Source organism: Perognathus longimembris, chromosome 16 (genome assembly GCF_023159225.1).
Source record: "Perognathus longimembris pacificus isolate PPM17 chromosome 16, ASM2315922v1, whole genome shotgun sequence".
Classification (NCBI taxonomy): Eukaryota; Metazoa; Chordata; class Mammalia; order Rodentia; family Heteromyidae; genus Perognathus; species Perognathus longimembris.
The window spans coordinates 5,224,769-5,368,947 of record NC_063176.1 but is presented as its reverse complement, the minus strand read 5'-3'; the positions used below and the strand labels follow the sequence as shown (position 1 = coordinate 5,368,947).

Below are 144,179 nucleotides of genomic sequence, written 5' to 3'. Positions count from 1 at the left end.
TACCCAGGCCATCGTGTCAGTCCAGATATTCTAAATGTTAATTCCCGGGCTGCTCAGTGCTCGGCAGATTGGAAACTGAGACAAGATGCTAATGAACACCTCCGTGTCACAAGCTTGAACAATAACACTTGGAACGCAAATCTTTAGGACTATTAAAATAATGGTAATTAATAAAATGACTTCAATAAGCTGCAAGAGTAAAGCATGTAGAAATGATAAGCTGCTCAAAATGACTGAAAGAAGGAAAAATATAATAAAGGAACTGGGATCACATACTGTAAGAACAATGTACAATAGGTAACATCAAGCCCCTTGGCCATCTATTCAGGAAATAAACTCTTATTCAAAATAACACATATCAAATTGTACAAATATTTGTTGCTATCTCTCCACCTTCGCCCTCTCTTAACCCTGCTCCCAGTTGGGCTGCAGTGTATCTATATTTCTATCCTGGAAATTGTGTAATCCAGAAGTAGTCCCACATAGAATGTGATTTGTCTTCAGACAGCCTTAATTACAGCTCAATACATCCTTGACACTGCAAAGAAGTGTTATGCTGTGGTTATAGCTGAAATTAAATCACAACCCAGGAGAGCTTTGCCTCAAGAATTTTGTTATTCAACAAAAAGCTGATGGCACACTTTTCGTTAAGGTCAGGTATAGCTCTGCTCCAAGCCTCACAGAGAAAAGAACAGATGGTATAGAGAAAAAGTTTTCAAATATATGTCAAATCACATGTGTAAATATGTAAGCACAACCATTTAGCCCACAAATAGTTTGAAAATAATTAAAAAGTGACAGAGGGTGCAGAAGTTTTGCTTTCAAAAAAATTAGAGTTTAACTAAGAGTATTAGCAAATCAAACCAGAGAACATGGAAGAATACAGGAGTTTTTTGATTACAGAGACACCCAGCACTTGAAAGATCATTGAGTAGTTATGTGTCATTGTGTTGAAAGAAAGCCATTTTATAGCTTTCGAGGGTAAAAAAACGTGTGTGTGTGTGTGGGTGTGTGTGTGTGTGTGTGTGTGTGTGTGTGTGTGTGTGTATACCAGTCCTGGAGCTTGAACTCAAAGTCTGAGCCCTGTCCCTGAGCTTGTTTGTTCAAGGTTATCTCCCTACACTTGAGCTACAGCTCCAATTCTGGCTTTTTCATGATTAATTGAAGATAAGAGTCTTGAAGACTTTCTTGCCCCGTCGGGCTTCAAATTGCAATCCACAGAGCCCAGCCTCCAGAGCAGCTAGGATTACAAGAATGAGCCACCAGCGTCCAGTCTGTTTTTACTATGTGAAATTCAAAGTGAGCGCTGTAAACAGTCAAGATAAACTTGATTCATTGACTTCTCTTTAGGCTTTGGAGGTAAAGAATGTAGTATATTCTCTTACATCCAATGAGCCCCTGACATCATGTTGGGTATTGTTGGTTGGAGGAGGGGGATTATTACTATTATTATATCTTGGTTATCGTTAGTCCCCAAGAGTAAGTGGTTTTATACGTAACCTCGGCTAGGAGAACTTAAGTCTTCACTGAGACACTGAAGTGTCTTATGACTCTAATGTTTTGGCCCTCCAATATTGATCTGATGAAATCCTAACCACGCCCCCCCCCCCCCGCCAAGGGATGATATTAGGAGGTGGGGGCTTATTTCTCATGAGTCCAGAGCCCTGGGGAGACGCATTGCCCCATCTGTCAACTGAGGGCACAGCCAGACAGTGCTGCAGATAAACCAGACAGCGTCTCCTTAACACAGACCAAAGCGGCCTTGGCGAGCGCTTACAAGCCACCAGAACTGTGAGGAATGAATTGGTGTTGTTTATAGGCCACTCCGTGTGGTATTTTGTTCTAGACCAAGAGAAAGTTCCAGCAAAACAACACCATTAAAAGTAGGGATAAAAGGAGAGAAGGATAAAAGGAGCTTCACAGAACCTGATACGTGACATGTCCACACAGGAGCCAATAGCATTACCACAGGAAAAGTAGAAAATTGTGTTGAACATCCCTACACTTGTTGTATTCCTGTCCTATCATTTTATTGTTAGCAACCGTATAGCAAGTGCTAACGTATTTATTTTTAGCTACATAAAAAGGAAGGGAAATAAGAGCACTAAAGCCTGGCATTGAGCAAAACTCCTGACAAATAAACATGCCTTGCCCTGGATAATGATAAAGTGCCCACTATATGCACTCGCGCTTTCAACTCACTGGAATTAAAGAAGAATCACGATGACACCTATGCTCTGACTTTAAAGTGCCTATCTTGACCCACGAAAGATAGAAGCTGGGGCAGGATAGTAAGTGATATTCATAGTAGGGACAGACACGTCACACTGGATCTTCTATCTGTGCACCTATTGAAAAATGCTTCAGAAATCCTAAAACTTCAGGTGCCCCATGCCTGACTATGCTCCTTAAACGGAATCATTTGATAAATGGAGCAAAGAAGAAGAAGAAAGATCAAGACATCATCTTGAATTCAATTCCTTTTCATTTCCCATTCAATGCACTGTTAGAGACACTACTCAGTATAGTATCTAGTATGTGCTTCAATGAGACCACATGATAGTACTAGGATAAAATATGCCCTATGATAAAACACTAACAATAGGCATTCCCAAAGCTTTCCTATCAAACTACTCCAGGATTCCCAATGAGAATCTCAGCCTCAAGAGCAAGTCCACTGACAAGGAAAAGTCAAAGAAATTAAAGCCAATATCCACTTCTTCCCTTGTTATTTAAAGTTCTTAATTAAAATACAAAAAAAAAAAGCCTGTCCTCTCTGACTTATTAATGTGTCCATCCAATTTCTTGCTGTCACCTGGAATAAGGTGTTTCGTTGTTTGGAGTTTGGTTTTGCTATGGTTTTTTTGTTTATTTGTTTGTTTGTTTACAAATACTAACTGTATTTTCTCTAAGTCAGCCTCCTTATTTCAGGGAATGAGTTTGCTAAGGTAGTAAGTAAACACAAAAGCAAGTGCTTTGCCTTAATACCATCAAAGCTTGCTTCATAGAATCCCTGTGGGGGCTGGGGATATGGCCTAGTGGCAAGAGTGCCTGCCTCGTATACATGAGGCCCTGGGTTCGATTCCCCAGCACCACATATACAGAAAACGGCCAGAAGTGGCGCTGTGGCTCAAGTGGCAGAGTGCTAGCCTTGAGCAAAAGGAAGCCAGGGACAGTGCTCAGGCCCTGAGTCCAAGACCCAGGACTGGCCAAAAACAAACAAACAAACAAACATAGAATCCCTGTGGGCTTCTGGTTTGGAGGAAGAGGAAGAAGACTGAATGCTACTCCACACCCTGGTTCAGCTGCTCAAGCTGATGAACACCTTAGGATTCTTAACGCGTGGCTTACGAGATCTCCCTGAACACCCAGATCGTGTGGACAAAGATGGTAAGAAGATGTCTTAACCCTCAAGGTGTGCAAGAAGAGTCCAGCATCTTCGAGGACAGACAGCAGCCTCTGCCACCGCTTCTCAAAGTGAGCTCTGTAACAAGATACTGACACACTTCACTCTTCAGAGATGGCAGTTGTTAGAACATACAGATTATCACCTAGCACTAGAATTTTTTTTAATGCCCAAAGCTATAGCAATGGCTTATGTTTTGTAGTAAAAAGTGAGCAGAACAAATACTGTCCTACCCAACTCTGATTCCCCCAAAGCTTTTAGTAGTTTTTTTCCCCCATGGGCCTTAGCAAGTCCTGCTTGAACCTAAGAATATCCTTCTAAAACCTGGTCCTGTTTTTGCCCCTATAAACTCATCTAAAGCCAATCTATTCACTCTTCTTCAAATGAAATTGTTCTCTTTACACACATGCTATGGCCATGTTTGATGTGGGGTGATGCTAAGTCCATTAGCAATCTTTGGCTCATTTTCTTCAGAACAAGTTCTAATTTATGTTTGGGGTTGTTTTTTTTGCCAAATATACAACCAAGAGGTCTGACAGTAGGCAAGGGACAGTTAAAAGAAGACAAAATGTGCTCTTTCTTAAAATTCCAAATTGCTTGCATTGGCGTCCGTGAGTCTTTTATACATAGGGATTACCAGTGGCTACATTTCAATATTCTTTTAGAAATTTTTTTTTATGCCACCTTGAAGTAGTTGTACAAAGGAGGCGCCACTGAACAAAGCAGTTTATGAATACAGTGCATCTTGGTCACTGTCATCTCTTTCGACACGCTCACCCATCACTTCTAGCCCACCCTTGCCGTCACTTTTCTTAATTTTGTAGGACATGCATTGGGTCCCTGACTGCATTCTCCTCCTGCCCTCTTCTTCATTTGTCTGCCCCTCTCTCCCTGAGCCCAACCCACCCCTCTCGAGTACACACTTCCCAGGAGTTATTTTGCTGAACTTTGGCTTTGCTTTCCTAATGAATTATACTACTGGGGTTCTCCCTTCAATCTACCATATTTCATTTAATACATTTAGTATACACTTGAGTTCCAACCAACGTATTTACTTATATGTTCATAAACTGATTCCCACTTCAACATATGAGGAAAAACTTGCAACCTTTGTCGCTCTGGGCCTGATTTACTTCACTTGATTTGGTTTTATCCAAGTCCTTGCACCTCTTTGCAAATGATATCATCCTTTCTAATGGGTGAGCAAAATTCTGTGTGTGTGTATATAAAGATATATAGACATACATAGATAGATAGATAGATAGATAGATAGATAGATAGATAGATAGATAGATAGATATCTTTCAGCTGTTTTGAGTGACTGGGGATTTTCTCCATCTGGGTTCTGAAAACTACTCATTAGTTTTATAAACCTGATTACTAAAACAAGGTTCTGAATCCATAGCATTATAAAGTAGAATCATAGTTTCTCCTTTGCAGTCTGTTTTTGTTGTATTAAGGTTTATGTAATAGCATACCATGGGCTGGATAACTTAAACAATAGCAATTTATATTCTCAGAGCTCTGGAGGTAAGAAAATCAATATTAAGATGTCAACAAGGTTATGTTTTGTTTTCTTTTTTTTCTGAGACTTCTAGTCTTGGCTTGTAGATTTATCTTCTCCCTGAAACTTTACATTGGCTTCTGACTATGTTAATTTCTCTTCTTCTCATAACGACACCAATCATATTGGATTGGGATCACCGTAAAGACCTCACTAGCCTTCATTTCATTACTACCTTGGTAGAGATTCTGTCTCCAAGTGCTGTAGAACTCCGGATATTTGAGTTTAGGATTCCAATATATGAATTTGAAAGGAACATCATGAAGAATAACTTTCATGAAAAGAAATATGACTGTTAAAGCATAACCAAAATATATAGAATATACAGGAGTGTATATGTATCCTCAGAATTAACAGTGCTCTTTATATATAGTAGGCACTTAAGTAGTATCTGCAAAACAAAAAAAAAAATGGAACTAAACTGTTTCATGAGGAGGATCATTTTTTTTTTCTCTTTTCTCTCTTAAGTTTCATTTTCCTGACTCATCTCCAGGCATCTCCTAGGTCAATGTGCAGTGGGCTGTTCTGGCGGAAAAGCTTAGGGCGACCGAGGAACAGGCCTGGTTCCTTTCCCATCCTTCCCACAAGCTCAGCCAAGCAACCTATACACAGATCGGCTCCTGAACAAGTGCTGCACAACTTGCCCGGGTCACATGAAGAACCTCTTGCCCCCACCATCAGGAAACTCCACTCCAAGCTACTTCTTCCTGTGAGAGGGTAGGGATTCACTTCTACTCATTCTTCCATCCCCACAAATCTCTCTGTCCACTTACACCAATCTTCATCAAACAATTGTCCTTGATCTTGAAATACATTTAACTGAACGAACTGAAGAGTCCCCTTGCCAAGAGAAACAAGGAGCTTTGCAAAGACCTTCAGTCACACCTACTTTTAAATTTTTTATAACTGCGGAGTTGATTTACTTTTAAAGTTTTTTTTAATATGAACTTACTCTCTTTAAGTGGTCGTACAAAGGAGTTGCCATTCAGAAAAGTAGTTTGTTCTTTTTATTCTATTACTTTTTTTTTCACTATTTCCTCTTTCCCAGATCTACTGTTATTTCTCCTCATCATGTCCTACAACAGCAAGCTCTTCATCCCATCTTTTAACCTCCTTGAGCTTCTGTCCTTCCCCCACTTGCTTGTTAGAATGTTGAGTTGTGTCTGTGTTGCTGACCAGTGGCTAATTTCCTTTTTATCAGGAATAAAGAAACTCTTAATTGGCACCTGCGATACCACTGGCATAATCCTGACACTATCACATCACAATGAACAGGAGGCCCATTAATAAACATGCAGTGCTGCGGAGAATTTCACTGATCCTTCTCCAGGTCATTAAATCTATACATGTTTGATGGGCAATAAAAGAGATATGTGCAACGATAATGGCAGCTGTAGGAGTCTACGGCTCCTCCACTCTGCTTTAACCACAAGAAATGATCCATGTCTTTGTTTTAAATATGTATATATTCTATTCATCATTACTAATTTCAAATGTCTATGCATATTTCACAGTCAACTGGTTCATAAATAAAATTCAGGCTGAGATTTCAGCATTAAATTCAAGTGCAACTCAGGACATGATATTCAGTTTGATTCAACGGGAGACAAGTGGGTATTACTCTTAACTAGGAAAGCTTTTGTGTGAGAATCATGTGGAGGGCAGGTGACAATCAAAACACATCTGTCACCTTTTGTCATATATTTAGAGGATATGTATGTCAGACTCCAATGACAAAACCATACCATTCAAACCAAATGGTCTTACAAGGTTAGTCATTAAAGCTAAAACCAAAGAGGTCATCCATATCATAAAACAGTCCAAAATTATTTTGGATGTTTTATTCCTACTTTTCACCTTACAGCTGAAACTATATATAAAATAAATATAAATATATTAATAGAAACTATATATCAAAGAATAGAATTCTTACACTACCAAGTGTTTAAAAATCAGCAAAGTAAGCCGGGCACCAGTGGCTCACACCTGTAAACCTAGCTACTCAGAAAGCTGAGATCTGAGGATCAGGGTTCAAAGCCACCCCAGGCAGAAAAATCCCCATGAGACTCTTATCTCCAATTAACCACTAAAAAAAACTGGAAGTGACATTGTGGCTTAAGTGACAGAGCACTAGCCTTAAGAGCAAAGAGGCTCAGGCCCTGAGTTCAAGCTCCATAACTGACAAGAAAAGAAAAAGAAAAAGAAAACCATCCAATTGTATCATAAGCCTGCTGTGGAGGCCAACAATGAATCAGTAGAAACAAAATGACTGCAGTAAACTCTTGACAATGTTTATGATTTTGTTGAGAAGGAGGGACTTCTTTACTCATCCTTAATTGCCATTACAGCCAATTACCATAAGGGATTAACAAGACAAAAAGTACATACTTATTTTCTATGTTTTAGATAATATAGAGCATTCACAAGAAAATGGAGACTCAAAGGAAAAGGGAAACCTATGTGCTTCTATGCTCAAGTTTGATGGCAAGGTAGACAATTGTAGGAAGCATAAATGTACAACGAGAGTAAAATCTCATGGCAACCAGCAGCAGAAGGAATTGAGTAAGGTTCAGATTCTTCGCTGCATCGAATTCTGTTATCTGATTGCCTGGATTTGTTCCTAGTTCCACAATTTCCCTATTGAGAAGGCTACCATGGTGAATTGGGCAAATAGCATAGTCATCTTTATTTTTTATTTAACTTTATTGTCATAGTGATGTACAGAGGGTTTACAGTTACATAAGTAAGGTAACGAGTACATGTCTTGTTGAACAGTGCCACCCTCTCCTTCATTTTCTCCAAGATTTTCCCCTCCTAACGTCTCCCCCCCCAAGTTGTAGAGTTCATTTCCAACATACTGTCTAATGGGTTTCACTGCTGAATTGGTTCACCCTTTGTCCCACAGTTTCTGTGCATCCCCAAAGCAGACAAACTTACATACAAGACAATGGGTAGAGAAATCAAAAACAGTGACAAAAGGGAATAAACCAAAAGGAAAAAAATAAAAGAACTGAAAAACATCTAACCTTGGTTCACTGAGCCTCCAATTTCAAGGAGATTAAGGCAGACTCTACTTACTGCTTGCTATGGTTTAGAAAAGTACTCCTCAAAGCCCATCCATTAAAGGCTCAGCCTTTTGTCCATGATGCTATTGAAGATGGAACCTTTAACAGGTGGGGCAAAGCGAAAGGTCTTCAGGTCGTTGGAAGTGTGCCCTTTCAAGAGATAATGGCACTGGGCACCCGTGGCTCACGCCTGTAATCCTAGCTACTCAGGAGGCTGAGATCAAAGGGTCATGGCTCAAAGCCAGCCCAGGCAGGAAAGTCTGTGAGGCTCTTGTCTCCAATCAACTAACCCCCCAAAAACCAGAAGTGGAGCTGTGGCCCAAATGGCCTTGATCACAAAAGTTCAGGGACAGCGATCATACCCTGAGTTGAAGCCCCAGGACCACCACCAAAAGAAAGGGGGGGAGGGGGTGGTTATGAAGTGGGTAGTGGTATCCTAGCCCTTTCCTCTTTCTCCTCTTTGCCTGTGATGGTCTATGAGATGAATGGTTTTGTTCCATGGTGAATTCCCACCATGACAGCCTTGCCACAGGCTTGAAAGTAGCAGAAACAATGATCACAGACAGAAGCTTCTAAAACTCTAAGACAAAATAACCTTTCCTTTTATAACTCGACTGTTTCAGGTATTTGTTGTAGTGACAGAATGCTAACACAGTGGCCCATTCACATGGCCTGGTGAGCACCTGAGACATGGGAGAATTCCCATGTGCCGAAGACTAAGTCTTCCTAAATCAAGCATGTGTGTCTCTATATCAGACTTCCTCTTAATAAAGATCAATGCTCAGAAAACAAACTCTCAAGTTGTGAAGGGCAAACTGTCATGGATAAATATACTGGATCATTTACTCCTCCGTAGAGCAATTATGTGGTCTGCTCTGAACAATTTCTTAGACATTTTCCTGAAAGACAGAAACTGGTTGTTCTAACTGGTTATCTGTTCCTTAATGTATCACTGGATTTCTCCCTTTATTCTTATTTCTGTACTCCTTCAACTAGGTTTTCTAAGCTCGCTCTCAAAAAAAAAAATAAAAAATAAAAACCACTTAAACTCAGATCCTTATCCTGAGATAGGCTATTATAGGAAAACAAACTAGAAATCTGGTACATAAGTCATGGTTTGGAAAAATCTCATACTCCTTTTTTCTCCACAGTACAAACCCAGACTCCAACATTGAGTACCACAAAGCAAAGACCATTTTAACTACTCAGGAAGTCTATTATACCAACACAAAATGGACTACAGCAATTTTAAAATCAAGTGTGTGTTGTAGTATAGGCTATTTGTGCCGTTAAAATACGGGGGAATCCAAGAAAGTCTTGTGACACATCACTGATGGGTACAAAGCGCCTGTGTTCTTCAGGTAAAATTTTCTCTCAATGTTACAACCTCGTATTTAGACACTGACATTTTGACCCTTACACACACACCAAAGAAAAGTCAATTTAAAACACAGACTTTCTGTGGATGTTAGCCTGTGGAATGTTACACATAAACTTTAATAAATGTATTATTTGATAACCCATTTGTAACACAATGTTTAGTTGTCACACACACAGAAGCTTATGCCTTAAGAAATACAATGCCGGGCTGGGGATATAGCCTAGTGGCAAGAGTGCCTGCCTCGGATACACGAGGCCCTAGGTTCGATTCCCCAGCACCACATATACAGAAAACCGCCAGAAGCGGCGCTGTGGCTCAAGTGGCAGAGTGCTAGCCTTGAGCGGGAAGAAGCCAGGGACAGTGCTCAGGCCCTGAGTCCAAGGCCCAGGACTGGCCAAAAAAAAAAAAAAGAAATACAATGCCAAAATTTCTCTGTCAATAAGAAGGAATGGTGTAGAATTCTTTTTCCTTTAGTAGATTTTGAAACACTCTTATAAGTTATTAGTGTTTTATATCTAATTTTCTGATAAAAATTTGTAAATCCAATGCTTTAAAACAAAATATACAGTTAAACAATGAGGTTTTCATAAAATGCTAAGATCCATACTTACTTTGAAAAGTTCTTGGAAAAGGTAACACTTCTTCAAATTGTCACACACACATATTTTAATAAATGAACAACTTCCAAACTACTATTTCATTCCAAATATACCTATTTCCTGTTTTAAGTTGTTTCTACTTTTGCTCTGTGTTTAAGCTGAGCTCCAAGATTTGAAAGAATTATGCTTTGGGAAAATCAGGCAGAATAGGACAGCTAAGTTTCTAATTCTCAGCTTCCATCATCTTAAATATTGCCAGGGAAAAATAATAACCCACAAAGCTTCATATTGGACCAGATCTCTGTTATATAAGGCAGATTAAAAAGAGAGTGAAGCAAATCGAAGTTTATTCGCATGTGTGTTTTTTTATTTATATCCAGGAAATAACCAGAAAATAAGTAATTCGCAATGAAGTAGCTTTGAATTTCAGCTTATGTCTTCAACAAAGAATGGTACATTTTCAAATTTTTGAGAAGTCAAAGGAAACAGATTTTGAGACACTTGAGGAATGGCAGTAAAGTTGAGTTAGCCAAATCTTTTAGTCCAAAGCCCTCTTGCTATCATTTCAAAGCCAGTAAGTAAGAGTCTAAAGCTGTTCTTCAATGGTTTTGATAAAAGTTTTTTGCTCACCCACCCTCATGTCTGTATTAATATATCTTCTTCTTTAGGGCAAATAGAGTAAAAAAAAAAAACTTTCCTGTATCTGCTTCTTGTTTTCAATATGGCAAACCTTCATTTTTTAGAGAGGCATGTTTTTGTGTCTCACAACATAAAAATCTTTGCAATGCATAAATTCTATAAAAACAGGTGAAGGAAAAGTAGAGACGTTCCACACAGAAAGTAAAATCAATGCAAAATGGGAGGTGCTAGCAACGGGTTCCGCATCTTACTGAAACCACAAGGAAAGTTCCACTGCCTTAGTATAAAGACAGCTTCCAAGAAAACTCAGATGGACCAGTAAGGAACGGAACTGGATTCTCTTTTCTGCAGGTATAGCTAAAAAGCTACATCGAGCCCTGTGTGGCAGGGCCAGCATTCGTGCAATGACCTCTGAGCAGGTGATGCGTGAAGCCAGAAACAGAACAGAGATCCCAGGAAGTTAGAAAAGCCAGGAATATGGAACACACGCTGGGCAAAGCTGCAGCCAGCCGGCAGAGCCAGCCTAGGAGAAAGGCTAAGTGAGCTACAATTGCCCTCCATAGGGGCAGGAGATCACATCATAACACCAAGCTCCCTTGAGGTAGCTAGCATAGCCGGGGCTACAAGATTTGACATTGGCTCTGTGGAGTTTTAGTCTTTCTTTGGATGGATTTTTCCGTTCTATCCTTAGTCCTCCCTTTTGGAATGGTCATATTTACTATGAACCATTATATCTTATTTTTAATTATCTAGGGGCTCACAGCAAAGGTTGTCTTGAGTCTCTAGGGAAACTTGGGGCTGGACTTTGAACAACGTTGGAACTGCTAGGACTATGGACACTCTTGGAAATTATTTAAATGAATTTTTCACTATGAGATGGAGATGAACCATTGATTACCAGAGAAAGATTATGGTTTGAACATGAAATGTCCCCCCACTGGCTCATGTGCTAAAACCTTGGCCCCTAGCTGGTGGTAATAATTGGAGAGGCGCTAGAAACATGAAGAGGTAGATGAAGTAATTAATTGGATGAAGTAGGCCACAAGAGCATGGCACTTGGGGCTAGATCTTGCCCTGACATTTCCTGTTAGTCTTTCCTGCTTCTTGACTTCCATGTTCATTTTTAATTGTTCTACAATAATAGTTTGTTGCATTTTGTATTTATATTAACAGTTGAATTTTAAAAAAAAATATTATAGTTCCCCTAATACACACACACACATGACTTAGCAAAAGAAACTAACTCACAGTCATCATAAATACCCATGTAGAAGAGAAAACTATAATTACACGTAGCTTAGTAAGTACAATAACAGAACAAGTCATTAGCTCATTCGCTTATACTTCCATTCCTATGATAAGATACCTGACCTAAACAAGTTAAAGTATACAAGATTTTACATCACCGTTTCATAGGTTTCAGTCCATGGTGACTGGCTCTGCATTTCTGGGCAAAGTTTCAATGATGAGAATGTTGAAGAGCAAAGTTGTTTACCTCCTGGCAGCCAGGAAGTGGGAAGACAATGGAGAGGAACAGGAAGGGATAAGATTCATCTCTCAAAGACAAGCCTCTAATGACCTTCTTACTTCAGTCAGTGTCCCCCTCCTAGTAGGGCCATCACCTCCCAATAGTACCATCCAATTAAGAATCCACCAGTGGACTAATCCATTGAGGAAGACAGAGCCTTCATGAGCAATCACTTCCCAAAAGCCCTCCCACTGAACGTTGCTTAAACTGGAGACAAGCCTTCAATGTCTGAGACAAGGTGTTCGGGAAGACACTTCACATCCAAATCGTAACACTCACCCAATGAATTAATGACATCAAATTAGATTACCTGCTTTGTTTCCAATGAACGTTAGTGATTATTCTATTTGACCTAACATTCACGTTCTCGTGATTGTAGCTTAGGTGAGAATGCCAGCCTTTGTGGACTGGGGATTGAACCCAGGACCTCACTCATATTAAGCAAGCACTCCTCTATTCCTCTACCCTTGGAGATATTTTTTTTCTCTGCTACAGGTACTCCTTTCACCAGACTTCAGTTAATACTCTGAAGCCTGGGAGTCATTTGACTCCGTTGATGTCGTTTGTCTCTGCTGATTTATAATGTATGTCTTGATTTTCTAATTTAACACAAAATAGGAAATTGTATTTTCCAAGGTTTGGCGAAGAATGAGAGAAGTGGGCAGTTTACTATATTGTCTTTTATATTGGCAAATATTCATGCAGCTTGCAGATAATACACATAGATGTAAATTAGCACGTATGCTAATTGTTCTGGACATACATCTAAAAGAATATGTGTGATGTTTGGTATTAAAGCTACCCAATGATTAATATAAAGTTTATATATATGTATAAACTTTATACAAAGTTGCAATTAACTTTGAAAAGGAAAAAAACAACATTATTGCTACCATAAGTGGTTTGTTAAACATTATAAAAAGCCATAAATGTTTTTATAAGTACCAAAATGCACTTAGAACAGTAAATGATGATAAAACCATTGTAACACCAGCCAAAACATCTAAGCCAATTATTTAAGTGCATTGTAGCTACGTAAACAAGTGTAGCTCCATACTTGAAATCTGCCCACATGCAAAAGAACTTGAAATCTACGTTTTTTTCCAGGGCTGTCTTCTACACATACTGTTGATATTCTCTTTCCTCTCATTCTCACCGTTCTCCAAAATAAGTGTCACTGTTTTCTTTGCTTTGGGCAGTAAGGAAACGGAGGTGCCGTGTTGGAGTTCCAAGCGCTTGATTTGTATTCGGTTTGACTCGCGGCTCCGCCCGCTCCTGGACCTGTCAGGTTGAGCAAAATGCTTCTCCACTTCATAGTCTATTTCCCATTAGTAAAACAATATGTGTAAATGATGATAATAATACTTGTAACTAGTCAGATTGCTGTTGTTGATAATAAAGCTTAACAAAATGGTAAAACAGAAGACCTCATAAGTGCCTAGGAGATATCTTATGTGATTAGGAAAAGTAATTAACATTTGTGAAGTTAAGTCATAAAGCCAGCAAGCAGAATCAAAACTAGGATTCAGATGTATCTTATTTAGAAGTCTAAACTCTCAATCCCCTTACACGAAGACAGCGTGTACTGAAGTCTTCATTAGATTAAATGATTTCTCAGACTCCTGAAAGATTATGTTGCTATTCAAAGATCTCAAGGTGCTTTGCTAATTTTGCCTACCATAAAAATAGGCTTATAGTATGCTTGTTGATTTTTTTTTTTTGAGAAATGTGTTTTCAAATCCTCTTCTAGCCACAGCAGCTCAAACTATAATCCGAGTTACTCAAGAGTTAAGTGTAGATGGATGTCTGTTTCGGGCAAACCTGGGCAAGAAGTTAGCAAAACTCCATCTCAACAAAATAAGCCAGACACAATGAGTGCATGCATCCATGACTGCAATCCTCGCTACATGAGCGTCCTCATTAGGAGGATTGTGCTCCAAGGCCAGTCCAGGGCAAAAATGAGAGACTATGCAAACAATCAAGTGTGTGGGGCGGGGGGGGGGGGGGGGGGGGGAAGGGCGGAGAAGGTTGTCAGGCACATTGCTCAAATGGGAAAGCACCTGCCCAGCAAGCATGAGGACCAGAATTCAAACACCAGTGGAATCAAACTAATTATAGTTCTCTGTTTACTTTTTATTTCTATTATCTCTAATAATAGGATTTCAATCCGATGTGTCAGTTTTTTAGTGCAATGCTTCTTAATCAATGCCTCCTCTTTGATCGTTGTCTCCAATCTCTCCTAATCCTACTTACCCTCTCAGTTCCTTTGGCTATTTTTTATTAGGTGGATGCTTATCAATGGGTTGTATGATTTTGTCATACCAGATAAGTGGTTTGCAAGTGTTTTCTCCCTTTCTTTAGGTTGCAGTTCATTTTCTTAAAGGTATGACTGCCAACATCAAAGTTTTTAATTCTGAAGTCGTTCCAGTTTATCAGATTTTTCTTTGGTATGTGTGTTTTAGTGATCTAAGATACATTATCTAACTCAAAGTCAGGAACTAATCATGGAATTTTTATAGTCTTAGCTATTGCATTTAGGACTAAGATTTATTTTGTTTTTGCCTAATTGAGTGAGGCATGGATCAAGTTCATCTTTTCCATGTGAATATCCGGTTGTCTCACCACCATTACTTGCAAAGAGAGGTCTCTCCCCCATTGAGCTGTTCTGGCACCCTGGTGGAAAATCAATCGACCATATGTCAATGTATTTAGTGCTAGACTCTGAGTCCCCTCCACAGAAGCATGTATTTATTCTTATAACAATACCACAGTCAGTGGATAACTTATTTTGTAGGAAGTTATAAAATTATAAAGTATGAATCTGGTGCTTTGCCACATTATTTTGAATATATTCTGTGTTCTTTGTACAACCATATGAGTTCTGAGACCAGTTTGTATTGTAAAAACAAAAAAAAGAGTGGAGAAAGGGAAAAGAAGGGAAGGGGAGGGGAGGGGAGGGGAGAGGAGAGGTGGGGAGGAGAGGGAGGGGAAGAGAGGGGAGGGGAGGGGAGGGGAGGGAATGGGAGGGGAGGGGAAGGGAGGGGAGGGGAAGGGAAAGGGAAAGGGAAAGGGAAAGGGAAAGGGAGAAAGAAAACAAACCACAGCCAGTGTTTTGATATCTTCAGAGGGTTCATGAATAAGACTTTTTAGTATTCTCTAAGCAGAGAAATGGAGAACTGAGCGCATTATGGTACAGGGAGGAGGGCAGAGGCAAAGGCTCAGCTAATTCCACCAGCCCTTAATAGTGACATCCACATCTTTCCTAAAGTGGAACCAACACCATAAACGGTAGTCAGAACTGAGACACCTGGCTATCTCCTGATCAGAGTGGCCTTACAGATGAAGAGGGTCTTAGCAGCAAGTGATCACTGAATATACGATTGGGATAGGAGAGGCTGAAGGTGAACATTAGTTCTTGTTGATTGAAAACGCTTTTGTTGGAAGGATAATATCACAACAGCAATCCCCTGCTACACAGAAAGCTTTGGTAAGAGGATCTTAGTTCAAGGCTTGCCTTGGCAAAAAAGCAAGAGACTCTATCTAAAAAATAACTGAAACAAATGTAACTGGGCACATGGCTCAAGTGATAGAATGCTTGCCTAGCAAATTCAAGGCCCTGAGTTCAAACCCTAATACAAAAGAGAAAATTAGTAACACTCATCCCTTATCCCTTCTCCCCTGTTCTGTAATCCCTCATTCCCCAACCCATAGGCTTCTGAGAATGCAACGGATTGAGTCAGAATAAATGAATGGAAATGAAGGACATGTCTCCTACCTCGGTGGATGTTCTGTCATCAACAGCTAGGCCCCCGTGCAAGAGAAAACCAAAAAATGAGTCAGAAAAGAAAGTGAACTTCTAAACTAGCCGGAACTGGTGGCTAGAAAGTGAAGAAATCTCCCTAGGAAGAATAAACAAGTGTGGATGATTCTCAACTTACAGTGAGTCGCATCCCAGTGAAGCCATTGTAATACCCTAACTTGGAGTATCCTGATTGCTCAGGACTCGCACCCACAACAAGAAAGTCACCAGCACTCCATCAATCGGGCTAGGAGTCTTCATGTAGCTGTGCACAGTGTCTGCTCTCCACCACCCCGTTGGTGGAGAGCAGCAGCGAGAAGCTGTGTATTCTACACATGGTCTCGTAGCACGGACACAGGGGGGTCAGAGCAATTCACAAACGGGTTAACCAAGCCGTTTACAGAAGCAGAACTTATGGGGCTGGGAATATGGACTAGTGGCAAGAGTGCTTGCCTCTTATACATGAAGTCCTAGGTTTGATTCCCCAGTACCACATATATAGAAAATGGCCAGAAGTGGCGCTGTGGCTCAAGTGGCAGAGTGCTAGCCTTGAGCAAAAAGAAGCCAGGGACAGTGCTCAGGCCCTGAGTTCAAGCCCCAGGACTGGCAACAAATCAAAACAAATAAACAGAAGCAGAATTTTGCAGTCAGGCTGACCTAATATCACCTTTATTTTAACAATTGTTACCATGTTTTCCTAATATCAACTAAGCAGGCATGAGCGGGCTAAAACAATCCAGTACTTAATCGTAAGTGGACCAACCTGACAGTCACCATGGCATTTTATAACTACTACTATGGTTATTTCTATAATCTATTACTATGATCATTTTCACAATCCGTTACTATGGTTGCTACCTAGATGCAGAGAGGAACAAAGGCTATCTATATTTAAATGTCAAACTACAAGGAACTAGTCTCATGGGTGGGGGTGCAGCCCTGTAGCATGGAGTCACCAAAATGGAGTTATAGAAGCTAAGAGTAAACTCTAAGACAGTGAAATCTTACAAGCCCTATTGTTTCTAGGAGCTCAGGAGGCTACACTTTTCCTTGGCTCTCACCAACTGTGAACTGCATCTAATCTCCCATGATTTACAACATAGCTCAGCAACCAGCGATCTGTGGAGTGGCGGCTGTTTGTCCTCATGCTGTCGGGGAGCTGGGACTCTGGTGCTGTCCAGCCTCTCAAGGCAGAACTGGATTGCATCTCACTGTCCCAGAAGAAGACTAGCATTCACATGATGATTTCTACTTTATCACAGACTCATACTACCATGAAGTCCAAAAAGCATTAACTGAATCATTTTGAGTCCGGAGCCACCTAAAATAGCAAAAGGCGTGAGTGGAAGGCCGGGAATCCCACCAAATTCAGGCAGTGTATTAATGAATGAGAAAAGTATCTACAGTTGTCTTCTGAAATCATCAAGTTGCTTACTTGCTAATGTTTTTATCTCCCAATACACTATCAGCCATGTGGAATCTAAAGGTCACTTCCCCAAGATCCGCCCTCTGATGCCTGGTGCTCATTAATATTCCCTAAATAAACAAATGAATAGATGCTGACGTTAATACTCTTGAATTTTCATTTAAAACTCTCTGTTGTCTCAGTTGCTCAGAATAACAGTTCAAAATGTGCTTTGCCATGTCCACCTACGGAAAAACCCTTATCAGGAGTCTCCTGAGAAAGTGAGACGCAGAGGGATACAAGGAAATACTTTAAAAAGAGGAAGGAAGGAAGGAAGGAAGGAAGGAAGGAAGGAAGGAAGGAAGGAAGGAAGGAAGGAAGGAAGGAAGGAGAGGAAGGAAGAGGAAGTGAGAGAGGGAGGGAGAGGAGGGATAAGGAAATACAAGACTGGGGGGTGGAGGAACTCTGCCAAGAGAATCGCTTTCCTGTGAAAATGTTATTTTAAGTCCAAATTTAACATTCCTTGGAAGGAGAGGATTATGGAGCCAACAGCATAGGATCTGCCTGATGGAAAAACAGACTCTGCTAAAGTGACTGTCACTGGTTCCGGAGAAAAGCCAGCTGGGAGGGAGGCAGAGGAGTTATTCCTTTCTGTACTTTCTTCTTATTATTATGATGTCCCTCAAGGCAATATTTCATCCCAGAGTGATCGAAGTCCCTGAAATTTCAAGAGCAAGCGGGCCTTCTTTTACAAGCCACAGTAAAAAATTTGGAGCAGCTAAGCATGTTACCAGGGAATTAATAATAAATCTGTACAGATTGATATTCTCCTGAGATGAAAGGAAAGAACAAGTATTAAAAACCTGATGCTTCTGGCAAATGCAAACCTAATGGAGTGTATATCTCTTATGGGAAAGGAGGGACGTGCCACTTGCTTTCATTCTGGAGAGTGAAGCCTGCCACATCGGTAATGAGCAGGACACCCTCTTCCCGGGCAAACTGAGAGAGAAATCCACCCACAAGGACCAAAGAGCATTTTGCCAAGAGGCTTAGATTAGAGGGCCCGTTTTACCACTCATTAGCTATTTGTTCTTGGGCTGTAACTTATTGTCCTGAGCCTGTCTTTGCAACAGAAAATGGAGATAATGCACTTTTTAACGTCAGGAGAATTCAGCAAGAATATGCACACGTTGGTTAGTATCTAGAAAGAAGTCAGTAAACTTTCAATTCGTTTCTCGTAAATAGGGTCATTCTTCTAGGCAATTCAAACTTTGTCCAAAAAAAGAAAAAATACCTCTTTGGTCCATATAACCCTTTTCTTACTCGGATATGGCCCTATTTTAATAATAACACAAGGCCGTACTTCAAGAATTGTTTTTACCCAATAATGTAGACAGTATTTCTTTGGAAGGAACATAAATCGTGTTCCTTTGGATTCTACCTCCTTCCACCAACACCTATATCTCCACATTCATTAGTCAACACGGCTTGTAAAAGACACAAGCTAAGGTCTATACATTTTCACAATTGCACCCAAACATAGACTCTAGATACATCTGTGTTACGTGACTGAGTGGACTAATCTGTATTCATTAAAACGAGCAAGTTTCTATTCCAAACAACTTCAATATCTTAGTGTCTCATATAAAAGAAATGTTTATTTTTCATACATGTAATGAAGTGTCGATTAGCAGACATCATTCAGACACAAAGATCAAAAGTTCATTTTTTTCCTCTTTCAACATGGCTACCAAATACTCTGCCGAATTTTCTGTATCTAACAACAATTAAAAGAAGAAAGAACTCGTGGGGAGAGAGGGAAATGGGGAGGGGGGGAGACGGGGGAAAAATGAAGGAGGCGGTAACAAGTTGAATAAGAAATGTACTCACTGCCTTACATACGAAACTGCAACCCCTCTGTACTTCACTTTGACAATAAGAAAAAAAATTGCAAAAAATAAAAATAAATAAAATGCAAGAAAAAGAGAAGAGAAGAAATCAATGAGGAAGAATTCAAGGGAAGTTTTAGGAAATGAAAGAGATATCTACCGCCTGCCTCAAAGAACTGTCATGTGGGCCCACCAACTTATAAAACTATGTGAGACCAAAAGGAGGAGGAAATTGGTTTGTTGGGACTCTAGCCATATTCTCTTTTTTCTTTTTTTTTCTTCTTTTTTTGCCAGTCCTGGGCCTTGGACTCAGGGCCTGAGCTTCTTTTTGCTCAAGGCTAGCACTCTACTACTCGAGCCACAGCGTCACTTCTGGCCATTTTCTATATATGTGGTGCTGGGGAATCGAACCCGGGGCTTCATGTATACGAGGCAAGCACTCTTGCCACTAGGCCATATTCCCAGCCACTAGCCATATTCTCTTATGTAATAGGTCATTCTATAACTATTGAGAGACTACATGAATAGAGAAATTTTATTCAGCAATAGTAACCACGGTTTGGGAATTGGATTGACTCTAGAATCCAGAGACACATAAGAAGCCAGATGAACAGGACAGTGTGAAACAAGGTCCAAAACAAGTTTCCAGGACAAAAATTCAAGACCAAAAGAAAAAAGAAATGTAGCTCCAAAGGCAGTGGCCAATGCCACAGTTCAACATCATCAAATATCAACAGCAACCCAAAGGCAGTCAAAGTGACCCTCAAAGTTTTGCCTACTTTGGAGTCCAACTTGCTCTTGAAATGGAAGCAGGGTTGGTTGTGGGGGAGGAAGGATGCAGAAGTAGGAACTCAGTGGCAGGAGCTGTCAATAATACAAAAACCCATTAAGCTGTGTGTGTCCAATAGAAAGAGGAGCTGTGGGGCCCACTGGGAACCTGTGTGGAATCTGCGTGCTACTCATGAGATACCATGGAGGAAAACAGGGCTGGACGGAGCAGTCCTCCTCCTGAAGGGCAAGCAGGAGCTCTCTGCACAACATGGAGGTAAACGCCTGCACCTGCTGCCTTTACCTAATGACTCAAGGTGCAGCTAGAGCTCAAGCTATCAGGGCCTGCAGCAAAGCCCTGGACGAGCCAAAGTCAGGAATAAGCGCCTTCGGACCCACAGGAGTCCCTTTCCAGCACGTTTTCCCCTGCCAGGTATCATAATTAATGCCTCTTCTTGGGCTTAATTGTAAATTTGTTTTGATTAATTAGCCTTAGAACTGATTTGGCAGTTATTGAGACATTGAGAGGGGTTCTGGGTTTATTTAGTGTTCACACCTCTGCACCTTCTGGGATTTTGCTCTCTGTCAGCAACAAAACTTCAAGTTCAAAAACTGTCTAGGCTAGAAAATGTTTTATGTGTCTAATTAACTATTTGTCACTTTGAAGTAAGTACTAAGATAAAATCGCACCATCCTGTATAGAGTGATGGATGTGTATCTTTTTATAGTGCCATGGGCCAGGGAACTGGAGAATCAATTTCTAGACTTGGGAACAATGACAAAATCGTCTAATATATTAATTTTGTGCTGTGACACATTACTCAGAATATAACCTTCTAAGTAGTTTCTTAACATCTTCTGTCCCCCTCCTTCCCAAAGCTTTGTCAGGGCTCTATTTCTAGAATTCAACCCCAAAGCTGAATACATTTGTTCATATTTAGTAGTATCTATGCCAGCAAGACAGAGCCAGGAGTTTTAGTAAGATTTGTAAGAGTCCAATCAAGATACATGGATTTGAATCATTTCCCTGCACTAAGTAGTTGCATGGGCCTCTCGGATATTTTAGGTAACACAGGAAATGTATTATCCAATGTCACTGAGAAGTTGAGGGACTGGCTAACTCACGATCAGACCATGCCGAGCCTCTGCGTCTCTCCCTCCTGTTCTTGCTTTCCTTTTACTATTTTGCTCGCTTTATTCATCAGGCAGTGTGTTCAAGGTGACAAAGGCTGTCAGCCAACGGCAGCTCCAGATAGGCAACTGCCAAACATTTCTTTGTCTCATAAAAAGAGACTCTCCTCTCTTCTCTCTCTCCCTCCCCCTTCTCTCTCTCCCTCCTCTCTCTCTCTCTCTCTCTCTCTCTCTTACACACACACACACACACACACACACACACACACAAGCTCTCTTGTGCTCTCTCTCAATATCTACTTCTTTTTGGTCGGGGGGAGCCAGGGGAATCCTGGGACTTGAACTCGGGGCCTGAGCACTGTCCCTGGCTTCTTTTAGCTCAAGGCTGCTCCACTTCCAGTTTTTCCTGTGTATGTTGTACTGAGGTATCAAACCCAGGGCTTCATGCATGCTAGGCAAGCACTCAACCACTAAGCCACATTTCCAGTCCTTAGTATCTACTTCTTAACATCCTACGCCAAATGTGTTTTTCTGCTGCTCTCCTCTTTCTGAAATACCAGTAGTTTACCCGTTTCTGGAACAATTGATTCAACTTGGAGTTCATCCCAGACTTTTCCTGTCCTTGGCTATTTGGGAGACTGCTGTTACCATTCTCATGGAGCACAAGGAGCAAGTAGCCAAGGTGAAAACAAAATGTTCTTAAAAACATGCGAATCACCATAGGATTACCCTTTTAAAAAAAATGGGGAATTGTTATTGGGTAAGTAGATGCTCAATTTTACCCATAACTGATTATACCTAGAAATACTCAAATTACATTTTATAAATGTCTATATCTTTCACTGTGTTGTGAGCCATATTTTCTTAATCTTTGATTTGTCGGTGCCTATGATAATAACCAACATATAACATATACTCCACACTATTTAGTAGTTAAAGGGATTCATATAAGATGTAACTTTTCCAGGAATAATCATTGAGGACATTTGGTAGCATAGCAAGCCTTGATCTGAGTCTGAGCATGGGAGCAACCACAATATTCAATCATCCTACAAGTAGCATTCGGACCCGGGCTTTCCTCCTTGCTGTCAGCAAGTCATCTTGCCTTATCCTTACCATGCTTCCCAGCCCTCCATGGGCAAGATGACAGCAGGGGGAGGAGGAAAGTACAGTTCAGGAACAAATAGCTTCCTATGTTTTAGAAACACTTGCCTCAAAGCATTTAGCAGCCATACTCCTAACAATTTTGTCTTTGTGCTTTTGAAGCATCAACAAGTAATATCACAAAAAGAAGCACAATACTTTCACAGAATGTAACTGAGTAAAATAAAGAGAATGTGATTTCTATCAGTGCAAATATTTACCAATTTGGTTACACTTTGTACAAATCATGACACATGGGTGCTTTGCTACAGCCAAAGAAGCCTTGAGGATTTGTTAAAAGCTAACTACTTGCCTACTGCCAGTGGCTTACATCTATCATCCTAGCTACCCAGAAGACTGAGGACTGTGGTTCAAAGTCCAGCCCTGTTCAACAGTCCAGACTGTTATCTCCAAATAAGCACACACACACATATACACACACACACAGAGAGAGAGAGAGAGAGAGAGAGAGAGAGAGAGAGAGAGAGTTGGTGCCATAGCTCAAGTAGCAGAGCATTAGCCTTAAACACAAAATCTCAGGGACAGTGACCAGGGCCCTTAGTTCAAGCCCCAAGACTGAAAAAGCTAACTTCTAGATACCAATTATTTTCTTCCCTGTATGATTTTAGTGTTTTATTTCAAACATGTTTATTTATTCACTGTGTGGGATTTCATATTTTTGTCAAGTTATTTCTCTTACATTGTAAACCAACATCAGATGTTCATAATGGTAATACTTGTAAAGCCATCCAGGGAAATATAATGAGGATGGCAGCCAATACATAAATAATGTTGACCTGAAAGGAACGGGGAAGCAGAGTTTCTACCTGTAAGGAACTACTGACTGTTAACTGTTCTGCAAAATATCATGAAAAGAGAACTGTGCCCATGGCAACCCAGCCACTGAACTCTGATGGTAGAGTGGTTGTTGTGTTAATCTTGGGAGGAGGGAGGACGTGAATTCACATGCCCATAGTTAATAATAACTTCTAAATCTGGCATTTCCTGATAATACAACAAGCTTATAAAACAGCTTTTATCCAAGGGCCTTAAAAGGCCTAAAATCAAGGAAGTATTATCAGCATTTGAAAGATAAAGAAGCCCCCAAAGATTATGTAATTTGCCCAAGGTCAGAGAGAATAACTTGCTAAAGCAAAAATACAATCCAAGGTAACCAAGTCCCAGTCCGTTGTTCTAATTATTAGACAATCCTCTGCTTCAAGCTTTGCCTTAGGTTTTTAAAACCTTCAACGGATCGCTCAAGTCCAGGAATGTTCCCAAAGGACAGCTGTGGTTAATTGAACGTCTTGCAACTCCTAGGATTCTGTTATTAGCCTCATTAATTAGTCTAAAGTATTTCTCACAGAACAAATTCTCAAAACACATGAAAATTAAGGATTTCCCCTTTGTTGTACAATCTCACAAATGAAGATGTTAGAAATAAATTATAATTGAAATGAATGCATCGCGTTTTCATTTATAACTCAATAGAAAATAAAATCCTAATTGTACTGGGTTAGAGTTGCCAGAAAGAGTTTGGGGATGCTAAGGTCTCCCACCACCCTCTCTCCAGCTGCACAATGAATTCTCAATTAAGTGTCACGAAACAATAGAAGCTAATTGCACAAAATAGGCGAAGCACTCCAAACATTCTAAGCAATAATGTCCAACATGCTTTTTCTTTCATCGTTGTACCTGCTGCACTTGCTATTCTTATGACCAGATTGCTTTTCCTTTTTCACCTCTCCTTCTTCAGGAAGTTAACTCCCCAAAATACCCAACTTAGGTAACTCATCTTTCCTGATTCTTTACTGACCTTCAGTCTTGGTATTCTATCCCATTGTGAGAGGCTAAACTATAGAGCTACTCTGTGCTCATCTCTTATCAACCACCTCTCTTCCTATGTTTCACTGTTGCACAACAAGAAGATAGATGGCACGGTCTGAGAGGTTGATTTGGGAGTCTTTATTAGAAGGCCAGCGATTGCAGGTGGACTCTTGTCATAGCCCCACGAACACACTTAACACAATCAGAAAACTGAGCCATGAGATCTAGAGAGGAAAGAAAGAGCAGAAAGAGCACACGAACAAACCGGATCAGCTGCAATGGAGAGTTGAAGTGGGATGCCACGGTAACTAGAGAAGAGACAGGAGACAGGAGGCAGGAAGGTATGGCGGCCTTGTCCTGAGCTGGCCCAGGTGCCTGAGCCGGTCCGGGCCTAAATAGGGGCAGGTCAGGAGGCAGGGTCACAGGGAGCTGGACAGTTCACGAGGCCCAAGACTAGCAAGTCCAGTAAACAATTATCCAAGTCCCTGGCCCTGCCCCTGCCTCTAGGATTTCAGGCAAGTCCATCACCTGGGAGGTGGGATGAATACAACATGGTGCTAGTTAAACACAGTACCCATCATCCACCACATGGACAAGATGGGCAGCACAGGGTAGATTCGGCATCCCTACTTCATAACCTCATTTGTGCATTAGTCTGAGCTCCAAGAAAAAAAAAATGAAACATAGGTCCACACTCTAAAGGGAATTGTTTCTAATTTCAAGTGATATGATTTGATATATCGAAGTTTAGGAAAATTGTCCCAAAATGGGTTTTTCTGTAATTGACACTAACATTGAAAGTCCTAAAGGATTGTCGTGATCATTTTCAATCCCACTCATCCTTCCTCATAATTTTTTCTTTCATTCTTACTTGTGAGGAGATTTTGGTTGAGCTATGATCATCTTGTTCTCATTATTCTATTTGCATAAGAGAAATGGGAAATGAGGAACATGTCTTGTCTTTGTACAGCTTAGGTTTATATCTGCACTAGTCCATGTGCTAGAAATGGTTACCTGTTCTTATAGACAATACAAGAAAGGAACCAAGTGACGACAGAAAAGACCTGTAGGGATGTTCTGTTCTGTTCTGTTCTGTTCTGTTTTCTGTTCCGTTTGAGAAAGGCCTCACTATGTATCCCATCTGACATGGGGGGTCCTGCTGCCTCAGCCTCCTGAGGACTGAGATTTCAGGTCTATGCCAGCATATCCATAATCTTCAATGCAAGAAAAATGGAACGTAAGACTTCACTGGACTTTTGGTGTTCTATACGCAGGGCTAATTAAGACTCAGTAGCCCCAGAGAAGCTAATGTATGACATTATGTTCTAATATAATTTACCTACATAATTTTCTCTCATAAATGAAGTTGCTATGTCCTTTGTAGTAACCCAGGAGAACACTGCTTGGGACAGAAAGTGAGAATGAAGACCCAAGCATAGATGGTGACAAGACCTTAAACTCCGAGTCGCAGAGATGCTTGGATTCGATAGCTGCTAAATGGAGAACGCAGTACGTTAGGCAGGGATGGTCTTTCCACAGCACCTGAGGACTGTCCAGGTATACAGGCTTGGAGAAGAGCCTCAACATGGAATGACACTTAAGTGACTTGCCATGTTTGGATTTCCTTATGTTAGTTCCTGACATCTGACAAATATTGACTCAAAAGGCAGCCTGATCAATACTGTGAGAAATGAGGAGAGAGTCCTAGGAACAAGAAGTAAAACAAAAAACAATGACGGGCAAACCCTAGAGGTCTGGGATGAGGGAGTAGTAGCAGAAACGAGCAAAACAAAATTGTACCCGGATGACAACACAAAGACAGTGGCACACCATACGCAACCGGCAAACGGGGATGATGAAGAGCTTGTCCCCAGACAGGTGGGAAATGACTGCTGCTGTTAGAGTGTGGGGGATAAGAAGAGAAAGAATTAAGCATGAGATCGTCTGAGGACAAAATAAAAGAAAAACTAGTACAGAAAAACAGTTGGTTCCAACAGTGTCTCTGCCATAGTTGATCTGTGCCAAACAGTTCTTAGCCTCTGTGCCTTCAATTCTTCATCTCTGAAAAAGGTATAATAAACTGGGAGCTGGTGGCTCATGCCTACAATCCTAGCTATTCAAGAGGTAGAGACCTTGAGCACCAACATTCAAAGACAGCCTGGAGAGAAAGGATCAGAGACTCTATCTCCAATTCACCAGCAAAATGCCAGACAAATACACAGAATGCACAAGTAAACAGCAAAAAAGCCATATGAGCTCAAGGGCCTGGGTTCAAGCCCTAGTACTGGCACAAAGAGAGAGGAGAGAGAAAGAGAGAGAGACAGACAGACAGACAGACAGACAGACACAGACACAGAGACAGAGAGCTGGGAATGTGGCAGAGTGCTTGCCTAGCATATATGAAGCCCTGGGTTCAATTTCTCACATAAACAATAATAATAATAACAATAATACTATTTTAAAGAGGGATATGATAGAAAGATTGCACACAAAACTAGGAGAATACATTTGAACAAATGGAACATTATTGTTTACATCACTTGGTGATTACTCACTAACAGCACTTTTTAATGGAAATGTATTCATGCTGTATTTAATAAAAATGACCCAAAGGAAATCTATACTTTCATCTCATCTTGTCAACATATGTAGATAGGCAAACAGGAAGTAGAGAAAAATATACCCGCAATAGGTAATTTAGATTTTTTTTTCCTTTTCCAATCTGTATTTCTGAAATTATCTAGAGTGAAATTTTTTTTTAAAAAATGAAAATGCACTTAAGGGCTGGGGATATGTGCTTGTTTCGCATACATGAAGCCCTGGGTTCAATTCCTCAGCACCACATCTATAGAAAAAGCCAGAAGTGGTGCTGTGGTTCATGTGGTAGAATGCTAGCCTTGAGCAAAAAGAAGCCAGAGACAGTGCTCAGGCCCTGAGTTCAAGACCCAGGACTGGCAAAAAAAAAAGAAAGAAAGAAAAAAGAAAAGGAAATACACTTAAATATACAACAAAGTAGCAGTATAAAAAAATCTGTTAAGATGATTGATAGACAACAAATTCAATATGCTCCAATAAATAAATTTTAAGCTTAAAATTCCCTAATAATTTACAGACGAATAGTATCAATTTGAAGATTTATCCATGTGATGTTTAAAAGTGATAGTGTCTACTGCTACCCAGGTATGCTTTTGAAAGTGAGTCTATCCTTGTCAGCAAACTCTCAGGTAATAGGCCAGAAGTTGGCCTTTATGACCAGTCACTCAACAGCACAAAGAAAGCTACACATTAACCCATTCTGAAGAGAAAATGAGAATGACCAAGAGACACATGAAAAAGTGCTCAACATTGCTGGCCATAAAAGAAATGCAAATCAAAATAACATTGACATTCTACCTCACCCCAGTAAAAATGGCCATTATCAAGAAAACTAATAACAACAGATGCTGGAGGGGATGTAGCCAAAAGGGAACACTACGATACTGTTGGTGGAGTGTAAACTTATTCAACCACTCTGGAAAGCAGTATGGAGGTTCCTCAAAAGGCTAAACATAGAACTCCCCTATGACCAGCAATCCTACTTCTATGCATTTATCCAAAGGATGACAAACAAGGCCATACTAAAGCTACTAGCACAACCATGGTCACAGAAGCATTATTTACCATCACTAAAATACGGAACCAACCCAGATGCCCTTCAGTAGATGAATGGATGGAGAAATTATGGTATATATATATATATACAATAGAATTCTATGCTTCTATCAGAAAGAATGGCATTGCCCCATTCATAAGAAAATGGAAAGAATTAGAAAAAATCATACTAAGTGAAGTGAGCCAGACCCAAAGAAACATGAACTCAATGGTTTCCCTCATTGGTAATAATTAGTGTATGTCTAGTATAGTCCTAGGAGATGATCACAATAGCTTGATAGCTAGCTATGTACATAAGATCGCATAAGATGACACAAAGATAAATGTTCTCCAAAATATGGAAACAAGTGGTTTGTCATTGATGTTGTTATTTTCGATGTACTATATGAAATGATTTCTTTTTTCTTCTGTTCATCTTCTCTATGATTTAGCCTCTGTTGTCACTGTATTTGATTCTGGTACCCTTGGTATTTTATATGTGTCTGTCTGAATTAGGGAAGAAAAGGGCAACATTAAAATGGTGAGACAAAGGGTAAAAGGAAAACCAATGTGATAGCAATACTTACAAGACAATAGGCCGTAAACCAACTCAGGGGTGCTGAAGTTGGAGAGGAGAGAAAGTGGAAGAAAACTGAGGGAGGGGGTAACAAGTTGGACAAGAAATGTATTCACTACCTAAAGTATGTAACTGTAACCTCTCTGTACTTCACCTGGACAATAAAGATAAAAGTAAAAGAACTTTATACACACACACACACACACACACACACACACACACACACAGAAGACCAGGTAACAGTGACCATTTAGTGTCAATTAAGAAACAAAAGTCCTTGTTCCAGTGACAGCCTGCACCAGTGTTGGATATCTTGGGGTAAAACACAAGTAGATGAACTCTCAATGACTTGAGAGCCCCTGGCTCTGGCCCTTGTGGACTTAGCAGAGGCTAGCTTGGATCGAGTCTGAAGGAGGAGTGACGTGGTGAAAAGCTTGTGGTTGGCAGCTGGAGGGATGCACCTGTGTTGGACTGACCTTGATAAACCTGGAACTTGTGGTTGGTGTGAGCTGTCTAGCCAGGCCAGCCAGCGGGTCAGTGTTCCCCACCCCCAGAGAAGTGTTTTCAGGTTCATTAGAAGAAAACAAAATCCCCCCAGAACAGATTGAACTTCAACTCCACGTGAGCTCAGCCCTGCAAGTGGAAGCTGCACATTATCCTGAGAGCCTTGTCCAGCCAGCCCTGCCTTTCCACGGTTGTGGCCTCCGTAGATCAGTTCATTTTTGGAGCCAGCTGGGTGACACCGTCCTGCGCCGCATCAGGCTGGCAAAAGGCTTCTTCCGAGGGCTGGGGATATGGCCTAGTGGCTAGAGTGCTTGCCTCGTATACATGAGGCCCTAGGTTCGATTCCCCAGCACCACATATACAGAAAATGACCAGAAGTGGCGCTGTGGCTCAAGTGGCAGAGTGCTAGCCTTGAGCAAGAAGAAGCCAGGGACAGTGCTCAGGCCCTGAGTCCAAGCCCCAGGACTGGCCAAAAAAAAAAAAGGCTTCTTCCGAGTGGCTTTCTTTCCCTTGCCGCCTGTGGTGCTTGCCCTGGGAAGGGAGAGCTGGGCAGGGGACGGGAAGTGGTGACCGCCTTGGCCGTAACGGCAGCATTGCATGGGAATGGCAGGCCATGGAAGAGGAGATGAAGTTCTGTGGAAATAGCAGGCCCGGCCATGGAAGGACTTGAGGAGACCTGCCGAAGCCTGAGAGCAGAGCATGCTGACAGCCACCGCAGGGGAGCCAAGGGCTCGCAATACCTGGAGCTTGCCAGCCACAACACCCACCATGGCCTGCTGCTGCTGCTGCTGTGGGAAGCGCCCCTGAGAGCCAGGGCCGGAGCAAGAGCTCCTGCCCTTACAGCTGCAAAGGGCCAGCTGCCAGAGGTGGCAGCTGTAACTTCCTAGTTCTCAAGAGCTGCCATTGGAAGCCTCTGGGTCTGTTAGTCCAGCTCGTGAGCCCTTGGCACTGAGGGCTAGGTACTGCCAACTCAGGACGCTACCCTCTGCCTATTTGAGACTTGCGTCAACATCGAGTTGCATCAACAGCAACTTGCATAAAGAAAAAGTACCCCAGGCAGCTGATTGCTAACATGGCCGTCTCGCTGTAATATATCTCCAGGGTAAATTTCCTACCCACCTTGGCCAAGGCAGCTTACAATTCCCATGACATGCCCCCAAGACTGGCCAAACACTGTCCTTAAACAGAATTCTTGGACAGTACAAGAAATGTATCCAATGCCCAACGTATGATACTGTAACCTCTCTGTACGTCAGTTTGATAATAAAAATTTGAGAAAAAAAAAAAAACAGAATTCTTGGAGACATAGTGGTACATTCCTGGAAAAGTCCTAAATATTTTTCTAATTTGGAAATCCATCTGACCCTTCCCATCCTAAGAAAGCATAGAACCTCACTTCTTTAGCATGCATGCCAATCGGGGGCTTGAACTCAGGGCCCAGGCCCCTGTCCCTGAACTATTTATTTATTCATTCATTCAATTTTGCCAGTCCTGGGGCTTGGACTCAGGGCCTGAGCACTGTCCCTGAGCTTCTTTTTGCTCAAGGCTAGCACTCTGCCACTTGAGCCACAGTGCCACGTCTGGCCTTTTCTGTGTACGTGGTGCTGAGGAATCGAACCCAGGGCTTTGTGCATGCTAGGCAAGCATTTCCTAAGCCACTAAGCCACATTCCCAGCCCCAACTCTGAGCTTTTTTGCTCAAGGCTAGTGCTCTACCACTTAAGTCACAGCGCCACTCCCAGCTTTTTGGTGGTTCATTGGAGATAAGCGTCTCAGAGACTTTCTTTCCCATGCTGGCTTTGAACTGTCTATGATCTCAAATCTTCTCCTTCTGGTGCTTATGTGCTTTTAACCAAGAAATTCATTAATAAAGTCCCTCTAAATCCTTGGGGGGAAAAAGAAACAAAAGTGCTACATATACATCAACTCCCTAGTTTTGCACAACTTACAATGAATGGATGACCATTAGCCAAGGTGACCCAATGAGGTTAAATAACATCTCAAGTCCACATACCTAAGAGGAGATCGAACCAATATTCAAACAAAATTCTGGGCATATTGCCAGGACTGAGTAACTTTGACCTATGGAGACTCAAAACCATGCTCCTGTATGCACTTGTGTGTGTGTGTACACTGCTTGTGTGCTGGTTTCACACACACACAACACAACACACAAGTTGAAGTGTCTTATTAATCAGTTTGGGCTTCTATAAGCAAATTCTATAGACCCAAAGCTTAGAAACTCTAGAAATACACTTTCACCGGTTCTGCAAGCTTGGAAGTCAAAATGCACAGGTAAGTGTTGGTGTCTGATCTGTAGAAAGCCCCTTCCCGGGATCACATTGGTAGGGTGCTAATCTCATTCATAAGGATTCCGCCCTCTCGATTTGATCTCCTCCCAAACATGCTACCTCCTCAAACCATCACTCGCTGGCCGAGGGAGGAGCAGAAGACAAACACACTCCAATCATAGGAACCACAGCAGAAAGCAGCCCCGACATACGTGAGGCTTTTGTCAGCACTGCCTGGAGAATTCTGTATCAACCTACGATTTTGAAGCTAAATAGGAAAATAGAGATGCCGTCGCTGAGAATACTGTGTAGAAACACTCACTGCCCTGTGCGCAACACCTGAAAAAGAGTGGGTGATGAATGTGAGAACCAAGCATGATGGCAGACATTTGTTGTCTTGCCTTTATTTGTTCATTTGTTCTCAGAGCATCTGTTCTTTCTAGCACTGCGTGGGAGATGCTATCAAAAGTCCACTTAGAAGGGATTTCTTTTTTTAAGCTTCTTAGAACATTGTTCATTGAGAAAGAAAAATGACCTCCCCTCCCCCACAACACACACACACTCCTACATGGATTATATTCCATGGGTTTCTTTTGCGTTCCCTAAACTAGGCATAGATTTTGAATTTTCTCATTAAAATTGCATACGTGTGTGTGTGTGTGTGTGAATACAGAGGAAAGCAAGTATCTACACAAAGGCAAATTCAACTAGAAGGCATAGACACCAGCAGGTATTTGTGTCAGGGAGGACTCCATAATCCCAGAGATGAAGGAAGGAGACGAAGCTCGTGGACATGATCATGCCCTACCAATGGCGAGCAGGCCGTCTGCTTCCCCCCGGGGGGCCACTTGGTGTTGATGGGGATGGCATCGGTCCCCTTCTCCACAGGCCGGGAGAGCTCTTCCTGAGTGCTGCAGCCTGTATGATGGAAGGCACGCGTGGTAATGGAGGCATTATCCTGCTGAGGCCTAAGAAGAAGTGTTCCTTCTCTCCTGAATTAAAGTGCCTGCTCCTTGACTCGGTTATTAAAATGAGGGCTCAAATAGCTCCTTGTTCTAATTTTCCTTATCAGCCTCCATAGGGCCCATTTCAGGCTGTCTGGAAAGTGTTAGAATGCAATTGTGTGCTTGAATCAAAAGGAGAACGTGAATTAGAGCCTCTTAAGCCCATTATATTGTCTTATTTAGTGACACTGTTTGCCTCACCATTACCAAGCAAGGCGCTAAGTGTTCTTCCTGAGTAGTAATAATAAGGCCCACATTTAACCAGCACTTCACACTTTGCAAGGCACTTTCACATACGTTTCCTCTTTTGAGCCACGGCATCACGCTGAAGCAGATTCAAAGGATGTTATGATCGACGACTGACAATGGTTTAAGTTGTAGACTGAGCACTTCAAAGCCAGATGTACGAGATGATGGGCCGGGTAATGAAGCAGAGCTGTGCGGGTGGACAGGTGGCGGGCATTCAGTTCCTCTGGAATTCACCCAGCATCCTCTCTGCCGCTCTCGGCCTGCACTGCGAGCTCACGAGCTCTTTCAGAAGATAGACAGACAACAGGCCAGAATTCCACCTTATGGAACGTACACGTGAATATGTGTTGTTAAGCAGAAAATTGTGGCGGGGAGCCAATGTAAGTGTTTTTAAGCAGTTGGGGGTTTTTGTTGTTGTTTTGTTTTTCTTTTAGGTCTGAGACCAGACTGGGACTGAAAAGTGGTACCCGATGTCGTTGCTGATTGGCGAGTGTGCTACCAACTGAACCACAACTCCAACCCCTAATCAACTGTTTGAAATAGGTGAGTATTTGCATGATCTATTTAGATCCTGTACCATCAAACAAGAGAAGTTCACAGTTTTATGGAACATGTCAATGCCGTAATGTTGTTTTGTTTGGGAATGACTCTAGTAAGTATTCACGCAGGATTTTCTCTCTCAACAACTAATCATGATCTTGGAAATCTTTGTAAAAATCACTGAATTTGTGTGTGTGTTTACTGGTCCCGGGGCTTGAACTCTGGGCCCAGGCCCTGTACCTGAGCTATTTTGCTCAAGCTTAGTGCTGTACCACTTGAGCCACAGCTCTTCTCCAGTGTTTTTGATAGCTTATTGGAGATTGATGATTATTGGAGCCTCATGAATTTTCCTGCCCAGACTGGCTTCAAATCATGATTCCCAGATTTCAGCCTATTGAGTAGCAAGGATGACAGACATGAGCCACCAGCACTGAATATCTTAACTCAAGGAATTTGGAAAATGTCATGTGCAGGAGACCCACATGACCTTTCGTTGAAGTGACCATATAGCTCTCTAGGGGAGAGGACCTCTCTATCAATAGTGACGGAGCAGCCTTATCTTCAAAGATGAAGACACACAACGGAATCAAAATGAATATATGCTTCTCTTACCTACTTCCCTTTGTCCTGCCAAACGTCATACTTCTCTGTGCTTTTCCACCTTTCACGATGCCTAGTATAAAAATATTCATGCCTAGCCATCTCTTGGGGTCCTCATTTCCTGTGAAGGCTTCTCGATCATATAAAACACATATTAAATGCATTTGTGTGTTCTTACTTCTTAATCGGTATTTCACAAGGTGCTAGCCAATTAAACTAAAATGGTAAAATGAGTAGAAAGAAAAGATACTTTTCCTCTCTTCCATCTACTTCAATAATTTCCTGACCAGTTTGTATTTTGAGTTGTGAATTAGGTTTTCTGATGAAAGGAGTGGCACTGATCGTGATGTATTTATTGTACTCACAAATTGACAAGCTGAATTCTATAACTACTTAAACAGAAAGGAGGAGGAGGAGGAGGAGGAGGAGGAGGAAGTGGGGGAGGAGGAGGAGGAGGAGGAGGAGGAGGAGGAGGAGGAGGAGGAGAGAGGGAGGGAGGGAGGGAAGAAGGGAAGGAGGGAGGGAAAGAAAGAAAGGAAAGATAAAGAAAGAGGAAGGAAGGAATAAAGGAAGTTCAGTTTCAACCACATTACAGCTAAAGGTCCTGATGTTCTATTGCAAGGACTGGAATATTATTCTTCATCCTTTTTTGTTCTCAATGGAATGTAGACATGAAAGGGTTTTACTACATGTTCCCTGCATCTGTGGTTTAGCCCCTCTCTCCCCTTTTCTAATTCTAACCCCTAGGTTACTTGGGAAAGGGAGAAGGAATAGAGAACATTTGCGAATGCGGCTGTGCTTCTCTAAGACACGAATGCCCATTGGGTGGGCGTGTCCAGGGCTGGCTGTCGTGTGGAGGGCGTGTGCACACACTTGAGCACGCAGAGGACGGCACAGGCCTCCACCTTTTGGGAAATCTGCCCCAGCTCAGCTTCCAGCAACAGCCCTTTTGCCTCTACTACTGGTAGGGACTCAGTCTCCTACCGAGCAACCAGTTCTCTCAGGACGGTGGGAGAAAGTATGGGCAAGATGACCTCAGCCAAGCTACCGTCCAAAGCGGCCACGTGTCAAGGAGAAAGTTCTATTGTGGCGGTGGAAAGGTCAGTGATTGCACGCCACAAAATGAAGAAAAGAAAGGAGGAAAGAACAAAGGAGAAGAGAGGAGAGGAGAAGAAAACAAAGAAAATAGAAGAAAAATAGTACCTATACCCGATGAAGAACAGTGAAGTTTTTCTTATTGGTTCAGTAGTAACATGCTGTTTGAAATACGTAAGGTCTTTGCATGAGTTTAATTACAAAAACTAATAAAGCACTCCTTAAATAACTATATATAATCCATAGATATATAGGTATAAAATCCATATGTATAATATATTATATATTATAGGTAAAATAATTATGTAACCATATTATATATAATAACATATAGTGTAATATAATAATGCATTGCATATTATATTTATATTGTATTATATGTTATATGCAATATATTGTACATAGAATGTACATATTATATATTGTACATGTTATATGTTTATAAATAATATATCATATGTTATGTATATATTTTATAATGTGTATTATATACAATATACAATATATAATATGATCCTATTGTATCTATAGATATATATCAATAAAATTGTCAAATGTAACTACTTCCAGGTCCTAGACATCTTCACCCCAAGCTATTAATCTTAGTCTTTTCTATCTCATTTTCTGGCCTTTATCATTTTCATTTCATTCTTTGCTTAGATAATTAGATGACCCAAGCTAATCAAACTCCTGTTGTGATATTGGTAAAAATGTATTACTATTGTGATTTGACAGATACAAGTAGCTCATCCAAATGACACATTTTCAGTTTGCAAAGCATCACCCAAAAGGAAAAGGAAGCGGTGGAGGTTATGAGCATATCACTGCCCGTCAGTGTTGGGGAGATTTTAGAAGGGAAGAAAGAGAATCATTTGATATATCCTGGGGACAGGGGGGCGGGAGATTCAGGGAGAAGATCATAGAAAAACACTCATTTTGAATTAACCTTTGAATTGAAATTATGATTTACATTGAAAATACACATCAATTTTCAGTTTGGAAACCTGATAGCCTGACCCACAACTGGAAATCACTCTCTAGGTGTTTGTTTGTCTTAATTCTTGCCAAAAATATACTATCTTGCTACTTCTCTTTATAACAGTGAGTGTAACTCACAAACATTTTTTTTTTAACCAGTTTTGGGGCTTGAACTCAAGGCCTGGACACTGTCTCTGAGCCTCTGTTCTCAAGACACACTGTATCACTTGAACCACAGCGCCACTTTCGGCTTTTTCTGTGTATGTGTTACTGAGGAATCGAACCCAGGGCTTCAAGCATGCTAGGCGAGCACTCTACCGCTAATCCACATTCCCAGCCCACAATGAAACTTTGTAAAGCCCTTTTTATTAGTACACGATACTTTTCCAAGTAGGGATTCATGGTTACATTAAGACATTCAGTTCTCTAAACCCATCCCTCCTCTAAGCTGCTGCTTCTTTTCCCTCCTAAATGCACTGAAATCTTTATTTGTATTTAAGGGCAGCTAAATAACTTTCTAAGGTTCGAGGGACAAACATTGTAAGAGGACACCTTTTGTAGTGTCGTAAAACAAAGGAGTTGACAGTTGGTGGAAAGTTCATACATCCAGGGCACTTCCAACATGAGCCTGAATGTCTGGGTCTTTCCCTTGAGAGCTTTGGCCTCGACCACTTTCCGTGGTGCTAATGTCATAAGGGAGGTGGGATTGCATAAGACCCTACCCATCAGCCTTCTTTCATAAAGTTAAGCATTAAGAAATTGTTTAAAATAGAGTTTGGAGTACCACCTACTGGTATAATGTATAAGCTTATGCAATTTTCTTTTTTTATTTAATTTTTTCCATTCCTATATCACCATTTTGGCATCCGAAATCCCTCCCTTCCCCTCACTTATCTTAGTTTTCTTGGATAAGCCTTGAATTGGGGGCTGCATTCTCCCTACATTCTTTCCCCCTTCTCCCCTGAACCCCAAGCCCTCCTTTTCAAGAACCCACCCCCTGGTGCTTAGTTTATCGAACTATGATTTAGCCTGTTGAAGGTATTTTACAGTTTGAGTTCTCCCCTGAATCTATCCTACTTCAGTTAACACATTTGGGTACACTTGTAGACAAGCAATTTTCTTTGAATATAACTGATAGTCAAGTAGCTAAATTTCTGTCACCAAAAGTAAAAAGCACAATAACCCTAAATTTTGTTCAAAAGTAATTAAAATACCTACAAATATGTCTTCTTTTCCAAGATAACTCAAAAGTTTCCAAGCAAGTAAGGCATGACGTGTGTGTTAATGTCATAGTGAAACCCATTTATACCATTGATATACAGTGATAATTTTAATTTTAAAAAATCTTCGGGGCTGGGAATATTGCCTTGTATACACAAAGCCCTGGGTTCAATTCCTCAGCACCACATATACAGAAAAAGCCAAAAGAAGAGCTGTGGCTTAAGTGGTAGAGTGCTAGCCTTGAGCAAAAAGAAGCCAGGGACAGTGCTCAGGCCCTGAGTTCAAGCCCCAGAACAAGCAAAAAGAAAAAAAAAAGAAAAAAATCTTCAGTGAAAAAAAACAATCTCTGAACTCAGAAAACTTGGTTTGATGAAGCCAAGACAGCAACAAGAGAATCACATACAAACTTACTGGATGTAAGTTGTATGTGATATGGAAAATGAAACAAAGAAATCTATTTTCTGTGGATGGTCATGCAAAAGGAAGACTAGAGGACAAAGGGGTAGGAGATTATGGCTCTAAGCTCAGAGGCACTTAATCAAGCCAACTGGGTCACCCTCCAGTGCAACATCCTTTTCTTCTGGAAATTGGGCATAGGAAGGTCTTTGACTCACTGGAGGAAAGACACCTGAGTGTTCTTGCCGTGCTTAAGGGACAAGGGAAAAGGGATTCGAAAATGAGAGTGGTGTTCCCAGTTTCTCTGTTGCCTCGGTTTCTAGGATGTCCTGAATCTACCATCCATCCCCAATGCCTTCCCAGTCTCCTCTAGGTGTCGTGACAGGTTATTCCATCAAGAGTGGTCTTATTCAGAGTAGGAAAGACACTAGAACTTATAGGCACAGGAAGGAACTTCCTGAATAGAGTCCCAGGGGCACAACAAATAGGGGAAAGACTCGACAAATGGGACTACTACAAATTAAAAAGTTTCTGCACAGCTAAGGACATAGCCACCAAAATAGAAAGACAGCCAACCATATGGGAAAGGATATTTACCAGCACAGCAACAGACAAAGGCCTGATATCTGTCATCTACAGAGAACTCAAAAAACTAAGCCCCTCCAAGCCCAATAAACCTATTAGGAAATGGGCAAAAGAGCTAAAGAGAGACTTCACAAGAGAAGAGATAAAAATGGCAAAGAAACATATGAGGAAATGTTCAACATCCCTGGAAGTTAAGGAAATGCAAACAAAAACAACCCTGAGATACCACCTCACCCCAGTTAGAATGGCCTATACTCTGAACTCAGGAAACAACAAATGCTGGAGGGGGTGCAGGGAAAGAGGAACCCTTCTCCATTGTTGGTGGGAGTGCAAATTAGTACAACCACTTTGGAGAACAGTATGGAGGTTTCTCAAAAAGCTCAACATAGACCTACCCTATACCCCAGCCATACCACTCCTAGGCATCTATCCTAAACAGCAAAATCCAAGATATCAAAAAGGCATTTGTACTTCCATGTTTATCGCGGCACAATTCACAATAGCTAAAATATGGAAACAACCCAGATGCCCCTCCACAGACGAATGGATCCAAAAAATATGGTACTTATACACAATGGAATACTACATAGTGATTAGGAATGGTGAAATATTGTTATTTGCAGGGAAATGGTCGGAACTCGAACAAATAATGTTGAGTGAGACAAGCCTAGAACACAGAAAACAAAGGGGCATGATCTCCCTGATATATGACTGTTAACAAAGGGAGACGGAGAGACAGTAGAGACCAAGTCTATGAATACTGTATATGTGCTTGATACATTGTATATTGCATATGGGTCTACCTGACCTAGACAAGGGATGGAAAAACAGGTCGTAAGATATCACAAGAAATGTACACACTGACCTACTATGTAACTGCACCCTCTTTGCACAACACCTTGTAAAAAAATTTATGTCCAATTAATAAAAAAAAAAAAAGATTTAAAGCCAAAAAAAAAAAAAAAAAAAGAGTGGTCTTATTGCTGGGTAGCTCACATAACTCACTGGGAAGCTGAGGACAGGGAGGAAAACTTGACCGTGTGTGCCTGCTGTCCTAAACTTATGGAGGCAAGATTAAGCGGGTCATGGTTCCAGGCCAGCCTAGAAAGAAAAGTCCGTAAGACTGGGTGTCAATGGAAAGACACTGGGGGTGCCTTCCACCCAGGCTATAAGGGGGAATCTCATAAGGCTCATCATGATCCCCAGCAGGAAGCAAGACTCTAAAACCTATTGTCACACGGAGGTCTAGAGGTGCAGCCTAGCAGAGAACGCATGAATTTTCAAACCCCAGGACTGCTGGTGGGAGAGGAAACGATTGTTTGTTCTTTTTTTAATTCAAATCTGGTATCTTTGGAACCTAAAGGCTCAGTGATATTAAAACATTTGCTCATACCTCCGTGCCTAGAAGTTGGCAAAGGCAAACCAGGTTTCTTTCTTTTCCTCCCTCCTCTCAATGTCATTCCCTTTCACTTTCTCTAAGAGTTTGCTGTCTGTCTGTCTGTCTCTCGGCTGTGTTGTGAATAGAATCTCAGGCCTCATCTCTGTCCCCTCTCTCTTGCTCTCTTTCCCTCTCTCTTCACTCTGGTGTGTCTGTGTATCTGTCTCTCACCATCTCTTATATGTATAAATCTCTTACATCACTGTTGTATCGCAAGATGCAACTTAAGCTTTAATAACTCCAAAAATGCTATCTGTCCATACAAGTGCACGTTCGAAAACCAATTCAAAAGCCTTGAACTTGCAAAATAGTCCAAGGTGGGTCCTGGAGGTTTCGAAAACAGTCAACAATGACCAACTCCCAAAAATAACGTCAAACTCCTGGGGAAACTTTACTACATCTCATAGCAATAGTTTGGCAATCCTTGTTTCCCTTAAAAATAGAAGTCAACTACATTTTTTAAAAATACTGTAATAAAATTGTAGTCAGTGTTATTTCACATGATAGGACACGCGGTCCTGCAATAGGGAAACTTAGCATATTAAGTATTTTCAGCTGAAGTAATTTCAGGTACAGGAAGAACTCTGACCTTCCCCAGAGGCAGGCCATAAAATTCATATGAAAGTGTTCCACCCCTCACCCCCCTTTATAAAGAAGAAGAGAGAAGGGAATCCCAACCAACCGTCTTTGTTAAATTTCCCCATTCACAACTCTTCTTTCACACTGTTTCTGTCCCGTCATGTTTTTTTTCAAAACTTTCTACTATATATCAAACCTAGCATAAAAGCACCCAGAATTAACCATTTATTTTAGTCATTATTTCTTTGTGAAGACTCCAATGTTACAGAAAACTTATACTCAGTATATTTTATGGCTGTTTTCTTATTATTTCAGATAGGAGAGAAAAAAGATGCTTTCCTCTCCGTGTAGATATATGTTATATATTGTATTATGTCAGTGCATTATTTACTATATATTATATTTATTATATCTAGAATATATTTTCTGATAAAAGGGTAGCAGCGGGTAAGCCAATCTTAGCATGTGTTCATGAGTAGTCAAATAGAATAGCTAAAAGCAAGGATTGTGACAGTTAAAATGTGATTTCTCTGTTAAAATAATGCAGTTTCTTCCACTAGCTAGTGAGATCATTTTTGTTTGATTATCCACTTTGAGATTCAATTTCTGCTGCTACAAAATCAAGATGGCACCAATACTACTCACTTCACGGGAACATTGAAGAGATTTGGAGAGACGACCCATAGAAAGCCGCCACTCACGGAAAATGCTCCTTTTATTGTATATTTGGCTCCAACTTCTTTCTCTCACCGTTCGCCTCTTCCTCTCTTCCCTTTTACAGTAGCCTCGTGTGCCACAGCAATAACTGAAGTGAAACGTTGAACCTCCATTGTTCCTGAATCTATGTGTTGTTGTCTATTCAGATTTTCACTCTAAAGGGAGTGCTTCCTTCGCTTTGATTTCTTCTTCTTGAAGAAGACTTTAGGGCCACTGTTAAACAACGGATTCCGCATGCATTCCAGAGAGAACTTAGCATGTTTGAGCTCCATGTAGCTACTGACTGCCCGAGACTTTAAATGTTAGATTCTAGACCTTAAACCAAAAAGAAATGCAGATTTATCCTTAGCAAGCCAAACTCTCATTCCTTGCATTCCCTAGACACAATGAAATGAGAATTAATAAAGGGTTAAAGTGGTTTTAGGAACCATAATTACTATACCTAGCTTTAATTAACCCTTCCATTGAATGAATGACAGGGTTAATTAGCTTAAAGGGTATACATTCTTTAGGAAAATAAGAAAAAGCAAGGGGGGCTTGGAGATGAGAGTCACTCTTTTGCCATCTTGTGGTTTCATTGCCACACTGCAATGTGTTTTTAAAAAATGGCTGCAAAAGCTGGGTACTGAAATTGTTTATCTGTGTCATTCTCGTATTGCCTGGCAGGTTTATAAGCTACTACTTCAAATGACCAGATGCACTTTGTCCTTTTTTACCAAGTCCCAGGTGCTCAAAGGTAAAGTTCAGTCTTGAGGTTACTCTAAAAAGGAAGGATGTTTCACGTTCATCTGTTCATGAATGAGGCAAGGTGTGAGAAGTATCTGAGTTGACAAAGGGAGGCTGGAACTCTAAACTCCTGTGGGTTTCTCACTGCTAAGCCACACTCGGCCAGCGTGTCATTCATTGGAAGGCTTTTATCTGGACAGCGGATGAGACACCTTTAGAGGACTCCATCAACACAGCGTAGACCTTTCACTTGAAAAGCACCTGCTGTTTTGCTGCGGCTGCTGTTGTTGGTATTGTTTTTTGACTCCTCGCTGTGTCGTGTGTTGGGGGGCCATTTCCTTCTCTTCGCTCACTGCTGTGAAGAATCTGAAAGCTCACCGGCATAGTCCTCTGCAAACACCACAGCGCCTGCTCTGAGGTCAAAACACACTTTGATTTCACTAGTTCTTCACTCGCTTTCATCTCATTTTCTTCACTGGCTTAATATGTAATCACATTTACATAGACTATTAAAAAAAAAACCCAAAATTCTAGCCACGGTCCGGAAGTTCACATCTGTCATCCTAGCTACTCAGGAGATTGAGATCTGAGGATCGTGGTTTGAAGCCAGCCTTGTGTAGCCAAGTCTGTGAGACACTTAGCTTCAATTAACTACCAGAAATAACAGAAGTGGTAGAACACCAGCCTTGAGCAAACCATGCTCAGGACAATACTCGGGTCCTGAGTTCAAGCCCCAGGACCAGCCAAAAAATACATAACTATGTATATATATATATATATATATATATATATATATACACACACACACACACACACACACACACACACACACACACACCAAGTCACAAAACTTCAAAAAGGACTACCAGAGATAATGAAACAAAAATCTAGGCCCTGAGATTTCCCATGACAGTTCCACTCACTCACATCTATGTGCCAAATAAAGAGAAGTAATGGTGTAAGGAGGAGAAAGGAGGTTTCTTATGTGACATGGGATTCACTGCAGAAAGAGGTGAAGTACTTCTACCTATCTTCAGCATCTGGGGATGGGGTGGGGGCACAAGACATGAGCTTTGGGTTTAAATAGACAAAAAATTCAGAGCAAGGGAAATGAGGTATGTTTACACCACATGGGAGATAACTAGGTATCTATGTCATATGCTAGGTGTCTTTGGCATATGCCTGTAAAAGGTCAGAGGGACACAGAAACAATCTCTGGCATAGCTGGTTGCCTGTGGCTCACGCTTGTAATCCTAGCTACTCAGGAGGCTGAGATCTGAGGATCTCAATTCATAGACAACGGGGCAGAAAAGTCCTAGTAAGTAAGCAAACAAGCAGGGCTAGGGGCATGGATCAAGTAATTAAGTTCCAAAGGTGAATGAAAAGGCTGAGCAAGAGCCTGAGGCCTAGAGTTCAAGATTTAGTACTGGCTATTGGTGCACACGTGTGCGCATTCTCTCTCTCTCTCTCTCTCTCTCTCTCTCTCTCTCTCTCTCTGGCCTTATATGATCTGCTTGGTAAGTAATCCTTATACTGAGATCAATTCCTGGAGAAGCTTTTTTATGCTGTCATCACTTGAAGAGAACACTCTGCTCACGATGCCAGTCTTGTCGTCCGGCAAGGGGCCTCTCCTGAGAAGGAACCCGTTATTCTTCCCTGGAAACTGTTTCCCCAGCCTTCTTCTCAACTTGTTTTCAGTAAGTCCTGTCCTTTCTGGACTCCAAGGTGATTGCAAAGTAGCTTCAGGGGGAAAAAATGGCTTAAAGAAAAGACAGATACAAAATGGAGAAGGGGATGCAATCTTTTCTCTTGTTTCTAGCTAATCTGTGTGACCAAGTAAATGCTTTTCAGCTAACGCAGTCAGGGTAGCGACTACAGCCTACAAAGTGTTTAGAGACTCTTGAAACCTTAGCTCAGACTTGGTACACGGTGGCTTCTGTTGAATTCTATTGGCCAAAGTGAGTCAAATGGCTAGCAGGGGCTAGATATAGGGAGGAGTAGGATTTTTCCCATTTTTTTTCAATCTGCCATTTTTATATCTAACATGTATAATTACTCTTCCCTTACTTGAAGACTTTCAGGTTTTGTTCTCATTTAGCTGAAGACAATAACTACTAGGAAGCCAATGATATATTCTCAGAAATTTACTGGCGTTATATTTTAGTCACTTTCAAAGGGGAGTTCTTAATGATGCGACAAAAATAACTGAGAATAACAATTTAAGGTGTTGCAAACTGTTGCGAGCACCTTGTCCCGCTGCAGCTGGGAGCAAGGCCGGGAGCAAAGCAATGATGGCAAAGGGATCGTGGAACTGGTTTCAGGGTACCAGGGGACTTACTGCCTCATTCCAGCAACAGGTCCAGAGGCTCCCGTGAACAGGGCTTTTATTCATTATCAAACAGGAGAGTACATGCAGAAAACAAGGTAGCCATCTTTAAGAGATAAGGGACCCACCGTGGGGGGAACAACCCTAGGACAGTGACTTCCTGAACACAGGATGAGAAGATGAGCAGTAAACAGCCAGTTTGAATAAGTCACCTGCCAGCTCCAAGGTCTGGATTATCACCAGGGCAGAAAGTGGCCACTGTAATGCTAAGCGCAGTAGATCTTGTCTGGGTCGCCCTCAGCATTCCGAGGCAGAGAACGGCCTTCCAGTTCCCTAAGGCCCACCTATGGCTCTGCAATTAGGGGTCCCCACATCAAGGTTTAAGAAGTGGGGGGAAGGGGGGGCTGGGGATATAGCCTAGTGGCAAGAGTGCCTGCCTCGGATACACGAGGCCCTAGGTTCGATTCCCCAGCACCACATATACAGAAAACGGCCAGAAGCGGCGCTGTGGCTCAAGTGGCAGAGTGCTAGCCTTGAGCGGGAAGAAGCCAGGGACAGTGCTCAGGCCCTGAGTCCAAGGCCCAGGACTGGCCAAAAAAAAAAGTGGGGAGAAGGGATGAGAGAGGCAGAAGGGGTGAATCTAATCCAGGTACATTTCTGCACATATGGGCATGACAAGATGGAACCCCCATGTACGATTGATTTGTGTTAATAAAAGTATGAAAGAAGGGCTGGGAATGTGGCCTGGAGGTAGAGTGCTTGCCCAGCATGCATGAAGCCCTGGTTTGATTCTTCAGCTCCACATACACAGAAAAGGCCAGAAGTGGCGCTGAGGCTCAAGTGGGACAGTGCTAGCCAGGGATAGTGCTCAGGCCCTGAGTTCAAGTCCCAGGACCGGCAAAAAAGAAAGTATGAAAGAAAAGCAGCTTCAGGGAGGATTTGTCCTTTTAGTTCATGGTTTCAAGATTTGGAAATAGTGTCTTGGAGGAGACCTGGCAGAGCAAAGCAGCTCACACCAACAGGAAGCAGAGGCAGAGGAAATGGCTGAGATCAATTGTTTACTTCTTCTTTCTCCCTGTATTCCACCTAAGACCCCAGCCTAAGGAATGGCACTGCCCACTGTCAGGGACGTTTTCCTGCCTACACTCTGGGAGGAGTCTCCCAGACACACCCAAAGGTGAGTTTAACTGCTATTCCTGCTGCTGCTTTCCAAGCCAATCAAGTTGACAGGATTAATTACTGAATTGTCCCACAACAATCCTATTTTAAGAAGACTACTCTGTATCAATTAACCTCATAGGATGTAACTAGTAAGTGATAGTTCACCTAATGAATCAGACCAAAATGGTGACATTTTATTTCCACTGAGGACTATGTTGATGTCTTTGGGATAAAACCTAAGCACCAGGTATTAATCTGAATTCATAAATTCAAGTCAATGAAAATAAACTAGTGAAGAAGATAAGAGGTGGCAGTTGAAAAAAAAAGTAAATTATTTTTCCTGAACTATCTTTATGGCTTGCCTGGCAATCTGGAAAGAGAACAAGAGCGACAAACAGAAAACCTGACATTGGCTCATGGCTCCACCAAGCCAATGACTTTACTCTTCACAAGTCAGCACTGGCTCATTTTCAGAAACTTTAGCAACAGAAGAAATGGTCTAAAAGTTCTATTCCAGCTCTCTCTCTCTCTCTCTCTCTCTCTCTCTCACACACACACACACACACACACAATAAGTAAATAAAGAAGTGTGGTAACTGTGCAGCTTTCCAAATCTACCACATAATTACCAAGTCAAACTTAACTTCCTATTTTTCCTCCACTGCCTCTACCTGCCTCTACCTGAAGAAAATCCGCCTCTTGCCTTTCTGGAAAAAGGAAAAAAAAACAGTGTGTGTGTGTGCGTGTGTGTGTGTGTGTGTGTGTGCGCACACGAGTGCGTGTGTGGAATGGCCTTAATGCAGCTGTATTAAGCATACTTGAAAAGTGAATGAGCTCATTCAGCATGTTAACATTTGTAGTGAGAGCAGCCACTTGCTCAGAAAGCTGATTCCCTGACAGACGATCCAAGCCAGGGCTGCCAACAGTGACCCGGATGTGGGAGGAATGACAGTGATGGGAAGGCATGAGGACAGCTTTCAGAAAAGAGGCAATCGGACGGACGGTCAACCAGAAGCTGTTCTGAACAAGTTAGATAAGACTTAGACTGCATAAATACCAACAGAGATTAACGCCTAAAAGGGGCGGAGTTTACACCAGGAGACAGAGGGTGGAGCTGGGCACGGGGTGCCAGAAAAGAGGAACTTCACACCCAAAGACCAGAGTTACAGGAGTGTGTTACCATGGAATAAATCTTTACAATACAAAGACATTTGTTTGGCTTGTGGTTCTAGAGGCTACCAAGTCTAAGAGCAAGGATGGGCATCTTCGTGGGGCCTTCTTGTTGAATGGCACAGCTGAAGCCGTCACCTGGGCAGCAAGACGTCGAAACTCACAGCTTCTCTCTTATAGCAATATTTCTCCATTCATGACACTGACCTAACACTGCAATCCGTGCCCCCCCCCACCACCACCACAAGACTATTATACTGGGAATTATGTTTCCAACACAGGCTTTGGGGGGGAGTGAATTTGGAATACAAGATAAGTACTCATACATTCAACAAATGGACAGTGACAAGCCTCTTTTATGTCAACCCCTGTTTTTGCTGTTAAAAAGAAATTTTACAACATACTTGTCTAAAGGAGTATCTAAGGAAGAGAGAATAGACAAAACAAGAAAAACAAATCGTTGTGGCAGATTTTAGAAACTTCATAGTGCTGTAGGAATAAAAAGAATCAGAATATAGCTGATGTTCACTAAGAGAGTGAGTACTTAGGATTTTGTGCCACTGATGGAAGGAAATCCTAAGAAAGTGCGTTTCTTCACAGAGCTGTGCCATACCATCCTTTGGGCCCTCTGCTGGAAAAGTAGAATCAAGTCTCAATAATGCCTTTTTAATTGTATCCTCTAGTATTATAGACGTAGGGCAGTACTGTATCATCCCTCTGTGAATATAAAATACCTTGTATACCTGCTTTATGATACGTAGTAGTGACTGTGCTTTATCAGAGCTGTTGTTTTTAATGATGTTATTCAAGATGTTCTTTCCAGATGATGATGGAGAAGCTAATAAAAAAAAATGGTGCCAGGTACCACAACAGTAACAGAACTTTGCATTTTTCTGGGGTTTTGATTTTTTATCGTTTTTTTCTTTTTATTAATGGAGTGTGCTGGATGTCTAATTTTGTTCAGATGACTGCAGAACCTGGAAAAGCTGTTGCTGCTATTGATGCATAACATACTGCTATTACTGATCTTTTTATATAAATATAAATATATATATACGTATATATAATTTGAATTTTTGGAAACTTTAGCTGTGCTGTCAACTTTGGAAAAAGTATCCCAGTTTACCGTGTTGAGTTGGCATTGTACAGAAATTAATAGCCATATTGGTCTAGAAACGTTAAACTTAATTTTTTTCCATTTGTACAGGGGTAAATGCACTGTATTAAATATGTAAGGTCTTATCTACGTGGGTTTGATTACAGAAACTAATAAAGTATTCTCTAAATAATGATAAACAAAAAAGAATCAGAACAAGGTGGCAAGAATCAGAGAGGTGGTCATTTTAGAAAGAATACTCAAAGAAAGCTTGCAGTAAGAGGTAATCTTTGAACAAAAATTAGGAGAACTGCAAAGGCTAACCCTTGCACAAGTTTGATGAAGCAGAGCACTTACACAAACGACACCGAGCAGAATTCTCACCCGTAGACCCCCCCAGCGAGAATGAACAGAAGCCAACAGTCCACGGTGCGACACGGCCCCGGGTCTCGGGAAGGCCGACTGAGGCAGAGGCCCTCGTGCCTGCGTGAGCTCCTTTGCTGTTCTGCAAGCACCCCGAAAGCATGATCTTGGGTGTTCTGGTCCCCCTTGCATCCGTACTGCCAAGGATAGAACCCAGGGCAAGTGCTCTATCCCTTGAGCCACCCACTCAGGGTGTGTCCTAAGTTTAATGCTTTGGGAGCCACTTGGATCACGGAGTTGGAGTGATGCAGGACATCCTATTCTAACAGAAGAAAGGACATAGCCTCAACTGTTCCTGACAAATGGGTATTTTATCTTGGGAGATCTTAGGCATTCTTATAACTGTAAGAAGGAGGGCAGGAGAGGTAGCTAGGCCCAAGTCATCCAGGGACGTGGTATGCTACCAAGAAGTATTCAGGTATAAATATCTGAGGCTATTGGAAGCGAACCTCACCTCGTGTATTCCAGGACCAACAAGGAGGCCAGTGTAGCTGAAATGGAGCAAGCAAGTGGAAGAGACACATAAAATCAGAGAGAAGCACTGATGCAGAGCATAGAGGAAGGTCATTATAACGGCTTCCACCATTATTCACAGGATCATAGGGAGAGGATGGCTTTGAGGAGAGAGAGGTCTGACCATTACCTGCCTGGCTTCGTTGGATATCTAAATGCATTACATCTATATAATGAAAATCAAATAGAAAATAGAATTGAAATTTCTCAACCAGTACATTCTTCATTCAATTCACAAATATTTAACCAAACATAACTGACCACAAATGCTTAACTAACCAAACATAAGCCTAAATTCTAGAGATAGAGATAAGACATAATAAGCAGAGACATATAACAAGAATACAGAACCTGACACAAGCTTAAGATTTAGTGGAAGAAAGAAATGAGGAGTCACAACTCAGATGTAACTTTCTATATTACAAATGAATCTAATTTTCTCATATGATGTCCCTTTCTTTCTACTAAGTAGCAGAAGAGAACACTTTGTTACTCTTTGCATTAACTTACTTCTGTGTTTACACAACACAAATCCCTCTTCCAATTTAGTTCAGTCTTGAAATAAAGTTGTAATTGTTCATTTGAATCCTAAAAATTAATGTTTCAAACAAGTACTCTCAATCTTTTGCAAGGAGCTACAGGCCCTTGACCACACACTCAAATCTGAAGCACTCTCAATAGCTATCCGTCAGTTACTCAAGTAAAAACTTCCCTGTGGAAAAAGTGACTTGTCTAACTCACAAGTCACACAAAAATACTTTTCCCTAGGGAGCTAAGGTACATTCAAATACATACTTATAGATTTCACCCATTTAAACTACAGAATGATTTTAGAGTTGCACATGTGCAGCATAATAAAACACAATGAATTTTATAACATTTAGAAAGCCCACACCATCAATCTGCCCTTTCTCCCCAGCCCTACACGTGTATCTCCATACATTTATCTACTCTAGACTTTAATATCAATTAAGCCATATGGTCTTTTATGACAGGCTTCATTCACTTAACATATTCTCAAATCTTCTCAAGCTGTAGCATAAACCAGTTCTTCATTTAAGATCGCAGCCAATGTAAAACCTATGATATCTACAGAATGGAACATTATTTGACCAGAAATTAAACTACTTGTTCTGCTTCCACTTTGAAGATTTGAGTTTCAGGCTAGCCCAGGCTGAATACAGAAAGAATCTGTGTAAATAAAGTCCTAATATTAAAGTTAGTTTTTAATAATAAAACCTTACCATCACATATGCAAAGATCATCAATGATAGAATGTGGTGGAAACAGAGTCTAATGGTGAAGCACTAGCTCCATGAATTGAAGTTAGGTTTCTTCAGAACTAATAATAATAGTTGATAAATAATACTGAATCTTGATTTTGGGGGGGGGTATTTTTTTACCATTGGTTCAGTCCAGAAGATATCAATGCCACTGCTAGAATTTAATTAGAGATTTGATGCAGGTATTAACTGTTGCATGTGTACGAGGTATCTCCTCTGCCAACAGTAAGCTTAGTTGAACTTTGATCAAGTGTTGGTATGGATAGTAAAATTAGGAATGGAAGTGTTTTAAAGTCTGTATTCTGTGAACAGATTTGTCAAACAAAACTTGGGAGCATCCATTATTCATCCATTACATCATTGTGAAAGTGTAAGAAGAATCAAGTGGCTTACCTATGGCTGGAGGGATCATTAATTTTCTGAGAGGCAATTTGTCAGTAAGCACAGGTTATGTCAACTGAGATTATCTAGGCCTTTTTTCCCCTTTAATTCAGAAAGGAAACAAGATGAAAGTGTTATACTGTCAACTGAAAATGGAATTTTTAAAGGAAAGCCACATTCTCCGGGGTATCCAGAGCTGACAGCTCCTATCTGTGCAAATGCTTTTTGGGCTGGGCTGGGCTGGACTAGGGAGAATTGGCATTCAATCTAAGAAGACAACTTGAGTCTGTGGATAAAGGGGAAAAGGAGATTTTCCGTGTGACAGCACATCACTTTTTCTCTTTCTCATTCTATAGCGCAGGCTGGCCTTGAACTCTAGATCCACCGGGCTCAGCCTTCTGAAGTGGGATTACAATTGGGTACCACCATGACTGGCACAAGAATATATCTTTAAGGTATTTTTAAAATGCAAGGTTTCCCTGTGAGCCCATATTCTGTAGCTAAGCATCTTTTGTTGAGGCTTGCCGTGCACAGCATTTTCCCATATATGCCCATATACCTATGTACTTCATACATGTGAATGATACATAGGGCATACCTGCCAATCACGTTTTGTTTGCAATTATGCAGAAAGTAAATTTTTTAGTAGAAATTTGAATTAATGCAAAAGCGGAATTGATTGCAAAGGTAATTAATAGGTGATGTTTAGATTGGTGGAATGTCTGAAACCATGGAAAAATAATTTCTCCCTTTAAGTTGTTCTCCGAGGCTGAGTTATAGGAATAAGGCAATACGAACTGTACCTATTCATGTGTCTAAAACAAAAAAGCATAGCAACTTTGCAGTGAAAGGCTAATTAGGTGTGGAGTGGGCATATAAACCTACAGCTTTGTCAACAGAAAGTGAAAAAAGTCAGGAATAACAGAAAACCTGTATGTGTTAGCCAAAGGTTATAGACCTACATATTGCAGAACAAAAGGCAGTCAGAAATGTAACAAGATCCTAGTAACAGGAAAGAAAACGTACTAACATGGCTTTAACAAGCCTAACTAGCTCTAAATGTACTAAAGACAGCATGGCTAAAAATAATAGCCAAAGGCTGAGGGTGTAAGTGATAGAGCACCTGTATAGCAAGTACAAGGACTTCAAACCCCAGTGCCATTTTAAAAAATATAAAATTAAAAGCTATGAACAGACATCGGGGCTTAAGCTACTTGAGAGGTTTAGATCAAGAGGACTGTGGCTTGGCGCTAGTCTGAGCAAAAAGTTCCCCAGATTTTATCTTAATCAACAGTTGGGCATGTTGTGACATAGGACTGTAATCCAGGCTAGTCTGGGCAAAAAGGGAAGACCTATTTGGAAAAATAATAAAAGCGAAAGTGACTGGGAGTGGGCTCCAGAAGTAGAATGCCTGACTAACAATCATTCAAAAGCCAGTACCCGCTGGGTACCATGAGCTCACTCCTGTAATTCCTAGCTACCAGGAGGATGAGAACTGAGGACTGTGCTTCAAAGGCAGTTTGGGCAGGAAAGTCTGTAAGACTCTCATCTCCCAAATAACCACCAAAACGCAAGAAGAAAAAAGCGCAGGGACACCGCCCAAGCAGAGTTCAAGCCCCAGGACTAGCACAAAAACAAAACAAAACGAAAACCAGTATCATAAGTGAATTAATGAAACGAGCAAGACAAGGCACTCATAACTGGTTGCAACATTAAATGCAGCCTTCCTTCCTATCACCACACACACACACACCCCAATCAGAAGGTAGAAGGCTTAAAAACTAAAAGAATTTGAAATAAATCATTGTCCAGATCCATTGTCACTGTGCGTATCATTGGCTTATGAAGCTATGCAGTCATGGGGAGACTACTCACAGGGAGACAGGATAAAAATGGAAACTAAGTTTTTAAAACAGAGCAAAAACAACAATTGAACACCTTAGAGGAGACAGAATCTACACTTTGAGTCTACTCAAGGTATCATACTATGTGAAATTATTTTTTTCTTCTGTTCGTCTTCCCGTATGATTTAGCCCCTGTTGTCCCTGTATTTGATTCTGCTACCCTGGTTACTGTATGTATGTTTGTCTGAAGTAGGGAAGGGAAGTGGTGAGACAAAGGCGAACCAATGCAACAGCAGTATTTACAAGACAATATGTTGTAAACTAGCTGTACAAATGGGGAGGGTGGGGATTGGGGAGGAGGGAAGGTGGGAGAAAAATGAGGGAGGTAACAAGTCTGACAAGAAATGTACTCACTACCTTACATATGCAACTGTAACCCCTCTCTGTACATTACCTTCACAACAAAAACCCAAAAGGATGCTAAATTAAAAACACACCCTTAGATGTAAAACAAATGTACAGTTGCTACAACATAGTAACTAGAATGTCTAGTCGTCAACTAGGAATTACTAGATGGTAAAGAAACATGAATGTGAAACACACCGAAGGAAAAAAGCAGTAGTCAGTGGAGACTGGATCTGTATGGACCTAGATATTAAATTAGCAAAAACAAAAATCAATACAACTTCCTAAATATGCTCAAATAATTAAAAGAAAATATATCTTAAAATACTAACACAAAATAGGAATCTCAGGAGAGAAATGGGATCTATAAGGAGCTAAGTATAAAGGCTAAGGTAAGGGCTGGAGACACGGTCCAGCAGTAGAGCAAGCAGTTGGCCTAGCATGCACAAAGCCTGGGTTAGATCCTCAGCACTGTAAAATAACTAACAATCTGAAACCAGAAGGCACAACAACTGAAAATTAAAAATGAAATCACTACTGTGAATGCCACAGCAAATTTGCGATTGTGGATTAGGGTAGCGGTGACTCAGTGCAGGAGAACACGGGAGAGTAAACCGCACTTCTTACCTCCACACAAGCTGAAAGGAAGCATCAGGTGTGTGGCTTCTGGAACACGTGCCTGGCAAGGGAAGAGCAGAGACCAGGGCAAACAGAAATGCTGAAGCCCTCAGCCTCCTGCTGCTGGTCCACAAGCTAGCATTCTGCAAAATCCAAGGTTAAAGTGAGTTCTGCATTCCCCACAGCAAGTAAACACCCTGCTTTCCCTAACTTACCAACTGTGCTGTAAGAGGAGCTGAAGAATTCTTACAGAAAAGCTCTCTGACAGACAGAGCAGGACACCCAGGACTTTAGTATCTCCGAATTTCAAAGGCCTCCTTGCCTCCCCGGGCTAAGCAAGCAACATCCCCAAGAACTCAGTGTGGACGCAGGAAACTGACTTGCAGTCAGATTCAGGGACAGATCAACTGGGCTAGGAAGTATAGGAAGCTCAAATCATGCCCAGTCTCAAAGGGGAGCCACAGGCAAAAACATACCAGAAATGTCAGCTCAAACTCTGATAAGAGGAGAGAGAACAGTTATTTGTGTATACAAGCTGTTAGAACAGAGAACACAGGCTTAGACCCTGTTGCTGACCCAACCAGGGCAAACTTCTTGATTAGACACAAGGAAAAGGATCTACAAAGGACTTCAGGTCGTTTTCTTCTGAACGGTGCTAGATCAGGTTTAGTTCCCTGAACAAGTGAAGTTTTGAAAAGGAGCTACCATCCACGACAGTTGAGAAACGACACCAAAACCCTGCCACTGTACATTCCTTCCCAAGAAAGAGTATATGATTAAAACCAGACTCAGACAAATTCTGTTTGTTGTTGTTGTTTGCTTATAAGTGGCATTTAGGCTTAAAGAGAAGAAAAAAAATGAACTGGAAGCAGGATTATTTTGGGGAAGAAGCAGCCAATCAGGGTGAGAGGGTGTAAATGTAAGTGTATGAAATTCAAGTAGCAATGTCATAATAAAACCCACTGTTACAGATAAGAAAAATACTTTTTTTTTTCAAAAGCTACCCTAATTATAACTTTACAGTCTTAGGACCTTATAAAAATAGCCATCTGAGAAAGAACTCAGTAATTATTTGACTAGGTAGTTTAAACATTTGGATTGATACCAATATATAATTTCTAACATATACTTTTAAGGAAACTATGACTTACAGGAAATTGAAATGTCATATTGACTAAGTAAATAAGTAAGTAAATAAGTAAATTAAGTAACTAATACAGACAATATAACCAGACAATACATTACATGAACAGAAATCATATCACTAGGGAAATCTTCACTAGAATAAATTAGTCCGCATGGGCAATCACCCACTCTCAATGAAAGAATAAATTACTTTATTAAACATCATTGAAAAAAACTGTCATCTCATTCCTTCCAAGCCCCACCCCTCAAAGCTGTTTCCAATGAGTATATTTTAATCTGTTAATATAGACCTGAGAAAAGGTTTAAAATTAATTTGTCATAAAACATCCACTTTTATACTTAAAGAAGCAAAGGAGAAAGAAGTACACAGAATAACAATGTGACACGTGGAGGTGGACACATGAGATAAGAATACCAATTGACAATGGAAGCAGGAATTGAAGGGTTATAGTTACAAACCAAGGAATGCCAAAGATGGCCAGCAAGCCAACAGGAATGAGAAAAGGGGAAGAAAAAGTTCTCTTCTACAGGTGCTAAGACATCACAACCATGATGACATCCTGACTTAAGAAAAAACAACTTAAGTCACACCGTGGCATTCTGTCAACTAAGTCCCAGGAAACAAATACAGATATCCATTTACTACAGACAGTTCTCTACCATTGGATTATTTAATTATCAGTGGTTTCATATTTGGAACAGATGGTTTTAAATGCACAGACATATTAATTAGCTCTCTTCTGGCAGAGACATGTTCTATATTCATTATGGGGATGCTGATTTCATATGCCTTCGCTGGTATTAAAATAGTATCATGAATATGGACATCATATGGACACAAGCAATGTGTGCATTCACGAAAAAATTAGAAGGTACATTTGGCAGAATGAAATGTTTACTGGAAATATAAAATGTTTGATCCAAATTTACACAAAACTGAATACATTTTTTTATTTTAAACCAACCACAATTATTACAGAAGTGTCCCAATTATACAAGCTATATGATATATACATATATATAAGTCTATACATACAATGTGTATATGTACATATATTTGTACACAATGCATTTTTAAACTTTTTTCATCTTTTCATCTCTTTATTTGAGTAAAAAGAAGAACACTTTCCTCATTCAGGAGGTTTCTGATGTTGTAATAATTACCTAAAAGTAAAGCAAGAAGAAAAAAATTATTACCATTTCCATAAGAGTCCAAGTATTCAGTCATCTGAACAGTACAGAATATAAGAGAAAAACAGTTCATGGAACTGAAAGGAATTTTACTCAGTTCCATGAACTGGAAGATGTGTTAACCATTACCTCTTAATTTAGGTAACAACTGAAAAAGTATAAATTTCTCACTATTCTGTAGCAAATGCAGAAATAAATTTGATATAGGAACAAGAAAATCTCTTCCTGAAAGCAATCATCATGAGGTTTCCCTAAACTAGGCCTACACATACTTAAGTAAAAAAGATACAATGTTAAGTAAAATAAAAATGTCAACATTTTTAAAAGGCAAGAGCTTCTCTTAACAATAAATGAGTTTCTATAACAGCAAAGGTGAAACACAAATGGACAGGATCAATTGAGACGGTAATTACCATTATCGGGAATTCCTATGTAACAGAAATAGCTACACACTAAAATTAAGTGGATTCAAACAATACTGTGAGTACATGAGAACTGTATAAACATAGTTTCCTGGCATCAGAATGTAAGCTTTACAAGTACAAAGATTCTTCCCAAGCTCTTAGAGAATGATGTGGCCATAAATACAAAACAAATGGATGAATCAAAATACCCATACCCAATGGCTGTGTTGTTCAGAAGTACACTGATCTCTTTAAAATAAACCACTCAAAGCTGGCTACATACATGTCTTAGAGACAACACAGAACAATCTTCCTTCTACCCTAGAATGTATTATTTTTTCTATTTAATATTTCATACCCAACAATAATTCTTGTCACGTTGCACGTGTGTGGTGGTTCACACATGTCGTCCCAGCTTCAGGGGAGGCTGATGGTTTAAGGACAGCTCAAGCAGAAAGGCCTGTGAGGCTCCTTCTCAACCAAGAGCCAGGCCTAGGGCACGCACGTGACATCCCAGCCATCATCAGTATCCTAGCCTAAAATGCGTTCACTGAAGCCCAAGTCCCAGCCTGGGCAAGAAGCAAGCAAGACTCTTTACCTCAAAACTGGAGCATAAAAGGCCTGACGGTGGCGGTAAGAGGTAAGGTCTGACAGCAAACACACCTTGAGTTTAAAACCTAGCACGCCCCCCCGCCCCCCTCCCAAAAGACACACCACTTACTTATCTAATGGTAAAGTGGAAAGGAAAATAGGTGACAAACTACTTTGGTAATACTTCTCCCTGCCTCCTCCATTCCAGAGACCGGACTCGGGGTCATGCAAGGTCCCATGCTTACTCAGTTTGCCTGTTCACTGGCGCTCTACCACTCCCGCCATGCCTACAGCCCCACTTCTTGCTGTTTTAAGGATGGGCTTTTCTGCCCAGCCTGGCTGCAAAGTGGGAGCCCTGTGCATCACCGCCTTGTGAGTGACTGGGACTGCAGGCACGAGCCACTGATGTCTGGCGAGTCCTGCATTTTGTCCCTTGTGGCTTCTTCAATTCTCATGGGACACATAAGCAACAAACAGATATTAAACTACATGAAATAAAATATCTTTTGTTATTCTTACCTGAAGGAACATAAAATGAATCCCCAGTAGTTATTCTATAAGGTGTTTCATGTAAGGTACACAAAAGATCGCCAAAACTGACATAAAAAACCTATAAAATTAAAAAAAATCATTTTAAATTGAACCACAAAAATGACATTTCATATTTCCTTAAAGGAAACACAGTAAGCAGAATAATGACCCACTCTGGGTGACTCTCAAATCTCCAGAACCTGCAGATATATTAAGATATGACATGCATGGTGAAGAGTTAAAGTAAACCCCATTTTCAGGCAGCCCCTGTTTTGTTGTCTGTTTAAACTTTGAGTAACACAGGCCACCAATTATCCTGGCTAGCAGGACAAGCTTATTAGGGTCCAGCTGGTCAGGAAACTCCCTGCTTAACTCTAACCGCCTGGGAATGCTTAACTCTAACCGCCCAGGAATGCCTTGAGCCCTGAGCCAATCAGATTTGTACCCGTATCCTAATCTTGCTTGAACACCTGATTGCTGTAACTTGTTTTTTTGCCTTTATAAGCTCTGTGAAATCTCAGCTCGAGGCCCTCCTCCTAGCCTCCACTGTGTCGGTGGGTAGGACGAGGCCCGACCTGCAGCTTGCCTGAATAAAGCCTTGCTTTTGCATTTCGGAAAAAAAAAAAAAAAAGATATGACATGAAACTGAAAACTCCAAATGAGTCCAGTCTTATGGTTTGTGCCTTTAAAAATGAAGCACTTTGTTTTGGGGGCAGAAAAGTAAATTCAAAACACAGAAAGGAGTTGCTGGTAGCGATGACAAGAGGAGCCAGGTGCAGGTGGCTCTCGGGGACTCGAGAGGTTGAATCACTGAGGACCGCAGTATGAAGCCAACCTCAACAGACACGGCCTACTCTTTACAAACTGGTTAGATTCACATTTTGTTCTGCGTTGCATTACTTTTTTTAAGGAGAAAGGGAATGGTTATTTCTCGAGGACTGTATTGTTCTATGAGGAGGCACGTATGGTTGTGTTTCTCAGATGCTGACAAGCCACCGATGCTCAATGTCGAGATAGAATTATTTCTCCGAGGCTTCGAATGGTGATGGTCAACTGTAACACTGCTGCTTCAGTCATGACCAAATTTACAAAAAGAACAAACTTCCAATCTAGTCTTCCATTATTTACCCAGTAGCAAGCTTTGTATGAGCCAGGCAGATTGACTCTTTCCCCTTTGTTTACCATACCAGTTGTTAAATAAGTAGGCTTCCAATGATCTTCAAAAAGTGAGATATTCAGGAAACTTGCAAGTATGGCTCAAGTGGTATGATGCTGGCCTTCAGCAAAAAAAAGCCAAGCAAGACTGAAGAGGCGCTGAGTTCAAGCCCCCGTACCAGACATTTTTTTTTTTTAAAGAGGGCTTGGTATGTGGCTCACATGGTAGAGTGCCTATCTAGAATGCATGGGGCTTCAAGTTCAACTCTCAGGATCACCAAAATCAAGGCGGGGGGGGGACTTCATATTCATACTTTCTCCATCTTAAATAAAGGTCACTTAAAAACAGATAAAAGAGGTGACATACTCACAAATTTAGACATAATTGAAACCTATTAAGTCCAATGAATTTCTTGTTAATAAAGTTTTAGGGCTGGGAATGTGGCCTAGTGGTAGAGAGCTCGCCTCACGTACACAAAGCCCTGGGTTTGATTCCTCAGCACCACATATATAGAAAAAGCCGGACGGAAGTGGTGCTGTGGCTCAAAGAGGTAGAGTGCTAGCCTTGAGTGGGAAGAAGCCAGGGACAGTGCTCAGGCCCTGAGTTCAAGCCCCAAGGCTGGCAAAAAAAAATAAATCAATTAAGGTTTTAACATCTTTTGGTCAGTAAAAATATCTTCAAGCTGTGTCCTCAGATATTATCAGATCTTTATTGGTCTTTGGTTATTTCCAACTAAGAATGATAAAAATATTCACAGCTTTGCCTACGGCCTGAAATAGTTCTCTGAGAAATTCTCATTTCTATAAGTTCCTGTCACTTTTCTGATCTTTTTTTTTTTTTTGCCAGTCCTGGGCCTTGGACTGAGGGCCTGAGCACTGTCCCTGGCTTCTTCCCGCTCAAGGCTAGCACTCTGCCACTTGAGCCACAGCGCCACTTCTGGCCGTTTTCTATATATGTGGTGCTGAAGAATCGAACCCAGGGCTTCATATATACGAAGCAAGCACTCTACCACTAGGCCATATCCCCAGCCCCACTTTTCTGATCTTTTAATCCTAGATAATTTATTTTCTAATTCTTTCCAAACTTTGTTCTAATTTTTAAAATTTACCCCTAAATGAACAACTTTGTTTACCCTTATTCTTTATATTAAGTTCTGTATTTCTTTATTTTTAGGTCCGAGACCTGGACTCAAATTCAGTACCTGATATTTTCACTCCTTGGCTAGAGCACTCCACCAACTGAGCCATGACTCCAACTCTATATTTCTTGTTTTAAAAAATCTCTGTTATCTTCTAGGAAAGTTCAATAACAGCTGTCAAAATTAATTTATTTCGGACTGGGAATATGGCCTAGTGGCAAGAGTGCTTGCCCCGTATACATGAAGCCCTGGGTTCGATTCCCCAGCACCAATATACAGAAAATGGCCACAAGCGGTGCTGTAGCTCAAGTGGCAGAGTGATAGCCTTGAGCAAAAAGAAGCCAGGGACAGTGCTCAGACCCTGAGTGCAAGGCCTGGGACTGGCAAAAAAAAATTTTTTTTAATTTATTTCTTCTTCAGTTTGACTGCAGCCAATCTAGCCTGTTAATGCTATTCTTTCTCGTATAGCTTGCACTGTAGTTTTTAAAAAGTCAATCGTTTGTGCTGTTTTTAATTGTTTTTTTCAAAAGCACTAAAGTGTTTCATGTTTAAAATCTACAACTAGGTTTCTCTTTGTGAAAAATACTTAACTTTGATATTTATTAAATGTAGCAGAAACTAAAAGTGATAAAAATCAACAAAAATCACGAGATGCAATTTTTCTAAATTTTTGTTTTCAGTATTTTGTTGTTCACATTTTTTTTTTGTTTTTTTTTTGGTTTTTTGGCCAGTCCTGGGGCTTGGACTCAGGGCCTGAGCACTGTCCCTGGCTTCTTTTTTGCTCAAGGCTAGCACTCTGCCACTTGAGCCACAGCGCCACTTCTGGCCATTTTCTGTATATGTGGTGCTGGGGAATTGAACCCAGGGCCTCATGAATACGGGGCAGGCACTCTAGCCACTAGGCCATATTCCCAGCCCTGTTGTTCACATTTTTACATTCTAGAAAGCAGGGAATGTTGTTAAGTAAAAGAACACATGCAGACTATAAATAAGGCTCTGGGCTTCATCCTTAGCACTGAAAAAACAAAAAGTCTAGGAACAAAAAAGTTTTCAGTCTAACACATCTGCTTTAATATTATCCCAAACGTCTTCTTACATAATGAGTCTTCAAAATAGTATGCTGAAAACTTTTAAAACTCAGTATAGTACCTGAAACATGCCAGCACTATGTAGCTAGCTATTACATAATTAGCCAATTCTTTATTAACTCAAAATAAAAATAGAATCAGGGGGGTAGGGCAAGATGGTGGATTAGAAGTGTCTTCACCATGCATGAGAAGAGTCAGATAAGGAAGGAGAGACTTCATTTGGAGAGAAGAATATCAGTTATCATTAAAGAAGTGGCACACAGGAGAAAAACATGGAGAAACACAGAAAGGCATAAAAGTTCTAAATCCCATCCACCCCAAAGGGAGGCAGGCTGCAGAGTGGGGTCTAAGAGCACTAGAGTCAGACCCACCCCGGGGGGCTTGCATCCTGGACTAGGGGCTCGGAACAGACACTGCGAACCACACGACTTGGTTCGTAGTAACCCCGTTCCCAATATCCAAGGTATGGAATCAGCTTAGGTGTCGATCAACCAAAGAATGGATAAAGGGAAGGTAGCATATATACACAATTGGATGTTACTTAATCATTAAGAATGACATTAATGAACATTTTAAAAATTATTTTAAATCAAGATCTTGCTGTACTCTCCTCTCCTATGTACATTTTCTCTTAGCTCTTAATAAAAACTCAGAATTTGAGTGATTTTTTTCCTCCTTCTTATGCTAACTGAATTTCACTGGTTAAAAGAAATGTTTTGAATGGAATACTTCATTATTTCAGATTCCTGAAATCTCGCATATTAAACAATATCCCTCAGCTATAATTTTAAATAAATATAATTGACTTATTCTCTATAATCCTTTCCAGTTCTAAAATTGCAGTGATTTGCAAACTTATCATGTGAAATCCTTTAAGTAAAGAACATGCCTTAAATCTACTAAGCGAAGGTTACAGTGCAGTGCTCAGAACTGGTACTTTTTTTGTATCCAATAAAACTTTTTTTTTATTACTATCTTTAAGTAGTTTTACAAAGGGGTTGTCATTTAACAAAGCAGTTTACCAACATATCTTCATCAGTGTCATCCCTTTCAACAATCTAATACTTTTTTAAAATAACTTTTGGCTAGTTGACTCCAACGAGACTTAAGAAATTAAAAAAAGAAAATCCCATGGAGCAACAGGATTCACAGTAACATGATGTCACTGCAAAGAAAATAGTGCTTATCAACTTCAATAGCCTTATCAAAGTCAATAAATCATAATTTTCACTATAAAAATAAAACAAATTAGTAGAGAAACAAACTTGCCAGTATATCTTGGCCAACATGCTGCTTTCCCTTTTCTTCACGGGGTCCTAATACCAATTTCCCAGTAGAAAAAAATGGTGTATCCAATGTTTTATATACTCTTAACTCGCCATGTTCAATAAAAAATTGGTATGTATCTCGTAGCCTTATAAGATCTAGGGGAAAAAAAAAACAGTAATGCAAAGCCATAACAATGATGTTGATTAATATTTACATACATTTTTGCAATAAAGTTATTTCTAGATATAAAACTTGCCTTTCATAAACATTACCACCACTGATGACCTTTTATTCTGGAGCTGGAATACCAGAGGTCAAATCTCACACACTGCATACCCAAAGGCAAGTTAATTACATGCATGTAACATGTGCTTATGTGCTACCCTTCTTTCTTCTGTCCCTCTCTCCCTCCCTTCCTTCCTCTGTACTTCAGTTTCCTTTTCTGTAAAAAATAAATAATCCTTAAGGTATGTTAACCATCTGCTATGAACATCAGAGTTATTAATGTGCTGGAACTATTTAAAACAATGTCTGGCTCAAAGAAAGCACTGTTATTAGTTCTAGCCTCATAAGAATAGTATTATTATTTCTATTATGGCTAAAATGGAAAATAATTGAGACAAAAAAAAGAACATGGTTTTTAAAAGTTTAACATAGCCTAAAATACAAAGGTATCATCATCATGAAAATAGATAATTAATAACAATGGATTTCATCAATTTAAGGCTACAAGAAACCAGAGTACTAACTCTTGCTCACTATTTCACTTTCAAAAAGTTCCCAACCATCCCAGTCCTATAATTAATACATTGTTTAATCATCAGCTTCTGCCAAAATGATAACTTAAGATGTAAAGTTAAACTTGTTTCAAAACCAAAATTCTAAAAGGAAATATCATTACTGTCTTCTGACTTAGAATAAATCCTTTTTACTAACTAGCACAGTCCTAACAGTTGTTGAGATATTTAACTATTTGCTATATGTAAATACTGACTGGTAAATAGACAAGTCCCTATGTCCTAAGCCTCCACCCAACGTAATCTACCACTAACTAGAGACCTTACTCTATGGGCATCCCAGGAACTATAAATATTTCTTACCCATAGCAAGTGGCTTCTAGGATTTCTGCCAGGCTTACTATTAAGGCTGATATTGATACAGCACAGAAGTCCTTGATAGTCATCCTCATAAAGGGTTTGTGCCTCCAGTACTATGGTAGATCCAAAGACTCAAAACACTGCCTGGCTCTGCCCACAATCCATGTGTGGCCCCACACTGACTATATTTTGGGGTCTTGTAAATGTCTTGCTACTGTTATCCATGAACAACTTGTGTTCTCATATGATTTTCAGGTCAAAAAAGACCCAGACTCTATTTTTAACACTTACTCTTTGGCTGCTCTGGTATTTGAACTCAAAGCTTTGTGTTTGCTAAAATAGCACTATACCATTTCAGACACACACACACACACACACACACACACACACTTGTTTTACTAATCTTCACAATGGTAGCACTTGCAGTCTAGAGAACAAGTGCATGATACCGTATGTCCCTGGTGGAATGATATCCATATCACTCCACAGTTTTCCTCATATAAGCTGCTTAAGGGAATTAAGCCTTCAGTGCTAAAAGAGCAGAGAAAGTAGACAGATGAATCATAACGTCAGTTTGTTATCACTAAAAATCTTCCCCATATCATTCTTGAACTTACCCATATGAATAATCTCTCTCGTTTCTGGGTCCTTTACTTCTGTTGGCTGCAAGGGATCCCCTACGGATACATCCAAATTTACCTTAACTTGATTTTCTGTGAAAGAGATGCCATTAAAAGATAAGCTACTTACTTAAAATTCATCTGTTGTATAAAACAAGCCCAATACAAAATACAGTTATGCAAGAAAACTGACAGATACATCATTTCTTGTTTATAGTCACTCTAACACACAAAAAATCAAATTTAAAAACCCACAATGATTTAATATAGAGGCACATATCCCAAACTTCCTTCTGTAAACCCATTATAACATACTAACTCAAGTGCTTATTTCAGGAACAAGATAAATGAAATTTTACATATTCCGAAAAGCAAATGGAATTACACAATAAACTTTAGAAAAAAATATTAAAGTGTTTATTGTAGCCACAGTGTAGGTATGAAAAACGAAAGTTCCATTTTGACTGTATAATTTACTCATGAGACAATGTTTTAGAATACGCTATTAATGATATTTTTCTAAGAATAAAATTAGCTTGCTTTAAAATTTTGACAAAAAAGTTGGACATTTAAAAGTTAATTATATCTGAAATTCTTAAAGAGCTCAAATGCTGCAGTTTCTTCCCAAAGTATTGTGTTATTTAAAATAAAAGTTACTTTCAAGAATAAATTCACACTGTATTGCATCTGAGTACCCTGTATACTGTATATACTTGTATTAGAACCAGGGAAGGGAAAGGGAATATCAAAATTGAGAGACAGAGGATAAAAAGACAAACCATTCCAAAAGCAATACTTGCAGGGCCATTTGGTGTAAACCAACTGTACAACTCATGGGTGGGGGGAGGGACAGAGAGAAAGGGGAGAGGGGGAGGAAGGAGGGAGGAGGTAACAAGTTGAACAAGAAATGTTCTCAACTGCCTTACATATGAAACTGTAACCCCTCTGTACTTCACTCTGACAATAAAGGGGGGAAAAAAAGAATAAATTCATACTTCTTTCATTGCTGTCAAGACAGAGCCTTTTCCTATTGGCTATTTTGTTGACTCTGCCCACATTTTCTTTTGCTTTCCTTTTAGATGGTACTATGTCTGGGGATAGTATTCCACCAATCACAAATCCTCCTGAAATTCAACAACAAAGAAGATATCAAACCTGAGGAAGTAAAAACCCTGAAACAAAACCCTTTAAGAATGTTACATTTCCTTCAAAACATTAGGAATGTTGCTGTTACCAGATTCTATAGCAAATAGCTCAATTTATAATACAATGCTAACCAGTTTCACTGTGTCTCTACTACTCTAAAAGCCAAGAAACACTGATAAAACATGACTGAATGATTTATGACTTACTTGAAACCAATAGTTATCAGTGAAGGTGGTTAAAGCAAAAACCACAGAGGCCAATGATGAGTTAGCAGCAATACATCCATGTGTGTCCTCTAAAGCCCATTCATCAAGGGAATTTTATGGTAACAATATAGTTAATTGCCTAATTGCTATTATTTTGTAGAAATGGGAATGGTTGATAGATATAATTATGAGGAATACAATTAGAGACCTTGTCAGAAAATAATAAACACAACAAAGTACACAAACAGCTATCAAAGAGGACTTTTTTGGAAAAATGAGCATCCCTGCAGTAATCAGGTAAATCTGGATCTGAATGCTACTCTTCTCCTGTTTTGGAAGATAATGATTAAATGAGGTAATGCATGTAAATATGTAGAACGGTGTCTCGTACATCGGTTACAGAACTTTTTAATTAATTTTTTTCTTCTTTGGGTGCCAGTTCTCAGCTTTTTCTCTCATAAGCTGGTACTTTATCACCTGAACCACAACTCCACTTCCAGCTTTCAACTGTTTAACTGGAGATAAAAGTCTCAGGGATTTGTTTGCTGGGCTGCCTTCAAACAGATTCTCAAATCTTAGTCTCTTGAGGATTACAGGTATGAGCAATCCAATGGTGCAAGGCTTAATTTACTTTTCCATATTATAAGTTAAAATTTCACCTGATGATCTCCTATGATAATCTACTCGCTCCCCTCGCCAGTATTCCAAAGGTCTCAAACGCGTTCTCTTGGTCCTTCGAACATTTGGTGAACAGGAAGGTAATACTGAGAAAAGGATGTTAGATTAAAATGCAAATATTTAGTCAAGAGGATCCGTAATCAGGGATACATATTACTTTTAAATCCTAAATGCTTCTAAAAATTAAAAAAAAACTAGAAAAAGAACATTTTAAGATATGTTTTTGCTGATAGTAAAAAAAGAGCCAATGCTAAATTAGGCTTCTAACTGGGCCAAGACACATAACCTTGCTAATTCCCAGGGCTAACAATGCGGAGAGCACTCATCCCCATCTAAACAGTGCAAACTTCCATGTATGAACTAGGTTTTTGCTATATTATCAAACTCCTATATATCCTTCTATGCTTTGTTTGCTAATGACTGCTAATTCTGAAAGATGTCCATTATAATTATATTGTTTTAGTGAACATCTTCTTGCCTTTTCTGTTTCTTTCTTTCTTTATTCAACATGTTTGCTGCTAGGTTGTTTGGTACATACAACTTTAATTTTTCTATCTTCATTAAGTCCTATCCAACTTCAATTTTAACCTTAATCAAGTTGTATGTATGTGTCTGTGTATGGTGGTCCTAGGACTTGGTCTTAGGGCCTGGGGGGTTGTCCCTGAGCTTTTGTGCTTAAGGACAGCATTTTACCAGTTAACTCACAACTCTACTTCTGGTTTTTGGTTTTGGTGGTTAACTGGAAATAAGAATCCCAGGGAGTTCTTTGGCCAGGCCTGGCTTTGATTCTTGATCCTGGGATCTCAGCCACCTGAGTAGCTAGGATTACAGGCATGAGCCAGTAGTAGCACTCAGCCTAACCTTAGTCAGTTTTAACTTTTAATTTGCCTAAAACTTTCTAATATTTTCCTTTTGTTTACCTAACACTTTCATAGACTCCTTTCTTTCCATTTCCCTCTCCTCCTTTCCCTCCCTCTCTTCCTTCTCTTCCTCCTCCTTCTCCCCACCATCCAAAGAACTAGTTCTTATTTTTCCTTATTTGGTAACTTTCTCAGGCTATTTTTACCATAATCTTTTTCTGTGCCAACTTTCCTCCTCAAGATAGAAAGTTACTTTTAAGAAGTATAGATTCCAAGTTAGTACTATGAAATTTCTCTAAACACTTAATTTCTAACTGGAAGCTGAGAATGTGGCTTAGTGGTAGAGTGCTTGCCTAGCATGCATGAGCCCTGGGTTTGATTCCTCAGCACCACATACACAGAAAAAGGCGGAAGTGGCGCTGTGGCTCAAGCGGTAGAGTGCTAGCCTTGAGCAAACAGAAGCCAGGGACAGTGCTCAGGCCCTGAGTCCCAAGTCCTAGGACTGAGACCTTCCCCCCCCCATAAAATCCAACTAAAATAGCATTATGTGGTAGACATATTACTCTAAAGGTAATGGGCAATGAATCCCCCCCTTATGCAATTCCCTCTCTATAGGGTGCAGCTGGTGACCTGTGACTTGCCCTGCCTACCGAACAAAAACAACCAATGCTGGGATGTTGCTCAGTGGTAAAGCACTGGACTGACATGCACGACGACCTGGGCTCAGCCTACAGCACTGCCATTGTTTTCAGTTAGAGTTAAGATCTAAGAGCAATCCATTCTTCAACGGAAACAATACACAAGAGACTTACCTAATTTATAATGCATTTTCTTATCGGGTGATACTTTAGATCTTTTTACTGGTGAACTATCTGTAAAAGGCAAAATAATGTTATGAGCAATGGCTTCCTATTCCATCTTGACCTAGAGTCCATGTTCACTTAAAGTGGGCTTTTTAAGCAAAATCTGACAGGTCAATACCTTTTATCTATTTTTTCTTATTCATTTAAATGAAGGGAAACTAATGAAAAAAAACACTACAATATTTCTCTAGTTTGACACAATGAATATACTTAAGCAACATTAACAGTTAAATATAACACACATTTTTCTACTGTTCACTAACAGGAGAAATAAATCACTGATGAATTCTGTAGTATTAACCCAACCTATGATCCACTTGAAAATTTAGGTGTCACCTAAATTGTTCAGACATTCAACTTTAAGTGTGGCAAACAGGATTTAAAAATAACAGCCATTGATTCCCTTTTCATGAGGAATTCTTCCCTACATCTATGAAACAATATTTCACCAGATGCTGGTGGCTCATGTCAGTAATCCTAGCTATTCAAGAGGATCGAGGCTCAAAGCCAGCCCAGGCAGAAAAGCCCTTGAAACTCATCTCCTATTTCCCAGCAAGAAGCCAAAAGTGGAGCTGTATTACAGCACTAGAGAAAAAACTACTCAGAGATCACACCCAGGCACTGATTTCAAGCCTCAGAACTGGAACTGAGGAGGGGAGAGGAGGGGAGAAGACAGGAGGGGGGAGGAGAGGAGGAGAGGAGAGTGGAGGAGGAGAAGGGGGAGGGGAGGGGAGGGGAGGGGAGGGGAGGGGAGAGGAGAGGAGAGGAGAGGAAGGGAGAGGAGGGGAGGGGACAGGAGAGGAGAGGAAGGGAGAGGACAGGAGAGGAGGGGAGGAAGGGAGGGGAGGGGAGAGGAGGAGAGAGGACAGGAGAGGAGAAGGGAGAGGACAGGAGAGGAGAAGGGAGAGGACAGGAGAGGAGGAAAGGAAGGGAGGGGAGGGAAGCAAAGGGGAGGAGGGGAGGGGAGGGGACGGGAGGGGAGGGTTATCTACTGCCCTTAGTGAATAGCAATGGGAAAAAAAAAATGACTTTCTAGGACTTTGAAGGCAGTTCTTTCTACTAGGGATCTCACTTTGGAAGAGAGTAATGATTCCAAGACTAACCATCTGAGATTGCCATGGTGTGAGGAAAGCCATGTACAAGGGATTCTTAACCTACCTTCAACCTTACAGCCATTCGAAAGGAGTACCAAACACAACATTAAAGTCAATTTTGATGTCCAGCCCAGTTGAACTTCCATATGACTGCACTCAAAAGCTATCTACAGAATCATGAAAACACCAAAAACTGTCTAGTAAAATCAACTTGACAGAATCACACAATCAACAGCTTTCTAAAGCCACTAAATTTAGGCTTGTTATGTCACAATATAAAATGTACACGATGTATGTATGAATACTCAGATTGTATGTTGTATGTAATACTCATATTTTCCTGAAAAGTCAAAGCTTTTATGCTATTCTCAAATGAGACCAAGAAAGGAATTTTTCAAGAGCAGTGTTCCTTGGAAGCAGCTGGTGGTGACACAGAAGGAACTGAACAAATCAGTAAATGTACTGGGGATTTGGGATCTGTATTAGAATCATGGAAACCACGTTTCTCAGTATTTGAGAAAAAGTTTATTTTTTTAAAAAGCAGAAGTCCGTGCTGTACTGACATGGATGCCCAGGTTGTGTGTGTGCATGCACACACGCATGCATTTCTGTCCACTGAGAAATCACAGAAGCAAGTAGCAACATACCTAGATCTGGGATTCAAAATGGCTATTTAAAAAGAAATAGGTTCCTTCAGAGAAATAACTAATTTCCAAAGCTGGTCAGGGAGAAAAGCCTACAACTTATGTGATTTTCCCTCCACCCTCCCCCCGAAAAAAGTAAATAGCATTCAAGAATGACAGGAATATGACAGGGGCTGGGAATATGGCCTAGTGGCAAGAGTGCTTGCCTCGTATACATGAAGCCCTGGGTTCGATTCCTCAGCACCACATATGCAGAAAATGTCCAGAAGTGGCGCTGTGGCTCAAGTGGCAGAGTGCTAGCCTTGAGCAAAAAACAAGCCAGGAATAGTGCTCAGGCCCTGAGTTCACGGCCTAGGACTGGCAAAAAAGAAAAGAAAAGAAAAGAAAAGAAAAGAAAAGAAAAGAAAAGAAAAGAAACAGAAATATGACAAAAGCACACAGAGACCAGATGAAAAAAATACCACCTGCCCATATCTGTCCCAATATGAGTGTTAGAATAAATGATAAACAGTTAACATTAAACAATAAGTTTAACATTAAGACCCCATGGAGTAAAGTAAGAAACCAGTAGCCCGTACTGTTATAAATGGGGACAAAAAATATTTGTTACAGTACACAAGCAAGTAATTCATGAAGTAAAAGTGAACAAAACATGGATCCCATGATTGATAAATGTAAAGGTGAAACAGGACAGGATATAGAAACAACATCAAAACAGGATTTCACAAAGAAAATAGAAATGCTTAAAAATTACAGAAAAGAGACCCCAGACGGAGCGCAGACCGAGACAGACGGCGGCGAGGAACTGGAGGTGTGGGACCAAACAGCCGGGATCAGACGTAAGCAGCAGTGGAACCGGGACGCCACCACCAAACGACGGATCACCACACCCCAGCACCCCACCCCCGAAAAGCCCACAGCAGCGAGGGACACACACACAATCCAGGACCAGTAAATTCCCCATTACCCCCTCCCCCAACGGGAGACCAGCTATCAGAGACCCAAACCCTACAAAGAAGCTAGATCTCCCTGCCTCCCCCTACCCACCCTGAGGGAACAAAGAACCCCCAAATCAGGCGCCAATAGGTCCCTACAGCCTCTGGGAAGACACAGGAGCTGGCAGAGGCAGAGCAGCGCCAAGGCAGCAGAGGAGCCTGAAGCTGGCCACACCGGCCCCACCCCCTCCCCAGCAGGGACCTGGGGACCAGCACGCATTAAAGCCCCACCTGAGGCGCCTGGTCCTCGTGGACTTTTTGAACAACAGCCACAGGCTTGCTGGGGTACAATACCAGCCCAGCAGGGACATGTGGGCCTGAACACACGCCCCCATTACAGCTGAGGCGCAGAGTCTGTGGGCACCAACCCGCGCCCGGACACTTGAACCTGCTGGGGCTCACGCATACCGCCCCCACAGCAAACTCGCGAGAGGGCACAAGCACCCTCCAACAGCTCGGGGCAGCACGTCCCCAAAGGAAGCACTAGAGTGCACACGCACGCGCCCCCCTGGAGGGCCAGCATGGGCCAGCGTGCTAGTCTTCCAGCAGGAGGATCCCCTGCACAACCACCCCCCGGGAACGCACAAGTGGGGAAGCTGCCCCCACAGCAGCAACACCCGCTCTGATGGGCGCACTCCGCACAGGTGGGGGGGCCTATCATAACATAACAAAAACAGCCTGGTATTGGTATAAAAACAGACCTGAAGACCAATGGAATAGAAGACCCAGAAATAAAACCACACTCTTACAATCAGCTGATATTCGACAAAGGAGCTAAAGACATACAATGGAATAAACAGAGCCTCTTCAACTACTTGTGCTGGGAGAACTGGGCAGCCATATGCAGAAAACTCAAAGTAGACCCAAGCCTATCACCATGCACCAAGATCAACTCAAAATGGATCAAGGACCTCAATATCAGACCTGAATCCTTGAAACTACTGAAGGACAGAGTAGGAAAGATGCTAGAACTTATAGGCACAGGAAGGAACTTCCTGAATAGAGTCCCACGGGCACAACAGATAGGGGAGAGACTCGACAAATGGGACTACTACAAAACAAAAAGTTTCTGCACAGCTAAGGACATAGCCACCAAACTAGAAAGACAGCCAACCATATGGGAAAGGATCTTTACCAGCACAGCAACAGACAAAGGCCTAATATCTGTCATCTACAGAGAACTCAAAAAACTAAGCCCCTCCAAGCCCAGTAAACCAATTAGGAAATGGGCAAAGGAGCTAAAGAGAGACTTCACAAGAGAAGAGATAAAAATGGCAAAGAAACATATGAGGAAATGTTCAACATCCCTGGAAGTTAAGGAAATGCAAATAAAAACAACCCTGAGATACCTACCTCACTCCAGTTAGAATGGCCTATACTCTGAACTCAAGCAACAACAAATGCTGGAGGGGATGCAGGGAAAGAGGAACCCTTCTCCATTGTTGGTGGGAGTGCAAATTAGTACAACCACTTTGGAGAACAGTATGGAGATTTCTCAAAAAGCTCAACATAGACCTAACCTATGCCCCAGCCATACCACTCCTAGGCATTTATCCTAAGCAACAGGTCCCAAGATATCAAAAAGACATCTGCACTTCCATGTTTATTGCTGCACAATTCACAATAGCCAAAATATGGAAACAACCCAGATGCCCCTCCACAGATGAATGGATCCAAAAAATATGGTACCTATACACAATGGAATACTAAATAGAGATTAGGAATGGTGAAATATTGGTATTTGCAGGGAAATGGTCAGAACTTGAACAAATAATGTTGAGCAAGACAAGCCTAGAACACAGAAAACAAAGGGGCATGATCTCCCTGATATATGACTGTTAAGATGGGGGGAGGGGGAGACAGTAGAGACCAGGTCTGTGAGACCAAAAACTTCTTGTCAAATGGTATTTCCCCCAGGATTGGGTCAGCGACCCAACATTATGTAACTAAAACCAAACAACTACTCAACATATAAAGGTCAAAAATTGACCTCTCAGTGGATCACAATAGCTCAAAAGCTATGTATGTACGTGCATATAAGACTAATGTTGACATATTGTCTACTGTCAACATTACATTTAAAGCCCTAGGCGAATTTTCTTTGGCGTAGGCCATGTGGTTACTGTATATGATTTTGGTACACTGTGTATTGTATATATGTCTACCTGACCTAGGGAAGGGAAAGAAAAACACAGTGTAAGATATCAAAAGAAATGTACACACTGCCCTACGATGTAACTGTACCCCTTTTGCACAACACCTTGTCAAGAAATTTTTAATTAATAAATTACAAAAAAAGTAAAAATATAAAAATTACAGAAAAGATAAACAGGTATCATTATAGTAGAAAAGCTTGGCAGATAAAAACTTGAGACGAGATTAAAACCACCTGAAGTAAATGAGTGACTGTACCACTTCTCCCACTGTGACACACAAAGAGCCATTCTGTAATATTGCTGTCGAGTACCTTTGAGCATTTCTTTGATCATGAAGAAACCTAAGAGATACCCAGGTTCAAGACCACTCTAAAGAATGAATGCCTATATTCTTCAAAAACGTCAAGGTTAGGTTAGAAAAGGGCTGCAGAACATTTCCAAGAAGACTGAAGGGATACAGCAGTTAAATGTAATCCATGACACAGGACTGGATTATGAACCAGAGAGAACTTTGGATGCGCTGCTGTTAAAATTTAAATGGAAAAAAAAAAAAAACAATAACAGTGTGGTAGTAATGTTCATTTCTTATCAGAAGAGATACAAATAGTTCTGAACTCCAGCATACTCAAGAATAATAATTCATCATGCATGCAGCTACTCTCAAACAATTCAGGGACTAACATGTAAATATATAAATAGAAGAGACAAGGAAGATTAAACAAATATTGTTAAAATGCAGATATTTGACTTAATCTTTGTTTCCTCATGAGTACATTTCTTTTCCAACATTGTTACCCCATCCCTACTTTTCTCCAGCTCTCCCTCCTTCCCATTCTTCTCCCCCGCCACCCCCCAAAACCAAGTTTTAAAGTTCATTTCCAATATAGTGTCTTGGGAATACAATGATGCATTTGTTCACCCTTTGTCACACCATTTCTGTGATTCCCCTTCCTATCTCCAAATCAGATAAACTCATACACAAGACCAGGGTACCGAAATTAAAAAAAACACTGACAACATGGGATAAACCAAAGGAAAAACAAAAAACAAAAGAAATAACTGCAAACAGCACACTACAAAAACAAAAAATTCTTGTTTCCATTGGAGTTCATTTCAATTGGCTTTTTTTTTTTTTTTTTTTTGCCAGTCCTACGGCTTGAACTCAGGGCCTGAGCACTGTCCCTGGCTTCTTTGTGCTCAAGGCCAGCACTCTGCCACTTGAACCACAGCGCCGCTTCTGAACTTTTTGTGTATATGCGGTGCTGGGGAATCGAACCCAGGGCTTCATGTATACGAGGCGAGCACTCTTGCCACTAGGCCATATCCCCAGCCCCAGCACCATTTTTTTAATTGTCAAAGTAATGTACAGAGTAAGGCAATGAGTATATTTCATATCAAACTTGTTACCTCCTTCATTTCTCTCCCACCTTCCCCGCTTCCTGGTTCCCTCCCCACCCTCCCCCTAGTTGTGATAAATATACATACAGTACCCAGTGTACCAAAGTCAGCTACAGCAATATCAGTGGTAAAACCATGGGGAAGAAGGACAAAAGAGGGCATAACTTCATATGGTACATGAGAAATAACAACAAAGATAAACCACTTATTTCCAAATCTTGTAGTTCACTTTGCTTAGCATCATCTTATGTGATCATATGTACATTGCTATCGAGCTATTGTGCTCCTCTGCTAGGACTATCCTAGACCAATATTGTTTCTAATGAGTGAAACCATAGAGTTTGTTTCTTTGGGTCTGGCTCACTTCACTTTGTATGATTTTTTTCCAAGTCCTCCCATTTCCTCAAGAATAGGGCCAAGTCATTCCTTCTAATAGATGCATAGAATTCCATTGTGTATATGTACCAAATTTTTTATTCATTCATCTACTGAGGGGGGCCATATGGGTTGCTTCCATATTTGAGTGATGGAAAATTGTGCTGCGATAAACTTAGCTGTGCTGTTAGCTTTAGTGATATCTTGCTTGTAATCCTTTGGGTAGATGCCCAATAGCAGTTGCTGGGTCGTAGGGGAGCTCTACGATTAGCCTTTTGAGGAACCTCCATACTGATTTCCAGAGTGGTTGAACAAGTGTACACTCCCACCAACAATGTAGTAGGGGTTCCCTTTTGGCCACATCCCCACCAGCATCTGTTGTTGTTAGTTTTCCTGATAATGGACATTCTTACTGGGGTGAGGTGGAATCTCAGTGTTGTTTTGATTTGTCTTTCTTTTATGGCCAGTGATGTTGAGCCCTTCTTCATGTGCCTTTTGGCCATTCTCATTTCCTCTTCAGAGAAGTCTCTCTTTAGGTCTTTAGCCCATTTATTGAGGGGGTAGTTGTTTCTTTCAGAATTTGGTTTGGGGGGCTGGGGATATAGCCTAGTGGCAAGAGTGCCTGCCTCGGATACACGAGGCCCTAGGTTCGATTCCCCAGCACCACATATACAGAAAACGGCCAGAAGTGGTGCTGTGGCTCAAGTGGCAGAGTGCTAGCCTTGAGCGGGAAGAAGCCAGGGACAGTGCTCAGGCCCTGAGTCCAAGGCCCAGGACTGGCCAAAAAATAAAAATAAAAAAACCTTCTCCATTGTTGGTGGGAGTGCAAATTAGTACAACCACTTTGGAGAACAGTATGGAGGTTTCTCAAAAAGCTCAATATAGACCTACCCTATGACCCAGCCATACCACTCCTAGGCATCTATCCTAAACAGCAAAATCCAAGATATCAAAAAGGCATTTGTACTACCATGTTTATCGCGGCACAATTCACAATAGCTAAAATATGGAAACAACCCAGATGCCCCTCCACAGACGAATGGATCCAAAAAATATGGTACTTATACACAATGGAATACTACATAGCGATTAGGAATGGTGAAATATTGTTATTTGCAGGGAAATGGTCGGAACTCGAACAAATAATGTTGAGTGAGACAAGCCTAGAACACAGAAAACAAAGGGGCATGATCTCCCTGATATATGACTGTTAACAAAGGGAGACGGAGAGACAGTAGAGACCAAGTCTGTGAATACTGTATATGTTCTTGATACATTGTATATTGCATATATGTCAACCTGACCTTGACAAGGGATAGAAAAACAGGTTGTAAGATATCATAAGAAATGTACACACTGCCCTACTATGTAACTGCACCCTCTTTGCACAACACCTTGTAAAAAAATTTATGTCCAATTAATAAAAAAAAAAAAAATTAAAAAAAAAAAAAAAAAAAAAGAATTTGGTTTGGGGGGAACTTATTTGAGTTCTAAGTGTATTTTAGATATGAGGTCCTTGTCTGTTGTATGGCCAATGAAGATCTTCTCCCAGTCTGAAGGCTTTCTATTTATCTTGTTAGCTATATCACTGGCTGTGCAAAAGCTCTGCAGTTTGATATAATCCCATTGGTCCAACCTTTCTTTGATTTGCTGAGTTTCTGGGCCTTTATTAAGAGAGTTTCCACATGTGCCAAAGAGCTCAAGTGTTTCTCCTATTACTTCCTGCAATGTTTTCCGGGTATCTGCTTTTACCTCCAGGTCTTTGATCCATTTGGAATTTATTCTGGTGCAGGGTGATATATAACGATCTAGCTTGAGTTTTTTACAGGTGTTTAAACAATTTTGCCAGCACCCTTAGTTGAAGAGGCTGTCTTTCTTCCATCCTTTTTTTTTTTTTTTTGGCTCCCTTATCAAAGATTAGGTGGCCATAGGTCTGTGAATTCATTTGTGTCTTCAGTTCTATTACACTGGTCTGCAGGCCTGTTCTTGTGCCAATACCAAGCTATTTTTATTACTGTAACTTGGTAATATAATTTGAAGTTTGGTATTGATATTCCTCCAGCACTGTTCTATGGACATAGCTATTGAGCTTTTGTGATCCTCAGCTAGAAGTATCCTAGACATATACTAATTATTACAAATGGAGCCTATGTTTCTTTGGGTCTGGCTTACTTAATATGATTTTTTCCAAGTCTCTCCCATTTCCTTACAAATGGGTGATGTCATTCTGACAGAAGCATAGAATTCCATTGTGCATATATACCACATTTTCTTTATTCAGTCATCTACTAGGGGCATCTGTGCTGATTCCATACCTTAGCTATCTTTGTAAAGAATTATACTATTGGAGCTCTTTATAGATTCTTATACTTCAGTTAATTCACTTGTAGTCACACACATACCACCCAGTTTGTTTACCTACAGATTTAGACACTTTCTAGCTATCAAAATGGGGGAAACTATGTGACTTTTGGTTCTCTGGGTTTGGTTTACTTCACTGAATATAGTTTTTTCCACAGCTTTTCATTTCCTTACGAATGATACAATATATTCTTTCTAATGGCTAAGTGAAAGCCTGGAAAAATAGTAGCAGGAAATGGATACTTGTGGCAGGAGGTGGGAGGATAGACAAATGAAGGGAGAAAAAGGAAAGTATGAAGTCAAGAATTGATTGTATATCCAAAATAAGAAAAATAGGAGAAGGGGTAGGCTTGAAAGGGGGTGAAAATATTGAAGAGGTAACAGAGATCAAGTCACATTGTAACATGAACTGCTTTGTTAAATGGGGGGAAAAAAAGAAATTCAATAAGTATCCTACAAAATTAAGAAAAGTGAGGGAAGGGATGGGTTGGGGGGATAAAATTGTTGAAAGGGATGACACTGATCAAGACATATTATATTCATCAACTGCTGTGCTGAATGGCAATTTCTCTGCATAACTACCTAAAGATAATAAAAAAATTTAAATGTGAATATTTTTGGATTCTGGATAACATACAGATTTCTGTAAAATATAAGTTTAAAATTACTTCTTTAATTTCTCAAAAAGTAACCACAGATAATGCCTAAATTTCAAAGAAGAGTCTGGGTTTGCATGGGGATGAAATAAAACAGGTTATCCATAAAGAAAAACAGAGCTAAGAATGCTCTCAAATTTCTATTTATAAGCATTCCCTACATGAAGCCAAAGAGTAACAGGAGGGATGGTTTGATCTTGAGTCCTTGCTGGCTTATGTAAGAATATCTACCAATCAAAATATCAAGCTTATCTTTTGACAGAAAAGGAAATATGTTAAAAACACATTAAAAACCATTGACAGATTAAACAAAAACAACTCAATTTTCTGCGTATAAACAATTTTAATTTCCCTCAAAGTTTAAAACATTTTAATTCCTTCTCAATTTATAAGAAATAGATTTTTCTCTCCCATTTCCTTATTTATTGCTTATTTATAAATTAATATGGACTTCTAGGTTTATAACTGTCACAAGATGAATTAGGGAACCATGCCGCTGATGAAAATAATAGCACCCAACTGGGAAGATCAAGAGCAAAAAAAGCTCAAAAATTAATACTGTAACCTTTATTTTCTTTTGCTTTTTTTTTTCCTTACATTTTTCTTCTTTCTTTTAAAGTACCATTATGGGATGGAAGGATAAAATGCAAAAAATAAATTATTTTCCAATAAATTTGCTAGGCAAAGCATTTATCCCAGTACAAAAAAAACAAAAACAAAAACCTACTTAAAAAGTACCATAATTAGTGGCTGGAGATTCAAGTTGGAGTCTTCGATGGTTACTTCTTGTCTGAAACTTTCTTTGTGCATCAACCAAAAATTATGGCCTCCATTTCCTACACTAAAATCCCTGCTTTATTTCTCTCCTCTCCACATTCAGAGGGGAAAAAAAGCAATAACAAAATTCTCACCAGCTTTATACTGTCAATCATTTTACCATCCAGAAAGTAGGCTATGGGAAAGACACAAGTTTTGCCATTTTATCCACTGCCAATACACAAAACAATACACAATAAGTTATCTTATAGTGTTGAACAAATATTTAAGAATTCTTTGAATATCCAAAGTATATTCAAAAAATATCAACTTACATTATCAACAAAATTAGTACATATACATCTTTAAAATGTGTATCTTATGAAAATATTCCTTTTTTAAAGTTTCTATGGAAAATTTATAAAAATAAGCATACATTTGAACTCCAAAGACTGTTTTATTTTCAAACAAGTAATATAGAGCTAGGCCAAGTGGCGATTGTCTGTAATCTTAGCCACTTGGGAGGCTGGAAGGATATTGGTTCAAGGCCTACACAAAGTATGTAAGATGTCATCTCAGCAGAAAATACTAAGTGTATTGGCATGTACCTGTAAAGCAGCTATAATAAGTATAAATAGAAGGATCATGGTAGTGGATTGTCAGGGGAAAAAACTAGAAGCTATCTCAAAAGTAATCAGAGCAACTGAGGCTAGAGTGGCTGGAGTGGTAGAGTATCTGTCTAGACAGCATGAGGCTCTGAGTTCAAACACAGTACCATCGTCAGTAAATAAATATACCTATATACAAATGCATATATACATGTATACATACACCCTGTAGCGAAAATTCTCTAGAACAGTGAAATTAAATATGAAAATATTAACAAAAGAACAAAACTTCTTAAATTAACAGCTAACACTAGCTAATTACTATAGTCTAGATTTATTAACCTATGCAATTGGAACTGATACCACAATTTTACAAATAAGTAAAGCTAGTAAAGTCATAAAATTCCATGCATATCCTACAAAATTAAGAAAACCGAAGGGAAAGAGTGAGGTTGGGAGGGATGGGGGAGAATGATGAAAGGGGTGACATCCATCAAACTGCTTTGATGAATGGCAACTCCTCTGTACAATTACTTAAAGGTAATAAAAATATATTTTTAAAAGCCTGGCATTGTTGAATCACCCCTGTAATCCTGGATACTTAGAAGGCTGACATCTAAGGATCATGGTTCAAAGCTAGTTCAGGCAGGAAAATCCATGAGATTCTTATGTCCAAATAATCACCAAAAAAATATCAGAAGTAGAATTGTGTCTCAAGTGGTAGAGCACTAGCCCTGGGTAAAAAGAGCTTAGAGACAGCACTCAGGCCCTGCATTCAAGACCCAGGATACACGATACACACACACACACACACAAAATGTTTATACATATTCATATACATATAAAAATGTATAGTATAAGAGCTGTAAAGTGACAACTTAAGTCAACATGGAAGTTTTAAAAAGACAACTACCATATCATTTCGTTATATTACTCCTGATCATATATGCAAAGGTATTAAAGCCAGTATACAATAGATACCATATACTATACTATCGTATACTACATACTATACATTACATGTACTGTATATTATATCTAGTAATATATATCTAGATATATAGCGGAGCCAGTCTAGTTAACCATTAATGGATCAATGGAAAAAGAAGTTATGGTATAAATACATAAAAGAACATCATTCAGCCATTAAAAAATGCAATCTTGTCATTTGCAGGAAAATTGATGTTAAACAAAATGAGCTGGACTCACAAAGACAAATCATGCTTGGGTCCCATATGTAGAATCTAGATTGAAAAACTCCCTATTAAGTCATTTTAAAAAACTTCAACACAGGAAGTTTCTAAGTAATTTCCAATAAAGAAAAAGTATACTATAATCCAAGAATAGTACTGAAGGTAGTTTACATCCATCAATAGATGATTATTCCTGCTATACACATCCCTTAATGTTTGTTTCAGCTGAACATGTTTACACATTGGAGTACACACTTCAGTATTTTATTATGTTCTATTTAAAAGAAAGAAATGTCAATCAATTTCTATCTTCTTTTAACTCTCCCACTAATCTTAAAGTAAGGATCTCACAATTAAATAATCAATACACATTTTCCATTAGTGGAAACATAAATAAACAAAACATAGCAGAACTTACTAAATTTTAAAAAAAACACAGTAATTTACCTGAGCTTTCCTGAACTTTGTTATCCATATCAGAATTATTCTTCGCAGGCGTTAAACAATTCTTGTACTGAGATGGTCCACTTAAGATAAACAAATCATAAAATGTAAACTTATTGGTCATTTTTATCCTAAAACTATCATAGATTTTGTTCTTATAAAACTAATAATGGGGACTGGGAATATGTCCTAGTGGCAAAAGTGCTCGCTTCATAAACATGAAGCCCTGGGTTCGATTCCCCAGCACCACATATACACAAAAAGGCCAGAGGTGGCTCAAGTGGCAGAGTGCTAGCCTTGAGCAAAAGGAAGCCAGAGACAGTGCTCAGGCCTTGAGTCTCCAAGGTCCAGGACTGGCAAAAAAAAACTAATAATGTGTTATAGGTCACCAAAAATATACTTATATGCTGATAAAACAAACATTTTAAATAGCAGTTGATGGCAAAACATAAGTAACCTTTACATAAAACTATGGATCCGTTATAAATTTAGTCAACTCTACTGTCAAAATTATTTAATAAAAATGAAATTATAAGAAAATTAAAAATAAATCAGCAAGTCCTTGTTTGATAAAACACTGCCTTTACTTTTTAAAAATGAAATATAAAATGCAGCCCAGAAATCGTCAGAAATGATGCAAGTTACTCTGGTTCAAAATCTCTCTCAGTTGTTACAATGAACAGACCTAAGTCAAGGGTCAAATGGTAAGAAACCAAGGCCTCCTAACAACAAGCAAAGAAGTGAAATCTCTAGCCATCAGCCAAGAGAACTAGATAAGTAGGTTCTTTTGGCTCATCACCTCTTGAAGTATAAAACAGAAACATGTCTTGACTGCAACCTTGTAAAAATGTCTAAGGTAAAAGTAGCTAACTAAGCCTCTACCAGATTTCTAACTCACAAGAACTATAATAAACAAATTTAAAAACCTTGCCAGTTATTTCTTACACAGTAACGGATAATCTAACAAGTAAGTCCTCTTTTTCTTAGAAAATATGCATACCTTTCTTCCAAAACTGAGACTTCAGAATTTTCAGCATTCAAATTAGTCACTATTTGTGTGTTGTATGTACATTTATTAGGAGACTTTAGATGAACAATCTGTGCATCTTGATCCTTAGAAGATCTAGTAGTTCTATGAAAATAAAAAGGTTGAAACAGTTCATAATTCTGCAAAAACTCTCTTCTTCAGAAACAATATGCAGGTGGGTACACATAAACAATGAAAGGTTGGCTAAAACTAATACCAATTCACCATGTTCAGGTCCTAAGAGTCAACTAGCTCAGAAACAAAGACAATCTTATAGGAACCTACCGAAATTTCTAATTTGAAACCTTCTGTTGAGAGAAATGGTGCCGTCTAAAAGAGATGAGAGTAGTGAGGAGAGGTCATTTCTGGACAGCAGCTTAATCTATTCACCAGGAAACCATACATAACTACAATTGTTTTCACTGATACCCATAGTCTGCCCACCTGAGAGGACAAGACGGTCCACAGAGGAACACAGTTCATCACTCTCTCTGATTACAAGCATGAGCGGCCAACGCGCATCTCACTCATGTATTTTTTAACGTTTAATCCTTTTTTAATGTCTAATCATTTATTTCAGTATATCTCTAGAATACCATATATAAATTACTTGTTAAATGCATGCTATAGCAAAAAAAAACAAAAGCATAAAAATAAAATAGTACTTAAGGGTAAGAGTGATGAGAATTCATTAACCGCATTTAGCAAACCCTTGGCACATTGCAGCACTCAAAAAACTGAACCACGCAGAATGCCTCGTGCCTGCAATCCTAACTATCTGGAAGTCCGATTCTGGCAGGATTGGAGGCCAGCCCACGCAAAAAGTTCGTGAGAACCCAGGCTCAAGCAAGCTGGGGAATGTAGCATGCACCTGCAATTCTACATATGTAGGAGAAGGATCACAGTCGGTGATTCTATACGCTCCAGCAAAAACACTAGACCTGATATGAAAGAGAAAAAAGCTGGGAGAACAGACAGCTCTGGTGACAGAATGGCTATCTTGGCCCTAAATTCAAATACAACAAGGCCAAAAATTAGTGATTACCATCTTAATGATTACAGTATTGGAGAATATGTTCCTAATTATTACATGAATTACAGTTTAAAAGGAAATAAACTCTACATGTAAAAGCTAGCAGCACTCTCAATTCTATGTGCTATTAATTGTTCCCCATTTTAAACTAAGACGTGCAGAGCAACACTTTGTCTAAGTGTCACTCAATAGATGGCCGAGGATGCATTAGTAGAAAAGCCCTGTCAGAAAGAGTTCTTATACTCTGTTGTATATGATTAAAAAAGAGACAAAAGGAACTATAACATAACAGAAATTACCCAGAACAATCAAGATTTTTCTTCTTAGCCAGGTCTGCCTTGCCAGTTTCCAATGGCTCATCTTGGGAAGAACCAGAAAGTTCGTCATGGCTAATAATACCTCCAGAATCTTTCATGTTTGGAGACTTCTGTACTCTTGAGGTTCCTTGAGGAGATTTCTTCTGCTTTTTTGGTGAAACAGGTTTTTTACCAACATTTTTAGATGACTGATTTGTTTTTTTAGCAGGTTTTTGTCTACTGCTGTAATACATTGAAAATTCATTTCTTATTGGAGAGTTTCCATGAGTGGGACCTAAAAGATTCAATAATTTAAAGTTATCCAAATATCTGTTGAGATGACCTAGCTCACTGAAATATCATCATCACATTTACATGTAACCACTTCCACTCAGAACAATCATACAGGCTCAATTTGTTTCCACACTAAATTCTTTAAAAATTCTTTCAAAGTTCAATTTGTAGAGATATATACATGAGACCCTGGATTCTTCACAAGCTTCCTAAACAACACTCTCAGGCTCTGCTCTTTCTTCTGACAATCCTTAACATCTGGAACTCCTTGTAGTTCCAGCTTGGATTTTCTACTCTGTAACCTTTATTTGGGAAAATACCTAATTTGAATAAATATGTACCTACCGATGTCATAAAACTTAACAATTATCCTTTCCTACATCTGTTTCCTATCTTAACAAAAAGTAAAACTATCCTGTTTCCCAGAAATCTGAGTCATCAAATCATCCTTGCCCATACCTACAATCAATTTTAGATTGTTAGTCTTCGTTTTTTAATGGATCTCAAATGTGATTATGTTAAACTCTCCTGTGTGTCATCAAAAAAGGTCACCATTTCATTTCTGGATTATTAAAACAGCTTCTTTTTTTAAAATTTATTAATTGAACACAAATTTTTTGACAAGTTGTACAAAAAGGGTACAGTTACATAGTAGGGCAGTGTGTACATTTCTTGTGATATCTTACGCCCTGTTTTTCTATCCCTTCTCTAGGTCAGGTAGACATATATACAATATACAATGTATCAAGAACATATACAGTAGCCACGTGGCCACGCCCACGTGGCCTAGGGCTTTAAATGTAATGTCGATATTAGACAATATGTCAACAGTAGTCTTATATGAACGTACATACATAGCTTTTGAGCTGTTGTATTCCCCTGAGAGGTCAATTTTTGACCTTTATATGTTGAGTAATTGTTTGGTTTTAGTTACATACTGTTGGGTCGCTGCCCCAATCCTGTGGGGAATACTATTTGACAAGCAGTTTTTGGTTTCACAGACTTGGTCTCTACTGTCTCTCCGTCTCCCTTTGTTAACAGTCATATATCAAGGAGATCATGCCCCTTTGTTTTCTGTGTTCTAGGCTTGTCTCGCTCAACATTATTTGTTCGAGTTCTGACCATTTCCCTGCGAATAACAATATTTCACCATTCCTAATCGCTATGTAGTATTCCATTGTGTATAAGTACCATATTTTTTGGATCCATTCGTCTGTGGAGGGGCATCTGGGTTGTTTCCATATTTTGGCTATTGTGAATTGTGCCGCGATAAACATGGAAGTACAAATGCCTTTTTGATATCTTGGGGTTTGCTGTTTAGGATAGATGCCTAGGAGTGGTATGGCTGGGGCATAGGGTAGGTCTATGTTGAGCTTTTTGAGAAACCTCCATACTGTTCTCCAAAATGGTTGTACTAATTTGCACTCCCACCAACAATGGAGAAGGGTTCCTCTTTCCCCGCACCCCCTCCAGCATTTGTTGTTGCCTGAGTTCAGGGTATAGGCCATTCTAACTGGGGTGAGGTGGTATCTCAGGGTTGTTTTTATTTGCATTTCCTTTACTACCAGGGATGTTGAGCATTTCCTCATGTGTTTCTTTGCCATTTTTATCTCTTCTCTTGTGAAGTCTCTCTTTAGCTCCTTTGCCCATTTCCTAATAGGTTTATTGGGCTTGGAGGGGCTTAGTTTTTTGAGTTCTCTGTAGATGACAGATATTAGGCCTTTGTCTGTTGCTGTGCTGGTAAATATCCTTTCCCATATCGTTGGCTGTCTTTCTAGTTTGGTGGCTATGTCCTTAGCTGTGCAGAAACTTTTTAATTTGTGGTAGTCCCATTTGTCGAGTCTTTCCCCTATTTGTTGTGCCCCTGGTACTCTATTCAGGAAGTTCCTTCCTGTGCCTATAAGTTCTAGCGTCTTTCCTATTCTGTCCTTCAGTAGTTTCAAGGATTCAGGTCTGATATTGAGGTCCTTGATCCTTTTTTTTTTTGTGCCAGTCCTGGGGCTTGGACTCAGGGTCTGAGCACTGTCCCTGGCTTCTTTTTGCTCAAGGTTAGCACTCTGCCACTTGAGCCACAGTGCCACTTCTGGCCATTTTCTGTATATGTGGTGCTGGGGAATCAAACCCAGGGCCTCATGTATATGAGGCAGGCACTCTTGCCACTAGGCCATATCCCCAGCCCTCCTTGATCCATTTTGAGTTGATCTTGGTGCATGGTGATAGGCTTGGGTCTACTCTGAGTTTTCTAAAGCAGCTTCTTAACCATTCTGTAGCACTGTTGTTCTTTAACTCATTCTTCATTGTACTTCAAGAACCATCTTTGGAAAATGAAAATTGAATCATTACAATTCTGCTTTAAAATCATGTAGTGAGAGGCCAGGACATTGTAGCCTGTGATCCTAACTACTCAGAAAGCTGAAGCAGGAAGGTAACTTGAGTTCACAAACCTGAAATCAGCCTGAGCAATATTAAGAATCCAATTCAAAACCAAAACATAACAAAAAAATCTTTCAGTGAGTGCAGCTTCAGGATTAAGTCCAAAATACTTCAACATCTAAAATTCATTTCACTTACTTCATTAACCACAAGTCTCGACACCTCTTTAAGCTGAGAAAGGCCATCTAACTATTACCGGTCCCCTAAAGTACTGGTCCTTTAAAGGCAATCCTCAGACCATTAAGGTGCACATCAGCTAGATGCCAGTGGCTCACACCTGTAATCCCAACTAACTGGGAGGGAGAGATTTGGGGGATTATGGTTGAGGCTGCCAGTCAGGGTAAAAAAATCAGCTAGACATACATCTCAACAAAACAAGTCTACTATGAGGAGCTACAACTGTCATTACAGTTATGCAGGAGGGAGCAAGTCTGATGACCTTGGTCCCAGGCCAGCTACAAGCAAGAACTGAGACCCTATTTGAAAAATAATGCAAAGTAAAAAGGGCTGGATGTGTGGCTCAAGTAGCCCAAAAGCACATGCATAGCAAGTGAGGCTGAAATCAAACGCCAAAACTGCCCACAAATTAAATAAAGACAGACAAACAGACACATACATACATACATACATAGATTCAAGGAAGGCTGCAGACAAGTAATATTTATTGATGTCAATCAAGAAGGTCCCAATTTAAATTCATGCCAAGTCCTCACTTAATAATCTAAAAGTCTTCTCCATATACTTTAAATTAATCAGTAAGAGCTGAAAATCTGAAATCCTTCCTACTTTTCTGTCCTATTTTTACCTCATTAAATAGCAGCTCCATTCTTGTATTTGTTCAGCAAAAGAAAGGGAAAAAGGCTACCAGTAAACATAGGCTCTTTCCCTTCTCTCATTCTAATCCACTAGTGCTTCCTGAGTTACCTTCAAAAAATATCCTAAATACTAGCCAGGTAGAGGACATGCCTGAAATTCCAGAAATGTTCTATAAGAGGCTGAGGCAGATCATAATTTCAGTCTAAACTATAAAGTAAAACTTTGTCTCAAAAAAAAACAAAACCCAAATCCTGAAACTAACAATTCTCAGAGTCTTCCTCCACAACTTGCTGAATATACCACACTTGCTTCTTTATGCTTTCATCTTTCCTTTGTAGCAGTTAAGATCCGTCAAGAGATGACTTAATTGTATCACTTGGCTATTTAAATCTTCCAGTACTTGTAAACTCATTTCATCTATTTTTTTTAAATCATGGATTGTCTTGCTTCTCTTCCTCTAGCTCACTCTGCTCCAACCACACTGGCCTCCTTGATGTTACTCAGACTTGCTAAATATGCTTCATCAAGACTTACAAATTCTATCCCCTTGATTTGCAAGGATCCATTCCCTTAGTTATTTGTATTTCTTTGTTTTTATTCATGTATTGGCCTTCAAAAGTCACAGTAACATCATGACTGCCTATTATAAAAATACTATCTAACTCTAGCTTCCTATCTGCTCCCATCTTTGCAATGGCCTTCCTCCATCTCTAGCCTTTGTGTTTTACTTTTCCTTATCAATCTTTATGAATTATTAATCCCCAGTCTTCTCACTGTAATGTAAACTTCACAAGGACTTTCAGTTTGTAGCTTTGTTTTGCCACAGCATCGCTCCACATGTAGAACACTGTATATGGTAGAATATCAAACGATCAACAACTGACTTAATATTTCTATTGATAATCCAATTTAATGTTGTGCTAAAGACATTTTTTGTCTAATGGAAATATAAAGCTACACATAAAGTCCTCTAGGGAATATTTTGAGCCTCTCAGAGAACATAATTTAAATAATACTTACTCTCCTCTGCTTTTACCACCCACCAATTAGATGGATGCCTGGAAAGTCTCCGACTTCTTGTAACAGTAAAAGTCACTTCTTCAGGAGCAAATCTGTTCTTGGGACCATTGGAAAAATGTTTCTTTTTAGATTCTTCTTTCTTGGTGCTCCCTTTTTTCTTCTTGTTCCCTTAAATAAATCATAAAAACAAACCTAAATCTGAACCTGAGTTTTCAGACAATCATGAAAGACTTAAAAAAAATTAACCAAGCTCTCAATTTTAGGAACTTCTTAAATTTATTTTCTGGGAATTTACTTTGGAGTTTTGTTCTGTTCTGTTTTTTCAGTCCTGGGGATTGAGCTCAAGGCCTTTGTTAGCAATACCTCCAACACCTTGCTCTCCTGTTTATTTTTGAAGAAGAAGAAGATCACTACACCTAGGCCTGGGCTTCAATCCTCCTACGTGTGTGTTTTTGTACAGCTGGGGATGTAGATGATCAACACCTCATCCAGCCATTATGTGAGATTAAGTTTCACAAACTTCTTTATGCCTGGTAGTGCTTCAACTGCAATCCTCCAGCTTACTTTCTAAATAGCTAGGATTATAGCCTGTGCCACAGTGCCTGGTTTCCTTTCACTTTTTTTTTTAATTCTCATTTTCAATATAATCTCTCTAAATTTCTGTCAATTAAATGCAAACTTTACACACTACTAGGTAACATATATACTCAAACTCTATCTTCAGCAAGCAAGAAAATTACATTGTTTCTTTTTACTATTTACCAATAGCCAGTTAAAATAAGAGCATTGCTGCTTTTTGTTTTGAAATAATTTTCTGCAATCTATTATTTGGAAAGGATTAAATGTGATTATAAACCTTGAAAAGAGATTATTTTGAGTTATCCAGATTGGCCCAATCTATGAGTCCTTAAAACTGTATGTATACCCTTAAGAGTTTGGGAGAAATGGAATGACCGAAGAGACGAAAGAAATTCAAAATATGAGAAGCTTGGCATTTTTAGCTTTGATGACAGAAGACTATTAATCAAAGAACATGGGTGGCTCCAAAGTCTGGAAAAGGAAAACGATAGGATTCCTAGTAGAGCCACCATAGGACACAACTAGACCAATACCTTGGTGTTAGTGCTGTGAAACTTCTGACCTCTCATAAGGTCCATCTCAACCAATAAGCTGAGTTTGGTGGTGTGTACCTATTATCCCAGTCTAAGTCTTCCCTGGAATAAACCTGATATGCTATTTGAAAAACAACTAAATCAAAAGGAGCTAGGATCATCGCTCAGTGGTAGAGCACCTGCCTAGAAAGTAGAAATCCCAGCATGGCCAAAACAAAAACAAAAAAAAATGAAACAAAACAAGATGTACACCTGATTACAGTCCACAACTCACATTAGGCAAAAAGCTAAGGTAGAAAAGGGCTAAAATTGTGGCTTAAATGATAGAGCAACTATCTAGCAAGTAGAGGCCTTGAGTTCAAATCTGAGTATCAGGGAGGGAAGTAGGGAGGAAAAGAGGGAAAAAGGAAAGAAGGGAAGAAGAAAAAGGAAAGGAAGGGAAAGGAGGGGGAGAGGAAGAGGAGGGAAAAAGGGAGAACGCAAGGAAACAAACAATTGATATACATAGCAGTAAATCAGAACATTGTATTCATTAAAAAACTAGATAAAAGTGTTTACTTAGATTATTCTTCGAAGTTTATGTGTGGTATACAGCAAGTACTCAATAAATTTTTAAAACTTAATAACATTCAAGTATAAGCATTCTTAAGGCATAAAATCCTTCATATGTCCTTTTGTAAGGAATTATGGATAAATCTAAATTTGCCTTCAAATTTTGTCAATTCATACTCCATGTAAGAAAGCAGTAGGAAAAAAACTTCTTGCACCCTGGGTATTGTGCATACATTTATCAGAACTAGGAAAGGGAAGGGAAACATCTAAGTGAAGAAACAAAGGGTAAAAGGCAAACCAATGTAACAAACAGCAATACTTACAAGACAATACGCTGTAAACCAACTGTATAATTAGGGAGGAGTAGGAGTGGGAGAAAAATGAGCGAGGATGTAACAAGTTTGATAAGAAATGAGGGCTGGGAATATGGCCTAGTGGCAAGAGTGCTTGCCTCGTATACATGAAGCCCTGGGTTCGATTCCCCAGCACCACATATATAGAAAACGGCCAGAAGTGGTGCTGTGGCTCAAGTGGCAGAGTGCTAGCCTTGAGCAAAAAGAAGCCAGGGACAGTGCTCAGGCCCTGAGTCCAAGGCCCAGGACTGGCAAAAAAAAAAAAAAAAGAAATGTACTCACTGCTTTACATATGAAACTGTAACCCCTCTGTACCTCACTCTGACAATAAATTTCCTGCAACTATCACTCTCAGATTATTACCATTCATTAGATTTCTTAAAATGGCCAAAAACTAGAAACTAAGAAGGGCACAAATAAATAATAACTAGATTTTAAAACACATGGGACAAGGTAGACACAAAAGCTCCTCAAAATAGAAGAGCTGACATTCTCTCTACATTTTAAAATAAAATACACAAAGAAACAAAACCTATCTGCTCCTATTTCAGAAATACCTAAAGAAAGCTAAAATAAACAACTCAATGATAAATATGTTAAAGTGAATTTTAAAAAAAATATTGTCTATAACTATTAAATACTGTCCCTCCATATTAACAATATATTGCAGTCATCAAGAATCTTCAAATAGATATCAAAAAGACATTTGTACTTCCATGTTTATCGCGGCACAATTCACAAGAGCCAAAATTTGGAAACAACCCAGATGCCCCTCCACAGACGAATGGATCCAAAAAATATGGTACCTTATACACAATGGAATACTACATAGCGATTAGGAATAGTGAAATATTGTTATTCGCAGGGAAATGGTCAGAACTCAAACAAATAATGTTGAGTGAGACAAGCCTAGAACACAGAAAACAAAAGGGCATGATCTCCCTGATATATGACTGTTAACAAAGGGAGACGGAGAGACAGTAGAGACCAAGTCTGTGAATACTGTATATGTTCTTGATACATTGTATATTGCATGTATGTCTACCTGACCTAGACAAGGGATAGAAAAACAGGTCATAAGATATCACAAGAAATGTACACACTGCCCTACTATGTAACTGCACCCTTTTTGCATAACACCTTGTAAAAAAATTTATGTTCAATTAATTAAAAAAAAAAAAAGAATCTTCAAATAGGGCTGGGAATATGGCCTAGTGGCAAGAGCGCTTGCCTCCTACACATGAAGCTCTCGGTTTGATTCCCCAGCACCACATATATGGAAAACGACCAGAAGGGGCGCTGTGGCTCAGGTGGCAGAGTGCTAGCCTTGAGTGGGAAGAAGCCAGGGATGGTGCTCAGGCCCTGAGTCCAAGGCCCAGGAATGGCCAAAAAAAGAATCTTCAAATATATGATAACTGTGGTCATGAACATTTTCGGGCTGGCTAATAGATTTTCAATTTGAGTATTAAAAAAAATTCCTACTTATTTCAAAACTTCTTAATAAAGCTAAAAGAACATGTCCCCTGTAGAGACTGTATAAACAATGGAACAGTTTCTTTTAATCTTGTGTATTACATCTTTCCTTGTAGAATTATCAAGGATTAAATGATACTACGTACATATATGTAGTGCATAATTAAGAGGTATATTGACATAAGTAGAAGTCAACAAAATTTAACAAACTCAACATCCTCATTACTTGCAAAACCATTTGGTGTAAACCAACTGAACAATTCATGGGGGGAAAGGGAAAGGGGGAGGGGGAAGGGGGAATGAGGGTGGAGGTAACAAACAGTACAAGAAATGTACCCAAGGCCTAACATGTGAAACTGTAACCTCTCTGTACATCACTTTGACAATAAATAAAGAAAAAAAATAAAAAATAAATCAAGAAACAAAAAAATAAAAAAGCATCCTCATGCAACCATTGGAAAAATACCAATTTTTCTATTAAGGAATATGTAACACAAAAAATATAATTCCTCACTACAAATTCCAATTATTATATATCAATGTTATTATGAATAGCTATATTCTGAGTCAGTATAATAAACAGACTGTCCTAAGACTCATTCTCAAATATCCTGATGTGGATGAGAAAGTATATAACAGCCCAAGATGCAAAGATACTGAATTCTACTCACACTTTCATCTTGTACACTTATCTGTTAGTCTACAGACCTACTGAAATGATCTAGTTAACAATAGAAGTCCTGTCTTACTAGTTTATTCATCTCTTTCTTTCACTTCTCCACATATGTTGCTACCTTAGAAACTAAACAAAAACTAAATGAGTTGGAATTGAACTACCTATAAAATAAAAAGAAAACAACCTATAGGGTTTTGAGGCATTTTGTAAACACGGGTTTGGTTTCCATACTTTCCAAAGATAAATAGTGGAATGATATTCATTGAATATAAACACTTACCCACAGGTGATGTCTGTTTTTCAGAAATATGACCATTTCTTGTCTCTTCACAATCTTCCGCATTTCTTCCTGAGTTTCTCTTTAACTTGGCTTGTGCAATATGGGACACGTTTCTATTTTCATCTTCACACTGTCCCTTATCATACTGTTCTTCAACCACACTGGCTCTTAATGATCGTCTCTGTTTCTGTTGTACAGTCTTTTTACTACTAGGATGTTTTTCAGCATTATTAGAACACATTTTATATTTTGTAGATGTATGATTCTTTTCTAATTCATCTATCAAGGCAGAACTCATTCCCACTATTTTTTCTCCAGAGGGCTGAGATTTTTCTACCAAGGGAGCTTTATAGGAATGTTTGTCACTTGTCAAAGTTTTAGGCGATACACTCTTTTGTTTTCCTCTTGACTTGTTATCCTGAATGAGTGAAGAGTTCTCAAAAGGAGACACTGTGTGATGTTTTAGAGGTGCACCCTTTCTTGGGATTGTGATCCAAGATTGACTGGCCAAACTTCTATCTAAGTCATCAATTATAAATTCATCCTCTAACGTTTTATCATTTGGAGATGAATGAGATGGAGTAGTTACTGTATACCTAACAATGGGACTAAAACAAGACATTACTTTAGCAGATTAAAAAATAGTTTCACCTTCAGTAGTGAAGAAAATACCCTAAAAAGGAAATAAAATCTGTATTTTCAGTAAAAGAGCAATTTAATGTCTTCAAAATTTTCCCTTAATCTTATGAATCTTCTCCCTTTTATCTGATCACTGTCACTTGTAACATTAATAGGCTCACAGAACTTAAGAGTTCAGCAACAAATGTGATGTTCCCTCTCCAAAACTTAGAACCCATAAATGTATGAGTATAAAAATGAAATGAAGGCTACTAAAAATATTAAATTATCTCTTTGTCTGAATTTTAACTACAATCCTACAGTTTACAATGACACTAACGCTTAATTCTCAGATATTAAAAAAATGTATATATTAAGTATGTACAAAACAATTCACATATTTACTGATGTAAGAACAAAACTAGTTAGTGCATTGGGATTAACCAGTTTCATGAAGACAAAATTATGGTGAAGTAAGGAAAGGTAGGTAATATGACACAGTCATTTTTCATTTCCTTGGTTTTTTAAAAGCAGTCTTATTTAAACCATATATTGCAATGAGAGGTACAAATCAACAAGGCAAACATGTAAACTCCAAGTAGTATATACATACGAGCTCTACCTTTTCCATTTGGGTAAATAAGAATATTAGTTTAGTCAGAATATAAGCAAAGTTAGAATGGAAAATTTTTAATCTCTCTTTTCCTTATGTATTAAGAGAAAAGACTGTATTACAAAAGGATTTGGAGATGAACATGCCTTTTTCACTCCTTTAATCTCAAATTCTTGGTAAATCTTCTCATAAAAAGTAGTAAATATGCTATGAAATATACTGTGTTCTAACAGGTACAACTTTATAAAATTTTGCAATTTTATACAATTTTAGAAAATGGAAATCCAGAGCCAGGTGCTGGTGGCTCACAACTGTCATCCTAGCTACTTAGGTAGATGACATCTGAGGATCATGGTGCAAAGCCAGGCCAGGTAGAAAAGTACGTGAGACTCTTAGCTTCAATAAACTACTCAGAAAAAGCTGGAAGTGGCACTATGGCTCAAGTGGTGCAGTTCTAGCCTTACACACATAGTCTCAGGGAAAGCACCCAGGCCCTGAGTTCAAGCCCGGGACTTGCAAAAAAGAAAAAAAGAATTAAAATCTAATATATACAACACAAATGAATGAATGTTTTACAACAAAAATGAATGAGTGCTTGATGATACACTATTTTCAACATTTTTTAAAAAACAGCACAATAGTTAGAATCTAATTTCCTTTTATTCATATTATTTGTATTGATTCATAAGGAATTAGTATTAGTTTTAAGTGATGCCATCTTCAAGAAAGCCACAAGCATTCTCCAAGTCTGTTCTTCCTCCACTTTAACGAATTTGTTTCCATTTAGCCAGTTATTCAAACCAAAGATACCCTAGAGAAACAACCTTGATACTACCTAAGAAATATAAAAGAAAGCATGACCAAGTAGGAAGTAACCGGTTGCCAAGGAAAGTGAAAGCAGTAAACACAAGCTGACAAAGTAAAAGCTTGTTATATCAATAATTTGTTCACAATCCTCACTACCACTAATTCTAGTTAACACTGAAATGTGCAGCCAGGATTGATGTACACTGAACAATGGCACTAATACGGGAACAATGACATCTTATTTCCACATAATGCTTTTATTTCTTGGTATCACAAACTAGAAAGCATTCCTGAGCAGTGGAAACCAAATAAATTCTTTTTCTTTCACTCCTTATTTAGTGGGTGGCTTTGTGGGGGTGATTTACTGGCTAAAAGACTATCCCACATTATAGGTCAGGAAAAATCTATGGGTCAATTAAAAGATTTCTAAGTTAAGTCCTCTGATATCATTCATAGGTTGGAAAAAAAAAAAACCCACAAAAACAAATACCTGAAAGACATCTTCCTGGTAACTCACCCAGATTCACTTTTTCTCCTTACAGTTTCTAAAAACAATGTTGAAAAACTCTTCTTAGTCTGTGGCTGATTTTTACATTCCAAATTTTGTATTTCTCTCTGAGATGTTTCTGCTGAGTTGTTTTCTTCTTGTCCTTCTGAAATTTTATCTATTGCTTCTGGTACTTTATTCTCTACTTCTACATTTTTAATAATATCTTTACCTTCAATGGTTAACCTAAAAAGTTAAAAGCAAGACAAGCTAAACAACCCCATATTTTGCTGAGTTATGGTTATTCCTAACTCTTTAACAGTGACTACATACACCACTTATAAAATTTTGCACTGAGCTTTAAAAGGGTAAATTACAAACCAAAGAAGTGCAGATTAGAGCACTAGTTCTCAGAGCATTCAAAGCACAGTGGAGATTATATGCTGAATAGTCAAGTCTTAAAATATACTTAACTCCTTGAGTTTGGATTTATAGACATAAATTATCTTTATTTCTGAGGCCTCCAATACAAAAATATCCATCTGGCTTGAGGATGAAATAAGTTTCAAAACACAGAACCACATTTGCAACTCATTTGTATTTTGCGACCCTCAAATATATAACTCTCCAATCTATTGCAAATAAAAGCAAAACTAATTATCTCTATTAAGAAACTATGAAATGTCTACATCCATACCACCCTGCACGTGCCCAATCGCGTCTGATCTCCAAAGCTAAGAAATTATGGAAAACTTAACTCATAAAAGAAACACATCTCCCAGACTATAGAAAGCTTAACTAACTTCTCTGAAGTATACTTTAAAGCCTCATTTGCCCATTAAAAACTGAAAATATACCCAAAAGTGTATTTTTCTTGTATTAACATATTCCTTAGTCTTCTACAAACTGAATTAGAAGATTGAGTTAACAATATATGGTGAAATTTTCAAAGTAGGATTATAACTACTTAAATTACCTTTTTTTGGTTTTAAGAGACGACAGCCCTGTACTTGAAGACAGCCTATTTGCTGAATGTATAAAATTGTAAGGCTCTTTCTTTTGAGCAGCAGATGGACTAGCACTTTGCACTATAGATGTTTTCCCATCCAAAGGAATGGCAGATGACCCAACAGACATGTAAAATTCTTCATCGGATTTACTGTAATGACCACTTAGTTTGTTACTTGACTTCTTTTTTGTGTCAGGTGTATCTTTAGAACCAACATCAACTGCCAACATGTTCTGAACTTCATGCACCTGAACTAGAAAATTATACAGACATTATCAATTATAAAAATACCAAAATCAGTTTTATAAAATTCAGCAGTAATTCAATCAGAAGTAGCTTTCAGGCTAATATATTTAGAATCAAAGATCTATGATTAAAATACACACATTCTTTAAAAGTTCTAATTTATCAAACCAATAAACTGAAACATGCATGTGGACTATGCTATCTTAAGTTTTAGAAAGATAGAAATCCTTGACCACAAAAACTCCATAAACATATTGACAGTCTTGAGATGCAAATAAAGTTATATATTGCTAGAATGAAGAAAATAAGAGAAAACATGAGATTCATCTATGTTTAGACTAAGCATTGGTAAGCAGGACAGCTATATGAACACTGGTATAGATATACAGATATAGAGATAATATGTATGCACATATGTGCAAATACACATCACATATATGCATGTATGTACGAATCTATGTGTATATAAGAAAAATACATATTTATATACGTATATATGCTCTTAAGCCTCAGTCTTAAAGTGTGAAGTGTCAAAAAAATGGCTAGATAGCCATATTAATTTATACATTTAAAAAGCAAAGACTAAAAATATTAAATGAACCAAAAATGAGGTACGGGTTCTTCAATGAAATGCCACTTCCTTGCTTCTTCCTCTAAGTACAAATAATTTTCTTAGACATTACCTATCAATCAACAACAATAAGGTTCTGAAAGCTGGAAGGAAGAAAGGAGACTGGGCAGAAAGCTCAAGACTTAAGAGGAACAGGCAATGTGGTCTACTGAGTTCCCTCTTCAATTCTTTTATGACTGGGCTGCACACCTGAGAGGCCTGCGACATGCGATAGCAAATGTCAGAGCTTCATTATAGAGTTGAATACTGTATTTTCTTCCTTTCTTCTTGATTTTTTTGGCCAGACCTGAACTCAGGGCCTGAGTACTGTCCCTGGCTTCTTTTTGCTCAAGGCCAGCACTCTACCACTTGAGCCACAGCGCTACTTCTGGCCTTTTCTACATATGTGTTGCTGAGGAATCAAACCCAGGGCTTCATGTATGTGAAGGAAGCACTCTACCACTAGGCCATTTTCCCAGCCCCATGTATTTTCTGTATATACCATTTGTTGAGGGACATTTGAGTTGTCAGTACCTTCAGGGTATTATGAATGATGATCCTATTCAAGTATCCAATTCTTTTCTTTTTAATCAGTCTTTATTTACTTATTTATTTATTTTTGCCAGTCCTGGGCCTTGGACTCAGGGCCTGAGCACTGTCCCTGGCATCTCTTTGCTCAAGGCTAGCACTCTACCACTTGAACCACAGCGCCACTTCTGGCTGTTTTCTATATATGTGGTGCTGAGGAATCGAACCCAGGGCTTCATGTATATGAGTCAAGCACTCTTGCCACTAGGCCACATTCCCAGGCCCAAGTGTCCAACTCTTTTAATTCTTTTGGGTATATACTAAATACTAGAATTCTGGGTCCTATGTTTAACTTCTTTATGCACTGCTAAACTGATTTTTCACAGTGGCTGAACAATATCACATTCTCGCCAAAAACCGCATGAGAGTCTGATGTATCCACATCCTCAGCAATACTTGCTGTGTTTCCCTGTTTTTAGGTATCAGCTATCCTAGTGGGTAAAAAGTAAAATGCTATTTCTATTATGCAGGATGAATTTTGAGCATCTCTGTTCATTAGCCACTGATATATCTCCTTTGCAGAAATGTTTGGTCAAGTCCTTTGCCCATTTTTTAATAGAGCTGTTTCATACTTTAGTTGTAAAGTGAAAGTAGTTCTTTAAATATTCAAGCTATAAATCCCTTATCTGACATTTCCCTTATGTAGGGAAATAGATTAGCTACTTTTACATTAGCATGGCAAATCTGCCACATAACAATGTTGTGCTGACACAGAAACAAACTGATCAAAATTTATAAACATACTGAATTATGATATTCAATACAAGATTAAAGTAGTACATTTAAAGGAGATCATATTACTAGGTTAATGAATAGATATAATAAACCCTCTAAAAGAAAAACTTGCAAGATTTATGCATATTATATGCCAACTCTCAGACAGACTTAAGGGTAAAAAAGATACCAAGAAGAAAACCTAAGTTATTACACATCACTTTAGGGTAAAAGAAAATTTTTAACCAAAACAGGAAACTTAGTTCTACAAAAGCCACATATTTATGAATTAAAATAAAGTTGTTCATTACAACATGGTTAAAAACAAAAACTTAATAGTGTTGTCATGATTTGGAAACGTATGTCACACAAATTACATACTAATAAATACATACATTATTTACATATAAGCCTATTAATACATATATTTACATACATATTTTTTCATTTGTTAGTGCTAAGGAAAACGTAGCACAGGAGGATTATGTGGGCAATTAGATTTTTCTTTTGAGGTTTTTACTCTACACGCTTTAAATGAAGTATTTCTATTCTAATTTGAAAAGATAAAGTAGTAACACATATCACTGACTAAAGGAATGCAGAAAGTAAAAATAGAAAAAAGAATATTAACTCTGAACTTGAAAATCAAAGTATTTTTCTCCATTTCATTCTCTTTAGGCTGGTCTGGATCTTGCTACTTGAGCCACGAAAATCCGTTTTCACTTTTTAAATTACATCTAGAAGCTGGTGCCAGTGGCTCAGAGCTGTAATCCTAGCTGAGATCTGAGGACTGTAATTCGAAGCCAGTCTGGGAAGAAAAGTCTGTGAAACTTCTATCTCCAATAAACTACTCAAAAACAAACAACCAAAAAAAAAAAGGTGGAGGTAGTGCGGTGCAAGTAGTAGAGTGCTAGCCTTGAGTACAAAGAGGTTCAAGGACAGCACCCAGGCCCTGAGTTCAAGTCTGAGGACCAGCATAAAAAAATTACATCTAGACAATACACTTGAAAATACTACCAACCTGGTCTAGCAGCAGTTTCAGTTGATTCCACAATGCCTTGGAGAGAGGCTTCTTTCTTCCTTGAGGAATCTGGAACTGACTTTGGAAGTGGTGTCTGGCTCTGAGTATAAAGAAATGCATTAACTCTACTTTATTATTCACTTCTGACTAAATATATTTTTAGCTGGTAATATATACTATGTAGTAACAGAAGCATTATACCAAAACGGAGACAGTCATATATATACATGTTTTCACGGACACGTACACATGCACACACACACACACACACACACACACACATAAACTCACATATCAGAGCCAACAAGTAATAGGAATGAAACAAATCAAGGAAGGAATAGTAGTACAAATAATATTAGAAACACAAAGGCAAAATAGGTAGAAGTTGGTGCTGGTGGCTTACACCTACAATCCTACCTATCCAGTAGGCTGAGATCTGAAGATCTGGTTCAAAGCTAGCTCAAGCAGAGAAGTCCCCATGAGAACTGGCCTTGAGTACATGAGCTCGGGGACAGAGCGCAGGCCTTGAATTCAAGCCCCACAACCAACGGGGAAGAAAAAAAAGGAAGAAGGAATAGCTAAAAGCAAAAAAGTCAGAACTTAGGAGAGTACAGAAAAGGGTCTGCATTTAACAGTACAGGCTTTATATAACTACTTGACCAGTCTGCTTCAACAATGGAAGGGGAAACCTTCAGGTGAGAAAGCAAAGCTGAGGATCTAGGAAGATCAGAATGTGTAGGCTAAAGCACTGAACAACCACCATAGAGGTGTAGAACTCTCTCTCTCAAGCATTCAATATATACTGATCAGAACCTATGTAAGAGAAAACCATGAGAGGCCAGAGGACTCAAATTAAGCCTAAGGGAAAATAATTCTCTTAGTCACACAGAGTAATGCCTATGCTGCCAGAAAGATTAGAAAACTTCCACAAGTTAGGGGACACTACAATTAGGGTTCAGTTCAGAAGTGAAGAAAATTACATGCTGATAGTCTTTAGCTCCCATGTCTCAATGTAATTTGTTTGCATTTTAGTCTTCATTTAACTGTTACAACAGGAGTGTTTCTGGCCTACTATGAAATTTTCTCAAAAACCATGATACTAAATACCTATAATACACTTTAAGGAACAGAGAAAATATTATGAATAGACATGGATGCAGATATCTTAAATATTAGCAACTACAGCAGAAAAAGCTAATACTTAATGATCAGGTCAAGTTTATCCCAGGAAAGTTAAAAGTTGATTTTAACTTTCAGAAAACAATGCAATTTATCACATTATAGGGCTTTCAATTCTGAAATAAATGGCTCTGTCTTCATTTTTTGGAACCAGAAAGATGTTAGATATGTTATACATGTGCACACAAACAACACACACTCATACACATATGTGTGTGTCCTAAGGTGATTATATCAAGTTTTTAGTAAGTATCATTTCTGACTTTTCTAATAAACATTTCTATATTCAAATAATTTGGCTTTGTATGATTAGCTTTAAACATTCTACAGCTAGGGATATAGCTCAGTCATAGACTAGATGCTTAGAATGTATAAGGCCCTGGGTTTGAACCCAGTACTAAAAGAAAAGAAGTCACTGAAAATTTACTCTGTTATACAGTTAAATCAACATCCTTTTAAGGTATATTCAATGTTTCGCTATACAGCAATATAGTTCTTTTTCTTCAGAAAATAATCAAACTTATCAACCTGTCCAGATATAATAGCTGACAATCTCCCTAAAACTCAATTTAGAGTAATGAAATATGATTGCTGTAATGGGTAATTTTAATTCCTAACTCCCAATTTCAAACCTATATAACATCAAATCAAGATTTATATACTATTACTCCAAATTTTATACATTAATGAGAATATAGTATTCTTATTCAAGAATAAGATTTACAAACAACTAAACTATACACAGGTACTTCGCATATAGTTTCTCTCATTAAAATTCTAAACGTATAGTCACTTTCCTTTTGGCTTACCTTTTTGCCTGATGAACAAGTATAACTGCCTTTCACTTTGGCTGGTGAATAATGCATGGATTCTGCAGAATTTGTAAGAAAATCATTGACAAAATCTAAAAGAAAAGTATGAAATTTTAAAAAAATTAACTACTACGTACTATCCAATAGATCGACTTGAAAATGACTTTACATAACACATAAATAACCGTGTATAAAGAATCTGTTGCACGGGGAACTGGTAGCTATGCCTAGAATCCTAGCTACTCAGGAGACTGAGAATGAGGATCATAGGTCAAAGCCAGCCCAGGCACACAAATCTGAGACTCTTATGCCCAATTAACCAGCTAAAAAAGAAAGCCAGAAGGAGGTATGGCTCAAGTGGTAGAGTGCCAGCCTGAGTGAAAAAGCTAAAGAATAGCACCCAGGCCCTGAGTACAAGCCCTACGAGCACACACGCAACCTATTTTAAAATATATAATATAAAAATATATACAATATGTATTAAATAGTACATCAACATATGAAAACCTGTAAACAATGAACCTAAAAGAAAAATAAACAAGATTCTTTTTTTTTTTTTTTTTTTGGCCAGTCCTGGGGCTTGGACTCAGGGCCTGAGCACTGTCCCTGGCTTCCTTTTGCTCAAGGCTAGCACTCTGCCACATGAGCCACAGCGCCATTTCTGGCCATTTTCTGTATATGTGGGTGCTGGGGAATCGAACCCAGGGCCTCATGTATATGAGGCAGGCACTCTTGCCACTAGGCCATATCCCCATCCCAAGATTCTTGAAAAAATATCTACCAGTTCTTATTTCAGAGTAATTTTTCCTCTGGCCTTGTTCTGTGCTACTATAACAAAATGCCTGAGACAGGGAGAGACGCAGGTTCCGTGGAAATACTTGCTTAGTGATTGTAAATCCCTGGGTTTGATACTCAGTTGTTTAGGGGGGGAAATGTGCCTGAGACTTGCCAGGCACCAGTGTAATCCTAGCTACTCGGGAGACTGGGATATGATTTGGCTAGCCTCGAGCAAAACATGCTCAAACATGCTCAGCACCTAGGCCTTGCCACAGGATCAGAAAAAAAAATCAAGATTTGGTGACTTAAAAAGAATATGGATTTTTTTTCTTCATACTGTGGTCTGAACTCAGGACCCTGTACTTACTTACTAGCAGGTACTCTACCATTTAAGCTTTTCCCTCGGCCCAACATGAGAGATTTGGCTTCTAGCAAGTGCCTCCTTCCTAAGTCTTGCCAACTCAGAATGCTAAGACTGTAAGCAGCTGAGAGCCAGAGAAATCACCCCCTCAAGACCTTTTCTAAGTGGCACTGGACCCCTCAAAGTCTGACCTCTTAACCCTGGTGCATTGGAAATAAAATTTCCAATGTGTGCTTTTGAGAGGAAATTTCAAACAACAGTATCCTCCGTGTCTCCTTTATTTCTTTTGCTGGCCTCCTCTCTTATTCAACTCTTTCATGGTGATCAGCACTTAGAACAGTTTTTGCCATAATTAACTATTACCTTAGAAAGGGATGGATATAAATCCAAAGATTACCTCAAATTCTAATGATCCCAAAAATTCTATGCTGAATTCAGCTTCTAGACAAGATACTAAGTCTAAACAAAATCCATATACGTTTCAGGGATACCTTTTACACATAGTCTGAAGGTAACTTAATGCAATGTTTAATACTTTGTGCATGAAACAATCTTATAGTTTGGAATTTCACTTATGGTATTGTGCCTAAATTCAAAAAGTTTTGGATTTTAAAACATTTCAGATTTTGGATTTTCAAATTAGGGATGCTCAAATTGCACATAAGATTCTTTCTCTTGTATATAATAACTATAAATGGACTTTCAGATTATAGAAACCTAGTGCACTAAAGATTAACAAATTACTATCAAATTGTTATGATTTTTATCAGTATTCCACAATATAACAAAAAGTAAAAGGACTCCATGTGTGTACACAAAATTACATGAAAATTTTTATATATAAATTTTAGAACATATTTGCTACACCTGATATAAATTCATGTTGACAAATGTATAGTTTGATCCATTGTATCCCCCAAAGCCTATCTAATAATAAAGCCTTACTCTTTTCTTCAAAGCAATCTTGTAAGATTTCCAACATGTCTTGGCCTTTCTTCGTATGAATTTCAGGTACCCTAATAAGAAAGAAGAGAAAATATGCCATATAGCTTCTGTAAGACAGTTGTCATGTTACCCCTATGTGAAAGTTCCCTAACTCTTCATTATAAAATGTTGGCCTAGTAGGAAAAATAGATATCCACTGTTAATTTTTCCCAATCCTCTCCAATAGGAACATTTGAAAAACTAACGTAATACCACAACTAGAATGCTACATCCAGGTTTGTTCTGTTCTATACAGGGATTCAAGTGCTACATGACTTATGACTGTAGTTTTTATAATCTATCTATAGGCTCACCTAACAAAACAACCAGGATAAAGATATTAAATAGTTTGACCATCACAAAGACCTCTACTGCCCTTTCATAAATACATCTAGCTCACTCTAACTTCCTTGTTTCTCTCCCTACCATGACTAACCCACTGCAACCAGTAATCAATGCTCCACCTAAAAGAAAAAAAAAAAAAAACCTGTTATTTGAAAAACAATCTGTATAAATAATCATCTAGTATGAAAACTTAATTCCTGCATATACATTACACAACTCAGTTGATATGGAGACAATCAGTAGTGAGCTGTTGGGTATTTCTCTAACATCAATTTTGTGAAATTATGCTTTCCCAAGAAGCAGTTAAGCTTTCAAGGTAAAAATGTACTCAGTGTGATCATTTAAATTTGCTGAAAGGGCAGCCATGTCTTTTGCAAAAACTGGGCAGTGCTATGTGAAATATGAAGCAAGTACTCGCATACAATACTGAACTTTATATACATCCTTGAGCATTCGTAGTTTTCCAAGAGCAGTCTCAGTTTTCTCCATCTCCCCAATTTGTGTTGTGATGTTTTCTTCTTAATTCAACACATTCATTTTTTAGTTTGTATTTCCTTTCTTTTTCTTTTTTTGTTGGTACCAGAGTTTGAATTCAGGGCTCTGATGTCCCTTTGATGATGTCCCCTGTCATGATTTTCACTCTAGAATCAGGTTTGTTTGCTGACAAACCACAGTATATATATTCCTGTACAGATATCAAGAACCTACTGTACACAGAATTCATCTCTCCAAGACTAATTAAGTCATAACTCCTAGGGTGATTCGGATTGTTCTGACAAATCTGGTTAAAACTATTGAATGAATCCTATAATCTCTTTTTTGTGTGTGACTGTCCTAGGGCTGAACTCAGGGCCTGGGCACAGGATCTTTTATTCAAAGCTAGCACTCTATCAATTGAGCCACAGCGCCACTTCTGAGTTTTGTTGTGGTTTACTGGAGATGTCTCACAAACTTTCCTGTCTGGGCTGGCTCTGAACCTCTGTTCTCAGATCTCAGCCTCCTGAGTAGCCAGGATTATAGGGGTGAGGCACCAGTGCCTGGTCTATAACCTTATTTTTAAAAATGAAGGTTCAAATGACCTAAGTTTATAAATTTACCTAGTATTAATGGTAGGATTAATGCCAGAAAGAAGATTGCATTTATAAATTCTAGACCAGACACTATCCCTCAATACATGTACTACTATACGTACTGCCATTATAAACACAGTCCTGCTACTCCCTCGTTTGTAGACAGGACTCAACTAAATTAGATGACTTGACAAAGGTGATTAGTCAAAGTCAGTATTAGAACAGTATTAGGTCAAAAATATACTGTAGACTGGTGATAAGACAGAAAGTCTAACTGCTAATAAAATAAGGACATCTGACAGTTACCAAATGATTGAGTAAAGCCTTTTGTAATTTTTAGAGGGGAAATATAATTTACTCACCAAGTCCTACAGGTTTTGTTTCTCTGTTTTATCTCTCCTTCTACTCATTTCTACCAAAGTGTAAAGGCAACCTAACCATACTATGACAAATCCTGCATAAAATTTTTGATATTTTGTAAAATGTAAGAGTACACCTTGTTGATTTTAAACAGCATATTTAAGCCTACAGTAGATGCCTACATCAAGCACGTCCATTTGCTGGCTCTCTCAATTCATCTGATCTTGCTTTCTACTACTTCTGTCAAGTTCACTCTTTTAAATCAGGTCTATCTGCTACTAACAAACCCTAAGTACTCTTGGGCACTTTTATGATACAATGTCTGGAATGTACTTAACAGTGTTGCAGGAATATCAATACCAAACTTCAAACTCTATTTCAAAGTTATAGGAATGAAAGCAGCTTGGTACTGGCACAAGTACAGTCCTAAGGACCAATGGAATAGAACTGAAAACCCAGATATGAACCCTCATATGTATGACCAGCTAATCTTTGATTAAGGAGCTAAAAATATAGGATGGAAGATAGTCTCTTCAACAAATGGTGCGGGCAAAATGGGTTAAACACCTGTAACAAACTAAATTATAGTCTCTTCAACAAATGGTGCGGGCAAAATGGGTTAAACACCTGTAACAAACTAAAGCTAGATCCTTATATATCACCCTGCACCTGAACCAATCCCAAATAGATCAAAGACCTTAAGGTAAAAGCAGAAACCCAGAAAACACTACAAGAAGGAATAGGAGAAACACTTGGGCTCTTTGGCACAGGACAAAACTTTCTTCAATAAGGGCCCAGAAACACAACAAATCAAACAAAGGTTGGACAAATGGGATTGCATCAAACTGCAGAGCTTGCAAGATCAATAGAAAGCCCTCAGATTAGGAGAAGATCTTTACCGGCCATACAACAGACAAAGGCCTTATATCTAAAATATACGTAGAACTCAAAAAATTAAGTTCCCCAAAAACAAATCCTCAAAGAAACCACTGCCCCCTTAATAAATGAGCTAAAGACCTAAAGAGAGATTTCTCTGAAGAGGAAAAGAGAATGGCCAAGAGGAAGATAAAGAAGTGCTCAGTTTCACTGGCCATAAAACAAATTCAAGTCAAAACAACATTGAGATTACACCTCATCCCAGTAAGAATGTCCATTATCAAGAAAACTAACAAGAGATGCTGGCAGGGAGATGGCCAAAAGGGAACCCTACTACACTGTTGGTGGGAGTGTAAACTTGTTCAACTACTCCGGAACTCAGTATGGAGGTTCCTCAAAAGGTTAAACATAGAACTCCCCTATGATCCAGCGGCCCCACTTTTGGGCATCTACCCAAAGGATTACAAGCAAGACCACACTAAAGCTATCACCACAACTATGTTCATTGCAGCACAATCTATCACTGCTAAAATATGCAACCAACCCAGATGCCCCTCAGTAGATGAATGAATCAAGAAAATGTGATACATATACACAATGGAATTCTATGCTTCTATCAGAAAGAATGGCAGTGCCTCATTCTTAAGTAAATGAAAAGACTTGGAAAATACCATACTAAGTGAAGTGAGCCAGACCCAAAGAAACAGACTCTATGGTTTTCCTCACTGGGAATAATTAGTACATGTCTAGGATAGACCTAGTAGAAGATTACAGTAGCTCAACAGTTATGTACATATAAACACATAATGATGCTAAGAGAAATGAACTTCAAGCTATGAAAACAAGTGATTTAGGGCTGGGGATATGGCCTAGTGGCAAGAATGCTTGCCTCGAAAACAAGTGATTTATCTTTGTTATTTCCAACATACTATGTGAAATTATGCCAATTTCTTTTGTCTTTATTCCCCAGGGTTGTACCCCTGATGTCACTGTACCTGATTTTGGGACCCTGAGTATATACATTTATCAGAACTAGGGAAAGGAAGGGAAACATAGGCAAACCAATGCAACAGCAATACATATAAAACCAACTGTACAACTCACGGGGGAGGGGAGGAAATTGGGTAGGGAGGAAAGTGGCAGAAAAATGAGGGAGGATGTAACAAGTTTGCTAAGAAATGTACTCGCTGCCTTATGTATGAAACTATAACCCCTCTGTATATCACTCTGACAATAAATTAATTAATTAAAATAAAAGATGGAAAAAATCAGTTTAAATAGATTTTTAAAACATCACCTGAAAGGCCGGCAAAACCTTCTTCTGTAGTCATTTTTGAGATATTCCTGAAAGAAAAGGTAATTATTAATTTGGTATCTTTGTTTAAAACACAATCAAATATAATTTACCTTCAACATGTTTCCAATATGGACATATGAAATATGTTCCATTTTTCTCAACCAATATCGAGCACCTACTACTAGAATGCCAAACACTACGACCTGGCACTCTAGAAGATGGCATGAAGGGGACCAACAGGTCACTTCGTCGTCCTAAGTTAAAAGTTGGAGCACACATTTTTTTTTTTTTGTTTTTAACCTTAGGGGCTTGGAATGTGACCTAACGAACGGTAAGGAGTATGAAGCCCTGGGTTCGATTCCTCAGCACCCACATATGCGGAAAAAGCCAGAAGCAGCGCCGCCGCGGCTCGAGGGGCTAGCCTTGGACCGAAGGAGCCAGGGACAGTGCTCAGGCCCTGAGTTCAAGCCCCGGGACCGGCAATATATATATACATATATATAATTATATATTATATATATAACATACAGTTTTTAGACACAGATGTGTTTCGGGACGGCTCGCAGGTGTTGGCCCCAGGAAGTGCGGGCGTGTCCCTTCTAGGCCGGGCAGCGCCGGGGGTTTGTTTTGGTCCGCCCGGGTTTCCCGACGGTGCAGTAACTGGGTAACAATGCCGTCGCCCTCCGGGCCGGGTGTCACCCCGGTGCACGCACACCGCTTCCTCGCTTTTGTCCACGAGCGACGCGTGCGTGCCACGCTACCGAGAGGCTCGTCCCCGGGGCCGAGGGAGCCTGGTCGGTGGGTCGGTTTGCTCGTGGGTGCCCGCCCTTCCCCGGGAGCGGCGGGCGGGAAGGCCCGGGGAGGGGGGGGGGCGCGCCGGGCCGCCCTCCCCCGGTTCCACAGCGCGCACTCCCCCCCCGCCCGCGGCTGAGGCCGCCCGGCCCGGCCCGCCCCGCCGCGGCCCTCACACCCCGCCCGCACTCACCAGCCCCGAGTGGGCCGCGTTCCCGCCCCGCTCCGCCCGCGCCACGGACGACGCCATGAAGCAGAAGCGCACACCCGTGCCGGCTCCGACCACGTCGCCTGACGACAGCCCCGCCGCAAGCTCAGCCGCAGCCTCCGACCGGCCCCCCCGCCCCCGCCACCCGCCACCCGCCCCGCCGAGGCCGCCCGCCCGGAAGAGCGGTGCGAGCGCCGGGACCCGGACGGCACTTCCGGTCCGCCCGCCCCCGACCGGCTCCCTCCTCCGCGCGCCGGGACGCACGCCCGCGCGCCCGCCGATTTGAAACGCACAATACGCCACGCGCCACCCAATAGAAAGCCAGCTGCCGTTGGCCACGCCCCCCCGTCGCGGCGAGAGCACCGTCACTGGGCCTCGGCCCCCGGGCCCCGCCCCTTCCCGCCTGAACGCTCCTCCTGACCACGCCCAGCCCCGCCGCGCTCGCCGGCGCTCCTGTCCCCGCCCACCTCCCTCGGACTCAACCTCCTGGCCACGCCCACTCTCCTCCTGGCCACGCCCACTCTCCTCCCGCCCCTCCCTCTCCCTTCCTGGCTTTATTTACAGAGGAGTGCAATGCTGCTTGTTAAATAGAAGATCATGAATGTTAGAACATACATATATATGCATATCATAATATGTATAAGATTCCATATGTTATGCATGATAAGATAGCCTGGAGAGCATCCGATCCCGCTGTGTGAGGTACGTCTCCCCTAGGGCCCTGCCTCCCCCGTGCCTGGCAGTCACTGGGTCCCTTCTGCACAGGACTATGGGTATCACTGCACTGGCTTTTAAGAAAGAACTGCATCCTGTAGAGAACAGGCTTAAAGATACAGATCTAAGCAAGAGGCACATGGGGGAACCTATTAATAGTGGCCCCCAAAATGTCAGTCATCAGTAAAACTATAGACAAATGGCGGCGGGGGGGGGGGGGGGAGGATAATGCATTCAAAACGATGTAAAATCAAGCAGGTTGTTTGTCATGACTAATTAGAATATGCATTTTACAAATGTCAAATATTTAAAAATTATAATTCTAGACAAAGTTGTTATAAGATACTCCCAAATGCACCAAGGTCAGCCCTTACGAACTGTTAGGGCAATTGAAAATTTGAAATTTCTTGCAATTTTCTATTGCAAGCGCTTTAATGTATGAATCACAACTGGATTTATGAATCAACCAGTGAAGTCTATTTGTCTATAAGACTCCATAAAGAAATACAAGTCTTGACGAATAAACTGACCACCTCAAAATTAGTCCAAAGCCAGGTGTGGCGGTACATATAATCCCAGCTACTCTGGAGTCCAAGACTGGGCATATTCAAGGCCAGCCTGGAAAACTCCGACCCCATCTCAAAACAAAAGAAAGAAACTAGTCCATATTTAAAACTATTCTACAGTTTAGTTTGAGTATATGTCCTCCTGGGTGAATAAACAAATCATATTACTTTGATACAGTGGAATATTCCTCAGCAATAAAAACAACAATAAATGTAACGATACTGAGGAATCTCAAAAAGCATTAAACTATTACTTGGAAGAAATGAGACATCAATGTTTATATGAAAAGAAAAGAGATGAAGCATCGCCAAGGGATGGGAGAAGGAAAAAAGAAGGTATAGAGCATTGTGAGGAAACAGCCCACAAGAATATTTTATGTTGTAGTTATGGTGGGTAGTTGCATGCTTGTTTCTCAAAATGCTTAGGACTATGGTCTTAAAGGTAACAAGTTGGATAAGAAATGTACTCACTGCCTTACATATGAAACTGTAAAGCCTCTGTACTTCACTTTGACAATAAAGGAAGAAAAGCAACCATACTAGAGGGGGGAAAAAAGTGCGTTTTGCAGAATATCTCTGCAATCTGGCGGGAATAAAAGAGAATGAGAGAGGGAGAGTCAGAGAAAAAGGAAAGGACAGAGACATATGCAAATATTCGTGTGAAAACTAGAAGCAATGTATGAATCTTGATCAGAAAAAAAAAAAACATTTCCTGGTTAGATGCGCAGACAGGAGTGTTTCTCAGTGTTTTTAACACTAGTGATTCTTGAGTGTTTATGAACACATGGTGTGGTCAGGCAACAAATGGTCAAACCTGCTGTGCGCCAAACATATACAATGAAAACTTTAAACCACAGCAAACAGACCTGAAAATATTAATTGCCATGTCACATTAGAGAATCATAAATTTGGGGGGCATTAGAAAGTTACTGGGTGTTGTGTAACGAATGTCCTTATTCTTGAAAGACATTAAAATACTGAAGAACGAAATGTTTTGTAATGCCCAAAGCACTCAGAAATAATTAAAAAAGCTTGACATAGAGAAATGTGGTGATATGTTAATGATTACAGATGGCAAATCTGTAGGTGGCAGTAATAACACTCTATCAACTTCCCTATGTCTGAAGTTTCTCATAGTAATGCAAGAAGAGGAAGTGAGAAAAATAAAATTACTGAAGTTCCCTTAAAAATGGCGAAACAAAACAAAGCAGCTCAGAGATGGTTCCAGAACAGCAGCCTGCCTAGAATGTGGGAGGCTCTGATTTCAAACCTCATCCCACTAAAAGAAAAGGAAATTCTACAAAATTGAAAGTGAAAAAATGTACCAAATAGCCATCATAATTTTGTCAAAAGTTTGTTTTTTATTTTTTTATTATTATTTTTTTTTTTGGCCAGTCCTGGGCCTTGGACTCAGGGCCTGAGCACTGTCCCTGGCTTCTTCCCGCTCAAGGCTAGCACTCTGCCACTTGAGCCACAGCGCCGCTTCTGGCCGTTTTCTGTATATGTGGTGCTGGGGAATCGAACCTAGGGCCTCGTGTATCCAAGGCAGGCACTCTTGCCACTAGGCTATATCCCCAGCCCCTGTTTTTTATTTTTGTGAATATAAAAGTTTGGTTTCCTTAGTCTTTAATGCCAAATTTTAGTCCCAAACCAAGTGACACTTAAATTAGGCTTACGTTAGCCTTTTCTGGCAAAATTACCCTCAGAAATAATTGCTGGTCTTCACAGTGATTGACAAGTTCATAGAGTGTGTTGGTAACGTGCAGGTAGGTGGCAGTAGTGTTCACCAAAACCCAGTTGTTCTCTACACTGAGTTGTTAAGGTCTTCAAGAATTTCTTAACTATAAGTCCTACACAGATTAAATAAATGATCCTTATATTTCCTAAATAACTTGGTATCAGCCATTCAGTTCATAGGTGCAATTATCTTCTATTAGGTTCACTTTTTGTTTTCTTTTAACCTAAGAACACAACAAATAACACTATTTTGGAGGTTTCCATTCTATACCCTATAATTGACTTGTAATTAGAATGGATTTTACAAACATTTATAGGTTAGCCAGGCACCAGTGGCCCATGCCTGTAATCCTAGCTGTTTAGGAGGCTGAGATATGAGAATCTCAGTTCCGAGCTATTCCGAGTAGACAAATCTTCCATAGTCTTCCCAAAGAAGCCAACAAAAAGCCTTTAGTTTTTTGCTTTAACCTTTACACTAGCTGTCAGTACCCAAGCATAAAAGATTTTTAATAGTAGAGGGATAAGGAAAATAAACTGCCTCCAAGACATGACAGAAATGATGAGGTGTTGACATAGAAAAAAAAATTGTCCGATACTGAAAAGTGTTCCTATTAGCAAAATTGAGAGATTACGAGACACTTTCAATGTTATGATAAATTCTATAATCCTCAAAGAATGCTCTTGATCTACAATCAGCTAGGCAGAATGCAATTTGAAATCCCTAGATAAAAAGGCATCTACCAGGCTGGGAATATGGCCTAGTGGTAGAGTGCTTGCCTCGTATACATGAAGCCCCGGGTTCGATTCCCAGCACCACATATATAGAAAAAGCCAGAAGTGGCACTGTGGCTCAAGAGGTAGGGTGCTAGCCTTGAGCAAAAAGAAGCCAGGGACAGTGCTCAGGCCATGAGTTCAAGCCCTAGGACTGGCCAAAGAAAAAAAGGAGGGGCATCTACCATTGGGTATTTAACAACTTAGAAATTAGTGGGAAGGATGAAGAAACTGTACTTTGAACTTTTAAGAATAGTTTCCAAAGATATCCTGCAAAATTAAACCATGGTTCAATAGCCAAAAAGCAAACTGAATAACTGGGAAGTTGATATTAATGTTAATAACACTAAGACCATATGAGCACTGCAATCAGGAAGCCACTACAATCACAAATCTGCCACATGGTAGAAAACATCACAAATAAGAACTGTACAATATGCATCAGCCTTCTTCTTGTTTCTGGAGCCAGAATCCACAATACCTAGTGTGATATGCACCTGCAAACCAAGGTCTCGGGGCTTGGTTATTCACATTCTTAGAGCTGGTGATGAGCCCACTCTGGGTCTTCTGATAAAATTACCTCAGAAAAAATAAGATGCCTAAAAACCATTGTTGCCCATATAAGGATGAGTTCTGCCTTGCCAGTCACATTGATGCTTTCCAATCTTAGATGGAAAGACTTCTGGAAATCATAGTTTTTACTTGTTTAGCTTCTACCATGAAGATAGATGTCCTTGAAGGATCGCAAATGGATATTAAGCACCAAACCAACTTATTTCCTAAAGCAGCATTAAAAGGTCTTAAAAATGAAGATGAAAAGTGTCTATTTACATACATATATTTATATATGATGATTTTAAGGTTGTAGAACAAATTCCAAACACGTGTATTTGAAACAAAATCGTTAATACAAAACTCATTATCCCTCAAACTCATCGTTATGAATTTCGAGTTTCTACTAAAGCTATAGCTATTTTTCAATTTATCTAGTTTGGAAACTAGTGTTAGACTTTTCGTTGATGTGACAGGATACCTGAGGATATAATTTAAGAGGAGGAAATGTATTTTCCTTACAGATTTAATTTCGGTCCATCATGGCTCAGCATGCTGGTCAAGAAGAAAAGAAAGATTATGTCTGCACAACCTGACTGTCTCCTTCTTTTTAATTCCAGCTGGGCCCCCAGCCAATATAATGGTGCCGCCAACATTCAAAGTTTTTCTCCCTTAGTTAATTCTCTCTAGAAACACTTTCATCGACACATGCAAAGGTATATTTTACTATTTCTGAGGTACTGAACTACTCTTCAATCCAATAAATTGACAATCAAGATTCATCTTCTATTCCCCCAAAGTATTTTCAAATACTATGAATAATACACAAAAATAGAAGGAAACCATGACAAAGGAGGGGGAAAAAAAACAACTCTGATCATCCCAGGAGTAACTCTCCATACTATATTGAAAATGATAAGGTAAGCAAATTGAACTACTCCACAAGACTTAATAATATTGTTAGTTTGGGGATTTTTGTTAGAATGGGTTTGAACTCGCGGCCTTGAGCTTGCTCAGCAAGCCCTGTACTACTTCCACCATGTCCAGCACTTTAATATCACATCTGTAGCATTTTTTCTGACCTATAAGACCATGTCAGTAATTCTCAGGCAAAGAAGAAATCCCCATGTTGAATAGCTAAGAATTTCTGGAGTTTTTTTTTATGACATTTGAATTTTCTCTGTTGAAAATACTATTTTCTTCTACCGACAGTAATAAAAAGGTTTACCTGTATTAAAAACTGTATAAGATATACAAGTCACTTATTGGTTATAAATTCTTAACATAGGGAGTAAATTAAAGTTTGGGTCTTTACTTATAGGCTGTAAACATAAATATATTAAATTCAAATATCTTGAAAGTCTGTTGCAATCAATTGATATGTATATGGCAATAAATAATTAATAGGAAGTAAATAAGAATAAGGCTGGGCACTGGTAATTTTAGCTACTCAGGATTCTGAGATCTGAGGACGGTGGTCCTAAGGCAGCAGAAGCAGGAAAGTCCATGAGACTATTGTCTCCAATTAAGCAGCAACAACAACAAAAAGTGGAGCTGTGGCTCAAGTGATAGAGAGCTAGCTTTGAGCAAAAGGAGGTCAAGGACAATGCCTGGCCCGAGTTCATGTCCCAAGATCAGCACACACACACACAGACACACACACACACACACACACACACACACACACACACGCTACACCTAAGAAATTAGGATGTGGGGCTGGGAATATGGCCTAGTGGCAACAGTGCTTGCCTCTTATACATGAAGCCCTGGGTTCGATTCCTCAGCACCACATATATAGAAACTGCCAGAGGTGGCGCTGTGGCTCAAGTGGCAGAGTGCTAGCCTTGAGCAAAAAGAAGCCAGGGACAGTGCTCAGGCCCTGAGTCCAAGCCCCAGGAGTGGCCAAAAACAAACAAAAAAAAGAAATTAGGATGTACTATCAGGAAGTACTAGATAAAGATTGGAATCTCTCTTCAGACATGTTGGAGAGCCTTAACTGTTGCAAAAACATGTATTTATTCACATGAATGACATTAAAAGTTAAATGATCTAAAAAATTTCTGTGACACAGATGTTGCTGAGGAATATAATAGTTTGGTTCTCATGTATTTCCAATCATTTGGCAGCGACACACTTGTTCTACATGGCAATAAAAGCCAATGGCCACATGCATTAGGGAACATGAAATTCCTGTCACAATGTCAGTTAACTTTCCAAATAAGAATCGTATTTTTTGAGTGAGAAATTAGTCACTGAACAAACTATATTGCAATCTTCCTTTCACCAACCTGTACTTGGAACACAAGCTGTTTATTTGATAAACTGTTTCTTATTGACACCAAATTTAAACCAATAAAAATACACAAAAGGTAGATAATGTAACACAGGCCTATGAAAAGGGCTATAAGAATGCAGAAGTAGGAGTAATGGATTTTATTCCTTGGGGTGGAGAAGTCTTCAGGAGATCAGGAATTCTTTCTTCATAGGAATCCTGAAGGATGAGTAGGATATCATCATATAAAGAAAGTGCACAGCCATACTGTGCTGTGAATGAAAGTTATGTAAACACAGGAAAGATCAACAGTGTGTTGAGACAGCTTTGAATAAGCCAAATCACTGGAACATGGGTACTTGATTTTTAAGGTCTTCTTATGGAATATTTGCTCACTATAATTGTATATATTTTTGGTACATCATACATATGTAATGCTCTTTGGGAAAAAGAAAGAAAGAAGGATTTCCGAAGCAAAGAGAATCATTAGGGTGTATTAAGGAGAGAAGTGGATTGATTAGGTTGTATTTTTTTTAATAATGTGGATTATGAGACTTTCTGTTAGAAGAGCTCCTGATAATGATGTAGGCACATGGTGATGTTGGGAATTGCTGACAGATCTGACTCATAAGGTTAAGCTAAATCTTTAATTTTATAGTATTTTAGGGTGGGTAGGAATGACAGAAACATAATTTGATACTTGATATATAAGTGGAAAGTGGCGCTGTAGCTCACAGTGGTAGAGCAGAAAAGCTTAGAGATAGCACCCAGTCCCCAAGTTCAAGCCCAACAATGATCACCACAACCAGCATCACCACCAACAAAAGACCAAAGCAACCGACAGTCGCTGATGAACTGAGCTTGAGATATTTTGTTGTTGTTGTTGCTTGGCTTTTTTTTCTTTTTCCGAAACAAAAGACATAATTATTAACCAAGTGGTTATTTCAAGGAAAATATTTCTATCTACATTTTTCAGGAGTCAGTCTTCCCACTCTCCTGCAAAACTCTATAACCATAAAACTCAATGACGACTTCTCTCATATTCCATCTGTGGTAGATTCCTCTGCCTTTAGAGTTCCATTACCTTGTTCCCCTGCCTCTTTTCACTTCCCCCCTGTGTATTACAACAGCCATGGGGTTCCAAAAAGGGGAGATGAGTTCAGTTATTAAATCAGGAAGTTTTCCTGTGTCATTCAACTCATTTTATTAGCATACGGAAACTTTCTCAACAATAGCTGTCATTTTTATCTTTAAAAAAATCCACTTGGACTTCTGTTTTATCATTTGAAGGCTTGAGTAGCAGGCAGGTCTAGAAACACAGGCAAGGCAATGTCCCTCCTTTCTCTCCTTTATTTTCCCCTCCCTCCCTCCCTCCCTCCCTCCCTCCCTCCCTCCCTCCTTCCCTCCCTCCCTCCCTCTCCTATCCGCTTTTCTGTCTCCCATTACTGGGGATTAAACTCAGGACTTCATGCTCACTAGGTAAGTGATCTACCACTTAAGCCACACACTCCCATTTCTTTATGCTTTAGTCTCTTTTTCAGTTAGGGCTTCATGAGGCTTTTTCTTTTTTCCAGGCCAGCCTTAAATATAATCCTTTGGCCTCCTTTTCCTGAGTAGCTGGGATTGTACGTGTGCTGCACCATGCCCAACTTATTTATGAGACAAGATCTGGCTGTTTCCCAGAATGACCTCGAACTGAGTACCCCTGTGTCTGCCTCCCAAGTGTGTAGGATTGTAGGCACTTGTTACCATGCCCACCCAAAGCCCATTCAAAGTAATTTTGGATTTTTAACTCCCAATTTCTGTTTCAAGCTGCTTTTTTTTCTTCATTAAGACACTGGAACCCCCTCTCTTACTGATAGTTTGTATTGTTTGGGTCCAATTATACACAATTTGGCTTCCTATACTATAGCTACAGATCTTGTTCGGAGAAGCGATGTGATCTCCCCATTCGGAAAGGAAGATCTACCTGATTTTCTTTGAATTCCTGCTTTATTTTGATTTCTGAGAATAGCCTGCTCTAACTGGACTCGGGTTACCCTAAATTTACAATATCCTGAAATACCAGGAATGAAATAGGGAATGGTGAGAGTGCTCTCTAAGACAAATTAGAGTTCGTCTATTGTTCCCTCTCCCCAAACTCCAGGAACCATACCTGCCCAAATGCAATCTCGCAAGGAACATTTTCCTCATGTATTTTGTCCTAATACTCTTCTATGACAGTATCTAAATACTTTTGGGACCCCACACATGCATTACAGTGTCAGTGGCCCACAGCTTAGAAATCTGAAACAACAAATAAAAATTAGAAAAATTACAGCTTTACTTGTAATTAATCATTATAATTTGGGTGAGGGGGGGGCAAATAAACACTCGTCTTTCTCATGCTAGAAACACCAATGAGCTAAATGGTGAAAAAAATCCATCTTCACATAAATGTGATCTATATTTGGTGAGGCACCAAAATCATTTTAAAATTTAAACAAAGCTTAGACATGAAATATTTAACTAAGAGAATTAATACTAATTAAATTACCATCTGAAGTAATTTTCATGAGTTTATTATTTTTAAGACTTTATTCAAATCATATCTTTTAGAAATAAAAAAAATGAACAGCAATAAGCAACTCTCCCCACCCCCAAAAGGGGGGGAAAAAACCAAATGTGTCCTTCATGTGTCCTCCAAAATTCCTGTCTCTACACACCTGGGCTTTTATCTTCAGGTGATGTTAATCTCTGTTGATATAGCTTATTGCATGTTTACTCAGAAACTGACCTCTAAACGTTCATCCATGCCTGTTGTTTCTTCACAGAAAGTAAAAGAAAACAAGTGTGTGTGTGTGTGTGTGTGTGTGTGTGGTGTGTCCGCTGGTGGTTGTGTTGGTGGTTTAAAGGCAAGTTGGGACTTCCTCTTTGAACCGTTGCCTTTTCCTCGCCCAGCAGGGCAATTTCAGTTTGTTGAGACTGAATACAATTGAAAGCAACGCACACCCCAGAGAGAAATGATGGCTAAGAAGCCCCCCAAACCAGCACCTCGAAGAATCTTCCAGGAAAGGCTGAAGATTACTGCTCTGCCCTTGTATTTTGAAGGATTTTTATTAGTCAAACGGTCAGAATACCAGGTAAGTCTCTAGAAGATAATGCTAAACCTGCATCTTGGGTCTTTTTTTTTTTAACTTTTGAAAATTTAGTCTTAACATTAATCTTATGGCAATGTGCTGTGAGAAAACCTTACTCTTTATATTTTGATTATCCCTGTTGCTGTTCCTTGAACCCAGAAATACTCTAGTATGTGTAGCTTACAGATATATGCATAATGTATAATATACTTCTAAAGATAAGCCCCTAATACAAAATACTCAGTAAAGTAAATTTCTGAAGAACTTTAAATGTTTAAAATTAAACATTAGGGAAGATTTTTGTCCAATTTACTAGTAAGCTTCAATGAAGATATATATCATTAAATAAAATACTGATTAATATTAAACTTTCTATTATAACTCCTCAGGTATATTGAAGTTTTTAATGATCAAATTATAAAAATGGTAAACTTATGCAAAAATGTGAAAATAATAAAATTGATACTGTTTAACATTGTCATTAGTAAAAACATTCTAAGAACACTCTTGAAAATAGTCACTTTAAAAAGCTAGCATTTAGAGGCTACATTGAGTAATAAATACACTACATTACACAAGTACATTTGATCTAAAATATTAAAAAAAACACTTCCCTTGAAATGTGAAATTTAAAACCTATAGTTAGTTAAAATTACTCCTCTAAAAATTGAAATTATGAATAACTTAAACCTAGAGAAATAAAGACCGACTTGCTTGCATACTACGAAAGGAAATCATTAAGTCAAATTTTATGATATTTTAATATTGACTGAAACTTAAAAATGCCTCAATTGTTTAATGATGACAATAATATATATTGTCTTAGGATTCATTAATACTTATGGGGGAATTATGTATATAGAAACTATCAAATAAATAGTGTATTAATATACTATATATTAATATCTCTATAGAGAGAGAGACCATTCACTATTTGAGTGGAAACATGCTAATTTCTGTTATGATGAGTGATGAGTATTAAATATGCAGTTAGCCAGTGATATTGGATTGATTTGGTCACTTCTATATGCTCATAAGTGCAGTCTTTTTACCACTGTTTGGCATCATGGTTGCACTTCAATGGAAATAAAAAAAATTGCAAAAATATCAAGAACTTGTCATTTAAATGTTTATGCATTGAATGTTTGTCCAAAGTACTTCTAGTAATTATTTCTGATGACAATTTCTTTTTAACATTTAAAACAGGCATCCCTTAGTATGGTTAACACACACACACAAAAAAAAAAAAACAACAAAAATCTTAGAGTATCAGTAAAATGTCTCTACCTAATAGTATTGTCAGTTTGTAATCTTGTACAAATTAATTTCCTTCAGACTCAGTTTCCCCAAATGTATAATAAGGAGAGTACAGACTACTTGTCCAATAGTTTCTCACTTACACTGTAATATTTATCATGTTTGGGAAAAGTAAGTGCTGAGTCAATTTATTCATTCCAGCAACATTTCTTGCTTGTCTTTCTTAGGCCAAGCTTCACCTTCAGTTCTGGATATGAATAAATAAAAGAAAAAAACCCTAACATCACCATGAGGCTTAGCTTCACCACAGGAATAAATAGTTCCTCTGAGGATATATAGCTCAGTGATACAGCACTGACCTAGCATGTGTGAAGCTGACATGTACACACACACTTGTGGTGAAATTAACTTGCTCTTCCACTTGAATGCATAACAAAGTACTTTCTTCCTGTATGTCAGGAAAGAGAGCCAGAGGATGACAATAATGCCTACTTCACATTAGAAGGTAGATTCATTCTCCTCCCATTTCATTGCTCATCCTATTTCTGTGACAACAAGGTTGGAATTCGCAAAAATATATATATATATGGTTCAAAGAAAAACAAGGAGATAGAGAGGCTTGAAAATAGAAGCTACCGGGAAAAGCTAAAAAATAAAGAAATAAAAGTGGAAGTTGGGTGCCAGTGGCTCACGCCTGTAATCCTAACTACTCAGGAGGCTGAGACCTGAGGATCAAAGTTCAAAGTCAGCTGGGGCAGAAAAGTCCCTCTGTGATTCTTATTTCCAATTAACCACTCAAAAACCACAAGTGATGCTGTGGCTTAAAATGGTGGAATGCTGGGCTGGGAATATGGCCTAGTGGCAAGAGTGCTTGCCTCCTACACATGAAGCTCTCGGTTCGATTCCCCAGCACCACATATATGGAAAACGGCCAGAAGTGGCGCTGTGGCTCAGGTGGCAGAGTGGTAGCCTTGAGCGGGAAGAAGCCAGGGACAGTGCTCAAGCCCTGAGTCCAAGGCCCAGGACTGGCAAAAAAAAGAAAAAATGGTGGAATGCTAGCATGGAGCAAAAGAGCTCAGGGACAGTGTGCAGGCCCTGAGTCCAAGCCCCACGACCTACAAAATAAGAAACAGAAAAGAAAGAAAAGGAGTGGCATTTCCATGAAGCTAGCAACAAAGTGCTAGGGGATCTTTGGGGGAAAAGCTGAACCAAAGGCACTACAGCTAGGTCATCTTTTCAGCTAGTGGGATGACATTGAGAGGCTGTGCAGCATGGTGAGTGGAATTTCTGATGAAGGAATTGAGGACATTTAAGCTACAAGAAATACAGCTAAAAGGTAACATGGTCAAGAAAAGGATTACATATTGAGAGGCTCTTTTTTTTTTCTTCAAGTTTTGTGTTGGGGCATTTTTAAGGAATTTAAGGAAATTTGACCCAAGAAAATACATCAACATATTACAATTTCCATGAAATTCAAGAAGGGCTCTGAATCTCAGATCAAGCATTCATGAAAAGCACATCATCTTCATGGAAAAGGTAGTGAGGGAAGATTTGCTTACGCGACATCACTAGGATTCTTGACAGTCCAGGAGGATGTACTCAATAACAGAAGGTATTAATGCTACATAATAATAATAATGCTACATGACGATAGCATTGTAATTCTTCTCACAAGTGGACCCAAAATTCTAACTTTAACTACAACTGTGAAAATAAAAGTTTGGGTAACAACTCAACATGACTTCAATCTGTGATGTGCTAAAAATTGTTTTTAATGTGGGTTATCTGGTATTAACCTGAACATAAGAATGATCCCCATAAATGCACCAGTGTAACATTTCGTTGACTGATCTTTTATTCACCTCTAACTCATTTGGGAAAATTTAAAACACACAGTAGCAACAGTTGCTACTGTAACTGTTATTGGCTTTTAACACATCCACAAATCTGTAAAGCCTTCACCAGTATGACTAGCAGAACATTACAGTCATTCAGAGAAGAGCTTTTGCATGAACAGTCGGCCCCATTTCTCCTCCTCAGCTTTATGTTTTTGTACCCGCTCACTGACATTTTTCTTCGGACTTGAAATCAGATTCTCACAAAGATCCATGGCCTACTTTTACTATTGACGAGCCTATCAGTACGTGGTTTTGACTGAAGCTCTGAATCGCTAATACTTCGTTGCAGACTTAGGTAGCTTGAGGTATCTCAAGTCACCCACTTAGCTTGGGAAGCCAGTTCTGTACTTCTTGGATGCTCTTTGCCACCTCTTTGGCAAGGAACAAAGAGTACCCTCTCTTCTCCGATTAATGAGCTTCAAGAGGAGAGGAAGAGGCTAAGCTAAATGTGTCGCTTCCCACACTTGTCTATTAGATACTCAGTCCTACTCTTCAGAGGAGATAATAGTTGGTAATGCTGCACAGACTGGAGAATGTAAGAAGGTGTGAGAAAGGCCAGGCAAAGGGCGACTGCCACATGAAAAGAAGGCATGAATAGGATAGGCTGAGGCTGAGTCTCAGTGTTGCCCTGTTCAGTCTGAGGCAGGTGGGATTTATTTTATTCCTTATAGGGGCTTTCACAGCTTTATAGCTGTTGGATATTTATGTCCCCAAACTTGCAGCAAGTTTGGTGAAGGCCCCTAAATTTAATTAAACTTAGGATTTTTATATACTTTTGGCAGAGAAGGCTCTATATTAATATTCACGTTTGACTGTGGTGTTAAAAGAAACTATATTAAATAACATTTAACAGCCTCAGTAAAGCTTGTGTTGGTATAGTGAACCTTAGTAAAATTGAAAATTTGATGTTTTATCTGGAAGCATTGAACGTTTGAAATTTCTCAGTTTAGGAAACTCATACTAATTTTCTCAAAAGATTTAACCTTGAACAAGTTTAACTGTAAATGCCACAGGATACCAAAATCTGTACTGTTAATCCCAACATACACAATTGCACATCAAGGTTGTAATGTCATCTAGAAATGCTTGTGATTTTTATATTTTTAAGTCTCACCACACTAGAGCAAATGTTAATGTAGAGCCCTGTGAAAAGTGGGAAGGTGGTGTGTCTGTGTGTTTGTGTAATGTGTTCAAGTGTAGACTACAGGTGTGATGTGATAAGCTTTGGACCTACTGAGTAGACCACTGATTTTTCAGCTAAAGAAGCTAAATTGGGTCATTTGATATTAAACTGAATTTTGACTATTTTGAATTTTATTTTCAGCCTTTACTGAATGGTTCTTTATGCCACATGAATAATATTCATGTTTGGTTCCAATTAAAATTTGATTTTATTTTTGGTGAGAATAAAAAGAAAAAGAAAAGAAGGCATGAAAAGACTTCAGCTAGGTTTAAAGTGAGATTTGCCTTCTCATCTTACTGCACTACTTGTCTCTAAGATGTATGAGCCAGACACACATTTAAAGCACCGGGGGATTTGGGGCTAAATGAAAAATCTCTGTCCAGTTTTACATATGCTGCGTTGGCGACTGTCTGTTGGCTGGTCTCCTAGTCATGGACTCTTCAGAATGACTCTTTATTATGGAGTTTTGTTCTTGGTTCAGAAGGTATTGACAAGTGTATTGTCAGTGTTATAGTCAGTTCTCAATTAGAATGGAGTGGTGAAACTACAAAGCTGAACCAAGATACTTTGAAGTTTCAATTCTGTCCCTGAGATAGATTGCTGTGGTAATGCCACCAATGTTGAAAGTGAAAAAACAAAAATATCACAATAGAATGTTTGTTTGTATTTACAAAAGAGAGAAATTTTATTTTGTGAATTTCTTACATTAATCTTCAATACACGCACCATAATGTTTTAACAAATTGCAAACATCCAGATGGTTCAGTACTAAAGGAAGGATTTATCAACATGTCTGTTAAACTAACTAGATTTAAAATATATATCCCCCTGGGAAAGCTAGTATGAAAGTATGGCTTTAGTGTGCATGACAGATTTTATTCTGTGAACTCATTTGATAGTCTTCTGTAATGAAGACAGTGTTCCCATTTATTTAAATAGACTTTCATTTGGATAGGTTTTTGGACTAGGTTTTTTAAAAAAATTAAACTTAAAATATTTTATTTCCAGAGAAGCCACAGTAATGTGAATACAAATAAATATTTACCCCCCACATGAAACCTAAGCTTCAAGTTAGCTTTGGTAGTATTAATTTTCTTGGTACTAATTTGTCACTTTCTTGAATCAATACCAATACTCTATACTAGTCATTGAGGTTAAACTATGAGCCATTATACTCAGCTAAGTGACTCAATCTTTGATCTGTTCTAGAAAGTAACTATTATACCCTTTCCTAGCCTAGCCTTTTATTTGGCCTCCTTATATGTGTAAACATCCACTGAAGGTGTGTAAGAAGCCTTTTTTTTATTATCAAACTGATGTACAGAGAGGTTACAGTTTCATACATTAGGCATTGGATACATTTCTTGTACTGTTTGTTACCTTGTCCCTTATACCCCCCTCCTCCCCCTTTCCCTTCCCCCCCTAAAGTGTTCAGTTCACTTATACCAAACAGTTTTGCAAGTATTGCTTTTGTAGTTGTTTGTCTTTTTTTACCCTGTGTCTCTCAATTTTGGTATTCCCTTTCAATTTCCTAGTTCCAATACCAGTATACACAGTTTCCAATATACTCAGATAAGATTACAGAGATAGTGTAGGTATAATCACAGGAAGGTGATACAAGAACATCATCAATAATAGAAGCTACAGATACACATAGGACGTTGAAAGCAGTTACAACTGTGATATAACAATTGTTTCCATAACATGGAGTTCATTTCACTTAGCATCATCTTATGTGTTCATAAGGGTATAGCTACTGGGCCTTGTGATGCTCTGCTATGACTTGCCTAAACCTATACTAATTATTCCCAATAAGGGAGACCATAGAGTCCATGTTTCTTTGGGTCTGGCTCACTTCACTTAGTATAATTTTTTCCAAGTCCTTCCATTTCCTTACAAATGGGGCAATGTCATTCTTTCTGATAGAGGCATAAAATTCCATTGTGTATATGTACCACATTTTCCTGATCCATTCGTCTACTGAGGGGCATCTGGGTTGGTTCCAGATTCTCGCTATGACAAATTGTGCTGTGATGAACATTGTTGTGCTAGTGGTATAAGAAGTCTTAAATCAATCAGGAGAGTTTGGAAAACGATCTATTAACAAACCAGACATGCTAAAGACAAATTTGAACAGGATTTAAACAAGGATTAACTATAAAGGGAAGCTATTAGAAGTATGTAAATATAAAGTTCAAAAGGAAAATTAAAAGAACAATAATTGAATATACACTAATAATGTTTTTTTTTCCAACAGGAGTATAAACATTATTGGACAGAATTGAGAGGAAGTACACTTTTCTTTTACACCGACAAAAAAAGTACAATAGTAAGTAGATGAATAAGTAAGTAGTTAAGATGCTAAGTAAGTTAATAAGTAGTTAAATACGTTCAGCTACTTCTATGTTTTTGTAATATGTCTGTCACATCACCTGTTATTCAGCTTGGCACTTTCTGACATCCTAGAATAAAGATGCTTTAGTAAAACCAATTCAAATGAGAAAATTTAAATCTGTGAAGGCCATTATTTATGACAGGACCAATGGTAAAATTAATTGGACAGTTCAGAAGAAAGTATTAACTCAGCCTCCTTTCTTTGCACTCTTTTCTTTTTGGTCTTGAGAATTAAACTTAGTTTAAAAGTAGAAGTCTTAGATATCAGAATATCCTTCCCTCTTTCTTTTTCTTTCTTTCTTTCCCAGTCCTCGGGATTGAACTCAGGGTCTCGGCACTGTCCCTGAGCTTCTTTTGCTCAAGGCTAGCACTCTACCACTTGAGCCGCAGTGCCACTTCTGGCTTTTTTCCAGTAGTGTGTTAGAGATAGTCTCACAGTTTCCCACCTGTGCTGGCTTCAAACTGAGATCCTCAGGTCTCAACCTTCTGAGTAGCTAGGATTACAGGCGTGAGCCACCAGTGCCTGGCTTACATTATTTAATTCTAAGTAATAACAAGTTTTCTCTACTTGTTATCATGCTATAGCTTGTAGTGATGATTATGGTGATGACGATAAGGACAACAATGGTTTGAGTTGCTTTTGCTATATATCCCAGGATAACTCAAAACTCATAGTATAGCATGCTGACCTTCAATTCGTGCTATACCTGCCTCAGCCTTCTAAGTGATGGGATTATAGGTGTGTACCCTCACTCCTGATACAGGATCATCTAAGTAACAGAAAAGAAGCTTGATGATTATTTCCTTGTGTTTCTGGGAATCAAGCCTAAAGCCTTAGCTCATTAGGCATAGTCTCTACTATTGAGTTCTATCTCCAGCGTAATCTGCAAGAAATGAGATGATCACCAGAGCATCATAACATACATAATGTAACTATTTAATTTTCCTAGAAAAATAAAAACATCCCACAAAGCAGTTCTCCTAAGAGCATAAGAGATAATATTTTAGTGTAAATATTTGTGTCCCTTGGGATACTTACTTATAAGTGATTTTATGAGTCAGTTGTCTGTTTAGCGATAAACATTATGGATCATGAAAACATTAACCTCTACTTCTTTGAGCATCATTATTAGAAGAACCATACTCAGCTCTAATGAACAAAACAGAAAAAGAGCCTAGGGCTGGGGATATGGCCTAGGGGCTAGAGTGCTTGTCTCGTATACATGAGGCCCTGGGTTCGATTCCCCAGCACCACATATACAGAAAACGGCCAGAAGGGGCGCTGTGGCTCAAGTTGGCAGAGTGCTAGCCTTGAGCAAAAAGCAGCCAGGGACAGTGCTCAGGCCCTGAGTCCAAGCCCAGGACTGGCAAAAAATAAAAGAGCCTAGTGCCGTATTGCACATAGAAGTATCAAGCAGCATTCATGGCAAGGTGGGACCTTGAGAAGCCATTGGAAAACAAGAAATTTCCAATAATCGTCTTTCACCAGAGTTATGAGAAGACAGGGATGTTTTCAAATATCATCATACATTAAAAAAGTGATAAACCCTAGGGCTGGGATGTGGCAAAGAGCTCACCTAGCAGGTGCAATGTCCTGGGTTCGATCCCCAGTACCAAAAATAAAACACAAAAAAACCCCTAAAATTATTAGTTGTGCATTTCAACTCCCCATTGATACCAGTAAATCAGAATCCATTGTAAATATTGTCTAGTGAATAAGAAAGATCAAGAACTGCCGCTCACGGCATGGAAAGAGCTCAGTGAGTGAGAGCCTGGGGTGTTCAGACTGACTGCCAGGAATTCTGTTTTGCTTTTGCTTTATTTTGTGTTTTGTGTAGGTGCTGCCACTATCCCACTATCACTGGGATCTTGAGTTACTATCTCATCTGTCTGTGTCTCCGTTGGTCAAAGAATGGACTGGTAGAGACTGTAAAACATCTGAAATTGAGAAATCGGAAGAAAATGTAATCAAGTCCAATTAACAGTTCAGTGGGAAGAAGAGAAGGGGAGTTTTCGATCACAAGGAGAGCGCCTCTTGCTGCTGAGCGGGACCTATGGCCACACGTAGGAGTGAGAGGAAAGAGTGGGAGACGTGACACAGAGGGGAAGTGTGATCTTTGATTGAGAGATCATCGGCCCCCAACTTCACTTTCTCCACTCCCCTGCCCTCCTGCCAGAGGTCTGCAGTGGGGGGCGAGGGGCCCTTGATGTTGCCCACAGGGGTCCCTCTCTGGTGCTCAGTGTTGAGTGGTAAAAGAATAAAAAGCCAGCTGGGAATGTGGCCTAGTGGCAAGAGTGCTTGCCTCGTATACATGAAGCCCTGGCACCACATATATAGAAAACGGCCAGAGGTGGCGCTGTGGCTCAAGTGGTAGAGTGCCAGCCTTGAGCAAAAAGAAGCCAGGGACAGTGCTCAGGCCCTGAGTCCAAGCCCCAGGACTGGCAAAAAAAAAAAAAAAAAAGAAAGAAAGAATAAAATAAAAAGTCAATCTAGGGGAGCAGACAACACAAGCAGACGCCAAAGAAATCTCCGGTACTGTCTGCTTTCAAATGTCAAAACTTAGGAGGCAACTCATAGCTCATCTTAGGAAGCTATGAAAAACAAAATGAAACAGGGTCTGTAAGGTCTCAAGAGAGTGGACTGTAGAGAGTAAGCACTCATGCTCACATTAACTCTACAGAATGGGTACTGTCCCGAACTCTAACCGTATTGATGATCAATTGTGAAGGCTGAGGACTAAGAAAGTGTGCGAGATCACACACAGCGAATAAGACAGTTATAATCCAGGTCCTGTGGGTGGGCCAGCCTTCTTAACCACGATACTGTATAGAGGTTGTTACAAAGAAACACTGTAGAATTTCTCGTCCACCAATTTTCATAAAAGAAGATAAATATCATTGGGAAGTTTTTTTGGGGGGGCGGGGTGGGGTAGAATAAAGCAGTTTGGGGAGTAAAGTTTAGGGAAAGCATTGGACCAGAACAGGTAAAAACTGAGATATTTAGAGAAGAATTTAAAGCTATCTCTCTCTGCATATATATATATATATATGCACATATATATATATATATATATGAAAGACTATAAGGAAGTCATGTGAAAGAATAATTGAATTTGTTTAGTATTATTCCAGAGAAAATGACCTAGGACCAGGGGATAGTAATTACCTAGGGAAAAAAAAGCAGTGGCTCATTATAAGAAAATAAACACACACACACACACACACACACACACACACACACACACACACACACACCACACTGCTGCTGAGGAGGAGGCCAGCATTCCACCTTTTTAGAGATATCAAGCATAAGCCGTGCTATGCAGCGGATACCCTGCCGAAGCCAGATGACCTTTAAGGTTCACAACAAACAATTAGAAACAAGGATACAGCTGCCTTTTCCTCTAATCGATGTGTCACCCAAGGCACCCTATCTAACAGAGCCACTTCTTCCTCTCTTGCTTCCTCTTTGTTGCGGAAGAACTCACCGACTAGGCAGTCAGTCTACCAGAAAAAGATGTGTTTAATTGTGAATTCTCTCTGCATTCTCTTGGACCTCTCCTTCCATTTTTAAATAATATATAGTTCATAGAAAACAAATAGGCCAATTGAAATGAACACGAAACATCAATATGGAAATGATTTTATAAAAAGAGTTATTTGCCCATTTTTTTATGCCCTGTACCTTCTTCAGAAAAACAGAATTGGGAGGACAATACAAGCATGCAGTCAATGGGAATTGGAGGCATGGCTCCGTGGATGAAGCGCGGGCCAGTGAGCCAAAGTGTCAGCTACACAGCTTGAGTCCTGGCCTCAGATGCAGAGAGAAAGGGTATAATAAATGAATTATGTTAGGCATAATCAGGAGAAAACAAAAAGGACATAAAATGCAGTCGAGATAACTTTGCCAATTTAGCAAATCAAGATAAGTTTTCTAATTTAGCAAAAACCAAACAAGCAAACCATAAAACAGTATGTAGAGGTGGTGCCTTCGAATACTACAGGGCAAGTCTGCGTTGGTGTAGACAGATCCGTTGTTACAAACCAATATTTTTATTCAGGAAGGGTGAGGTGACTCTTGCTTGTAATCCCAGCCGTGGCAGAGGTAGAGATAGGAAGAGCCTGGTTTGAGGTCAGCCCAAAGAGAAAAGTCACTAAGATTCTACCTGAACTAACCAAGGTAGCAGTGGTGCTGAATGTTTGTCATTCCACCACAAGGGAAGAAGAAGTAGGAGAATCGTGGTCCAGGCAGGCAGGGCATAAATGGGAGACTTTAGAGAAAGAAGAGAAGCAAAATGGACAGGGGGACAGGTGGCAGAGTGCTAGATACATATGCATATGAATGTGCAGATACATAGACATATGCACACATGAAGCGTGAGTAAAGTGCATTTCGTCCTTTCTTTCTTTATCCGTGTTGAACTTTGAGCTCAGAGCCTCATGCTTACTAGGCCAGTGCTCCTACACCTCCTGCCTTAAGATAGAATTTTTTCTTAATAGGAAAGAGCTCCCTAATCAGTGGAATACATGTTGAACAGTGACTTTCTGGAGAAATGTATATGAGAACATATGCATGGAGACTCATTATATAATATAAAAGATGTATGGTACACACAGAAAAATACATAAGACCTCTACTGCATAATACATTCCATGGAGGTAATTGATTCTCCCCAGTATGTATTCCTTAGTTTTTGCTGAATCCATCTCTTTGATGAATTAGATAATCATTTTCGCATGGGTTGAAGAATATTTCATCATTTTTCTCCCTCCTTACAATAAAGTAACTTCAAACAGAGTTTCAAGTTCTGTCTGTATTATAAACATTTTCTCCTTTGTTTCCTTAAGTCTAGATTAAGGGGCCATGGGCCAAATCTGACTTATTATCTTTGAGTTATTTATTTTTAAAGTACTAAAAAGAAAAAATAAAAGCAAAATCAATAAAGAAGCAATATGCCTTATCATTTGGCATTATGTAGGGGAAAAGGAAGTGCTGCCATGTCAATCATCAAAATAATAAATCAGGGCTGAGAATGTGGCCTAGTGGTAGAGTGCTTGCCTCGCATACATGAAGCCCTGGGTTCGACTCCTCAGTACCACATAAACAGAAAAAGCTGAAAGCGGCACTGTGGCTCAAGTGGTAGAGTGGCTAGCCTTGAGCTAAAAGAAGCTTAGGGACAGTGCTCAGACCGTGAGTTCAAGCCCCAGGACTGGAAAAAATAATAATAATCATACCTTGATTGAGAAAGGGTTCGCCAGTTTCCATGGTGTACATATTCCTGCCGTGGCTGATTTAACCTATCCATGTGACCTCACTGAATAAGAGGGTGGAAGAAAACCCTAGAGGTACTATTATATAGTGTTTTTACCATATAGAACAAAGACATCAGCCTCTTTACGAGCACAGAGAATGGTAAAATATAGTAAATATAATTAGAAAGTGATACAAACTTGAGTTTTCTTGATAATTTGTGAATGTATTTTATTTACTTCCATATCTGTAGGATTTAACTGATTTTTATGCCAGTACTAAGACTTGAACCCAGGGTCTTTTGCTCTCACTTGGATTTAGCCTCTCAAAGCTGGTGTTCTTCCACTTGCGTCACACTTCCACCTCCGTGATTTAATTTTTAATAATGGTCTGTTCAACAATTAACTTGCAAAATTCATGGAAATTGAACAATAACCTTTTGCAAGCCTGTACTAGACAGGTTTATTTACATTTCCTCATTGAGATTGAAAAGCAAGGTGTCATGCAAAGTAAAACTTCATTGAAAATATTCTTTTCTGTCTTGCTACAACAAAGTTATATTAACCATGAAACAATTTAATGAGATTTCCCTTTACCTTTGCAGTATGTTGACAAATTAGACATAATAGACCTCGTATGCCTTACTGATAAAACTTCAACTGAAAAGAATTGTGCAAAATTCACCCTTGTTTTGCCAGAAGAGGAAGTTCAATTGAAGGTGAGTGAAGAGAATAATGTTCTGTGGAGAGTTGTGGTTATAATTGGCATTAACCTCTTAAAATCCCATCGTTGATATAAACATGAATTACAGGAAGCTCTAAGTCTTGTATTTTGTTAATACTTATTGTTTCTTGCCAAGACTTCGTTTTCTGAATTGGATTTTAGAAGAGCATGTTCATTTATTTAGTATACAAGCACCATGAAGCCTTCTATTTCCATACCCTGACAAAAGCAAGGATCCCACCTGGTGTTTTTGAAAAGTTGTTCTACTTAGTCAATACATAAAGTGACTTAGTTAAATTCAACCAACAATGTACAGTACTAACAAAAGCAGAACAATGTGGAATTGATAAAGATGACATTGGAAATATTTCCAGAAGATTACTCTATTTTTTTTCCCCAGTGTTTAACTTAAGGCCCCATGCTTGCTTGCTTGGCAGTCATTCTATCCTTTGAGCCATGCTTACAGCCCTGATTTGTGCTGGCCATCTGGAAGATAGGATCTGAAGGACATTTCGGCCCTTCCTGATCTCAAACCTCCATCTTCTGGCTGTCAGCCACCTGTGTAGCTAGGATTACAGGCATGAACCACCAGTGCCAGGCTAAACGTAGCGAATGTGTGCATCCACTGTGGGGTCATAGGCAAGTTACTTAACCGTGGTGCTTTTGTCACTCAGAAACAAATGTCTTTGAAGAGTTTTAACCCCTTCACTTGGGCCTACCCAGACCACTTTATTAAAATTGCAAACTTTCCCCGCTTTTCCTACCCTCTAGTCACACTAACCAATCAGTTTTGCCTTGCTCTGTATTTTATTTTCCAATTTCTTTTCTCCTGGCATTATCAAATGTATTCATTATTATGTTTCATGTTCATTTACTTGCTAGACCCTAAACATCTAAGTTCATGACAACATGAATTTTTGTCTTTTCAACAACTGGAATCATACAAAATTATAACAAGTTCATTTAATCAATCTTCATTGCCTTCGTTTTCTATTTTAGAAAAAAAAGAGTAGTTGTTATAATGGGTTAGACAAAATTCTGGTCAATTTCATACACAGAGAGAGAAAAATGCTAAAAAAAATTACAAATAATAAAAGTGAACGGATTACTTTCTTTTTCTCCTAGTAATGCAGAGGTAGTAAGACAATAGGAAAATAGCTGACTGGATAACATCAGATTACATCAGGTTCCTTTTTCTGTGTAAAGGGAGATTATGCCAACTGCAAATATGAGAAATTAGGCTGTTGTCTCTGGAGGTCTCAGGAAGGACTGGTAGTTGTTTAGTGACATGGAACTTTAGCATGCACAACTCAGTAAGGATAAGTAGTCCTTCCAGTTGGGCTTTAGTGTAGGAAACTGGTTCAAACAAAGGTCTTCACTCATATTTAACCCTTGAAATGCTTGGTAGAGTAGCTGTCATTATAAACACTCAAAAGAGGTTGACTGACATTGTTATTACAGGTAGCAGTAATAATCATGTTTAGAGCAAACATTTGGGAGTTACACCATAAAAGAAAATAATTATTAAATTGTCTCATAACAAATGTATGTTAACAGTCCTAGGCAAAAAGGAAAATGAATCCGTTTTTCCTTTCAGCTGATTTTAAGTAGTTTAAAAATTACATCTGACTTTTTTTTTTTTAAAGCAAAATGCTTCAGGAAGAATATATAGTTCATCCGTCTTGCTAGGTTTATATACTTCTCATGCCTTATCGTAAAATACCATATAAAATTCTTAAGTTACTTGACGTTAAAGAAAGCAATGAAATTCTGAAGTTATTTGAACTTAATAAAAGGAATAGTCTTATGTGTTTTCTTCTTTCTCTTTATCTGTTTGTGTTTCATCTTTAGACAGAGAACACAGAAAGCGGGGAAGAGTGGAGAGGCTTTATTCTTACAGTAACAGAGGTATGAGGGTAATTACATTGTCATTTTTTTCTGATTATATCGAAAGAAAATTTACAACAGAGTCGTAATAGGTATCCCGACTAACCTTGAACTTGAGATTCCTTCTGAGCGTCGTGATTGGAAATGTGCCCCACCATTCCCAGCAGATCATTAGATTTGGTTTATTGATTCATTCAACAAACACTTGCTGAATACCATCTAGAGTAAAACTGGTAGATACTAAAGACACAGCCATTAGAAAAAAAAACTTGCATTTTTATCATGTGAGAGGAAAGGGAAAAAGTAAAAAATAAATGAGAAAGATCATTTCAAATAGCGATATTTGTTTTTACAGAAAATAAACTGGTGATATGTAATAGTAAGAAAACAGGTGGGCGGGGATATCGACTTTTACCATCATCCCTTTTTGACATAGAAGTCTTTGTATATTCTGATATCTGCAACTTATAAGGCATCGTCTAAAGTAATTTCCAATCGTTTTTTATTCATTTATACTTACAAAATGAACTTAAGATTGGTTTTATGAAGAACACAGACTATCCAGGGGAGATATCAACACGAAAACTCCCCGTTCAACATTTGTATAGTGAGTCTTAAAAAAAGAGACATTCATCTCTTTGTCTGGTAGCATCTTACCAGACACAGATAGCAAGATTTATTGTTTATATGAATTAACTGCTGCTGCAGATAACTTGCCATTAATTAATTAGAATAAAGGCTACTGGAGCAGCTGTCTTGAAAAGTAACATATGTTGACAACCAACACTCCCCCAAAGCACTGTGTCCTCTCATAGGATGTAAAACCTTTCCAGTTTTCCTATGGTCAAAACAGATTCTATCCAGCACTAATTACTAAATAAAGCCTTCACAGTTACACGGAAGACACCTCACACTTTGACCAAGATATTGGATGTTGGTTCTTTATCTTAACCAATGACAGGTAAAGACTACTGGTTGAATTTCCATGTAGGGGAGTCAGGAGGTTTAGAAACTGCCTTCTTGAAGGTATGGAGGACATACTGAACAGTGAAGGACAAGGGAAGGATCTCTCAGTTAGAGAAATTGTACTCTTTCCCTTTTTGTGGAAACACCCCCTTATGAGCCATTTTGCTTCTCTACCGGGGTACAAGTAAGTATTCCAGTGGTATCATACGAGGCTTCAAGAACATGAAACCCACTGGAAGAAAACAAGATGCCCCTTCTCAATATGCAGTGTGTACATGAAGTTTCACCAGAACATTTTGTTTTCAGTCCTTTCCTTGAGGGTAAGGAAAATAAGATATTTTTCTTCTGTCTTATAATAGACAATTCACCAGGCACTGCTGGGTTACACCTATAGTTCTCGCTACTCAGGAGGCCGAGATTTGAGATCTTGTTTTGAAGCCAGCTCACTCAGGGACGTTTTTAAGACCCTTATCTCCAATTAACCAGCAAAAAGCTAGATGCGGAGGTATAGCTCAAGGGGTGGAGCACTAGCCTGAAGGGAGACAGTGGGGGAAAGAGAAGAAAAAAAACAAAACAAAACAAAAAAACCCTCAAAGATTTATCCTGAATATGAAATTAAATTCATGTTCATTTTCCACACAGGGCACGTCTCCAGTTTTGAGCTGTACAAATGTGATGTGCTAGGTTCCCAGCTCACTGTGTAGTGCTGCTGAAACGTTAGTTGCATGTAAGAAGCACAGACTACTGTTTACAGTTCAGAGTCATTGCTTTCAAATCAAACAAGCGGAGTTTTGTTTTCTCAACTGCCTATGCAACTATGCATAATGTCTTAGTCCTTTTGAGTATAAGTTCTGGTCTGATTTCTATTGTTTTCATTTGCAAAGTGGAGAAATAATACCTTTCTTATACCATTGCGATTCCTATTTTCAATAATACATACAAATGCAAGAGATAATAATAGGCAATTAATAAGTTGCTGAAAGAGCAAATTACAATAAATAAAAGACCAACTGTCTTACTAGTTTTTCCACCATTATTTCTTCTTGTTTGGTATATATTGGTGTATTCCTACTAGTGAATTTTTATTTGTATTTCAAATGTGCATTATATATAATATATGCATATCAAATAAAACAAGATACATAAATAAAAAAATAAAACCAACAATAATATGAATAATGAAATAGTAACTAAACAGGAAGTGAAATTGTGTTGTTTTCTTCCTATACTCAAATGGACTTTATTGCATATCGCTGCAAGGTGTGCATTTACCCCTGATGATAAAGACTATCATCAGATATGGCTCTTCCCAAATATAGACTAGCTAGTGTTAGGTCTAGAAAAATATTCTCCCATTCAGAGTATACCTGCCAAGAGAACATATCTGATCCAATTGAGGGACAAAGTTGGGAGTATACAGATAATATAAGAGGGCATAGGCAGGCAATTCAATCCAACATACATTTCTAGAACACTAATAACAGTAACGATAAATCTCACAAATTTGTAGGGAAGTATCATGATTGTAACATGTAAATGAAAGTTCCAAACACACCAAACTATAGACCTCTAATTATGGAACCTCTGCCACTGAGAATCCGTGTGAATTAATCATAACTTGTTTTGCTATAATAAAGTAGAAAGTATTCCCGGTTTTCTTGTGAATGAGACAGGATTGGTAAACAAGTAACCTCAGGATAAAAAGTGAGAGGTTTGCCATTCTTCCAGTTCCCTGGAGGTACAACGTGAGTATACTTTGCTTTGGGAACATAGGCAAAGGAAGATTTGTTGGAAGAAAAGTAAGCACCCTTTCTAGGCTCCAGTTGGTTGAGTGGCAGGCAGTTCTAAGACATCTACCAAAGACTGAGATGGGTATTCATAACTCTACCCATCCGTGTCTTAACTAAAGCTCCTTAGGACCGTAAGTGGCTCATCATGACTAAAATCAGCCCATGGTTTAGCTGTCTTTCTAGTCTGCCTACTGTCTTAACTGGTTTCAGCTATCCGTTCCCCAACATGTGTCGCTTCTACCTGGGCAAGTAATTAGACTGCACGAAGTCCTAGAGAGAGAAAAGAAAAGGAGGATTGGGACCGAGCAACCGCCCTTCGCATCTGTGGAGAAAGAGAAGGAACCCGTTCCAGATTATGGGGCTGTCCGGAATCCTATGCCAGCGTAAGTGTGCAGCCAACACCAGGATGCTCATTCAATTGTGAAGCTTGAGTGTGGAGTTTATCATCAAGTAGCACTAGCATTTGACTTCACTAAATCAAAAGGACACTAAAAAGGTCTGGGGGAGAAACATTGAATCTCCGAGTGCCTGCCACATTTCCTCTTCTATGTCATGATCAACATAATGCAGATTAGAACCAAACCTCTTACCACAGGAAATCCTCTTTTACCCACGCCTTTAAGCCAAATATATACTATTTCCGGAGCTTAGACCTAATGAAGTTCATATGAAGAAGGAAGAGAAAGATTTTTTTTTTTTAAACACAGCTCTATGCTTCACTGATTTTCTTTTTCTACATTTTACCAAAGAATTACACATACTTAGAATGTTCTATTCACTTACTCAGTCAGTGGGAAGTCATTAAAGTATATACTTTGAGAAAGGTTACAAAGTATATAAGAGGTAGGGAACATGCTGACCTCAGCAACATCTTAAACCTATGGCTAGATCATGGGTCCTTTCCTCCTAGCATCTTGTGTTCTTGGCCATGAAACTTGCCCCGATGCCATCTTTGACATTAGCTTCTGATTCACTGTCTCTGTGCTACAATCACAGAGACCGGCTAGTCATTGTGTTAGCCAAACAGATACATCTGATGCATCAATGGAATAAAACTCACCCAGATTGCTTCTTCTTTTCCTTTCCTAGTAGAATAAGGAACACATTTGTTATACATGAATAAAAGAAAATGAAAATCATTCCTTGGCATGCCACACAGGTACTTGCCATTAACATTTTGATATATTGCATATTCTGAAAAAGTTGTTCTTGTCTAAAACTGTATGTTTCATTGGCTACAATATTTATTATAAAAATGGGCAGTATTTTTTTTGCATGCTGTGCATAAAATATCACCAACTTCAATACACCAAAAGAAGGGAGTCCAGACATATTCATGTCAGTTGTATAAGACAGACCCCCACCAAGAAAAGCATCTGGAGCTATTTTCATATATAGAGGAAAACCACCAACCAATATTTGTCCAAGGTTCTGTTTGTCAGCTGAGTCTCTGGATCCGTTGTTGTCTTAGATGGTAATGGCAATAACATACAGTAGATAACTTTGCTTAATAAGGCATAATGGGCCTAAGTGTGGTGGCTCAAACCCATAAACCTATCTACTCAAGAGGCTGAAATCTGAGGTGGAAATTTCAAGCCAGCCTGGGCAGAAAAAGTATGAGGAATCTATTTCAGATTGTGTAGCAAAAATTCTGGAGGTGGGGGTGTAGCTCTAGTCATAAAGAACCAGCCTTGAGTGAAAAATCTATGCAGAGAGGTTGGGGCCATACCTGAAATCCCAGGAGCTAGGAGGGAAGCTGAGGCAGGAGGCTCGCTAGCTGGGCAAGAAAGAGAAACCCCGTCTCAAAGCAAACGAAGCACATGCCAACAAACAACATCGAGTAAAAACACAGAAAAGGGTCTTTGGAAGAATAGGGTCTTTGTTAGCACAGTCAAGCTATCACAAGCTTGTCATAACGGAGGATGACAATTGTATAATTGTTACCATAAAGCTTGAAGTAAAGCAATGATACCTCGCAGAGGTGTTTTGTTTTTTGAGACAGGTTTTGCTAGATAGCTGGGGCCGGCCTCAAACTCACCACTCTTCTCCCTTGCCTCCCTTGCATATGTGGGCTCCCAGTGCTGGCTTCCTAAAGATACCTCCTTTGCATTTTTTCAAGAAATTATCTTTATTTGTTACAAATACATTTTTAATTTATATCTTACCTCTGTAGATGTTTTTATGAAGTTTCCCGGAAAGAAGCAACCGAGATGCTGGAGCAGAATCCGTCGTTGGGAAATATGATTCTGAGGCCTGGTAGTGACAGTAGGAACTACTCCGTCACGGTCCGGCAGGAGACAGAGTATGTTCCCTGAAAACATGGATAGAGCTGTTAAAATCGTTACGTCACCTTAAAAGTCCAAGGCACAGACACTCAGATCTGTGTTTTATTGTGATGTGTTTTATTGGGGGATACATTTGTAAACACAAGAATAGGAAGGGAATCCCATAGAAGCATATAAACCTATATGTGTGTGTATGTGTGTCTGAGTGTGAGTTTAAGTGTGTGTATAAGTGTGTGTATGTGTGTATGTATGTGTCACCAAGGGTGGTGTTTGCAGTAAGACAAAATTACTTTGGCCCTGGATATAGTTGTTTGTCATTCATTGAATTCAACAAATATTTACTGAGCAGTTGTGGTTTGACAAGTATTTCTCTGGGAAATGGGGATACATAGCTCACGAGTGTAATTCCTTACAAAGGCAAAATCCAAGTTCAGCTAAATAAAACACTGGGACAGAAGGGCAGGGTGGGGGTCAAGAGGCAAGGGGTAGATGAATGAGGAGAAGGGGAGAATGCAGTTAAGAATGCAATGTATCGCCTACAAAATTAAGGCGAGTGAGGGAAAGAATGGGTAGGGGAAGGATGAGTGAACATATTGAAAAGGGTGACATTGATCATGATATATTGTAATCATAAACTACTTTGTTGAATGGCAACTCCTTTGTACAACGACTTGAAGATAATAATCAAAGGAAAAAATGAGAAAAAAAACCAGACAAACTCAATATAGTTGGTATTGAGGAGTTCACATTCTCATAAAGCTACACAGAATACAACTGAATATGTAACAAAATCAAATATATGCTGATTTCATGTCATAAAATAGAGCAGGATAAGAAGAGGTGCTTGCTATTATTTTATGATATAGTGGTCATGGAAGACCTACTTGATTTAAGTCACTTTTATGTTTCCTTTTTGAGACACTGCCTTACTATGTGGCCTCAGGTGGCTGAGGTTTCCAAATGCTGGGATTACATGAGTGTACCACCACGCCTGGCTGATTCGTTTCTAAGTAGAGACCCAAAGAGAACCAACCATGCCAGCATCTGGGACAAGAACTTTTCAGACAGCAAGCAAGAGACTATGCTCAGAGCCTGGGGGATGCTTGGCTTTTCTTCTTTCTGTGTATGCGGTGCTGAGGAATGGAACCCAGGGCTTCATGCATGCTAGGCGAGCGCTCTACCGCTAAGCCACACTCCCGGCCCCTTAATGGACATTTTTTTCTGCCTCAGTTTCTGCTCCAGAATTTTAGTCCTTTCACTCAAAACTTCCATAAGATTTTGTGGATCTTTTCCACTTTTGCTCCAACAGTTTCACCATCAAAGATGATGAAGATGATGGCGACGGCACTGATGGTCAGAAGTGGTGACTCTTACTCAGAGTCACTGTCCCACTACCTTACGGAAAACCTAGGCGGACCCTGGGCTTGGGTGCGAACAAACATTTCCATCAAGTACAATTTAAAAAGCCAGATGGACAGTATTTTTGATATTTTACAAATAAAGTGGCTGACGCTCATAAGATCCACCAGATCCAAACCGCGCATTTAAAATATAGTAAACGATCATTGCGATTCACCGAGGGCTTAAGTGTGTCCGGGGCTGTCAAGGGCTTTGCAAGCGTTCACCGGGCCGGGATCCCAGCAATTTGGGAGACAGAGATTGGGAGGGCGGCCCAGGCCAAAGGTTAGCAAGATCCCCTCTCCACCAACAGAAGCTGGCTGTGGTGCATCCCGTCGGAATGTCATCTATGCGGGAGGCACAGGTAGGAGTACAGTCAGAGGGCCAGCCAAGGCAGCAAGTGCAAACCCCTATCTGAAAAATAACCCAAAGCCAAAGGGGCCAGGAGCTCGGCTCAAGTGATAGCATCCTGCCTAGCAAGCATGTATGAGGCCTGGAGTTCAACCCCCAGCATTGAGAAACAAAAAGAGGAACCTTCTTAAGAACAGCAATTACTCATTACTTTAGAGGACACAGCAATTGCTTTAGAGGACCGTTGATGGATGGCAACGTTCTGATTACGGTGATCTTTTCATAAAGCCAGAGCCTTGGGCCTGGGTAGAGTACACGTAAGACTTCTATCCCAAGATGTTTACTTCAGCTCTTCCCTTGCAGTTTGGGCTTTAAGGAACAATTTATTTTAGGGAGAAAGAGGGTTTTAACTCATGTTTTGAACAGCGACCATTAGATTGAGCTCCTTGTTTCCCCGCAGGATATGCAGTTGAGAGGATACTGGTGGTTGAGGAGAGACCATTAAATAGGAGAGTTACATATAGTTCAGTTCCAGTGGAATAAAAAGAAGAAACAGGAGAAAAAAAATGAAAAGGCCCCATAGGTTAGCTTAATGTGATAATTTTGCTTTTGGAAGTTTCTGAAACATAGGGCAAAATTGAATTTATCATTCAAACAAATGGTGTGAAAATAAATCCTATTAAATTTACAACATTATAAAAGGGTTTTATGCTAAACTTTTTTGCCATCTAAATCTAAACAATTCAAGAAAATAAATACACTATTTTTTCAAAGCAGGGATACAGATTTCAGTATAAATATTCTTGTTTCATTTTAGTATGCCAAGAATCAAGAACTACAAAGTGATGAGCATAGGAAAAAACTACACCATTGAACTGGAAAAGCCTGTAAGTAACTATTTCTTTCCTGATGGACCTTCTGTTTTTGGCAAAAATCTGGAACTACAGGCATGAATCAAGTGGTAAAGCATCATCTTTGAGCAAAAAAAAAAAAAAAAAGGCTTTGAGTTAAAGCCCCAGTATTCAAACAACAACAACAAATATAGCTTGTGATATCAGGCACAGTGAGAAGAAGATTGAACCAGGAAAGATGTTCCTCAATAGCATTTAAATAGAACTGGTATATTTCTTTAAAATTGAGCTGCTGGTTCCTCTGTCTCTCTAGGCCCACTGTAGTGATCAAATAGGAAAAAAATGATAGCATAGATGAATTTCTTATATTTCAACTTTAACCCTGGAAGACTGGGTGATTCTTCAACTTCCAACTTTGTCAGGAATTCCTTTCAGAGCTTCTCGGGTCTTTTCTCCATCCCCATTAGAGCAAAGTTCTAATGAAGGAGGCAGAGAACAAGATGGCTAAAGGATTGTTCAAATAATCACGTGGCTAGAAGTAGCATCAAGGAAGAATGATGTCATCAGTACACCTTCAATAGCTGGAGTACTGGGCTTATTTCCTCCTGTAGGATTGATTAACCTAACACCAGCTCTCTACTAGATTACATTTTAATGACATTTTTCTTTTACATAGTTGAAAAGGAAAAAAGATATCATTAAAATGATTTTATAAAAATATTGGCGGGAAAGACACATTTTGATTACTCTTAGTTGTGTAAATCGCCTTGTTTGAAATATTAAAATGCATACATACTCTATCCTACAGGGTTTTTGGCTTCTGGCAGAGGAACTCAACTATGCCCAACTTAAGCAGAAATGAATTGAGTGTAAGAATACTGAGTGTTTGTATAATAAACATTCTGAAATTGCTAGCAAATCTCCAGGGACTAGGAAGCATTTACAGTACCAACAATCATTCGATCATGAAGCTGTTATCCTTTCTTGTTTCTGTGTTCTATATTCAGACATCAGGGAGGAAGCACTTTCTGGCTTGTCAGTGGAGTGTTGAACTACTTTAGCCCCAGCCCCAGTTCTTTCATTTTTAATTTGTTTTTTGTATAAGGTCTTACATTTTGGCCTAGGCTGGGCTTGGACTGTATTCCTCTTATTTCTATCTTCCAAGTAATAGGCAGGTACTGCCTCTATCTATCTATCTATCTATCTATCTATCTATCTATCTATCTATCTATCTATCTAGATATACATCTACCTTTCATTCATTTAGGCCTGGGCAGACAATAAGCCACCCATTCTTCTTCTTTCTTTTTTTTTTTGGCCAGTCCTGGGGCTTGAACTCAGGGCTTGAGCACTGCCCCTGGCTTCTTTTTGCTCAAGGCTAGCACTCTGCCACTTGAGCCACAGCGCCACTTCTGGCCATTTTCTATATATGTGGTGCTGGGGAATTGAACCCAGGGCTTCATGTATACGAGGCAAGCACTCTTGCCACTAGGCCCTATTCCCAGCCCCACCACCGTTCTTCTTTCTCCGCTTGCCTAGTAGCTGGAGTTACTGGTGTGTGCCACTATGATTTTCATCTATCTTTATCCAAATGGGGCTCAGCCTTTCCTTTTCTCTGTATGCAGGTGACACTCCCAAACCTGTTCAGTGTTGTTGAGTATTTTGTGAAAGAGACTGGAGGAAATTTAAGACCATTTATATATGCAACTGATGAAAACTTTGGTAAGTGCTTCCTTTGACTGCTGTGCTTAGAAAAACAAAATAATCCCCTCCCTCACTCAAGAAAAATTAAAAACGCCTGAGATACAATTTGTAACACCAACCACATGGGAACTGTAAATGAGCATTTAAATCATCCATTTAGAAATCATTTTGTTCTTGAATCAGGGAAAATAAGGAAGTGCCAAGATATTCTTGTGGATAGAGGGTAAGGCATGAGGATATAATGTGACTATTAACTTCATTCCAGCATTTTCCTGGCTTTAGCAAACAAGTTCAGAGAGAAGAGAAAACCATATTCATATAGTCATGGAAACCAAACAGGAAATGTAAAGGGATGGCTTGTCAACAATGTGTGGTGCTTCCGACAGGATAAAATGGGCAAGGATTAAGGAGAGACTATTGAATTGGTACTTAGTTATTAGGAGACCTGTGAGAGAGTTTTATTCCACTATATAAAGCTAGCAAGAAAGGAGTGGATGGTGAAGAGCTACAGATAAAGGTTGTAGCTCGGATCAGCTACAAAAGGTTTCTCATTATTCTTTTCAACAATCCCTACTGTACAAGGTCATTGGGCAAGCTGTAAGTAGGAGAGATGACATCTCTGGCTTGTTTGGATTTCAGTTATTAAAATAGTTTCTGTTCCTACATATTATGAGGAACAAGAAAAGAAACCCAGGTCCAGGATAAAATACAAATGAAAAAGAAATCTGAATATTCAGCATTTAATCACTTAACATTTATTACACACACCACCATGTCCTCAGCACAAATGATAAAGCAATTCCCAATGAAAGCAAAGAACCATTTGTCCCTCTATTATTACTAATTAGTCCAGCTTTTTCAACTCATAATTTCTAGGTCAAGAACCCAACACAAAAGTGAAAAGTGGGAAGATGAAGAAAAATCCATACATCGTGTGAAATAAAATGTGAAAATTTACTCATGTATCTTGGTAATTTGTTTTTCAAAAGGAAGAGTTTTGGTTTTAAACAGTTACCTCTATTCTCCTAATCTTAATTTCTGAGTAGTTTGCTTGGGCACCAGAAATAATGTAGAATACAAATTTATCAGAATGAAAGAGATTCACTGGGAAATCACAGATTATGACTGCAGGGTAACAATAATAATAATGTGGGGTCCCATGTAAAATGAAAATGAAAATAGGAAACGGTGCTATGGCTCCAAGTGGTACAAGACTAGCCTTGAGCACAGAGAGGGTTAGGGACGGCCTTCAGGCTGTGAGTTCAAGTCTCACGACTGACAAAAACATTAAAAGATAATTTTTAAATAATTGTTTTTGTTTTCCTAGGCTGATTAAATAATTTCCTCTGCCCAATTTCCACCTGAACACAGGTTCTCCTAAATCCTATCAATTCCCAAGAAATATTATTAGGATTTTGTTGAAATTAGATTTGACCCATTTGTCAAATGTCAGTCATTTAAACTAGGAAGCTAGGGAATATTGTATGTCATGAATGTTGATATTGGAAGTAAATGGAAGTAATGAATTTTCATATTCTTTACTGATACTACTCTTTAGGTAGTTCAAAGGTAACCAATATATATTGTTTTAAATTGGTGCCAGTTAGCTGGGTATTGTCCCTGAGCATTTGTGCTCAAGCCTAGTGCTCTACCACTTGAGCCATAGCTCCATTCCCAGCCTTTTGGTGGTGAATTAGAGGTAAGAGTTGCACAGACTTTCCTGCCAAGGCTGGCTTCGAACCCTGATTCTCAGATCTCAGCTGAGTAGCTAGGATTACAGGTGTGAGCCACAGGTAACCCAGTGACAAACCTTTTAGAGACCAGTGAAAGGTTAACATTAGTTTCCTTCACAAATAGGACGTTGTACATAGTAACTGTAATCACCCAGCCCCATACTAGATCTAGCGAAACAAAGCCTCAGATACCATTTCGTCGTTATTTTTCCCTAAGATGGTCACACAATCTGGGAATCACTTCTGTAATTATGAATTAAAAGAAGCAGTGTGTATTCTGTTCTTTGTTCTAACTACTTGGATGTTTGATTTTCTTTGGTGTCTTCATCTGTAAAAACAAGTGGCTAGAATAGAATCCCAATGTCCTTTTAGCTTCAATGGCATGGAAAGACGGTGAAAGGGTTGGGTATGGTAGCACATACCTGTAATCTCAGCATTAGGGAGGCTAAGGCAGGAAGATGGTTAATTTGAGGCCTCTGTCAGCTATATAGTGAGAAAAATCTAACACCCAACATACATACATACATACATACACACACACACAATCAGACTAGGATACAGACACACACAAAGGAAAGGTATGTGAGATTGGAAGATGACAATCTCCACACAGAGAAGCCTGGAGGCACTGGAATCCACCTGACTTGTCTTAACGAAGACATCTAGCCTGAAAACTGTAGATATATGGTTGTTTAAGCCACAAAGCACACTTGCTATAGCAGCTGTAGTAAACTAGGTTCAAGTAGCTACTGGAACTACTTAAATTAGTGCAATGAGCTACTTGTAATGCCTAAAAATGCTGAATTTTCTCCTTTTTACTCATTGAATTAGCTTCTTCGGATTGGTTCAGAAATCTGCCTTTTTAGTATGCACAAGAAATGCTATGTAAGTTTGAGAACCTTTACTCTAAAATCTACGGTGGGGTTGGCAATATGGCCTAGTGGTAAAGTACTTGCCTCATATATATGAATCCCTGGGTTTGATTCCTCAGCACCACATATATAGAAAAAAGCCTGGAAGTGGCGCTGTGGCTCAAAAGGTAGAGTGCTATGAGCAAAAAGAAGCCAGGGACAGTGCTCAGGCCCCGAGTCCAAGCCCCAGGACTGGCAACAAAAACCAAACAAATAAAATCTACGGTGATAAGAAAAATTAGCTCTTTAAAAACATCTAAGTAAGGCTTTCTCTTAAATAGGAAGGCGATGTTGACTGATCAGGAATCTTCAATACGATGAAAGTTGGGGCATAAAGTTTGAGCTTTAGGGCTGGAGGCATGGCTTGAGTGTCCGCTGAGAAAACAAGTGGGTATGAATGAGGTCTTGAATCCAAGCTCAGAAAGGATGAGCTCTGGGGTACTTACTGAAACTTACTGAACACATATCTACGTCCTTGTGCTGATATCCAAGTAGATATTAAGAGACTAATGTGTTTCAATACCTCCCACCTCTGAATGTTGTTCACATTCTATAAAAGATAACATAGAAAGCTCTAAAGGCTAAATTGGCATTATGTCCTCGAAATATCAACACATCTCTAGTGATTATTACTTTGACCTTTTGTTCCAGTACTACAGCATAAACTCAAAGGTCTTATACGTTTGCTCGGTTTTGGCTTAGAGTGGATGTTCTACCACTTGATCCACACCTGCACTTTCGGGAAGCCTATTTGCTGGCTGATTGGCGGGTGAGTCATAGAGATTTCTGGCTGGGCTAACGTCAGAACAAGATTCGTAGCTATCACCTTCCTTGAGGAGGTAGGATTACAGGTGTGAGCGACAGGCAATACAGTGGATAATTTTTAATACACTCTTTGCTGTGATTGACATAACAGGTTTATTAAAAATCAGGAAGGACTTAGAAAACTTAAGTTATACAATTAACAAACTTATAATTACTATGTACAGCACACTGCCCCTAATGACTATTTTTCAAATGCATAAAATTACCATATTCCAGGCTATCGAGTCTAAAGTAAATTCAAAGATTAAGTGTAAAAGATAGTTTTTCTCATAAAAATTCAAATAAACAGGAAGTAAATAAAAATCAAGATAAAAAGGTTACTACAAAAGTCATGCTTGGTAAATAAATACTTGCCAAAATAAACAGGGTTTGAAGAAAGACTAATACAATTTAAAAATATTTTAATTAAACATTACTATTAAATACTCAAGCTAGAGATGATAGAGGTAGGGTATAATGTAATCATAGTACATTACAATGGTGATTTTTCAAGTGAATAAAAGTGAAAATGAAGTAACTCATTTCTACTTAAAAGGAAGAGTCACTAGGATGGAAATTATGACTAGGATAACATAAAATAAAGATTGACAAAACTAAAATTTGGACCTTAGGAAAGACCGGACTGTTCCTTAAAGTTGAAACTATTCGCCTTCCTAATCCTCAAATATGAAAGCATCCCTAGGTGTTTCCGGATGCAAAAGCAATATGAAAAAGCCAAGTATTCTTCACACATCATTTGAGA

At 39.3% G+C, this 144,179-nt stretch overlaps 2 protein-coding genes across 4 annotated transcripts; one reads left to right on the top strand and one right to left on the bottom strand.

Annotated features, from left to right (window-relative positions):
- Positions 1-54,564: 54,564 nt before the first annotated feature.
- Positions 54,565-106,359, bottom strand: Cenpc (centromere protein C). 2 transcript variants are annotated; one of them, XM_048364471.1, is made up of 19 exons: positions 106,282-106,359; positions 105,297-105,343; positions 101,310-101,380; positions 99,224-99,318; positions 97,236-97,335; positions 94,024-94,309; positions 93,078-93,293; positions 90,523-91,130; positions 86,077-86,244; positions 81,517-81,808; positions 80,158-80,289; positions 79,161-79,240; positions 66,427-66,486; positions 64,736-64,840; positions 63,720-63,848; positions 62,722-62,817; positions 61,008-61,162; positions 56,345-56,435; positions 54,565-54,803 (listed from the first exon to the last, which is right to left on the bottom strand). In XM_048364471.1, the coding sequence occupies exons 1-19, from the start codon at positions 106,336-106,338 to the stop codon at positions 54,733-54,735; spliced, it is 2,859 nt and encodes a 952-aa protein (XP_048220428.1). In that variant the 5' UTR covers positions 106,339-106,359; the 3' UTR covers positions 54,565-54,732. The 2 variants fall into 2 exon arrangements, with proteins under 2 accessions (XP_048220428.1, XP_048220429.1); XM_048364472.1 differs by having other exon boundaries at positions 80,158-80,280; positions 106,282-106,358.
- Positions 106,360-115,817: 9,458 nt separating this feature from the next.
- On the top strand, positions 115,818-141,072 carry Stap1 (signal transducing adaptor family member 1). 2 transcript variants are annotated; one of them, XM_048363911.1, is made up of 9 exons: positions 115,819-116,033; positions 122,626-122,697; positions 128,618-128,731; positions 130,588-130,644; positions 133,590-133,762; positions 135,553-135,681; positions 138,231-138,300; positions 139,890-139,986; positions 140,845-141,072. In XM_048363911.1, exons 1-9 carry the CDS (start codon positions 115,914-115,916, stop codon positions 140,904-140,906), a joined length of 894 nt encoding a protein of 297 aa, XP_048219868.1. In that variant the 5' UTR covers positions 115,819-115,913; the 3' UTR covers positions 140,907-141,072. The 2 variants fall into 2 exon arrangements, with proteins under 2 accessions (XP_048219869.1, XP_048219868.1); XM_048363912.1 differs by lacking the exon at positions 122,626-122,697 and having other exon boundaries at positions 115,818-116,033.
- The last annotated feature ends 3,107 nt before the right edge of the window (positions 141,073-144,179 follow it).

Coding starts and splice junctions, on each gene's coding strand:
- Stap1 (XM_048363911.1), top strand. CDS start 115,914: ATGATGGCTAAGAAGCCCCCCAAACCAGCACCTCGAAGAATCTTCCAG. Junction 138,301..139,889: donor CCATTGAACTGGAAAAGCCT/GTAAGTAACTAT, acceptor CTCTGTATGCAG/GTGACACTCCCAAACCTGTT. Junction 139,987..140,844: donor TGCAACTGATGAAAACTTTG/GTAAGTGCTTCC, acceptor CATAATTTCTAG/GTCAAGAACCCAACACAAAA.
- Cenpc (XM_048364471.1), bottom strand. CDS start 106,338: ATGGCGTCGTCCGTGGCGCGGGCGGAGCGGGGCGGGAACGCGGCCCAC. Junction 105,344..106,281: donor ACGCGGCCCACTCGGGGCTG/GTGAGTGCGGGC, acceptor CTTTTCTTTCAG/GAATATCTCAAAAATGACTA. Junction 56,436..61,007: donor ATGTTGGCCAAGATATACTG/GCAAGTTTGTTT, acceptor TTAATTTTATAG/GTTTTTTATGTCAGTTTTGG.